Source organism: Eschrichtius robustus, chromosome 21 (genome assembly GCF_028021215.1).
Source record: "Eschrichtius robustus isolate mEscRob2 chromosome 21, mEscRob2.pri, whole genome shotgun sequence".
Classification (NCBI taxonomy): Eukaryota; Metazoa; Chordata; class Mammalia; order Artiodactyla; family Eschrichtiidae; genus Eschrichtius; species Eschrichtius robustus.
This window is the reverse complement of record NC_090844.1, coordinates 10,973,290-11,117,468: the sequence shown is the minus strand read 5'-3', so window position 1 is coordinate 11,117,468 and position 144,179 is coordinate 10,973,290. Positions and strand designations below refer to the sequence as shown.

Below are 144,179 nucleotides of genomic sequence, written 5' to 3'. Positions count from 1 at the left end.
CATTCCTCCTGAAATGACTCTTCTGCTGCAGTAGCACCTCAAGCCGTCAGCTTCTACGACAAGTAAGCGATGGCCTTTGCGCTGGGTGACATGGTCTTGGGTGAAGGCAGATCCCGTCAGGAAGGGAGGAGGGTGACGGATGAGCAGTCTAATCAGAGAAGAGACTGTCTGCTGAATGGGCCGTTTGCTGAGTCAGCATGTAATTTTCATTTCGTTTCCTATCTCTCATGTTTATATTTACATGACACTGATTGTAAAACCGTGGGCTGCAACCCATTCAGTGGGTCATGAATTCAAGTTACTGGGTCGCTACCAGCAATTTTTTAAATAAAAAAAGAACAGGAAAGTATGGAAGGTATAGAGTAGAAAATATCAAAGCACATCACACATAGTAGGGGAAGTATCGCTGAAGGAAACATCAGGGGTGTGGGTGTGTGTGTGTGTGGACTAGGTACCAATGTACAAGGCATCTCGTGTGGGGCACGATGGACGTGGGCGGGAAGCTGCTGGCAGAGTTGCGCCCCGTAGAACCGGGCGGGAGATGAGAGGGATCCCGCCGTGTGGCTTGGACAGAAGCACCGAGGCAGCCCCGAAGCCCTCGCATCCACCTAATCCTGCACCTGGGAACCTCGCATCCACCTAATTTCACTGCGCCTTTGATTCCTTGTTTATTACAAATAAAGGGGAAGCCATAAGGGGACTTCCTACCTCCTGGGATTATTAGGATGATTAAACCCAAAAGTATAAGACCTTAGCAAGCTTCATTAGCATTTGATGCATGTTAGCTTTCATCATCTTTACTGTCACCCTTGTGATCGTCATGACCACTCTGCTGTCACCCGCCCGCCTTCACTAATCCAAGCGTGAAAGAGTGAGGGATGCGTAGGCAGAGATCGTATACGGGAAGATGGGCGCCAGCTCCCGGACGGACGTCTGGTTTCCTCAGTGTTAGTCTAGAACACGATGTCCGTGGCTACTAAATTTGTATGCAGATCGCAAAAGCTGAAAACACGGATTCCAAGACTGCTCTTTGATTCTGAAGATTTGTGTGCGTGTAAGCGTTTGCCGCTTCAACTGCAGGAGACTCACGAGCACACGTGCGTTCAAACGTGAGTCAGAAGCCATCCGGAGATGTGCTTGTCTTGTCGAGTGGATGCAGAATTAGGTAGAAACGGGGCGGCGTGCTGATCTTTTTGGGCGTTAGTGCCTGTGAAGTCTGGCATCCAGGATATAGGAAATGAACGGTCAGCTGGCAGGGAAGAGAGCAGAATTATCTGACCCAGTGTTGGGCTTCTAGAGGAACTCTGTAGTTTGTGGAAAATGAAAGGTAGCAGATGCCCTGGGCTTTTGAGAAATGTTTCCAATATTCCATTCTTATGGTTGGCATCGAGAATGAGATGGCAATGCAAGGGACCAAATGGGAGAGGAGCGGGAAGGGGACTTGGGTGTCTCCGAGGACCCCTGCGGTGCTCCCTGCTCCTGCTGGGCACCTAGCCCAGTGAGTTGAACCCTACAGCATCCTCAGTGCACTTGTGCGGGGCCTGAAGCCACATGGCCCCAGGCCCCAGCCTGTGCAGAGTTTATTACAAAGATGCAATCCCTGTATCCTCCAGCCCAACAGCAATAGGAGGAGGGAGGGAGGAAGAAAGGCATTGTATTGTCACAGGGACATTAGCTGTCACCAACACCAGCTATCTGTGTACGCACCAGCCTCTCATAACCCAGTGTACACCCACCTCCAAGAGACAGATACAGGCTGGAGACAGACGAGACAGAGTTCCTGAACCCAAAAATGGTGGCAAGACTTCCCAACCTCATCTGCAGCAAGACCTGGGAGCTACCGCCTTCCTCAGCAAAATCTCCTAGCTACACTCCAGTCCTCAAAACTAGAAGGCACACTCTTTAGTAAATAATTATAGAACCAGGGGAAGTTACAGAACCCATGCCGAGAGGTCAGGGCCCCCGTCTCCCAGTACCCTCCCATGCTCGCATCGTGATAAACAGCACAGCATCTAACTCTGCAGAGCTCAGAGGTCCAGCCAGCCAGCACCCCAGTCAAGTGTTTATTGAAACCCCGCTGCGTACAAAATGCTGTTTAGATGTTGAACCAAAAGATGCAAATAACTCTACATATTCTTTCAAATTCTTTGGTTCTTTTAGGCTGTGCAAGGGTGTTAGATTTGCTTTAACCAAGCACGTTTGGGTATCTCCCTGCAGAGAAGGGCTACGCAGGCATCCTGTGGGCATTGCTGAGCGGGCAGCGGGAGACGTGGGGCTGGTGCCGAATTAGACAGTGAGCGGGGAGGAAGTGGAATCAGAGGGGACGAAAGTGTCCGTAATTAGTCAGAAATAAGATTCCCTGTCCACTACAAGATGTCCTCTCCCTGCCCGATTTTAAATTCAACCCTCATTTTTTTGCTTACACCAATCGTCCCAGAAGGTCACGTACACCCTACAAAGTGAGGTTAATTCCGAGCAGCCCAGGGATTTTTAAATTTCATGTACATGTTTTCTGCTTTTTATATATATATGAATTTACTTATTTATATTTGGCTGCATTGGGTCTTCGTTGCTGCACGTGGGCTTTCCCTAGTTGCGGCGAGTGGGGGCTACTCCTCGTTGCCGTGCGCAGGCTTCTCATTGCGGTGGCTTCTCTTGTTGCGGAGCACGGGCTCTAGGTTCACGGGCTTCAGTAGTTGTGGCATGCGGGCTCAGTAGTTGTGGCTCACGGGCTCTAGAGCGCAGGCTCAGTAGTTCTGGCGCACGGGCTTAGTTGCTCCGTGGCATGTGGGATCTTCCCGGACCAGGGCTCGAACCCGTGTCCCTTGCATTGGCAGGCGGATTCTTAACCACGGTGCCACCAGGGAAGCCCTGTTTTCTGCTTTCTATTACTCATCGCACAGAATCTGCAAGTGCATTTGAAACTCCATTTTTAAAACTCAATGAAATGAAATGTTATAAAATTTAGTGTGGTTGCAACTGTATCAGAGAAGAGTGAAAACAATTTATGCTGGGTAGGAGGATGCAACAGGGATTCACGACAAGAGCACTCATGTCTGAGTAAACGGTAGACGTGTGGGTCTGGGGAACCTGGGTGGCACCTGGGTCTACACTGAACGGGCCGGTCTGGAGTTCCAGGCTCTGCTTAAAGCACTTCACTTGTAGGACTGGTTTATTTGTCCTTCCCCCCATCCCCGCTGCCACCCCGTGGCTGGTGTGGCTCCCGTCGCATGATACGGGGGTGGGAGAAGGTGCAGCACCCCGGATGTGGGCACTGGCGCTGCAGCCTGGCAATCAGGTGATGGAGAAGAGCTGGGTGAGGGCCCAAGAGGGACAGGGGTGAGGACCACGCATGGATGACACAGAGTCTGGATCATGTGGGGACGGTGACACGTCGGGGTGGGATGAGGGGATCCAGCTGGACACCTAGGGCAGAAGCCGTAGAGGATTATCGTGTGTGTGGATGGTGGCTGAACCCACGTTGGGCGTGAAAGTCTGCCCGGCTCAGGTGTCGTCCTTCCATTTCATACGCAGAAGGTCCCAGCATGAGAGACTTGCACGGGTGGCCACCAGGGAGGAGAAGGGAGAGACCAGGTCTCTGTCCCTTCCCCAGAGAGAGACACAGCATGGCAGGCAGTGCATGCACACACACTCATGTGCGCACACACGTGCACACACATACACATGTACATGCACATGTGCGCGCACATATACACATGCACACACATGTGCACACACATACACATACATGCATGCATCCATACACGTGTGTATGCACACACATATACATGCACACGCGACCACATGCACATACATGCACACATATGCATTACATGCAGACTGCGCACACATGCACACAGGTGCAGGATCACGTTCGCGCACACGCACGTGCCAGGGCCAGGGGAAGCGGCTGCAGGTGTGGGGAAGCCGCCGTGCCCGGCGTGAGGAGCAGCCGCGATTGCGGGGGGCGCTGTGAAGGAAGCCCCAGGGCCCCGGAGGGGGGTGCACGTTATGTGGGCGCTGAAGGGCACGTGCTGGAGGGGTCAGTGGCGTGTGTTTCACCCTGAGCACAGGGAAGACGCGTGTCTGGAAGTGACAGCGGCCCCTGTGAGCCCCCGGAGGGCCCCTTGCACGTATTTTGTGTGGCCCACGTGCTGTTCTTTAAACCAAGTGCGCAAACAAACAGCAAACGGAAGGGGAGCTTTTCCTTCATCGTCCAGATTTCTGGCTTCATTAGGGGGAGGGTAAGGGCCGGCACCACCAGAAAGCGTTTCCACGGGCCAGCACGCCCACGCCACCCGCGGGGCCCGAGCACCAGCCCTCTGCACTCACCCCATCCCAGTGCCACGCGGGTGAGGCCGGGCTGAGCGGGTGGCGGCCAAGGCGGCCACTTGAGGTTGGACCAACCAGCAGCTTGGATAGGCTTCCTGTGCACGGAAGGTGCCGGAGCCATGAAAGTTGCGTCTGGTTTTGTCTCTGGAAGAACCGTGCTTGGGGCCTGGGGCTGGATTCTGGCAGCCACGTGGAGGAAGTGGGGCGGCAGTCTCGGTGCTCTGGGCTTCCACAGCAGGACACCGTCGGCCGGGCCCCTTAGACGACTGACATTCGCTTCTCCCAGTTCTGGGGGCTGGACGTCCAAGGTCAAGGTCCTCGCAGATTTGGTGTCTGCTGAGGCCTCCCCTGGTTCACAGACGGCATCTTCGTGCTGTGTCCTCACATGGGGGAAGGGCTGGGGGCTCTCGGGGGTCCCTTTTATCAGGGCTCTGATCCCATTTGTGAGGCCTCCACCCTCAGGAGCATATCAGCCCCCAAAGCCCCCGCCTCCTGACCAGGGAGAAGCCGGACAGCTGGGGGTCCGGGGCCTATTTGGAGCAGTCAGACCTGAAGCGATGGGAGAAAGACAGGACCCGCAGGGTGAGCGCTGAGGCCACAGCAGAGGGGGCCACAGCAGAGGGGCCCACACCCCATCCCCTACCCCCGGTGCACATGGCCCCTTAACCCCCACTTCCACACCCGTCCCCACTGCGTTTCTCCCCACCGTGTACATGACTGACAGCACTGCCTGGGCCACCTCCAGGAAAGGGGAAGAGTCGCTCCTCTTAGCAAAGTACCAAGGAGCGCTTCTCTGCGTAAACGTCCTGGTGGGGGACCCTCCATCCCGAGGCAGCCGCACCTGCTAGAAGAAAGGATGCACCGTCTCTGGACATGACTGTCCTCGTCGGGACGGGAGGTGGCCTTTGCAAGCCTCTCTTTGCTGTCACGCTTGGATTGCTGGTTCCATGAAAACCCGAGAAGTCGGTACCCACGTACTCATTGCATCAGGAGCCACAAATCCGTGTTTCTTTTTCAAAAACGAGGCCTGACGTTGTAATACGGCCCCGGGGAATTAATGGAATGTGGGTGGGGAATTAGGGGGCTTTGCACAAAGTAAGCGTCCGGGGGCGTGGGCCTCGCAACTGGGAAATTGCCAGAAGGCACGCCTGGTTCACAGCGGCTCCCTAACTGAATTCCACTCAACGCAGATCTGCAGACTGTTTTGTTGAAATGACATCGGTAGAAACATTTGGGAGTGACTACAACTGATGGCCCTGCTCCGTTGGAGTCTGGTGTGTGTCAGACGGGGCTGATTTGGAGCCGCCCACAGATCCGTCCAGAATACTGAGCGTTCCCTTCCCGGGTTGGGTGACGTGTCCACGGGACTCAGGCGCAAAATCGAGTTTGTTGCTGCCCTGCCCCAGCTGGATTGGCTGCTGCTTCCAAACTGCATTCCGGTCGTGATGAGATCTGTCTGCTCCACCCGCGTTCCCCGGGACAGAGCCTATTAGCTCTTGTGGGGTTTTGTTTGCTTTGTCTTCAAACTGTCTGATCTCTGGCTGTGGCAGACCAAGTCGAAGTTAAAAATGGACTTTTAAATGCACATCATGAAGGGAAAAAGCAAATACATACTACATGTCTGGGTGGTGTGGAAGTAAGGTATGTGGGATAGAGCTAGCTGACAATTACATAACATTGGCGCTCACGGCAAAGCTATTGTGAGGATCCAGTTTTCCAGTAAAGAGACTGAGTCTCAGAATCAAGTTACTTGTCAAACCACTGATCAGCTAGGAAATGACCTCAAGATGGTTTGGGCCCAGGTCTCCTGGCAGCTTTAGTGTTTCTGGAGGGTGTGGAGTCAGATAAAAATCTTTATTTCTCCTTTTGCTATTTACTGTGGATCTAAGTAAGTTATTGAATCTTTGAGCTTTACCTTTCTTAGTTTCCAAACACTGTGATAGTAATATATAAATTCTATAGGGTTCTGAGAATCAAGCTAGGCCAGTGTGAGATATTTCTATTCTAGTCACCTTCTTCGGCCACTGAAAAAATCAACGGTATTAATTATCTGTTTTAATCGTATGTACATACACACACACACACACACACACACACACACGCGCGTAAGTGTATGTCTGTGCATATAGGCTTCACAGTGCTGGCTGATCCCTAAATACTTCGTAAAATGAATTCTTGCACCAGGGCCCGTGGTCTTCCCGCTGCTTTCCTGGCCAGGCATGGCGGAGCTCACTCAGGCAGAGCTGGGGAGGGGCTGAGCTGGACTTGAGATCCAGACCCCAGGGTTCTGACCCATCCCCACCTCGCCCTGCCTGTGACATGCGTGTTCTAAGTCGTGGTTTCGTTCTGCGGAGGGGCGATGAGTCACCCTGGGGCGTCTCCACCTGCTCAGGCTGGGTCTGATGGAAGGAAGGGGGCTTCTGCATGGCCAGCGCCATCCTGGGCCCCAGGCCACGCACGGTGCAGGACCCGCTGTACCCAGTGCAGCCGCCGGCGTCCTCAGGGGACAGGAGAAGAGAGCCGAGTGAGAAGGACTTACCGCGGTTGTGAAGACGGAGGAGGCCCAGCCCACGCGGTGGGGGCGGGGGGGGGGGGCCTTAGAGCTGGAGAAGGCGAGAAGCCGGTTCCCCGAGGAGCCCCCTGCCCCCCGCCCCTGCCCCGGGAGGACCCAGCCCTGCTGTTGTCTGGACTTTCGCCCACTGGAATCTAGTTCAGATTTCTGAGCCCCGCAATCTAAGATAAACATGTGTTGTCGTTTGGGAGGTTCTGTTTTGTTCGTTTTCAATTAATAGACTTTATTATTTTGAGCAGTTCTAGGTGTACAGAAGAGTTGAGCAGAAAATACAGAGTTCCCATATATCAACCCCCCCAGGTTCCCCTCTTATCAAATCTTGCATTAATGTGGTACATTTGTTATAGTTGATGAGCCAATATGGTTCCATTATTATTATTACAGATTATTAACTATAATTATTAACTACAGTCCATGGTTTACATTAGGGCTCACCCTTGGTGTTGTACATTTTGTAGGTTTGTGAAATGTACGATGTCATGTATCCACAATTACAGTGTCATACAGAGTAGTTTCACTGCCCTGAAAACCCTCTGTGCTCCACCCGGTCGTCCCTCCTCCCAACCCTAAAACCCTAACAACCCCTGATCTTGATACTGTCTCCGTAGTTTTGCCTTTTCCAAAATGTCATATAATAGTAATCATACAGGGTGTATCTTTTTCCTACTGACTTCTTTCACTTAAGAATATGCATTTAAGTTTCCTGCATGTCTTTTCATGGCTTGATAGCTCATTTCTTTTTATCACTGAGTAATATTCCATTGTCTGGATGGCCCGTGGTTTGTTTATCCATCAACCTACTGAAGGACATCTTGGATACTTCCACGTTTGGGGAATTATGAATAAGTCTCTAACTGTACGTAAGTCTACCCTATCAGCTGTTTCGTTCATGGATCATGTTTCTGGTAAAAACTCATTGTCTAACCCAAGGTCGCCTAGATTATCTCCTATGTTCTCTTACCTTCTAGGAGTTTTATAGTTTTGCACTGAACATTTAGGTCTACAATCTATTTTGAGTTAATGTTTGTGAAAGGTGTAAGGTCTGTATCCAGATTCTTTTTTTCTTTTTGCATGTGAATATCTAGTTATTCCAGCACCATTTGTTTTCTTGTTTTGGGGGGGTTTTTTGGCCACGCCATGTGGCATGCAGGATCTTGGTTCCCTGACCAGGGATCGAACCCGCACCCCCTGCATTGGAAGCATGGAGTCTTAACCACTGGACCGCCAGGGAAGTCCCCCAGCACCATTTGTTTAAAAAAAAAAAACCCTATTCTTTCTCCATTGAATTTCCTGTTCTCCTTTGTCAGAGATCAATGACTATATTGTGTGGGTCTATTTCTGGGCTCTCTGTTCTGTTCCATTGATCTATTTGTCTGTTCTTTCACCAACACTACGCCATCTTGATAACTGTAGCTTGGTAGTGAGTCTTGAAGTCAGGCAGCCAGTCCTCTGACTTTTCTGCCTCTCCTTATAAACTTTATAATTGGTGGTGTGTCATTATCCACAAAATAACCTGATGGGATTTTGATTGGGATTGCACTGAGTCTATAGACCAAGTAGTGAAGAATTGATATCATGGCAATTTTGAGTCTTTCAATATACATGGAATATCTCTTCATTTATTTAGATCTTGTTTGATTTCTTTCATCAGCATTTTGTAGTTTTCCTCATATAGATCTTGTATATATTTTATTAGATTTATGCTGCATTATTTCATTTTTTGTTGCCAATATAAATGGTTTTGTGTTTTTAATTTCAAAATCCTATTGTTCATTGCTGGTATATAAGAAAGCAGTTAACGTATGAATATTAATCTTGTATCCTGCAACCTTGCTATAGTCACTTATTATTTCTAGGAATTTTTTAATTGATTCTTTGGGATTTTCTACATGGAAAATCATGTCATTTGCAAACAACAATGGTTTTATTTCTTCCTTCCCAATCTGTATACTTCTTATTTCCTTTTTCTGTCTCGTTACATTAGCTGGGACTTCCAGTGTAATGTTGAGTAGGTGGTGAGAGGGGCCATCCTTACCTTGTTCCTGATCTTAGCTGGAAAATGTCTAGTTCCTCACCATCAAGTATGGTATTAACTGTAGGTTTTTGGTCAATGTTCTTTATCAGGTTGAAAAAGTTCCCTTCTATTCCTAGTTCACTGAGAGTTTTTATCGTAAATGGGTGTTGGATTTTGTCAAATGTTTGTTTCCATCTATCGATATGATCACGTGATTTTTTTTCTTCTTTAGCCTGTTGATGTGTGGGTTATATAATTGATTTGTTATTGAAGTATAGTTGATTTACAATATTGTGTTAGTTTCGAGTATACAGCGAAGTGATTCAGATAGATAGGTAGATAGATAGATCGATAGACAGATAGACAGGTAGATAATGTATTATTTTTCAGATTCTTTTCCATTATAGGTTATTAAAAGATATTGAATATAGTCCCCTGTGCTATACAGTAAATCCTTGTTGCTTATTTATTTTATATATAGTAGTGTGTATCTGTTAATCCCATACTCCTAATTTATCCCTCCCCGACCCCTTTCCCCTTTGGTAACCATAAACTTTTTTCTATGTCTGTGGTCTGTTTCTGTTTTGTAAATTAGTTCATTTGTGTCACTTTTTTTTAGATTCCATATATAAGTAATATCATATGATATTTGTCTTTCTCTGTCTGGCTTACTTCACTTAGTGTGATAATCTCCAAGTTCATCCATGTTGCTATAAATGGCATTATTTCATTCTTTTTATGGCTGAGTAGTATTCCATTGTACATATGTGCCACAACTTCTTTATCCATTTATCTGTCGGTGGACATCTAGGTTGATCCATGTCTTGGCTATTGTAAATAATGCTGCTATGAACACTGGGGTGCATGTATATTTTTGAATTATAGTTTTGTCTGGACATATGCCCTGGAGTGGGATTGCCGGATCATGTGGTAACTCTATTTTTAGTTTTTTAAGGAACCTCCATACTGTTCTCCATAGTGGCTGCACTAACTTACATTCCCACCAACAGTGCAGGAAGGTTTCTTTTTCTCCACACCCTCTCCAGCAACTATTATTTGCAGACTTCTTAATGATGGCCATTCTGACTGGTGTGAGGTGATACTTCATTGTAGGTTTGATTTGCATTTCTCTAATACTTTGCAACGTTGAGCATCTTTTCATGTGCCTGTTGGCCATCTGTATATCTTCTTTGAAGAAATACCTATTTAGGTCTTCTGCCCATTTTTTGATTGGGTTATTTGGTTTTTGATATTGAGTTGTATGAGCTGTTTGTATATTTTGGAGATTAATCCCTTGTCAGTCGCATCATTTGCAAATGTTTTCTCCCACTGTGTAGGTTGTCTTTTCATTTTGTTTATGGTTTCCTTTGCTGTGCAAAAGCTATAAATTGATTAGGTCCCATTTGTTTATTTTTTGCTTTTATTTCTTTTGCCTTGGGAGACTGATCTAAGAAAATATTGGTACGATTTATGTCACAGAATGTTTTACCTATGTTCTCTTCTAGGAGTTTTTTGGTATCGTGTCTTATACTTAATTCTTTAAGCCACTTTTTTATCTTCGTATATGGTATGAGGGTGTGTCCTAACGGCATTGATTTACATGTGGCTGTCCAGCTTTCCCAACACCCCTTACTGAAGAGACTGTCTTTTCTCCATTGTACATTCTTGCTTCCTTTGTTGAAGATTAATTGACTGTAGGTGTGTGGCTTTATTTCTGGGCTCTCTATTCTGTTCCGTTGATCTATTTGTCTGTTCTCGTGCCAATATCACACTGTTTGGATTGCTCTAGTTTTGTAGTATTGTCTGAAGTCTGGGAGGGTTATGCCTCCTGCTTTGTTCTTTTTTCCTCAGGATTGCTTTGGCAATTCTGGGTCTTCTGTGATTCCATGTAAAATTTAGGATTATTTGTTCTAGTTCCGTGAAAAATGTCATGGGTAATTTGATAGAGATCTCATTAAATCTGTAGAGTGCTTTGGGTAATATGGCCATTTTAACAATATTAATTCTTCCAATCCAACAGCATGGGCTATCTTTCCATTTCTTTGAATCATCCTCAATTTCCTTTATCAATGTTTTATTGTTCTCAGCATATAGATGTTTCACCTCCTTGGTTAGGTTTATTCCTAGGTATTTTTTAATGGGATTTTTTTTTTCACTTTCTCTTTCTGATTATTTCATTGTTAGTGTAAAGAAATGCAACAGATTTCTGTATGTGAATCTTGTATGCTGCTACCTTGCTGAATTCATTTATTAGTTCTAATAGTTTGGGTTTTTTTTAACTTTTATTTTTTTATTTATTTGGCTGTGTTGGGTGTTCGTTGCTGCACGCGGGTTTTCTCTAGTTGTGGCGAGCAGGGGCTACTCTTCGTTGCAGTGCATGGGCTCCTCATGGCGGTGGCTTCTCTTGTTGCAGAGCACAAGCTCTAGGCATGCGGGCTTCCATAGTTGTGGCTCACAGGCTCTAGAGCGCAGGCTCAGTAGTTGTGGCACATGGGCTTAGTTGCTCCACGGCACTTGGGATCTTCCCGGACCAGGGCTCAACCCCGTGTGTCCTGCATTGGCAGGCGGATTCTTAACCACTGTGCCACCAGGGAAGTCCCAGTTCTAGTAGTTTTTGTGTGGAGTCTTTAGGGTTTTCTATATAGAGTATCAAGTCATCTGCATATAATGACAATTTTACCTCTTCCCTTCTGATTTGGATACCTTTTATTTCTTTTTCTTGTCTGATTGTTGGGCTAGGGCTTCCATTACTATGTTGAATAGATTTTTCTTCTTTAGCCTGTTGATGTGTGGATTACATAATTGATCTTAAAATTTTGAATCAACTTTGCATTCCAAGAGGGAATCAATCCCGCTTGGTCATGATGTATATAAATCTTTTTACACACTGTTGGATTTGATTTGCTAATAGTCTGTTGATCTGTGTTCATGAGAGATATTGGTCTATAGGTTCCCTTTACTGTCATATCTTTGTCTGATTTTGGTATTAAGATGATGCTGGCCTAATAGAATGAGTAAGGAAATATACCATCTGATTCTATTTTTTTGGATGAGACTGTAGAGAATTGATATATTGATAATTTCTCCCTTAAATATTTAGTAGAATTTACCAGTCAACCCATCTGAGGTTGGTGCTTTCTGTTATTAATTATCGATTCAATTTCCTATAACATGTATAGGTCTATTCAGATTATCTGTTTCTCTTTGTGTGAATTTTGGGAGGTATATCTTTCAAAGAATTGGTCCATTTTATCTAGGTTATCAAAATCGTGGGCTTAGAGTTGTTCATAATGTTCCTTTTCTGTCCTTTTAATGTCTGTGGGATCATTAGTGATGGCCCCACTTTCATTTCTGATGTTAGCAATTTGTGTATTCCCTTTCTTTTTCTTGAATAGGCTAGAAGCTAATCAATTTTATTCATCTTTCAAAGAATCAGCTTTTGGTTTCATCGATTTTCTTTTCCGATGTCCTGTTTTCATTTTAATTTATTCTTATTACTCTAATTTTTATTATTTCTAATTTTTATTATTTTCTTCAGCCTTTGTTAGATTTAATTTGCTCTTTCTTTTCTAGTTTCCTAAGGTGGAAGCTTAGATTATTGATTTCAGGTCTTACATCTTTTCTAATATATCGCTTCAGTATCATAAATTTTCCTCTGAGCATTGCTTTTGCTGCATCCCACAAGTTTTGATAAGTTGTATTTTCATTTAGTTTGAAATATTTTTAAATGTCTTTTGAGACTTATTTTTTGACCTATGTGGGGTTTAATGTGTTGTTCTCCAAATCTGGGGAGTTTCCAGGTAACTTTCTCTTATTGATCTCCAGTTTAATTCCATTGTTGTCTGAGATTATGTTTTGTATAATTTCTATTTTTAAAAAATCTTTAAGGTGAGTTTTATGGCTCAGTGGTCTGTCTTGGTGAATATTCTGTGTGACCTTGAGAAGAAGGTGTGTCTGCTGTTGCTGAACAAAGTCATCTACAGATGTCAGATCCCCTTGACGGATGGTGCTGCTCAGTTCAGCTACATCCTGACTCATTTTCTCCTGCTGGGTCTGCCCATTCTGATAGAGGGGTATTGAAATCAGCTATAATTGTGGATTTATCTATTTCTTCTTGCAGTTCCATCAGTTTTTGCCTCGTGTCTTTGGAAAGCTCTGTTCTTAGACACTCATACACTAAGGACTGTAATGTCTTTTTGGAGAATTGACCACTTTATCATTATGTCAAGCCCCTCATTACACCTGACAGTTTTCCTTGCTCTGAAGTCTCCCTTGTCTGACATTAATATGGCCATCCCGGCTTTGTTTTGATGAGTGTGAGCATGGCATAGCTTTCTCCATCCCTTTACTTTTCATCTTTCATCTGTGTCATTATATTTAAAGTGATTTTCTTGTAGACAGTGTACACTTGGGTTTCAGTTTTATCCACTCTGACAGTCTCTATCTTTCTTAGAAGGGTGTATTTAGACCATTGATTTTTTTATATATAAATTTATTTATTTTAAAAAAATGGTTCTGACAAACCTAGGGGCAAGACAGGAATAAAGACGCAGAAGTAGAGAATGGACTTGAGGACACGGGGAGGGGGAAGGGTAAGCTGGGATGAAGTGAGAGAGTGGCATGGACATATATACACTACCAAATGTAAAATAGATAGCTAGTGGGAAGCAGCCGCACAGCACAGGGAGATCAGCTCAGTGCTTTGTGACCACCTAGAGGGGTGGGATAGGGAGGGTGAGAGGGAGATGCAAGAGGGAGGAGATATGGGGATATATGTATGTGTATAGCTGATTCACTTTGTTATACAGCAGAAACTAACACACCATTGTAAAGCAATTATACTCCAATAAAGATGTTTTTAAAATAAATAAATAAATGAATAAAGGTGATACGAAGTTCAAAAAATTATTTTATTTTATTTATTTTTGGCTGCGTTGGGTCTTCATTGCTGTGCACAGGCTTTCTCTAGTTGCGGCGAGTGGGGCTACTCCTCATTGTGGTGTACGGGCTTCTCATTGCGGTGGCTTCTCTTGTTGCAGAGCACGGGCTCTAGGTGCACAGGCTTCAGTAGTTGTGGCATGTGGGCTGAGTAGTTGTGGCTCACGGGCTCTAGAGCGCAGGCTCAGTAGCTGTGGTGCATGGGCTTAGTTGCTCCATGGCATGTGGGATCTTCCCGGACCAAGGCTCGAACCTGTGTCCCCTGCATTGGCAGGAGGATTCTTCACCACTGCATCACCAGGGAAGTTCCTAGACCATTGATTTTTAACATGATTATTGATATAGTTGGATTAATATCTACTATATTTGTTACTGGTTTTGCCCTTATCCTTGTTTTTTGTTTTTTTGTTTTGTTCTGTTTTGTTTTTTGTCTTCTACTCTTTTTCTGTCTTGTCTGGTTTTAATTGAACATTTTATAGGGTTATGTTTTCTCTCCTTCCTTAGCACATGAACTATACTTCTTTTCCTGCTTTTTTAAGGGTTTGCAACATACATTTACAGCTAATGCAAGTTCTCTTTCAGATAACACTATACTGCTTCATAGGTAGTGAAAATACCTTATAACAGAGCATCTGAATCCTTCTGTCTTATCTCTTATAACATTACTGTCTTTTCTTTTACTTGTCCATGAGCTGTAATCACTGGTCACTGTTATTATTTTGAACAAAGTGTTGCCTGTTAGATAAGTTAAGAAAAAAAGGAGAATTTACTTTACCTTCATTTATGCCTTCTCTCATGGATTTCCCTTGTTGTATAGACTGAGTTTCTCACCTATATAACTTTTCTTCTTCCTAAAGGATTTCTTTTAACATTTCCTTTAAGACAGATCTACTGGCAACAGATTCCCTCAATTTTTGTTTGTCTGAGAACGTCTTTATTTCTCCTTTACTTTTGCAGGATATTTTGCTGAATATAGAACTACAAATTAGTGAGGTTCTTTTTTCTTTTTTCAACATTTTAAATATCTCATCCACTCTCTTCAGGCTTGCATGGTTTCTGAAGAAAAGTCCAGTAATTCTTACCCTAGCTTCTCTGCAGGGAAGCTGTTTTTTCCTGTGGCTTCTCTCAAATATTCTCTTTGTCTCTGATTTTGGATATGTGCATATGATGTGCCTACATGTATATTCTTGGTATTGATCCTGCTTGGTGTTCCCTCAGCTTCCTGGATCTGTGGTTTGGTGTCTGTCATTAATTTGGGGAAATTCTCAGTCAATGTTGCTTCAAATATTCTTCTGTTCCTTTTTCTCTCTCTCCTTCTGGTATTCCCACTATGAATGTGTTACACCTTTTTAATTGTCCCACAGTTCTTGGATATTCTGTCCTGCCTCTTAATTAAATCATTTTGTCTTACCATTTCAGTATTGGAAGTTTCTATTGACATTTCTTCAAGCTCACTGATTCTTCCTTTTGCATCAGTGTTCAGTCTGTTGCATCAGTGTTCAGTCTGAAGTCTTTCTTCATTTCTGTCAAAGTGTTTTCGATTTCTAGCATTTCCTTTGATTCTTTCTTAGAGTTTCCATCTCTCTGCTTCCATTACTCATTTGTTTTTGCATTACATCCACTTTTGCCATGGGAAACCTTAGTGTATTAATCATAAATGTTTTAAACCCTGGTGTGATAATTCCAACATTCTGGCCATATCTGTCTCTGGTTCTAGTGCTCTGCACCTCTTCAAACCATGTTGTCTTTAGTTTGCCTTATAACCTTTGGTTAAAAGCTGCAGGTGATGTACTTGGTGAAAGGTCTTTGGTGTGAGGCGCCATGTTTTTCTCTCTAGTAGTTGGGCTGTGCTCACTGACACTGTAGCTGTAGGTGTCAGAGGCTAAAGCTTCGTGTTTTGTTGTTTTGGATTTTTTCTCCACTTAGGTGAGACAGGAAGGCTAGGGAGGCTTCTGCCAGCTCAGCTGGGCTCTAACCAACCCCAGTAAGTTAGCTCTGGTAGAAGAGTTTCTGCAGAAGGAAGAACTTGTTAAGGAGAACAGCGTGCTCTGGCATATTTCAGTGTGGCTCCTTTCCCTCCCTCTGTTGGAAGTGAGGGGATTTTTCTCAGATCTTCACTGGGAGAACCAGGCAGGCCCATGGAGGTAAATCTCACAAAGCGTGGGTCCCCCAAGACTGGGTCCCCTAGAATTTTCCCCTTGCAGACTTGTCCCCACAGAGATTCCAGCAAGTCCTCAATTACAGCTCAGTTTCCTCTGCCCCAGCCCTGGATTCTGCTCCGGTAAGTTGTGATTCTTTGTATCCACCTGTCTGCATCTTCAACTTTTGCATCAGTGACCTTGGTTCTCTGCTGTGTCTAAGAAGAGTCACTGACTTTCAGTTTGTTCAGTTTGTTACTCGTTGTGAGGATGGGGGTGGCGACTTCAAGCTCCGTACCTGCCAGACCAGAGACCAAAAGCCTAACGAGTGCTGTTTAAGCTCCTGACCGTGGTCACTTGTCCCAGCATCCAGAGGAAACTAACACAGGGGAAGGGCTCAGCCGTACAAAAGTGGTGGTGGTGAGGCTGGGGGACAAGCAAGGAAGGACACTGCACGCAGAAGGAGGGGTGCGAGCCCCGCCAGCAACTTCAGCCGCCAGTGGCCCTGCCCACAGAAGAGCTGATGTTAGGCTGAACTGAAGGAGGTCGTGGGCAACCAGCATGTGAAGGAGAAACTGAGAAATAAAGTGGAGGGTCCTTTTGAGGACAGACTACAAAGGACCTTGCCTGTCTGGAGAGTTTGGATTTTATACTGAGCAATTCAGAGGTCTTGGGGTTGTTTGTTTGTTTAACGAGGAGGGGCAGTGTCGGGGCTGTGCTTTTGGAAGAGAAAGCTGTAGGGATGCAGTATGGATGGGGTAGGCAGTGGGGCCCCTTGGGGGGCAGAGGAGTGCCGTGAGGGAGGGTCCCCGCGCAGGTGGGCAGAGGCAGGGGTGGGAAAGCAGGCTGGCTGCAGAGGGAGTCACAGGACGGCTGGAGCCATCAGTGTGCTCTAGATTTCACAGCGATGGCTCGGGTGGAAGCTGCCAAATGCGGTGAATGTAGAGCACGTTTTAATGGAGCCGATGGTCATGGGACAAGGCAGATCCCAAACTTTGCTCACCATGTCCCTTCTCAACTCCTCCTATTGTAAAGAATTTTGCTAGCGCGGTGTCTCCGGTAACACAGAGGTTTCTCTTCCCCACCAAACTGTGTTCCCTCGGCAGCTCCAGGTCTGCCCAGAGTGACTTGGGTCGGGTGGACACAGAGAAGGCCGGCCGCAGATTCCATCAGTGGGCCTGGGGGCGGGTCAGGAGAGGTCAGACATCAGGGCAGTTGTCTTGGGGACCTTCCTTTGGTTCAGCCAGTAAACACGTACGCAGCTCACGCCAGGTGCCATGAACACGCGGCAACGCCCCGCCCCAGATCTTGGGCTCAGGTTTGGTGCCTGTGATGCCTTGGTTTCCTCATCAGTACAGGGGGTACGGATGCCTTCCGAGCATGGCTGTCGGAAGGACTAAGGTAACCCATGTGAGGCAGCCGGCCAGACGTGGGAGCTCAATGCAGAAGCTCCTATTTTGTAAGAGAGAAGAAAAATGAGCAAGCAGAATGAGGAAATGGAAATTACCTATTTTGGATAGTAATTCAAAAGCTTTCAAGTTATATGACATTAAATGTTTCCCGAACAAATACATCACGTTAACTAGCAAACAACAGCCACTTATCCTTTCTGTAGTCTTGTGTGAATTTTGGAATAAAAACCAAGGAATAGCTCTGCAGACTGAGAAGGATACAGCTTTACATTTTCTCATCTGTCTTTCACAATAACTGTGGAGAATAAAGATGGGCAGGGGTGCTGGAAAGACCGTTGTCCAAGGAACGATCATCACTGGTGTCCAGGCTCTCCCAGACACCAGCAGGACGACTTTGAAGGGCAACCTCGTCGTCCGCCCCGAGAATTTCCTCAAGTAAAATAAGTTGTGGGAGGGACCCCAGTCCCCCCACTCTGGGCTCTCAGGGGACACCATGACATTAATACATGACCCTTCAGTGAAACGTTCAGAGGAGAATCCACTGCTCCCGTGGAGCCTCCAGGGGGAGAGCCGTACATTGGGCCAGTGGCCGTGGCCCAGTTGAAAACAACATCACTGGCCTGCAGTTTAAGACTCCACGCAGATGTGGGGACTTGCTGCCCTACCCCACACGGGTGGCCCTGGGGTCTCTGGGCTGTCCTGGGAATCCCACTACAGATCTGCGATGGGGCTGTGGAGCCATCCTTCAGAAACTGGGAAGGACGTCTGGGTACGAGCCCAGCTCTCCCCAGTCCCAAGGCAGATCCCAAACTTTGCTCAGACCACGGCTGAGGCATCCAGATCCTAAAGGGCAGGACTCCACAGTCCCTGAATACTCTGGGGCCTCTGTGCTTTATTTTTGTCGGTTTCAGCAGGAGTGACACCTGGCATCCAAGAGCTCGAGTGCACCTGCTCTCACTGATGTGAGACAAGCCCCCGAGGGCGCGCCCATCCCGGCCTCTCTCAGCACTTTGTGAACTTAATAGGGATTCAGAAGAAATGTATGGAATGAATCGACTGAATAAAACAACTCAGTTTAACAAATTCAGTCAGTGAGCTGAACTTCTCTCGTGGCTCAGGAGGAATCGTGTCGTAGATCAGGGCCCACGGAAGTCGCTGCGTCGTTGGAAAAACCAACGGGCGCGTGAGCAGAGGCGCTGGCCTCCCAAGGACCCGGCGGTTTCAGCGGTTTCTTCGTGTTCAGGGTTTGGAAGAAAGGAGGTCGGGCTCTGGGGCTCCAGTAAACTACCTGTCGTCTTTGGAAAGGTTCACTGGTGCAGCAGGTGCTGTCTGTGCTCTGAGGAGCGGGGGTCCTCCCCGCGGAGGGCCGAGTCGGCTGTCCCGGGGAGCCCCTGAGGGACGGGACTGCGTCCGGAGCCCGGCCTCTGCCAGCGACCCGTGGTGGTCTTGTTGGCGGCCTCTTTACAGGGCCCTGGGGGCAAGCAGGAGCGCGTCACTCCACGCTGCCGCGGCCCAGGGGAAATGGAACTGGCCGCTCCAACTGTGCTTCTGAGCGTAAGGCGCCGCATCTGGTGGCTAACCGCTCCACCGTAGCTCAGCACCGCGGACGGGGGGCTTGCGTTTACTCCCCGCAGCCCTGCAGGCTGGAATCCGAGAGGGAGGCATTGCAGGGCTCGTCCCCGAGGCCTCCGTCCTGGGTGTGGACCGCCGCCCCCCTCCTCTCGTCCCCACGTGGTCACCCCTCTGTGCGTGCCTGGGTCCTCGTCTCTTCTTGTAAGGACACCCGTCACACTGGATCAGGGCCCATCCTAGTGGCCTCACTGAAGTGCTTCTCTAGTGTCCCCCCCCCCCAAATACAGCCACATCAGGAGGCACGGGGGTGGGACTCCTACATATGAACTGGGGGGACCCAGGAGTTAGAAAGGGGGAATGGTCATTCCTTCCTGTGTTTCCCCCACGAGGCGGTTTTCTTCCTCACACATCGTAGTAGCCAGACCACCGTCCATCGGTCCTGTTCACAGCTGTAGCCTCGGAGCGTCCCCCGCAGTCCGCCACCATCCTTCTCCGTCTCCCAGCCCCTCCGCAAGGGAAGAGAGTCAGGCCGCGACTGAGCCACGGTCCGGACCCCAGCGCCACCTCCATCAGCCCGTCCCGACGGCGTCCCTCCCGCCTCTGGGGGCCGTGTCTGACTGGCCCTCAGTCCCTCTCTCTCCATCCTCATCCATCCAAAGAGGGCCTGAGGGAGCATCACATAAGCACATGTCAGGAAACGGCAGAACCCACGTGGCACGGGAATCCCACAGCCTACGCCAAGTGCCAGGTGCTGTCTGCCCAGCATCAGAGGTGAACGCGGCTGACACCCGGCAGGTGTAAGGACGGATTTCAGTCAGTGTAACTGCGGCCAAAGGGGACAGGCCAGCGTGATCTGGACTCGACTCTGGTTTGTGCAGAGGTGACGGAGGGGGTAGGGGTTAAAGGATGCGTGACGGATCTGGGGGCTGGGGGTTACTCAGTAGAGTCAGGGAGCGAACGTCACGAAGCCAGGAGGGGGCTGGTCGGGGGGGACCCCGTCTGCTTTGCTGCCTGGGGCTCAGGGAAGTTGGGCTCCCCCCCAGAGGCTGGGACACGGGACCCGTCTTCAGGTGTGGCTGCAGCACCTTGTTTTCTCGGGCTGGGGTCTCCCAGGGATGCGGCCTTGAGCTGAGAGAAACTTTGTTAGTGTTTGTCCGAGTCTTTACAGGCCGGGCGAGGCCTCGGGGAGAAGAGGCCGGGTCTGGGCAGGGGAGGGGCCGTGTCACCTGGCCCTCCCATTCTGATGAAGCTTATCGTCCAGCAGGGGCGACGGGCATTCGCCATAGAACCACCTAAATCCACGTGACAGTGCGGTGACCGGTGGTCCTGGTCATAGGCGGGGTACCGGCATTCTTAACGTTCTGTTTTTTTCAAAAACTCTGCACTGAAACATACAGAAAACTGCCCTGAGGCGTCAGGACGCCTACTGGGAAGCAAGGCTGGGTCTGCGGGCTTCCTCACGGGCAGGGGGGGGTCACAGGGGCTGCCCCACCCTCGAGGCGGGAGGTGGAGAGAACTGACCATGGGGGCGTGCGGGGGCAGGGAGGGGCACGTGCGGCGTCCCCTGCAGAGGCAGGAGGCCTACGGGGGGCCAGATGGGGGACGGGGTGTGTGCAGGGGCTGGGAGCAAGGGGACGGGGCGCGGGGTGCCGAGGCCTCCGCCAGCTTCCCCCATCCTGCGGGCGGCCGGGGCCCCCAGGGTCTCGGCAGGTGCAGCCACAAGGAAGCCACGAGCGTCTCTGGTTTCCCGTTTAGAAATCAGAGAAGGAGCCAAGAAAGGTGACAGAAACAGGACAGTGTCACCGAGGAGAGGGCACGACTAGGAAGAACGCAGACAAAAGCCCCAATTTCCTGAGTGACTTCCCCACAAGTAAATATTGATGCTAAGGAAAAGTAAGAACCTTTTCTCATTAAAAAATTAATTTAATTTTACTGAAGAAGAGTTGATTTACAATGTTGTGTTAATTTCTGTTGTACAGCGAAGTGATTCAGTTATACATGTATATACATTCTTTTTCATATTCTTTTCCAGTATGGTTATCACAGGGTGGTGACTATAGTCCCCTGTGCTCTACAGTAGGACCTTGTTGTTTATCCTCCCTGTATGTACTAGTTTGCCTCTGCTAATCCCAAACTCTCATTCCTTCCGTCCCCCCACCCTTGGCAGCGACAAGTCTGTTCTCTATGCCTGTGAGTCTGTTTCTCTTTGGAGATAAGTTCATTTGTGTCATATTTTAGATTCCACATTTGTGATATCATATAATTTTGTCTTTCTCTGCCTGACTTACTTCGCTTAGTATGATCATCTCTAGGTCCATCCATGTATTTAATCCCACTTTCTTCCTTACTGTTTCGCAGTATTTCTTCAAGTGTTCATGTGATTTAACTTGTCTGATTTTGGTCAAATTGTGATGTCAGGAAATGTTTATCATTTCCTTCATTTGTTGCCTCAGCGGTGGTCAGTGAGACGGACCACGGGTTTTGGAAGGAAGGTGACAATTTAGAGAACGGAGTGTTCATCTAATGCTGAGATAAATTACCATTTATAAAAAGTATCAATTCCGAAAATATTCACTACCCAAAGAGCACTCGTCACCAAGAACTGGGGCTGCTACAAACTCCAGACCAGTGCCGGTACGGTGAGTGGTTAAAAGTAACAGAAGTTGATGTTGTACAACGTGAAAAAATTGGCAAATAATTGCACCTTGAACAGGCAGTAAACGTGTCCGATATTGGCCCATCCCGCGTAAAAGTTGTTGTGACCGTGGTTTCAATGATCTCAGTGGACACAACGTTCCCTCTGGGAAGGGGCACATGAGGGCTCGGGGCAGGGGTCCACGGGGAACTCAGCGGAAATGTCCCACTTGGAAGAGCATCTTTGGACTCCAAATGTAAATGGACAATGGAACAAATGGAACAATTCCATTTGTTCTCCAACACTCTTTAACTTGAAATTTCTTTCCAACTTTTTGTGTTTAACAAACGTTGAAAAACCCCAAATCTCCCAAAAGTATATTCTGTAACTTCACTTTGCCCCCAGTATGCTGAAAGTTTATTTTTTTTAACTTTCTTAAAGTCCATTTTTGGAAGTAACTTAAATTCCCTCCCCCCGCAGAAAAAGTGGGGCAGTTGATTAAAATTAAGTATGGTGACCCGTTCAATACTGAGATTATTAGAGAGCCCTGTGTGTGTATGCAAGTGTGTGTGTGTGTTCTTGACTTAGAACCAATTTCACAAAAGGTGATTGTGAAATGAGACCATCCTTCTCTCTTTGTTCTATTATTTTTATAGGACAAAGCTCCAGGTGCAACAGTTTGGTAAATGGATCTATGCTTCTGAAAGATATTTTATTCGTGTGGTTTGGTGGTCTTTGATTGTTAGTGAGGTTAAAATATTTTGCTAATAATTTGTATTTTGTGTCTATGAAATTATTTTCATTTTACCTGCTAATTTTTTCAGGGAATTATTTTTCTTACCTTCATGATTTCTTTAAACATTGAGGATGTTAGTATTTGGGATATTTCTTTCCTTTTTAATAGTTTAATATTCTCTAAGAAGTTTTATATTTTAATATTCCCTAAGAAGTGGGGAGATGGGGAGATGTTTGTCAGTTATAAACTCTCAGTTTTAAGGTGACCGAGTTCAGGGACATAACGCACTGCATGGCGACTATAGTCAGCAACACTTAGATTGTATACTTGGAGTTGCTAAGACGGGAGAGTTTTACTGTTTTCACCGTAACGACAGCAACAACAAATGGTGATTATAGACGTCAGGGGAAGGACGTGTTAACTACCCTTCTTGTGGTAAACATTTCCCGATACGTACGTGTATCAAGTCATCACACTGTATACCTTAGACTTAACGCGATAGGTCAATTATGTCCCAACAAAGCTGGGAAAATATATTCTGCAAGGGGACACAGAGGAGGAAATTCTCCTGTGATTTTTAAATTGCATTTTTCTGACTGACTCTTGTGTCTCTAGCGTGCAGGTAACCGAATCTGGTGTTTCTCTCCTCGAATGGGTGTCAGAATCAAGTCGTAGCTAAGACAGGAGGTCCTGGCCCCATCACCGTTCCTACTCTCCTTTCTCTTGCTTCATAGTTAAAGTTTTTCAATTTAGTTCACTTTCTCATTTGTATTTGTAAAAACAAACTAAATCCTCACTGGAACGTGTCAGCATATAAACCAACAAACAAATAGGAGGTCGGTTTTCTAAGATCACCAGAAACATCCTTGTGCAGAGGTGACTGCCTCATCTGAGATTGCTCCTTCTGTAGAATACTGTACGTATGCTTCCCTGGCTGTGAGGTATAAAGATTCTCATGGCTTCTAAGATTTTGCCTCATTTATTTCCCAGAAGGTCATACTAATTTATAAACACCCTCCCGTAGTGAAGGAGTCATGCTTTGCCACTTTCTGGCCACAACAGCTTGTTTTAATTATTAATATACCTATTTGATTCATAGAAATGTGCAGATATATTTTGACTTCAATTTTATTTTTTACATGAGTAGAAAGAAGGGGCTGGTTTGTAGACACACCTCTCTCTCTGACCTGTAACGCAGTAAAAGAAGGTTCAGTTCTATTCAAAGGTTTTGAAAACGGATCTTTGTAGGAGGGAGAAGTATGGTCAAACAGAGAACAGGAAACGGCGCGCCACACCTGCTGCAGGTGGGCCCCGCGCACCTGCCCCTGTACTTCTTCCTCCTCTTCCCACATGTAAACTATTTCCAGATGCGTCATTCACATGCATAGGGCTGATCTAAATGTTCTCCAGGGAGACATTCTCCCCGAAGAAATGTTCCCTATTAATGAATCTTCAGTCGCAGTCATTGATACTGGGGAGAAATGAGCTAATGGCGTAAATCCATATTGGTGTTGCTTCCTTTATCATTTGATTTAGCAAAAGAACACTCTGCTTCTGGAAATTGCCGGGCACGCTGGCGATAAATGAATCCTGTCTTGACTACTTTCCGGTGGAGAGCGTGGATTTTAAATTAAAATGTTTACACCAGGGATTGTATTATGAGTTTCCATCATCTAAAATCTTAAAATGAATTTAATTTTCATAAAACTTCAAGTTTATAAAATGAGACATTTAAGGTAATCATCAACACTACCTTAAAATTTGCTATGAACTCCTATTTCAAAATTGCTTATGAAATAATTGTCAAAAATCAAATATTTTAAAACAAGCATTCTTTTACTGGATATATACATTGGGAATTGGCAACAGACATTTCTGACAGCTTATAAATTTTTGTCAAGGCAGAAATATAAGATAATCATCAAAAACTATGTAAAAGGAGAGAGAGAGATTGATTTAAATTAAGGAGACTGATTTGTATCAAAGGAACTCAGGGAGAAAGAGACTTGTGATTTAAATTAAGGAGACTGATTTGTATCAAAGGAACTCAGGGAGAAAGAGACTTGGAAAACAGTTATAATTTTGTGAAGCTACACGCATATTTCACAAGGCATATTTCCTAATAAAGAGTCAGAAATGACTTTGGGTCTCATGAGTAATGGTTTGGGTTTACAACTGATAGCAATTTTCTTTTGTGCTTTGGAAGCCGTTGTTTTTGAGTGCAGAATAAAGATCTGTTTAAAAGCTATTTATTTAGCCCATAAATAAGAAGTCACTTGGTAATTAAGTATAATTAAGTTGCCAACGTGCTCACCATAAAAGCTTAATCAAAAATATAAGGAAATTCTGAAAAGTAGCTGAAGAGTTCGGCACCTGAGTTTAGAATCACAAAACTCTGCGTGTTGACATCGTCCGTTCAAAAGACATCTAGGTGCAACTTTTCTTTTAAAGTAGAACTTTGATCTGTGTGGAGTTAACGGGGGTAAAAAAGAAAGCTACTTGCATATCTTACAAATTATTGATGGAAACTACCGATCTAAGAGCCAAGTTAAATCACTAGGGTGTGTGTGTGTGCGAAATCAACACTGCAGGATACACTATGGAACAAGTTACAGGAGTTAATAAAATCCTAAATATTAGCTGAGACTGTGGTTTGAATGGGTGAAATCCCCCTTTGGTCAGTTAGGTTTGCAAGTTGGCCGTTTGCTTCCATTTGCCTGAGGTGCGGTTTTCGTCCCCCAAGTGTCCCCTTATGAAGCTCTTTCTGGCTGCCGGGGACAGATGCCTCAGGTCACCTTCGGGAAGGCAGTTTGCTGCAGAGGTCACGAGGGTTCAAGGGGACAGGACCCTGTCAGCATGTGCCCAGCTGCTGCTTGCAGGGGACCAGAGCATCCTTCCAGATGGAGTGGCCGTGCAGGTGGGGTCACTGCTGCTCTGGGCATCGTGCCCTCGGACCTGGGCATCCCACACAGCCTCTGAGACGTCCCCCCGCTCTGCTGCTACGGCACTGACAAACTCTCTCTCCAAATGTCTGGATTTCAAATCCCTGAGAAAGAAGGTGTGATTTATTCTCTCCGTCATCAACGCACCCACAGTGTGCTGGCTTGGCCTCTCGCCACGGTGGAAAAGGAACCTCCCTCAATCCCTCATCCCCTGAAGGATGGCCGGGAAGCAGGGTTTATGGAAGGTCGTGTGACATGTGGGCAGGTCATGAGCGGTCAGGCAGCTGTGCCTTGGGGCAGCACACTGACCTCTTGTCCAAATGTGCATAGTTGGAAGACTAGGCGATGGATTTGGTTTTACTAAAAATAGTGAATTGGGGTTGCACTGTTCCTTGACGTGCTTGTACAGACGGCCGTTTTTATCCACCTGAACAAGGCGGCCGCAGGGCTGCAGGAAGAGGTGTTTCTGAGAATCTCTCGCAGCCCCCCTGGGTGCACCGTGCTTGAGCACCCACAGTCCAGACGCCTGCAAAGTGTGGGCGGCAGCGCACGCCAGCTCTGTCCCCGTCCCCAGGGCCCCGAGCTTAGACTGTGAGTGGACGGGGCTTGGCTGGGAGGTGAGCCATTTCTCCAGGAGGTGGAGAAGCCAGAAGAGAAGCAGGCTGTAGACAACACACGTGCCGTCCTGCACGGCTAGACCTGAGAAGGCTGGTGTCCCTGCCGGGATGCAACAGGGGTGACAGGGGGCAGCTTCGACCCCCGTTCAGTTCATCCATCTACGAGATTAAACCTTTTGCGAGCGTCGGCTCAGGGGAGCAGGAAAAAGCAGCGTGGGGTCCCCAGCACCTGGAGCAGGCGAGGGACCAGTGAGCGCTGTCCTGGATAAAGCTGCGGGCGGGCCGAAGGAGGACAGCTGAAGTCAGGGCAGTGGGGGGTCTAGCCGGAACTTGGACCCCTGAGCTGTTTGACCCTGGGAAATCGCGTTCTTAGAGCAGTGGTTTTGTCACGTGTCAGCTGTGGATGATGACTCAAGCCCCTGACCCTTCTTCGCCAGCCCGGGTCCCCCTCACCCAACTCTCCCCTGTCTGCACGTGCCTCTCTCTGTCACAGAGGTTTCTGTTTGCTCACATGCTCGTTCCTCCAGTGGAATGAGCGTCTCAGGCATTGCTGCCTCAGAACAGGGACGGTCCCAGCACCTGACCGTGAGCTGGTGCCCTGTGGATGCTGGGTGGCTGAGGGTGAGGATGGGTAGATGGGAGAATGTGTGAATGAATGTGTAACTGTCATAGCGGAGACACTCTGTTTACGCTCAGAGGGGGGATGAGTGGGTTTAGGTGGAGAGTCTGGGGAAACACCCACGGGAGGAGAAAGCCCATGCAGTGGGTCTTCAAGGCTGGGTGGGGTCCAGTAAAGTGCAGAGGGTCCCTCAGAGAGAAGCACCGCCGTGGGAATAGGGACCTTGGAGGGAAGAGAGCTGTTCGCCTGGCGGAAAATCATGGATTCAGGCTGATGCGGGTCCCTGCGGGAGGGCGTGGCCTTGCGTGGAGCGGGCAGGGCAGCCCCGCAGGCTCCTGGCAGAGGGAAAGCATCCCCTCGGACAGGAAGCTCTTTGCAGCCTTCAGGCTGCCCCCTCCTCTCTCCTCCCTTCTTCCTTTCCTTCCTGGTTACCCTGCCGTCCATGCTGAATTCTGTCTTCTTTTTATCTCCACCTAAATCCACCCAAAATACACTTCTACACTCACGCAAAGCTCTACAGTGCGTTCAAAAACTACTTTATGTGTGCAGTACTCTTCTTCCTCCCCAGGCTGTGTTGTGCCTCAGAAAGGCTGTGCCTTCATCTCACCGCCAAACGCGCTCTCTCCACCATCCGAAATTCCCTGGAAACCAGACCAGAATTGAATGGAGAGAAAATGGAAAGCATGTTAAGTTTGTTTCCATCCCTGTGTTGCTCTCTGTTTAAGGCTCAGCGTACGATACGGCAGAGCGCTTTGTAAGGAGAGGAAAGTTCTTCCCGGGTGGTGCTTGCCGGGCAGGGGCCGCGGGGGATGGAGATGCTGTGACCCCCTCCTCCTCCTGAGGGTGAGGGCGGCTCGCGCTGCCTTGTCTACTGAGATTCTGCCAGGTGCTGTGACCCCTCCTCTAGGAATTCGATTTTACCCTCATGATTCAAACCCTGTCGTCCGAGACGGAGGCCCACGCTGTTCCCCCGGAGCTCCTGAAAGGACCGAGCTGCCCGACTGGGGAGGCCGTGTCTGCGGGGTCGGAGGACGGAGCCTAGATTTCCTGGCTCCGGCACACGCCCTCCTGTCACGGAAGGGGTTCCTCATCTTGTCTTTCAGCCTCCCCAGGATGGGATCCGACGCTCGTGGGTTTTGTTTGTTTTCGTAACAAACAGCGTTCGTGTCCAAAGGGACCCGAAGAAGCTGAAACAACGTGTGTTCGCGGGGCCCCAGCTCGGGGGTCAGAGGTGGACTTGTGGACGTGTCGGTGTTGGTTTTCACACCCCCATGAGGCTCCTGAGAGGAGGACACCTTTGTATATGGGGACAGGCGTGACCAGGGGTTACAACACGCTTGTGACTCGGTATTACGGACCCCTCTTTGGATGGGCCTGGAGGTAGCGGGCAGCAGTCGCGTCCACAGGAGCGGAGCCTGGAGCCCGCGTCACAGGTGGGCAGGGAGGAGGCCTCCGGACCATGCTGGGCCCGGGCTCAGGGCTGCCACTCCCCCCTCTGAACCCCGTTTCCTCACAGGGACACGCTGGCAGTGAGCTTCCGGGGAGGACCGCGTTGGGGGTCACACTGCCCACGTGTCGGCATTTCCACCCACACCCCCGCTGCTCCCTCCACAGCCAACGCCACTAGCTGGCGGCGTAAACCACAGACGTCTGTTTCTCACGCTCTGGAGGCTGGGAGTCCAAGGTCAGGGTGGCCGGGGGCAGAGGGCCCTCCTCGCTGTGTCCCCCCCTCTTCCCCTGGGGACACCAGTGCTGCAGGTCAGGGCCCTGCAGGGACCTCATTTAACCTTTAGCCCTCTCCTCACGGGCGCCGTCTCCAGACTCTCTGGGGGTCAGAGCTGCGACCTGTGAACGGGGCACGTGGGTGCAGGGCACTACCTGCCGCCCTGCCGCCGTCCCCTGGGTTGGGGCGTGGAGGAGGCCTGAGCGCGTCGCCTCACCTGCTCCGGTGCTCACAGCCCCGGGGCGCATCAGACAGGCCCCTCTGCCGCTTCTCTGCTCCAGGGAGTAGACCAAGTCCTGCAGCCTCCAAGCTGCTCTGCCCGCAGATTCCACCGCATTCCTGCCAGGCCCGACCCGCCCCAGACCCCGAGGCCCACGAGAGGGGAGAGGCCCACACACACACTGTCACCCCTCCCGGGTTGGCTGTCCACGCTTCCCTCCGTCCCTGGCCTGCGGCCTGCCCCTGGTTTCTGTCACCTGTCACCGCCTGCATCTGGGCAGGTTCTGGGACATGCAGGGTGGGCAGGTGGCTGAACCATGAGGCCAGGTCAGCGCGAGAGGAGGGGGACGACAGAGGCTCTCACCGCGGACGCCCTGCCTCGGCCTCTCCCCCGGGCCGCTCCGTCCGGGCATCTGTGATCCCACGAGAAAAAGAAAAACACCTGGATCACGGCCCAGATGCGCCTCCCCCCGGCCGGTCCCGTCCGAGGTCAGGGAGCAGCTGTGGACTTTGCTTCCACGGACGGTACCGGGGCCCAGCGAGCTGACCTGCATCTGTAACACAGGGGAGGGTCTTGAGCCCCGCAGGCCCGAAGGCCCTCAGCTTAAGAACCGTGGCAGCGTTAGCGCCCGGGGGTACACGGCTGTGCCTCTGAAAACGGGTTGAAAGCGCACAAGCTCTGAGCGTTTTTGCCCGTGGGACCCGTGATTTTACAAAAGCAGAATTTAAAAAAAAGAATTAAAGAACAAGCAGAGAGAAGGGCCAGAAAAGCTCGGCAGCAGAACCGTTTCAACAGCACTGCAGCCAGTGCTTCACAGCTTGGAAGCGGAGAGCGTTCCACACAGAACCTTCCCTTCAAAAGGGCTCCAGCTGCTGGAAAGTAGTTCTGTGATTCCAGCAACTCCGGCCTAGAAGCTGGTAGAGGATCTAAATTGTGCCTAAGAACCTTGGAGACCTCCCTGCGAGTCCTGCCCCTGGCAAAGCCCAGGGCGCAAATCCTCTTTATTAGCTTCGCTTGTTTACATATTCATTCAGTTACCAGCCATGATGGAGACGTGACAGTCGTTCAAGGGACCCCCCCCCGCCCAGGTACACGGTGACTCAGAGGTGAAAGGCGCTAGTTGGGGACACAAAGCCACAGGGGAAGACTCGACAAGTGACAGCAGTGCCCCGCGTGAAGCCGAGAGCAGCATCTGACGTTTACAGATTGGGGAGCTGCCACGGCTCCAGAGACAGAGTCCCACCATGTCCGGGGTAATGCCTGGGGACCGCCCTTTGAAATGCTTCCCGGGTGATCCTGGTGCATAGCCCAGGTTTGAAGGGCTTTGAACTGTTTGGCAAATAAAGGCAAAACCACAGATGGGTAAGGAAATTCAAATGTGCATGAGCTATCAGACCTTGGATAGCAGGAGTGAGGAAAGCTCTGGCCCCCAGCTCGCTGGATTCCTGACCCTGCTGCCCCCAGCGCAGCCGGAGTGCGTTCACGCTTCCCCAGCCGTTATCTGGCAGGTGATTCAACAGCTCTCAACCGTTTACTGTATAACTTGAACTAATAATATCGAACCACTTAAAGTTAATTTATTCACTAATTTATTCCTCATCTCATTTTATAAGAATGTGACGCATGAATAACAAAAACATGTAAAATATACTGATGAAATATAAATGCAAATTTGAAATCATGATCTGAGAACTTTCAGTAGGAATGAAGGAACAAAGGGAAACAAGTGACTGTCCGTGGACCCCAAATTGGCCCTGAGCTGCCTAGCAGTCAAATTAATGGGACTCAGCTCAATCACATCCGTCCTACCATGGAGAGAGAGGACATTTAAAAGCAAACCAACAAGCATACTGCTTTCCTAAATTTTACTAAAAAGGTCTTTTACTGAGTTCTAAACACATGAGGAAAATTTTTTAAAGTGAACTTTGTATATATTCAATTTTGTGTTTTTATGTCTTCTTCGTATATAGTTATTCATTTATAAGAGGTTTATGGGGATATAGTTCACCTACCATACAGTTCACCATTAAAATGTACAATTCAGTGTTTTTTATAGTCACAGATATGTGCGACCACCACTGCAGTCACTTTTAGAACATTTTCATCACCCCACACCCTGACAGTCACCCCCTATCCTCCTGCCCCAGCCCCTGACATTCAACAATCGATTTCCGGTCTCTAAGGATTTACCTCTTCTGCAAACTTCATACGAGTGGAATCATGTAATATGTGGTCCTTTATGACTACCTCCTCTCACTAGCATAATGTTTTGAAGGTCCATCCATGCTGTACGGTGTTCCCATACTTAATTGGTTGTTATTGGAGAATAATATTCCATTTGGATGGACATAACCACTTTTGTACATCCATTGATGGGCATTTGGGTTGTTTTCTTTTTTTACTATTACGAATAACGCTGCTATGAACATCCACATACAAGTTTCTGTGGGGACATCTGCTTTCATTTCTCTGGGGCATGTACCTCACATTTGAATTCCTGGGTCACATGGTTACTCTGTGTTTACCCTTCTGAAGAACTTTGCAAAATGACTGCATCATTTGACACCCCACCCCCCCCCCCCGAGCAGGGAATGAGGTTCCATTTCTTCTGTATCCTCATCAGCACTTGTTACTTTGTCTCTTACTTAGACATCCTAGTGATGTGAAATGGTATCTCATTGTGGTTTCAATTGCATTTCCCTGATGGCCGGTGATGGTTGAGCATCTCTTCATGTACTTATTGGCCCTTTGTATATCTTCTTTGGAGAAATGTCTGTTTAGATTTTTCGCCCATTTTTATTTGAACTATTTGTCTTTTATAATTAAGTTGTAAGAGATCTTTATATACTCTAGATACAATTTCCTTATCAGATACTTGATTTGCAAAATATTTTTCCCATTCTCTGGGTTGTCTTTTCACTTTCTTGGGGGTGTCTTTTAAATCTCAAAAGTTTTCAATTTTAGGGCATCCATTTTATCTATTTTTTCTTCTTTTCCTGTGCTTTTGATGACATATCTAAGAAAGCATTGCCTAATCCACATTCACAAAGAAGTACGTGTGTGTTTTCTTCTAAGAATTTTATACTTTTATGCCTTTCTTTGGGTCTTTGATCCATTCTGTGTTCATTTTTGCATACAGTGTGAGATAGGGGTACGACTTCATTCTTTTGCAGATAGAAATCTTGTTGTCCCAGCACTTTTTATAGAAAAGACTATTCTTTCCCTAAACACTCTTGGCACCTGTACCAGAAATGAATTGGCCATAGATGTATAGGTTTATTTCTGGGCTACCAATTCTATTCCATTAGTCTATATGTCTATCCTTATACCAGAATCACACTGTTTTGATTACTGTAGCTTTTTAGCAAGTTTTGGAATTGGGAAGTGTGAGTCCCCCAACTTTGTTCTTCTTTTGCAAGATGGTTTTAGCTATTTGGGGCCCATTGAATTTCCACTGAATTTAAGGATTGGTTCTTCCACTTCTGCAAAATTGCCAGTGGGAATTTCCATAGAGATTGCGTTGAATCTGTAGGTCACTTTTGATAGTATTGAATTCTTAAAAATATTAAGTCTTCCAATCCATGAATATAGGATGTCTTTCCATTTCTTTAGGTCTTTTTTAATTTCTTTCGGCACTGCTTTCTCATGCTCAGTGTACAAACCTTTCACCTCCTTGGTTAAATGTAGACACAGGTATTTTATTCTTTTAGATGTTATTGTAAGTGGAATAGCTTTCCTAATTTCCTTTTTGGAAATTGTTCACTGCTCATATGTAGAAACACAACTGATTTTTGTGTTTTGATCTTGTATCCTGCAAATTTGGGGTTGTACGAAAAACCCAAACAAGCTTTTAGGCCAACCCAGTAGTTCTGTCTTATAGTTCTGCCAAGATTTTCTGTTTCTTCTCAAAGTAATTTGTGTGTTTCTATGAGTTTGTCCATTTCATCTAGGTTATCTAATTTGCTGGCATACAATTGTTCATAGTATTCCCTTATAATCCTTCTTATTTATATAAGGTTAGTAGTAATCCGCCACTTTGGTTTCTGATTTTAGAAATTTGAGTTTTTTTTTTCTTTGCGGTCTAGCTAAAGGTTTGTCAATTTTATTGATCTTTTTGAAGAACCAACTTTGATTTCATTGATTCTCTGTATTATTTCTTATTTCATTTATCCCCACTCTGAGCTTTATTATTTCCTTCCTCCTGCTAGCTTTAGATTTAGTTTTCATTTTCTATCCATATGAATTTGAAGATCAGGTTTTGAATTTTGACAGAGAAGCCAGTTGGGGGTTTGATGGGGATTCTGTTGAATCTGTAGGTCATTTGGGGGAATATTCCCATGTTAACCATTTTAATTCTTCCAATTTATGAATATAGGATATCTTTATTTTTTATTGAAGTATAGTTGATTTATAATGTTGTGTTAATTTCTGCTGTACAGCAAAGTGATTCAGTTATGCATTCTTTTTTGGGTATATCTTTCCATTTACTTAGAGCATCATTAATTTCTTTCAGCAATATTTTGTAGCTGTCAGGATACAAATCTTGAACTTTGCTGTTTAATTTTTGAGGAAACTGTTTTAAAGGAGCTTCAGATAGGCTCCTTTTGACATGGTGGGCCCCATCTTTCATACCTTCACACGTTACGTACGGGAACAGGTCCACTCGGCTCTTTCTTTCTGGGTTCCCTGACCTGCACTTGTGTCGCAAGGTCCTGGCGAGATGGCCAGGTGGCCTGCGGCTCCTGAGGAGTCGTTAAGGGAAGTGGGCTGAGCCAGTGCTGCCGGGGCCAGCGGGGAGGACACAGGAGTGGGGAGGAGGACAAGTCAGCACGCAAAGGGAGCGGCGGTTCCAGGGTCCACTAGGGAGGCCTCACGGCTTTGCACAAGACCCAGCTGAAATTTCTGAGGAAATGTTGATAAGTTCCACTAGTTTGGGGGAAATATATCCTTCTTTATTTAGCAAGCAACACCGTGGTCCACTGGATAAAGTTTTTGCCCCTTCGTTTTGTCTTCCTTGGGTTGTTCTTTCCATTTAGTTCAGCGGCCCTCTCCCTCCTACAGGATTTTCCTTCCCAAGTGAGGGCAGGGGCAAGTGACACAGTGGAAGGTCTGTCCCTCCCCCTGATGGGGGATAAAATCAGAGGCAGATGCAGGCAGGCTGGCAGCTTGGGTGTAAGTGAGCTTCTGGCAGAGGGAGACAAAAGCTGGTTCCCTCGGGGGAAGGACCTCCCAAACACCCACAGTGGGGTTGGGGAGGGCCCGGCCATGCCTGTCTGCACCTGGAGGCAGGGGCCTCCACGCTTTCCCCCGAACACCTGGGCCTGGGCCCCTCGCCGCAGTGTGTGTCCAGCCTGGGTGGCTCAGGCCGGGCTTGGTGTTGGAACCACGAGCCTGGTTTAACCAGAAAAGGCACTGGGGCCCCCTCCATCCTCCCCATCCATCAGCAGCCCAGAGCTGGATGCTGGGGTTCCGATGCAGCTCTGATATGAGAGTGTGCATGTGCATGTGTGTGTCTGCGTGTGGTGCCACCTGGGGAACCTTGCCCAACTGCCCTGCTAGCCTTGGCCCCCTCAGCCTGCGGTGGGGACGGGCCCTGCTCCCGGGGGGCTGCCAGGAGGGTAAAGCCTGTGACACGACCCCACGCGCAGTGAGCACTCCATCACATTAGCTGTATTTTAAAAGGTTTCATTCCACCACTCAAAATATATTTTTTAGACTGGGTATGCCAACAGTCTCATGAAATCCAGCAGTAAAATGTGCATTTCCATTCTAGTTTGAATATGGGGAGACAGTTAATGACTAATGATGATAATTGCTGTTTTCTTTTGCTTAATAACAAAAAAGGGTTCAGTGAATAGCTGTAAATTAGGAAGCTAAGATGCCTTCCGCATTTTGTGTTTGTGACCTCACTTTCACAAAGAGAAATTACCAGCCCCTAAGGTATTTGTTATATGTTATGTAGACTTATTAAAAAACCTATAGAGTACAAGCCCTCATTATATGTTTTGATATCAGCAGTATTTACGGTGGACTATTATCCTGTGTGTTGTCATTGTTTTATTTTTGACAGGTAATGTGTAAGCTTCCACACATATGTCAGGGAATTCAAGGAAAATGAGAATATTATCAATATGTGGCATAATCAAATTTAATTCATTTCAGTTAAACTTTTCTCTTTTGTGCTGTTCTTTTATGGAGCCACATTCATAGTGTAGATTGCAGGCTAAACATGAGGTAGAAATGGGATGCGTGAGTGGAGCAATAACGGGCTGGCTTTTTAATATGGAGGAAGGTTAGAATTGTGTTAAATTACATGTTAATGGAAAAATGAAGCAAAAGATAATAGGATGACAACTTTATGCTGCTGTAAAGTCTAGATTACAGAACACAGTTTTTGCTGTTTATCAATTGAATACTGAATTTCCTTTGAAAACTTGCTTTTAATTATATTAAAATATAATCTAAAATATCCTTGCCTGATATATTGAAGTGCTCTAGTTATAATTTGGCTGTTGAGAAGGACAGGCACTGCGTAGCTATTATGGGATGGCCACTCCCATGAGACAGCGAAGCACCTCACACTGGGATGAAGCGAAGCTCTGTTTGGAGATAAAGGGCCCACGGACCCTGGAATTGGGGACCGTTTGCTGCGAACGTGCAGGAGAGAGTGAGAGCCCCTTGGCATCCTCAGAAAAGGTCTACTTTCTCTCCTGCTGTCAGTTGCTCCCAGGTAGAAGTCTTGCCCCTAACTTCTCAGGGATCCGTGAAACCGGGTCCCTTTCTTATAATACATTCCCACATCGGAGCTGGCCTGACAAGCGGCAGTTCTGGAGTCTGAAAAGGGGACCTTTTGAACCCACACTGGTGTCGAACCCAAGTCCGTGTGTCAGATGCACAGTGAGGCCAAACAAATCGAAAGGTCAGAGTTTGGAGCAGAGGAAGGTTCATTGCTCCAGAGGCAACAACCAAGAAGATGGGAGACGTAGGTTTGTCTCTGATCCGTGTTACTGGCTGGCCTGAGCATAAGGGTTTTAAAGGCAACCTTTGGGGTGAGGGCTGCAGGGACCGTGACTTTCTTCTGCTTGGTCGGTGGTGCGGCAACGGGGTGATGCTCCGAGAATCTCAATCCTCAGCCTCCTGGTCCCGAGCCGTCTGGGGTCTCAGCCTGTAGTCACCGGCCTCCCCCGGGGCAGGGGTCTTAGCTTCTGCACAACAGCCCCAAGATATGTGTCAGGTGGTAGGTACATCCCTTGAGGAGGAACTAGGACTCTGGTTTATCCCTGAACTATTGTCTAATCTCTCATTACGTTTCTTGCTTGACTGCTTTTCCTTTATTTCTGCAATTCCCTCACTTCCCTAACTAGTAACTGCTTGAGTCTGCTCTTTGGGACTCGGGGAAGGCCTAGGAAACGAAAGCCTTTTTCTACCAGCAAGAAACGGGGGACACGGCGGGGCCTGTGTACCTGAGGGGCCCCATGGGGTCCTGCTGCATTTCCACACCTTGCACCAGTCGTTGGGCCAGTGTCCTTGGCAGGTGGTGACGTTTCCATTGCGTGGATCACCGGGAGAGCTGGGTTGGCGGTCATCAGGGAGAAGCCTCATGTCTCTCAGCTTTCTTCCCTGTTTCCCACAGTGGCCCTTGGAGCCCACTTTGGGGGTCAGGGTGGGTGGCTCTGTGCGTGCTGGTGTGTGTCTCAGGAGAGGCTTTGTGAGTAGAGGGTGAGTGGGGGACACTCTTGGTGGAGGAGGACAGGCGGGTGGGGCCGAGGTGGGCACTGGCCCTGGGGAGAGGGTGTTGGACACCGAGGTGGGTCGGGGCTCAGACAGCTTCCTTCCTGAGGAGACGAGGCTCTCACGCGTTGAGAACGTCCCCTTATCGTCCCTTTCTGGACCCTCAGCCTGAGGACAGCGCACAGGGGGCCCAGGCATTGTCTGAGTTGCAGTGGGTGGTGCTGGAGCCGAGTCTCAGAGAGCAAATCCTGGAGAAAGCACCCCAGCCTGGGGAGCAGAGCGTGGAGAGGACCTGCGGAGGAGTTTTTAGAAGGAGCAGCAGTTTGATGTGACAAAGCACAGGATACTTCCCAGGAGAGCTGAGAGATGAACCTAGAGTGAGGGGCTCTGCCGGCTTATCTGGTCACCACGCAGATCGGAGCATCCGCTCTGGGCCTGGCACGGGGCTGGGGCCAGCCGGTAGCCTCAGGGAGCCTGCCATCCTGAGTCCGTGTTTCCTGCACATGCTATAGTATATGCATATTATATACAAATATATGCATTACGTATACATGTTATGTGTGCCTATTATACACTATAATATAGAATCTATTTCCTGTGTATATTATATGCATGCTGTATACTATATATTATATATATTATATATATACTATATATTATATATATATTATATATATTATATATGAGTATATGCACTACATATACATGTTATATGTGCATCTTATACACTCTAATAGGATCTATTTCCTCTATATATTACATGCATACTATATACTATACATACATGTTATATACAAATATATGCATTATACATACATGCTATATGTGCATATTTATACACTCTAATAGGATCTATTTCCTCTATATATTATATGCATAATATATATGCATTTTATATATGGATATATGCATTATATATACATGCTATAAGTGCATATTATATACTATAATAGTCTATATTTCCGGTATACATTACATTACATATGTGCATATTATGTACTATATATGTATACTATATACCAGTGGTCCCCAACCTTTTTGGCACCAGGGACCAGTTTTGTAGAAGACAATTTTTCCACGGACGGGGGAGGAGTGGGGGTGGGGATAGTTTCAGGATGATTCAAGTGCATTACATTTATTGTGCACTTTATTTCTATTATTATTACATTGTCATATATAATGAAATAATTATACAACTCACCATAATGCAGAATCAGTGAGAGCCCTGAGCTTGTTTTCACTTGCTACTCACTGATAGGGTTTTGATATGAGTCTGCAAGCACTTGGTTTATTATGGTCTCTGTGCAGTCAAACCTCTCTGCTGATGATAATCTGTATTTGCAGCCACTCCCCAGCGCTAGCATCACCGCCTCAGCTCCACCTCAGATCATCAGGCATTAGATTCTCATAGAGTGTGCCTCCTAGATCCCTCGCATGCGCAGTTCACGGTAGGGTTCGCGCTCCTATGAGAATCTAATGCCGCCGCTGATCTGACAGTAGGAGGGGCTCAGGCGGTAATGCGAGCGATGGGGAGCGGCTGTAAATACAGATGAAGCTTCGCTGGCTCACCTGCCTCTCACCTCCCGCTATGCCACGCAGTTCCTAACAGGCCATGGACCGGTAGCTGTGGCCCAGGGGCTGGGGACCCCTGCTATATACTATCATAGTCTGTATTTCCTGTATATATTATATGCATACTGTGTACAATGTATGCATATTATATACAGTGTATGCATATTATATATGATATATGCATTATGTGTACATACTATATATGCATATCATATGCTATAATAGAGTCTATTTCCTTTATATATTATATTATATGCAAATTACATACTATGTATACATATCCTATATGGATATATGCATTATGCATACATAGTATATAGGCATATCATATGCTATAATAGAGTCTGTATTTCCTGTATAGATTATATTATATGCATATTATATACTAGGTATGCATATTCTATATGGATACGTGCATTATGCATACATAGTATATAGGCATATCATATACTATAATAGAGTCTGTATTTCCTGTATAGATTATATTATATGCATATTATATACTAGGTATGCATATTCTATATGGATATGTGCATTATGCATACATAGTATATAGGCATATCATATACTATAATAGAGTCTGTGTCTCCTGCATCTGTTTGGTGACCAGATGGAAGCAACAGAAGCAGAGACGCTGGGACAGCGGGAAGCAGAGGTGGAGCAAAGGGCTTCTCTAGCAAAGCCTGGAATCCAGTAAACCCTGGACTTTATACATGCTGACCCAAGAGAACTGAAAATGGTAACAATTACAATCATAATAATGTAGCTAAAAATAATCATTGAGCGTGTCCTCCTCCTGGACCTCTGCTTGTTGCCAGCGCACAGTTGAGGCGACAGAAGCCTGCCGAGAGTCCCACACTAGTGCTGGCAGAACTGGGACCCTAAGCCTAACTAGTCCGTGCCCAGAGGCCCCCGTTTCGACCACTGAGCTCAGCTGCCTTCCTACCGGGGCACCCAGCAGCAGCAAACCCAGCGTCCAGCAGAGGTCAGCTCTGGTGGTTTGAGGGTCTGTGTTTAATAGTGCAGCTCACAAAATCAGACCTTTTTTTCCTGGTTTTTCTAAGTAGAATCATACAGCTCAAAATCAACAATCTGAAATAGGAAGTCAGGACATCCTGGTTCCATCCTCGTGCTGACGCGGATGGTGGCCTTGAGAAAGTCACCTCCACTGCTCGCCTGCATAGTGAGGATTTAAATGATTCATGACCGACACCCTAGCGTGTGGTGCATCAGCCCACCCGGCAGTGTCACTGATGAAATAGCAGGTGTGATTTCTCAGACTTCTTAAACTGAACCACAACACGCAAGTCTAGTTGAAACGTAACTTGTTTTTCTCCCCCCAAATTGTTCATTTGTTTAACACCACAAAATCTTGCTGTCAAGAGACCTGATGAACATATCAGGCATTAAGTATTCGTAGTTGTCGAACCACACTGGGGAATATCGAAGTTACTTTTAATGCTCTTATACTTTGGAGCAGGCGATGTGGTATAAAGCAATGATCGTTCACTTGAGCGTCCAGACCAGGAGCGGCCACGGGATACAAATAGTCCACGTGTAGAGGGATGGGTGTCAAGCGAGGGCTTCCGTCCGTGTTCCCACCGAGTCTGACGCGGTGCTTCTGTGTTCTCTCGACAGACCAGCAGCACTCATGGTCCCCGACCCAGCACTTCAATGAAGACAGGTACTCCCCTGCGCTGAGGACTATGAAAGGCTTGTCCGGGAGTCGGAACCAGCCCCCGCTGTGCTCCGGCCACACCTGTGGCTTGACGCCCCCCGAGGACTGCGAGCACAGCCACGGCCGCCTGCACCGCGGCCCGGAGGCGCGGCAGCCCTACCTGCTCAGCCCGGCCGAGAGCTGCCCGATGGACCATCACCGCTGCTCGCCGCGGACCTCCGTCCACTCCGACTGCGTGATGCTGCCGGTGGCGCTGGGAGACCACGTGTCCAGCAGCACCTTTCCCCGGATGCACTACAGCTCCCACTACGACACCAGGGACGACTGCGCCGTGGCCCACGCTGGCGCCAAGGCCAACCGGATCCCGGCCAACCTGCTGGACCAGTTCGAGAAGCAGCTGCCCCTGCACAGGGACGGCTTCCACACGCTGCAGTACCAGCGCGCGTCCGCGGCTGCCGAGCAGCGCAGCGAGAGCCCCGGCCGCATCCGGCACCTGGTCCACTCCGTGCAGAAGCTCTTCACCAAGTCCCACTCCCTGGAGGGCTCGTCCAAGGGCCACTTCAACGGCACCAAGGGGGACGGCCGGGCGGACGAGCACGCCCACGGCCACCACTCCAAGCACGGCAAGCGGAGTAAGAGCCGGGAGCGCAAGGCCGAGGGCCGGCACCGCTCGGGGCTGAGCAGCTGGTGGAGCTCGGACGACAACCTGGACAGCGACAGCACCTACCGAGCCCCCAGCGCGCTCAGCCGCCACCACGCCGACCCCGCGGCCCACTGCTACCCCGACGCGCTGCCCGGCCCCTTCGCGGACCTCTCGCTGCGCATTTCCAAGAGCAACAGTGACGTCAAGTGCTCAGCCTGTGAGGGCCTGGCCCTGGCGCCGGACGCCAAGCACATGAAGCGCAGCTCCTGGTCCACGCTCACGGTGAGCCAGGCCAAGGAGGCCTACCGCAAGAGCTCCCTGCACCTGGACAAGCCGCTGGGGCCCCCGGAGCCGAAGCCGCCCCTGCGGCCCTGCCACTACCTGCAGGTAAGGGAGCGCACCGCGTGCCGTCTCGGCAGGCCGAGTGGGGTGGGCCCAGGGGGACCCCCCGTCCTTCCTCCAGACCGTAGCCCTGGGTACGAAGGGCCGGTCCTTGGGTGCCTCCAAGGCTGCAGGATGTTGTGGCACCGGCCACAAACGTGTGCCAGCCCATGGGAGTGCTTTCCCATTTGAACGTGGCTGGTTTGGTCCAGGAGTGAGCTTGAGTGAGTTCACGGGCCTTACCCGACAGTAGCGTCTTTAAGCCGAGGAGCATGATTATGGAAACCACATGCATCCCCCTGGGGTGTGGATGAAACACATTCACCAAAGGCAAAAACAGATTAAAGGCAGTGGCTGGCTGGAGGTGGCGTATTGTGGAATTCTCTGTTTTTGATCAGTCCCTTCTCCTCCCGGCCTCCTAACCATGCCACCCCCGAGGGAGCTGGGGGAGCGCCAACCACTGAGAGGCACCCAGCCCTTTTAAGAGGCCTCTGCAATCGCTTCTGTTAGCTAACAGTGCTGTTAGCAAAGCTGGAAAGTCTGAAGTTTTCCTTCAGCGTATGTATAATTTGTATTCCAATTCACAGTCCCTTCGACGTGCCCGACAGCAGTTGCTGTAGGCTGTGCTCTGGGTTAGGGAGATCCTCACGGAATAATGAATAATAGCGCTAAACGCTGGCTGAGTCATCAGACGGTCAGCTAATGGAACAGATAAACAACTGTGAATCTTTTCGGGCGTCAGGTGGCTGCAAATCATTTTAGCAATTCCAATTGCCATCCTGGAACATGGTCCAAAACCCAGTGGTTCTGTTTTAAAAGGAAATGCTAACCGAATTGCTTTTATAGGAAGATTTATTCAAGGAGGCAGATTGGTAGATGGATAAAATATTATTTTTGTAGCCATGGGAGAGACTTAAATTTTGCTTGTAGTTAGCAAACGCCAGTGATATATAAATATGAAATTTTTACCGGTACATCTCTAAAGAAATATGACAGATCCATCCAGGGCCCAGTCTAGTCATTGTGAGAGAAGCAAAACTCTCCTGTTTGTGTCCATGTTTGGACCTGGGAAATCTCCAGTGCAGTGTCCCCTGAGCACGTCAGGCTGGACCTACAGCTGGGGTATGGGGCCCCTGGGTGCCTGACTCAATGACCTGACTTTTCCACGACACTTCTTGGGGCACCTCGTACCCCTCAGGGCCTCCCTCTCAAACGTTTTCTGTCCCCTCTCCACTTACCGAACATCTGCTAATCATGGAAACTAGTAATCCGATACAAAGGCAAGAGTGCAACATAATGAACCCCAAACACTCGTCACCCAGCCTCGGGAACGATCGATTCAGGGCCAGTCTTGCCCCATCAGTACCTCACCTGCCTTCCGGTCCAGGTTATGTTGAAACAAAGCCCACACGGCCTAGGTGGGTGTTTCTGTATTTATCTCTAAAAGACCCACACTGGAAGGTAAGGGCTCTTCCTTTTGAAACACAACTGCGATGCCATTAAGACGTTAAGGAATCACAGTTCTTTAGCGTTTCAATATCTGGTCACTGTGCAGGGTTCCCCGTCAGCCCACATTTCTCTCTCACGGTTTGTTGGTGTCGGCATCCAGATCAGGGGCCTGCGCGGGGTGGGGTGCCCTGTCCATGAAAAATCTGTTGGTTTCTCCGCTGTCTCTTTCTCTTTGCTCTCTCTTGCCTCCACTGTCCTCCCCAGGGATTTTATTTTGGGCAGTGGTTAGGAACCCATTTGTCTGACGTTCCCCGCAGTCTGGGCTCCAACTGTGGGGTCTCAAGGGGTCACGCAGCCGCCTCTCGGGCCCTCGTGTTTGTCAGGCGGTGGTCGGGCCTCCACCATCAGCCCCCCCCCCCGCCCGTGGTCCCTCACTGCTCGCGTGAGGGTCACTAAGGACCTCGCCCGGTGGAGCGAGAGGGTCGTCCCTCCAGCCGTGGCTCCAGCAAAACCCGGTTTCCAGACTTCGGAACATTCGTCCTTAAATGATAATGTGTGAGAAATGACAAGTGACTGGATCCCGGTGAAAAGTTGTGATTCGGTGAAACAACCCCTGGTGTTAAATAACATCGTGCAGGCCCGCAAACCCCCCAGGGCCTCACGCGGAGTGAGCAGTCGTAGAGCCAGCCACGTGGTCCTCGTGAAGGGATACTGTCTGGAGTCCACTCACGATGCAGCCTCAGAACAGTCTGGACCACAGTCTCCCGCGGTGAGGGCCACATCGCAGGCAGGGCGGCGCCACGGGGCCCCAGAGGGACGCGGGTGAGGCGCTCACTCAGGAGACGGGTTCCCACCAAGCCCCCCTCCCTCCCGCTCCTTCCCGGAAGGGAGCCAGCCGCGTCCTCCCCGGGGGCCCCCGCTGGATCACGGGGGAGAGATTTGAGACCAGGAGCATCGCGATCTCCGCTTCCTTCCCAGGCTCCTTTGTCCTGTTGGGCCCGGACTTCCAGGACCTTCTGCTACAGGGCTTCACCACGCTGATTGCATTACGCTTTCTGGGGAAGGATACAGATCTCTGGATGCTCACCAGCGCAGATCTTATTTCACAGCCAGAAGGTAGGGGCACTGGAAGAATTTGTCTGCAGGTGCTACCGCAGGAATACGATTTAGAAGAACAGAAGGAGAAATAAATGCTCATACGCTTTTCTTTTTCCACCAAAAGCTGAGACATTTGGAGCTGAACAAAAGGATTGCTTTTCACTTTCACCTTTGGTTTGTACAGAATACATAGTTAACATTAGAGCAAGAGTTTTTATGTTTTTAAGTAGGTCAAAGCAGACAATAGGCAGAATTGAAAGAAAATTATGGTCCTCTTTATTCTTTGAAAGAGCTTGTTTGGGTAGTTTCTCCATCAGCAGACAAAGCGTCTAAGGTCAGAGTGTTAATGAATGTCACGTGAGTTGGGCGGGTGACCTGTGGGGGCTTAGCTCAGGGAACAGGTGGCCCCCTTGTCATGTGCTGCCCTGGGTTCTAGGGACACGAAGGTAGGAGGTGCCCGCCCGGCCCTAATGGGAGGACGGGTGAGGGCAACTGCGTCGTCTAGAGAACCCAGCGGGGACACGTGAGAACGTGCCAGGAACACAGGCCTTGGCCCCCATCACATCGCAGTCCAGCGGCACGTAGCCCGGGGCCAGCACCAGCTCGGTACCCCCTTCTCCCGTCCTGGCCTCCTGGCCTCTCCGCAGGCCTCCTTCGCTCTCCCTCCCTCCTTCCTCTCTTGATTGTCTCTGCCCGACTGGTGGTCCAGACTCGCAGGGTCTCTCCTGGCGACTGGGGGTCTTACCCCAGTGTCTGTGCTAATAATGCTGCCGTTCCAAAGGCAGCATCTTGTTTGGTGTTTAACGCAGGAAGAATTCCCGCCCCAACATGACACGACTCCAGGGAGCTGCCAGAGGGGAGGAGCGGAAGGACCGTGGAGCAGGGAGAGCCACTGTGAAGCGTGAAAATCTCCCCACACTTGCCAAGTATTTCAGCCCCACTCCCAAGCTCCATCCCGCTGAGGTCCGCATGCCCCCAGACCCGGGCACCAAGCCTGCCCCATCGTCCTTCGCGGGAAAGGGCTCCAAACGCTCCGTACGTCATGAGCATCCTGCATCCCAGAGCGGAAGCCGGGTCATAAAGTTGATGAAGTACCCGGTGTGCGCACAGAAGTACGTCCTACAAACACTGCATTTCCCAATGACATTCGTTCAGTGGGTTCTGTTTGTGCTTTAGAGAAACCATCCACCTCTACCAAAGGGGGCCTCTTCTGGCTTCTGCAGTAAGCACTTCAAGGGCCCTCAGGCTTCCAGAGCCCTGGACGTGTGCTTCCACGCGATCAGAAGTGAAAGCTGACTTCTGACTAAGAGCTGAGCTCTGAGGCTGACCACCTCCCACACCCTGGCTGAAGCGGCCGCCCCATCTGTCCAGAGTGTGTCTCGCGCCCCCGTCCCTCCCTCCGCCTGCATTGCTCTGCTCGCTGGTCTACGATCTGTCTCCCCAACAGGACTCCGCACCCCCATCACCGCATTATTCCGGCGTCTGGTGGGGTCGCGCTCGTAATAAAGCCCCAAATGAAGGAACGAGGAGGCTCGTTTGTCCTGTGATGCCGCAGGACACCTGGAAGCAGTGAAAAGATACTCAGATGTCGGTTCAACAAAACAAGCGTCTTTCCAGGCACTGGAGGCGTCTGGGTGGTTCTGGAATCGGGGTGATCAGGAGGATGGATGAGCCCCCAGCCCCTTCTGCTCTCACAGGATTCATGACTCTTCAGGATGGTTGGAATTAGGGCTCATGAAGACCATCCAACTCCAGAAAACCAGTAATTCTGACAAGCTTCTCAGAAGCTTAATTGTTTCACCCGGTTCCCAGCCCCCCGGAGCCCCGGGGCCGTCCCCGCCGGGAATGGCTGGCATCGTGGCCACTAGGAGATTTCTCTGGCCCCTCTGTGGGTTGGGTTACTCCCCAAACCTGCTGAGGTGGCGGGTCCCTTCCCCCGGAGTCCCCATGGAAACCCTCGTCCCGCTTCCGGGCGCTTCTCACAATCGGTCTCTCGTGTTTCCACGTGCACGTCTTGGCCGACTTCCTCAGCACCTAAGACACGCTCACATCGTGGGGCATTTTGCCGTCTCTGTTCTTTCGTGACAGTGGACGGGTGGGTCCTGGAGAGCAGTGGCAATCCCTGGGAAGGGTTTGAAAGGAGCCGTTCCCAGAGCACAGGGGAAACCATTACCGTCCTAGGCCTGTGGGCAGGGTCCGGAGAGAGGGGGCCCGTGGAGGCAGGACCCCCAGCATTCGGAGGCCTGGTTGAGGCAGCTCCTGCCAGACTGTGGGCCCGAAGCTGGAGAGAGCTCTGGAAGGCGCTCTGCACCCTCCCCACTCCCCGCGCAGTGCAGCCCTCGGCAGAGCCAACCAGAACTGGAGGCTAAGGAATCCGGGCTGGCGAGAGGCTCCCTCAGTGTCAGGGCACAGAGCAGGGGGTGGGGGGAGGAGACCGGGGACCAGAGGGGACAGGAGAGGGCATGGGGGGGCATGACCAGCACGTGTGGACGGTGCCCAGCACGTATGGACGGTGCCCAGCACACGGGGACAGGGACCAGCACATATGGACAGTGCCTGGCACACAGGAGGGTGACCAGCCCATAGGGACGGTGCCCAGCACATGGGGACAGTGCCCAGCACATATGGACAGTGCCCGGCACGCGTGGACGGTGCCGACAGGGGACTAATGGGTGACCAGCACACAGGATCACCTCCAGGAGGCCGCGCCCCGTTCAGTGCATCATGTTTAGTCCCTCGTATGGTCTCAGGCCTGTGACAGGCATTTGGGAAATGTTGTTGAGATAAATTCTTCACTGAAGGATGCTGGGGTTCGAGTATTTGCCAGCCATGAGCCCGGTCAACCTTTCTGCCTCATTGATCTCATACATATCAGCCTTTGTGGTGAGACTCAACACAGTGTAAGAAAGGCGCTTGGAAAATCATCAGTCATTATATAAACCTATAATATTGTGTGGGTGAATATTCTGCTCTATCCACGTTTACCAGTTAAGGACGAGGTCTGTGTGTGACTGTGAATGTGCACGGTAGATATCAAAGGAGAGCTGACACTCGGGCTGGCGGTTCTCTCTTGTGCACGGGGGTCGGGGCAAGATGGTGAGCGGCATCCCTGGCCTCAAGCCTCCAGCGGCCAGGAGGCAGTCCCCCCACCTTGAAGATGACCAGACTTGTCTCCGGACGTCACCAAGTGTCCCCGGAGACAGAATTACCGCCAGCTGAGAACCACTGGGGTCGTCCCAAGAGCATGAGGGTTAGAACTAGGTGGACTTGGGCTCATCAGAAGCCGACTCCCCTGGGCTGGGGGCAGGGCCCCCCTCCACCTGCACCTCCTCCCGGGCCCTGACTCCCCGCCCTCAGCACCACCCACCTCCCAAGTGTCCGAGCTCAGCTGGGAAGCCTTCTTATGAGACGCCTTCTTTTTTTTTTTTTTTTAATTTTTTTCTTTTTATTTTGATATAATTTTAGATTTACATAAAAGTTGCAATAATAGAAAAGAAAACTGAGGTGTACCCTTCACCCCATTTCTCCTGTGTTAACAACTTAAATCACCATAGCACAGTTGTCAAAATCAGGAAATTAACAACGTTATTATATTAGTAACTTAAAAACAGATCTCATTTGAATTGCACCAGTTTTCCCCGATGTCCTCTTTCTGTTCCCACAGTCTTTTAGTTATTGTGTCTCCTTAATCTCCTCGAATACATGGTGGGTCCCCAATCTTTCCTTGCCTCTATGACCTTGACACTGTTGAAGAATAATAGTTATTCTGTAGGATGTCTCTCAGTTTGGGTTTCTCAGATGTTTTCATGATTAGAGTTATGCATTTTTGGCAAGAATACCCAGAAGTGATATTGTGTCCTATTCAGTACATCATGTCAAGGGGTACATGATGTTTATATGTCATATCAGGGGTAACGCTAACCTTGATCCCTTGTTTAAGTTGGTAACCTCAGAAAGTTGTTTTTGTACGGGGTGGTTCTGGAACATGTGAGACGCCTTCTTATGAGACGCCTTCTCAGGTCCTGTGAAGCTTGTTGATAGCTAAACCACGCCCTCTCCAAAGTCCATGCATTTATACCCATTGTGCAGTTGTTTAATCAACTTTCCTGCCCGTAACCATGGCTCCTAAACATGTCAAACCAAGTATCCTGTTTATAGCAAATATTTCATGGTGTCTCCTGGACTACTCTAAAATGAAATTCAGGCTTCCCTGGTGGCGCAGTGGTTGAGAATCTGCCTGCCAATGCAGGGGACACGGGTTCGAGCCCTGGTCTGGGAAGATCCCACAGGCCGCGGAGCAACTAGGCCCGTGAGCCACAACTGCTGAGCCTGCGCATCTGGAGCCTGTGCTCCACAACAAGAGAGGCTGCGATAGTGAGAGGCCCGCGCACCGCGATGAAGAGTGGCCCCCGCTCGCCACAACTAGAGAAAGCCCTCGCGCAGAAACGAAGACCCAACACAGCCAAAAATAAATTAATTAATTAATTAAAATTAAAATGAAATTCATGTGTAAGCGACCTACACACGCTATTCTGAGTATAGATTTGACCCTTGAACAACACAGGTTGGAGCTGCGTGGGTCCACTTGTAGGTGGAATTTTTCAGTAGTAAATACTCAGCGCTACATGATCCACGGCTGGTTGACTGCTCAGATGCTGAGCCGAGCATGTGGAGGACTGACTACAAGTGATACTCGGATTTTTGGCTGCATGGCGGGTCAGCACCCCAACACCTGCATTGTTCACGGGTCAACTGTATAGGTTTGTTTACATGTATAATGTGCCCAAACGCTAATAAAACAGAGAAATAAAAGGAGGGTCACTTTTAACTAAGAACATGAATTTTAATATAAGAATGTCTGGGCACATGGCAAACATGTACAGAAGGAAGTATTCGGAAGCTTGTTTCTGGATGAAGACACAATAATTTAGACCCGTGGAGGGAATAGTAATGATTCACGCACCACCAGCAGATTCACCCACCAGATGGGATTTTCGGCAACGGTAAACAGTTCTTGGTGAAGTATCACACCAAACAAAGTTCTCTCTTGCCCTGATTTACATGGTTAGCTGCATTCCTGAAAAATCCACTGTTCGTTAAAACCATGCAAACGAAAAATGAAAAAAGCAAAAAAACTTTAGTTTACATACAAAGAAGAGTTAGATTCAAGGCTCAGGTCATTATAGACAGAAAAGCGTACACCACACAAACCAGTTCTTCATGGGGTGGGATTGTGTTGTGCTTTCCTGAGAACGAGCATCTCTGGCCCCCAGGATGCTGGTCGTGCCCCTCAAGTATGTGGCAGTCACGGCTGCCCCTGATGGATGTCTTGGGTGGCCCTAGAGGGTGTCCCCACTTGGAACCGCTGTTGTTTACTGTAACAACCTGGAACTGAGAAGCCCAGCTGTCTTGCTCTCAATTATATTCCCAGTGGCGAGCGTGCCTGGCATGCATTTAAAACAAAACAAAACAATTTTTTGGAATGAATGGAAAAGACATTTCCCTACAGGGACACACAGTGTTTGATGGCATTTTCTTCCTTGGTTTCAACACCTGAAAGAGAATATTATTACAAAACCCTGGCCCTTGTCACCTGTGCCTTGCTGCTTGAAAGGAAGAAAGGACATTTTAATCTGCCGCGTTGAAGTTTCCTTCAAGCAAGAAGCAGGAGACACTGAACTGTACACTCAACTCAACCTTAGGAAAATGCCTGTTTAGACATCATAAATATCACTCTATGCAAGTAGGAACTAAATTAATAATTATCGCTAAATGCAGCAAAGATCACGCATGGATTTGCAGAGGTCAGTGGCCACTGTGAAAGGAAATTCATTTGTTCGTTCATTAAAGCACTTGTTGTTTTGGGGCCAACCCTGGCCACCCTTACCTGCCATTGCAGGTTTTTGACACTGTAATATACCCAAGAAAGAGTTATTGACTCAGGCATGGTGGCATTTTCGTGTCACCCCCTTGTTCTTTTGATAGTCTGGAGACATGTGCTTTGGAAGCAGTATTCAGAGCCCACGCTTGACTCTGGTTTACACTCCTTCTGTATTGAAATCTCTCCTGTCAGAGACTGCGAAATTGGCGGCTTACATCAGAAACAAAAAAATACAAGCTGCTCTCATTTGTTAGTTAATTCACAAGCTGCTGGGGAAAAAAATCTTTGTTTTTTTTACGGAAACATGTTTTTAATTCACAAAAACTCCATAAAGCTGCCAGTGGGGACGCATCTTTCCCAGCTCCTCTCCATCTGTCTCCTGCCGTCTCCAGCCTCCCTCCCTGGAACACCCGGCCCATAGAGGAACCCCCCGGCCTCCTCCTTCCTGGGCCTTTGTGTGCCTCTCTCTTCTGCCTGCTGCTCAAATCCCAGGAAGTTAGAGCCCAGACCCCTCCTCCAGGAAGCCTTCCCAGATCATTTCCTCTCTGTCCACAGCTTCCACTGGCTGCTTCCCTGTTTTCCCTCCACACCTGCTTCTGTAGCCCTAATTAAACCATAATTCACTTTCTTTTATGCCTTCCTCCCTACTGAAATGTACTGTCATTCGGGACTAAATTTTCTAAAGTTTACTTTTTATTACACTAGCAAGATATATGGTCCATGTAGAAAATTTAGAAGACATAAGTGTAAAGAAAAATCATTGAGAAACCCGCAGTCACTATCTCCCAGGGATGATTCCACATCCTTCTGGCTACGTGTCTATGCATGTTGCAGGCATATCTGTCTTTAAAGTATAAGAACATGGAGTGCATACTCTAAAAATGCTCCCGCCCCTGAACACCCTTCCTCGACTAAATATCAGTTCTTCTTCACAGTATCCATGGCATGCTTGTAGTAAGTATTTCCCACCACCCCATCAGATATTATCAGTTTTCCTCCTTTGACCCTAATGAATGGTTCACACTCCCTGGCGTGAACCCTGTTGCCTGGGGACATTGCTGGGTCAGAGGCGCCCACAGTCTGAAGTCTTCTGATATGTGGCCGTAAAGGTTGGACCCACATTACCACCTGGCGTGAAATGGCGTGGAAATGTCTGTGCCCACATCTGTCTCCATCCTGGCAATTTGTTCTGATGGTGGAAAACTGACTTTTGGTAAGAAAACCCACGGATGAGGATCTAAATGCCCAGAGAAGCTCAGTCTTCCTTCTTCCTTAGTCATTTCTTCCTCGTGCCCCACATCCTGAGCGTCAGGAGATACCTTCTATGTGCGTAAATCTACGCCTATTTCCCTGGGGGCTGATTTCTTGCTCTGTCACCAGGCCTTTCTCTCCTCCCACCGTGTCTCTGGCGGTTCTGCGCTGCCGTCTGTGGCCTCGTGCCCGCCCGCCCACTCTGGACCACTCCCCAGGGTCACTGTCCTCTGAAACCCCCTGGAGACAGGCACTCAGCACCCGGCGACAAGGAGCTTGGAAACGCCACCCACACGGCCCCTGCTCTGCAGCTGCAGGGACTCAGCTGCGGATCCCCTGGGGCCACGCAGCCCTGGGGGGTCAGGGTCCACTGAGGACCTGGAATCTCCACCCCGCCAAGCCCCCTCCTCTTGCTGTGTGTGGCTGCGAAGTCTCCACGCGCTTCCCGTGGACCTAAGCCAGCTCGGGGTGGGCGGAGGGGGAGCTGTTTTAAAACACAAACTGCAGGCAGGACCCACGACGTGTCACCACGGGGCCTGGAGGGGCTTGATGCCCACCCGCTCGCCTCTCAGCGAGGGGCCGCCCCGTCCCTGCTTGTCTTGGCCGGAACCGCAGAAGGTACATGCTGTCCCATCCCCGGTTTCCCCTCCTGGGCTGTAACGTGCGAGATGTCTGAAGATGTGTTTTAAGAAAATGGAGAGAAGGTGCCTTCAGCTGAAAACTCTGCCTTTCCAGCCAGGCATGCGCGTCCCTGGCGGGGATGGTGACAAATGGGCCCACTGGCGCCATCAAAACTGGAAAGATGACAAAGGGACATATCTATGAAACAGAAACAGACTCACAGACACAGAGAACAGACTGTGGTTGCGAAGGGGGGCTGGGGGAGGGGTGGATTGGGATCTTGGGGTTAGCAGGTGCAAACTATTATATACAGGATGGATACACAACAAGGTCCTACTGTATAGCACAGGGAACCTATATTCAATCTCCTGTGATAGACCATAAGGGAGAAGAATATGAAAAAAATATATACGTATGTAACTGAGTCACTTTGCTGTACAGCAGAAATTAACACAGCATTGTAAATCAACTAGACTTAAATAAAATTTTTTTTAAACCCTGGAAAAATGGCAGGACTCCTCTTAGGATGATCTAAGGAGTGTCCTTGAGTCTCTGAATAGTCACCATAGGAAGAACCCTGCCTCTGAAGACTGTCAGGACAGACTGGCAACGTCCTCTGTCTCGGTGAAGAGCGCTCTGGGGGATCCCGTCCTGCAGCACGGAGAGCACGTGTGTTAGGTCCTTGGACTGTGGAACTCCGCGTGACAGTGCGGGCATGTGTGGAATCGTGCACCCTCTACCCTCGGCCGCTGCTGGGCGTGGTTTGGGTCTTTGTAAGGGTCACGGCCGGTGGAGCGTGAGCTGCACGGGGCAGGCGCGTGCGGTGTAGACACCCTGTGACTTGTGTGTGCTGTGTGAGGACTCCGGCTTTCCTAGATGGGGGGTGGACACGGAGTGCAGGCCTGCTTCATCCTCTTTGCGGCGTAGCCCATGCACCCCGGGAGTGACACAGAAGTGCTGAGGGGGCGTCGCTCTGCTGGGACCCAGGCCGTGGACAGCGTTCGGGGTCCGAGTCCCAACCCAGCGCAGTGTGCTTCCCGGGCGTGCAGGGCCCTGGCGTGTGGGCCACGACCCGACTGTGGGGCGCACCCCTGTCAGCTCTCACCACGCAGCAGGGCCTCCTCCTCCTGGTTTCCTTCTTCCTCTCTTTCTTCTCCACACTGGAGACCTCTTTTTCCAGTTTTCTCAAGTTTCGACTGCTTTCCTACCAGAAGGAAATAAATTGAAATGTTAGTGGTGCTGTTTTCCAGGTGCTGAGACTACAAATGGGTTTTTCTTTTTACGTTTCTAACATTGTCTCACTTTTCCCATAACGTTTATTACTTTTATTACAGGGGAGAAAACAATAATTGTATATTAATGTCCTTTTGGGATTTGAATGACAGACCCCTAAGAAGCGTCTGACTTTCAATGCTAAGTGACCGTAACGAGCTGTGTCTTCACGAGCTCAGAGGATTTGTCCCCAAAGAGGCAGTAACGGAATTCTCACGCCAAGGCTGACGCACGCCCTGTCTGTTCTCTCCTAGGTGCCCCAGGACGAGTGGGGAGGGTACCCCACTGGGGGCAAAGACGAGGAGATTCCCTGCAGGAGGATGAGGAGCGGGAGTTACATCAAAGCCATGGGTGACGAGGAAAGCGGGGAGTCGGACTCCAGCCCCAAAATGTCCCCCAAGTTGGCCCTCCGGCCGGAGCCCCTGCTCAAGTCCATCGGACAGAGGCCGCTGGGAGACCTCCAAACGTAAGCCCCCCGTGCGCCTCCCTCACCCCAGCCCAGGGCTCTTCTCACACTAACCGTGGCCACTTGTCAAAAAACCCTAGAAAAAGTCCTGGGTTGAAAATATTAGACTCAGTGGCCATCAATTTTCAAGTCCTTAAAAAAAACACAATCAGACCTTCGGTTATTTACTCATTGCATAGTAATTAAGGGAATACACTTGGGCAGTTTCTATGTCAAATATTAATTTTCAAGCACCTATCATAGCCGATGACCCATCCGTGTCTTCTCAGATCATTCCAGCTATTTATCAGGAGCACATTTGTGTGAGTGTGTGTGTGTGTGTGTGTGTGTGTGTGAAAATCACAACGGGGAATTTTTTGTTTACTATAACTTTACAAGTGCACATGTAGGCAACAAAGGTTTTGCAGGGTAGGGGCAGGAACTGGATTAATTTTACAAATATCATAGCATATGCTTTATATATTTGTCCAAAAATACATCGGGGTTTTTTTTTGTTTTTTCTCTAATTGAAGTAGAGTTGACTTACAATGTGGTGCCAGTCTCTGCTGTACAGCAAAGTGACTCAGTTATACACATATAGACATTCTTTATTGATATTCTTTTCCATTATGTTTTATCCCAGGAGACTGGATATAGTTCCCTGTGCTCTACAGTAGGACCTTGTTGTTTATCCAGTTTATATATACTAGTTGTATCTGCTAATCCCAAACTCCCACTCCATCCCTCTCCCTCCCCCTTGGCAACCACAAGTCTGATCTCTATATCTGTTAGTCTGTTTCTGTTTCACAGATAGGTTCATTTGTGCCATATTTTAGATTCCACATGTAAGTGATATCATATGGTATTTGTCTTTCTCTGACTTACTTCACGTAGTACGATAGTCTCTAGGTCCATCCATGTTGCTGTAAATGGCATTATTTCATTCTTTTTTATGGCTCAGTAGTATTCCATTGTATATATGCACCACATCTTCTTTATCCACTCATCTGTCAATGGACATTTAGGTTGTTTCCGTGTTTTGACTATTGTGAATAGTGCTGCAATGAACATAGGGGTGCATGCAAAGACACATTGTTGATAAATTTAACTAATTTCCAAAATATAAACAGAGGAAACTAGGAACTCGGCTATTCATTTGAACTATGAAAATATGACTGTAATTCTTAGCAGTCACCTTGTGTGTTTTTGGTCCTTCCAGCTAAGTCTGGATGTTAAGTGCAAAGAACTGTCTGCTTTTCCCACCACGAGCTGTGGCTTCTCTGGTGTGAAGTTTCAACAAGAGGGTGAAACAGCAGCTCAGTGCTTTGCCAGTGTTGCATCCAGAGTTGTTCTTGTAACGTAGTGAGAGGATGGGGCTGTGACCAGGGTGTCACCTTTGTGTCATCCCCCACCTGTGCCCCGTGCACATGGCGACATGTGAAACAATGGTGTGATTTCTCCTGATAAATCCAGTCATCCGTTAAATGTTACCTCACAGGATGAAAAATTAAAATTTTGAATTGAACCGTATCCTACATTTGACAAACGTGAACGGTACCTTGATGACCTCGTTCACTTAAATCCCTCAGCAATTGTGTTGGGGCTGCCAGGCAGGAACGGGTGAGGCAGGCGGCGACGTCTGTCTCCTTCCTTACGGGTCCCCTAAGGTAAGGCGCTGTCTTACACAGAGAAGGTGGTCAGGGGAGGTTTGTGAATCAGTGCCCGGGAGCCAAGCCAGAGGCTCGCCCTGTGGAGCTCACAGAGGGAAAACCGGGAGGGGGGCGTGTAAGCAAAGAAAGCAAACCGTTGGAAGAGGTTGTCAGTGGAAGATTGTGCTGGGAACTTAAGAAGTGAGGGGTTAGGGGTGGGGAGCCAAAGGCATCACCTGACCCAGGCACCCAGCCGTCGAGGGCTGGACCAGGCATCAGTCTCCCCAGCTTGATTTGGGGGTGCCTGACAACACATCTGAGAACTCTGGGGTATCTGAAAACCCCATGTGCCTGGGCAGCAGCTGTGCTTAGCAGGTCTTGGGGTTCTGATCCGCTGGGTAGGGCCACCGACTTAACTCCTCATTTTAAAAGTTCGTGATTCATTTCATGATTGTGCACATTGAAAGCAAACCATGAAAAAGAAATAAAAGCAAGCAGTGTTTGAACTGCGAGCAGGGATCAGGCCATTTAAGACTTATGCACTTCGTTTTCCTATTGACAAGGTCCCTCCTCCCTGCCTGCTGACCCCAGACTGGTCGTGCTCCCTGGACCCCTGTCCCCAGCCCTTGACCTCTCCCCGCGGGACCACGATTCCCTTCTTCTTCAGCGGTCAGCGCCTGCCTCTCATCCCTCCCCTCCTCTGTACCAGGCGCCAATGCTGACGATGTTCAGAAGATATTGTTAAGAGTTTACATTTGTAAAACCCACATCATTACCCAGCATCGTAAAAATTCCCTCAGAAACCCAAGAGAGTGATGGAGAGGCAAGACCACCGGACAGCGTAACCGTTCACCATCCGCGTGTGGAAATGGAGCTGGGGGTTCATCCACAGAGGCTTCTAACCCCAGCACACCCACTGCACTTCATAGCTCGGGAAGCTTGGGGGGAAATGAATAGAATATGCTGCCTAACACCTGCTGCTGTTCTCAGCTCACTTACGTCTACGTTGGCCTTGCAAACACTGCCCACTCTGTCTGCAGAGAGAAGCCCTTGGTTGGACCCTTCTTCCCGTTATTCTGTATTTATCACTCCATTCATCCCTCCGACACGTGCCAGGCACTGTGCTAAATTCTCCCTACACATGTGTGAATTATTCTTTTCCCCCAAATCTGACACTGCAGTGGAGATGTGAAGGGGAGGGGGCAGCTCTCTGTGACATGTCCAGACGACACCATGCCCTGCAGGACTCCTCTGCTAATTTGCAAAGTCCGTGAAACTCCCATAACAAGTTGCTCTTTGTGTTAACATATGAAATTTCTCTTTAAAATATGTTACTGGGAGGTATATCAAGTAAGTTGTTATTATTGCCTGTTAGGATCTTAGCACATCTTAGAATTTTATAGGTTTCTATATAATTTCACTTATTTCCGTCCTAAATGGCATCATGAAAACTCAACTCTTTACCCAGGGAAATAAAAACTGTGCCCATTTTATGGAACAGAACCCTGAGTCAGAGGAACAAGGTACTGAAGGCCACGTAAGGGACCAGGGGTTTGAAATGAAAAGTTCTTTTAATCCCACGTCCAAGGAAAGTATTTCACCCAAATAGCAGGATCGTGTGCCTGGGGACCAGCATGATCTCTGAGGGAAAGGAAGTGGTAGTTTTAAAGCTGTGTTTAAAATATGACTGAAAGCCATCAGATTTAACAGTGCACTGAATGTTTTCCCTCTGACACCACAGAACTTCACCAGCAGGAGCTGACTGACAGAACGGTTTAAGAGTCAAGTGATAAACATAAGAATTAGTGTCTGCCAACCTCCTTTAGGTTTTATTCTCAGTATGCACAATTAATTCTATTCACATTCATAATGGTATTTAAGAATTCAGATAAAATAGCCAGATGAACCTAGTAATTATACTTTAGTTTTAATTTGTTGGATTGATGGATTTATGTTCTTATCGTTGAATTATCATATGGGCACACTGAAACCTTAGGAATTTTACGAGCCTCCCAAGTCACAGTAAACACCGGTATAAAATGGACTTTCCCAGCAGCCCTTCTTCAATCTGCCCGGCTAAGACCTGAAAGGAGATTGGGTGTTTAGTTGCCTGTTACCAGCCCTTTTGAGCCATATAATATAAAACCCCTTCTGTGAAGGCCGCACGTACTCGAAATGCTTGACCTCTGGGAACAGTGATTCTGTTGAACACTGTCTTGTCTTCCTGCTGTTAAACCGAGAAAAAAGTCAGTCTTCTCATTAATAATTGAGTGCATGTCCTTATTACACATATAAGGATTTTCGCTTTCACCTTGCTGTGTTATCTATAGAGTGCGAGGAGACAGAAAGTTTTTTCACTCTCGAAAGAAAAATGAAACAAAAACAGACATGCAAAGACCTGTCACAGCTGTCTTACTGCTCAGAATTCTCAACAGTTGTGTTGACTGATCAGGAAAATCAGACCCCCAGGCCGGGGACAGCCCCTGTCTCTCTGTGGGTCAGACCCTGCCCATAGGCAGACACCATTCAGAATTATTTTAAATGAAGTGCAAATTTCAAGATGCTACTGAATCTAATTTACTGGATTTTTAAATTAACTTATGTATTAGTATCTGGAGAATTCACTTTTTATAATTATGAAAGGTAGACCAACTAACTTAATTTGGGGGCTTTGGGGTATATTTTTCTGTTTAGTTGAATTGAGAAGTCAAAGCTCTAATAATTGTGAACATCTCTGAGTCATTCTCTCAAGAAGGTAGCATTTTAAATTTATAGAGAAAGGAGAGCTTATTTTAAGAACTACTTCATATGTAAAGATAAACGCAGGTGGGTTACAGATGTAAGCATAAGAATCATATTTGTATGTGTGAGTATATACAGGTGTGTGTGTGTGTATATATATATACATGTGTGTATACATGTATCTGTATATACATGTGTATGTATATGTATATGTGTATATATATATACATGAATGTGTGTATATGAATATTTTACAATCTTGGGTGAGAGAAGGCATATCCAAACCTTATTCCACAGTGAGAAACTACAAGACATTGACAGATTTTAATTCATAAAACTAAAAACGTATTCATGGTAAAAGCCAACAAACAAATCAACAAGCTAAAAGTACTGTCACCAAAGTAAAACAGTCATAAAAACCTGGGAAAACGTTCCATAATACAGGTGACACATTTTCATACTCTTAATACAAAGAGATGCATTACAAATCAGTAAGGAAAAAGTGGGCACTGTAGCTATAAAAATGGACAAAGGCCAGAAAAGACTGTTTACGGCACTTCCCTGGTGGCGCAGTAGTTAAGAATCCGCCTGCCGATGCAGGGGACACGGGTTCGAGCCCTGGTCTGGGAAGATCCCACATGCTGCGGAGCAACTAAGCCCGTGTGCCACAACTACTGAGCCTGCGCTCTAGAGCCTGCGAGCCACAACTACTGAGCCCAGGTGCCACAACTACTAAAGCCCACGCACCTGGAGCCCATGCTCCTCAACAAGAGAAGCCACCGCGATGAGAAACCCGCATACTGCAACTAGAGAAAGCCCGCACACAGCAACGAAGAACCAATGCAGCCAAAAATAAATTTAATTTAATTTAATTTTTTAAAAAGACTGTTTACATAACTTACCAATAATTGAAACTTGTAGAGAGTGTTTTAGCATTCCACTTGAAACTAAAAATCTAAAATCTTATTCTAAAGAAATTGCTGTAAAGCATGCAAATATGTGCAAAAATGTAGTGATGTGCACAGTTTCATTGTATATCACTGTAAGAAATTGTAAATTGCCTACATGCCCATCAGTAGGCCTTGGGTCCCACTTGGGACAATCTAGCCTCTGGATACACCTGTAAGCAGTGACACAAGTAAAATGTTGTTCATTGCAACATCATCTGTAATAGCAAAAGTTTAAAACAATCCAAAGTTCACCACTATAGTGCTGATTGAATAATAGATATACAAGTATTAAAATAGTAGAATATTATTAATAGAATATACTAGAAGATTAGGCAGCTATAAAAAATGAGGAAGATTTCTATGTACCGATTTGGAGCGATGCAGTTTATATCACCTTTAAAAGGCAAAGCATAAGACATTATTATATAGCTGCCACTTTTCTATAATAAAATGGGAAGATAAGATTAAAACTCATATCAGTTTATATTACATAAAGAAACAATAGAAGAATAAATAGAAACTAATAAAAGTGTTTACCTCTAAGGAGTGAAGAGGAAGTAGGTGCAATAGGGCTGGGACCAGGACATCTCAATATGTCCCTTTTCTGTATATAGTGTTAACCTTCATTTATGCAAATGTGCCATCTATTCAGAAATATCAGAACTTAGAAGACACAATAAAGGAAAATAAAACCCACTCTCAAAAAACAGAGCAGCCAAGAGGAGATTTAGAGATAACCGATGATAGAACTATCAGAGAGAACCTAAAAATAACGAATTAATGCCAAAGGATCTAAGGGAAAACGTGGACTACTCACATACACAGAAGAGAAGTTGGCAGAGAGAGAAAAATTAGAAGAGGCGGCTAGAAATACTACAGATGAAAATCATGGTGTTAGAAGTAAGGAATTTTGCTGCTGGGCACCTCAGCAGACTCAGCATAACTGAGTGATAATCAGTGAGCTTGAAGATAGGTCCACAGAAATCACCAAACTGAAATGCAAAGAAAAAAATGTAAGAAATAAAAAGTGGAAACGAGCATTCAAGAACTGTGGGAAAATATCAAACTGTCCAACACACCGGAATCCTGGGAGGAAAAGAGAAGGGGAAGCAGTCAATAGAAGAAACATTTGAAGACATAACGCCCAAGAATTCGTAAAAATAACAAAAGACATTAAATCCCAGATTGAAGAATCTCAGAAAATCTCAAGAAAGATAAGTACCGGAAACAAAACAAAAGCCACACGTATACACACATCATTTTCAAACTACCGGAAACCAAGGATAAAGAGACAATCTTAAAGAAAGCTGGAGAAAAATTAAAGACACATTACATACAGAGGAACAAAAAATTTTCACAGACTTTTTGTCATAAAGTATTCAAGCCAGAAAATAATGAAGTAACATCTTTAAAGTATTAAAAGAGAAACCTATTAACCCAGAATTCTAGACTTAGAGAAAGTATCTTTCAAAAATGAAAGTGAAATAAAGACTTTTTCACAAAAACAAAAGCAGAGAAAAACATTGCCAACAGACCGGTAGGTACTAGGAGAAATATTAAAGGAAGTTCTTCAGGCATGAATATGGGATAATACAAGGACAGACAGACATCTGGGGCTGTGCAAAAAAAGGACAGTTCCGTATCTGCGTTGTGATGATAGCTACAGGACCATGCGCCTGCCACCATGCCCAGAGCTGTGCGGAAAGGGAGGGATGCTGACAGTGGGCAACTGAACCAAAACTGGAAAACCCAATCCTGCAAAATCAAAAACAGAGGGCGGTAAAATGGGGTGTGTGCAAGCAGCTCCTCTGTGGCGAGGCATAAACATTAATCCGGGACAGGAGGAGGGGAGAGCACTGCAGCCTCACCCCCTTTTTGCTGGTTCACATCAGGCAACATAAGACATGCCCCTTGGCCGCTGGTTGGAGAAGAGATCGAACGAGTCACAGGAGAGAACCCTGGCTCGGAGGTGAGCGCCGGAGAAGAGGTGGGAAGATGGGCTCAGATGGTCCCTCTGAGACTGAACAGGAGGTAGGGACCAAGGGACAGGGATGGCACCTGGCGCCGTGCCCCTCAGGTCTCCACACACTGGGGAAGCAATCCCACTGCAGGCTTTGCAGACTCGGCAGGCATCTGTCTGTGAAGGAGGGTGGACCCGCTCAGCACTGTGGCCTTTTTCTATCACTATTCATGGATGTCACCAGGATCTCACCCTCACACCTCTTCATTTATTTTGATTGTTTCTCTAGTAAATCCTCAGCTTTTGATTCTCAGACTGTGGAATCAGCTCTGTGTTGAGTTATTATTCTCTACTGTTTTCTTGTTTTCTAATTCAGTAATTATGCTCTTATTGTTAATTTTTTCTTTGTATTTCCTTAGATCTAATTTGTTATTTCTCTCATTCTTCAGCTGAATGCTTATTTAGTAGTGAAAGTGTTTAAGACTATGAATATTCCTGAGAGTGTACCTATACCTGCCTCACACATACCCTGATAGGTGATGCTTTTGTTGTCACTACTTTCTGGATAATCTGCAATTTTGTTTTGCTTTTCACCTTGATCAAGGGTTTGAATGAATTAAATGAAGGAAAGATCAACTTACTAGGATAAATGTAGCCACTAGTAACTGTTTTTCTTCCTTTTAATTACTTTTTGAAACTTAAGTATTGTGTAGAGTTTTTAATACTGACCACCTTTCCTTTCCAGCCCTTTGGGCAGGGAACTTGATTTTAGAGAAACAGATAAAATATTGTTCTTTTTTCCAATGTTTTCCCATTTCTCATTGTATGAGCTCTCAATTCCCCCAAAAGTCATCATTCCTGATCACTCTCACAGCTGCATACTCATTTACTCACTCTTCAGTCTACCACAGAGCTGCTTTTGGCCTTTTTGCTCCCATTCATCTAAGTGTGACATGTGCTTTCCTGCACAGAGCTGAGGACGTTTCCTCAGTTCACCTCATGCTGAACTGCCAGAGTTCAGATAGCATAATGGACAAAGAATTTGTCACACTTGAACAGTGAAGAGTGTTGAAAGCAATCACTCTTTAAACACAAGTCACTGTCTTTACCTCTGTGGACTTCAAACATCTAACAGTGACACACAGATGGATCAGCTGAGCACTTGTGAGAGGTCAGACAGGGCTTTCTGTTAATAAACCAGAAGCCAGTGGCTGTCAAAGCACTGACTGTTTCCAGAGAATGCACTGAATAAAGAGATTAGAGCAAAGAGAGGCAAATCTGTAAGATTTGGGTGCAAAATTAAATAAAATTAAGCCGAATAGTAAACCTGAAGCAGCAGTGACTTTTAATAAGTCACATTATATGCAATTCTCCCAAATGTAGTAAAGATGATTTATTCTATGGAAATCATTGTCTCCCTTGGTGTATGATACTTAATATATGCATTCCCCATTTATTTGTTCATCCAGTAAGTAAGTGTATGTTAAGGGCTGGGTGTGTAAATAAGATATCAAGTAAATAAATGAATAAATGTACAGATTGCCAGGATATTAACTAGGCACCTAAAACTAAACAGTTAATTTTAAATGACAGAAATCATTTTCACAGAGTTTTAAAAAGTGAGGTTTTGATGAACTAAACTGTTTTTGAAATAATCATTTTATCATGGTTAAAAGTGTTTTTAAAATCTCTTTTATTGCGAAATTTGGCAATATATATCCAAAAAAACACTTATGTTAATTCTTCCCAGAGCCTCCAGTGAGAACTCAGTCTGGCTGGAGCCTTGGTGTCCGTCTGTGATACCGTGAGCAGAGAACCTGGTCATGCTGGGCCAGACTGTGACCTACAGTTATGATGTGAGCTAACCCTTGAGTGTTGCCTTAAGCCAGTGAATTTATGGTAATGTGTTATGCAGTGTATTAATCAGGGTTCTCCAGAAACATAGGGTGTGTGTGTGTGTGTGTGTGTGTGTGTGTGTGTAGAGAGACTGAGACAGAGAGATTAACTGTAAGGAACTGGCTCCTGTGATTTTGCAGGCTGGCAAGTCCAAATTCTGCAGGGCAACCTGGCAGGCTAGAGGCCCAAGGAAGAATTTAGGCTGTAGCTCGAGTCTGAAGACAGTCTGGAGGCACAATTTCTCTTCCCAAGGAGGTCAGTCTTTCCTCTTAAGACTTTCAACTGATTAGACGAGGCCCACCCATATAATGGAGGGCAATCGGCTTACTCAAAGTCCACCAATTTAAATATTAATGGCAGCTAAAAATATATATATATACCATCACAGCACTATCTAGAATACAGTTTGACCAAATATCTGGGTCCCACAGTGTAGCCAAGTTGATACATAAAATGAACCATCAGACACAACAGTGGAAAACTAATACAGGAAGTCACTAGGGAATTCCCTGGCACTCCAGTGGTTAGGACTTAATGATTTCACTGCCATTGGACCAGGTTCAATCCCTGGTAAGGGAACTAAGATCCTGAAAAACAGTGGCACAGCCAAAAAAATAAAATAGGAAGGCACTAAAATATTAGTAATGGTTATCTTTGGGTGGTGGATTCATAGCTGAATTTTATTTTTTTTAATATTTTAAAACTTTTTCCAAAAGCATATATTAATGTTAAAATAAGAAAAGATATTGAAAATCAGTTGTATTGTCTTCTAAGTGCCCTCGTAACCTGTAATTACTGTCTCTCCAATAATAACACTGCATTTAAAATGAATTTTCCTTGTGTTGTAAAGTTACAATAGTAATAAATTTATGCTCAGTGACTTTATTAGACTTTTCAGCTGCAAGTGGAATTATAATTTTATGTGGATTTTAAAGCCATAAAATGAAATTTATTCCCAGTAGTATTCCCACATTTTGTGTCTCCAAGGCTCATGTTACATGAGACTTACAATAAGAGATGCTGGTGGAGAGATGTGTGTCATTGGGAGTAGTTGCAGCTTGGTGTTGTCACCAGGGAACCTCTTCCTTGATGGAGTGAAAGGGATGAGCATTTGAGGGTTACTTACCTGGAGTCTCCCTAAAATCACTTCTAAGTCCAACACCACAAGGAGTACTTGGAAAAGGAGCCTCCAACATCCCCCTGGTCCAGACAGTCAAGGGCTTTCCCGGGACAGATGCCCCTCCCAGCATCGGGACCCCTCCCAATATCGGGTGACTTTCAACTATTGCAGAGTTCCCATACTGAGAGTTTTCCATCTGTCATTTTCCTGCACATTTGATGTCATAGTTCTTCTTTTTTATCTTCTGTGTTTTTCTCTACTTCTTGATTAAATTATGACCTCTTTGAATGACAGTATACGCTCATTTCTTTTTATTATCCCTGTAATTGTCATCCAGTGAATGTTCAACAAACATTGCTAGCTGACTGGGACCCCATTTATGATCTCTTTGTGGTACAGTTACACTCTTATTTTTATTTCAAATGGAGGTACATTTAGTGATTATCTCCTATCACAACAGGATAGTAGATTCTACTATTGATTCTTACGTTTGTACAGTGAGTATCAAATAGTTATTAAATTCAGCATTTGTCATTAAACATTGCAATAGTAAAAGGACTCTTTCTTCTTAAGTAGCATGTACCTCTTATTTTATACAGTGGTAGGTAATCAAATATTTAACCTATAAAATCAAGAGTCAGAAAATATAATGCAGTGAGAAAAATGGAAATACATATTTAACTGCCGCAGTGGTATTTAATCTCAGGTGCTAATAGGGAAAATACTGGAACAAAGGCAGCTGTTGCAGGGTAGAACAGAATGTGTTCTCCCTACATGCCCTGTCCTCTGCACACACCAGCTGACGTAGAATTTATTTATTTGATGTGGTCTCCGTTACCAGACTTCCCTCTAAGTCTCCTGAGAGCACAGAACACGTCTTCGTTATCCTGACACAGAGTAGGTGCTTAATAATATTTGATGGATGGAATTGCTTATAAGGAAGTTTTAGCTGGGGCCAATTATGTGTGGTTATTAGAGGTAATTTCTACTGTAACTTGGTGTCCCACTCATCTCCTTTGTGAGGCTAATAATTCTCTTAAAAAATTGTTCCTGAAGGTCATACAGAGCCACTGAAGATTTCAAGGAGGCTAGCAGATTTCTATTCTAGAGAGATCGGTCTGTCTGGGTGGACACAATTAGGTGTCTATCAGGAAATCCATATGACTTGTCAGGGGCTGCCTTAGTGATGGCAGTGGGGGTGGAGAAAATGTGTGGGGAGGTACGCATGTTAGGGACAGAGCCGGACACAGGAGCAGGCACAGGCGAACCCCCAAGGCTGCGACTTGGGCGGGGCTGGGGGTGTGATTCAGTGAGAGGGGGAGACCGGCAGGAGGAGCAGACATCGGGAAGGTGCTGAGTCCAGCCTGGACACATTGAGTCTACAATGGCGGAGAGGAGTGGCCCCCGCAGTCCTGGTGACCAGGTGAGAGACCCGACCTCCCAGACCCGGTGCTGCCTACCTGCCGACTGCCCACTCTCTCTGCCTTCTGGGCCTGGTGGAGGGGTGGGCACGGTGTGGACATGTCAGAAAGACACAGACTAACCTGAAGGAGCCCCAGTGGCCAAAACTAGGACAGTTTGAGCCACAGAAGAAATAATAAAAGTATTGGATTGTCATCCACAAAAGAAGCGCCCGTGAGTCCATACTGATATTTGCAAAGCACTGAATAAATAAATGATGGGGAAGCAGGATAGTGCTTTCTTGCAGTAGAATTTTTAACATAGGACGATTGGGGGAAAGAAAATCACACCTGGGCCAGTGCCGCCATGCTAAATGATGCAGCAAGAGTGACCGATGGGTGAGCGAAGAAGGCTCATGTCTGCTTGGCCTCAAAATATCTGCCTACAAGACGTGTATTAGTTATCAAGGGAACAATAGAAATGTCACAGTGGAGAACCAGAAGGACCCTGCCCCACCTAACCAGGTAATTAGGGTTGACATCGACCCTCTGAGATGCAAAGACATCATACACCCTGGATATGGTGCACAGAGAAGCACATCACTTCTGTGGGGTTCTCACCAGAGATGCATCACCTCCACCTGATGATGGGAAAAGTCCACAACCCAAGTGAGGGGATAGTTACGTAATAAGTGATGAACACTCTTCCAAAGCATCCGTCATGACAGACAAGGGCGGACGGGGGAATCGTCACAGGTTGGAGGAGATTCAGGAGCCAGGACGACCAAACGCAGCCTGGATTCCTGGGATGGATCCTGGACCATGAAAAGATCACTCGTGAGAAAACTGGTCAAATTCTAATAAGTTACAATTTCCTGGTGTTTCTAATTATACTACAATTATGTAAGATGTGAACATTAAGGAGAGGTGGGGGAAGGGTGTATGGAAACATTCTGCAATATTCTTGGAACTTCTTGTGGGTTCAAAATTATTGCAAAACGTTGTTTGTAGTTAATGATATGCTGTGGCTGGTAAATGTCACTGAAATCGGGTCTTTCTTTAGCAATTCAGCCATCTGTTTACACGTCACTGCTTGGAGGTCATGTCTGCTCCAGGATCTTTAGCTCTGAAGGTGAAAGGCTCAAGCAAACTCGAGAATGTGCTGACTGATAAAACCAGTGTCCAGGGCTGGAGACACCCTGAGGCCTGCATCCGCAGAGGTCCAGGCAGCAACCCTGCAGACTCACTCCTGCTTTGCTGTGTGTTTGCTGCATCCAGACTCTCCCAGGCCAGGGAGGGATGGCCATGGCCCATCCAGGCTGGCACTGCCCAGTCCAGTTCAGGGCGTTTGTTCATTTCCCATCAAGCAGATACTGACCGAGCTCCTGTGAGGTGTCAGGCACCGCTTAGGTGCTTTAGAAACATAATGAACAAAACAGACAGAAATCCCAGGCCTCGTGGTTCTTAGTCTCCAACAGAGGAAGACACACCATTCACGTGATAACTAATCAGTAATAAATGAGTGAAGGGCATCACATGTTAGAGGCGGGAAGTGCCACGGGGAAAAATGATCCGAGTCTGGGGGTCTGGTAGGCCTGCGAGTGTGGGTATGTGGGTGGCTTGGGGAGGGGGTTGCAGATGAAGTGGCCTGGTCAGGGTGGGCTTCCCGGGAAGGTGACAGCCAGGCACAGGTGTTGGCGAGAGGATGTCTGAGTTCCTGGCGGGGAGCAGGGCGTGCTGCAGAGTCATGGGAGAAGCAGGGTCCGGTGAGGCTGGAATAAGTCGCCAGGAGGGGAAAGGTCATCAGAGAGGTGAGAGGCGATGGGTTGGGTGGGAGGGCAGGTTAGCGGGGCCCCGCCGTCCACATGATCATAAATCCATTGCCACGTTACTTTGGGGGACAGAGGGAGCCAGTGGTTTGAGCAGACAGGTGAAGTCATCTAATTCATGTCTTAACAGCCTTAAGGAGAAAAGTCACCCATGACCCTGATTACAAGGGTGAGGCCGACTTTGTCCAGAGCCATCACGGTGGGTGTGGCCACCACTGCGATGGGTGTTACAGGGGGAGAGGGACCAGGCTCAACTGTGAACACACAAGGACAAGCAGGGGTTCCAGCCCGGGAGCAGGGTGGGGTCGCGGATGGAAAATCTCCAAGAGGAAACATCAGGGCTCAGGGATTCTGGCCAAACCCACCTTACAGGATTCTTGCTGCAGGTGAGCGGGTGATCAGACCTCACCTGGAGGAGAGTGGGGCACAGGGAACCCCATCGGAACCGGGGGTGAGCAGATATCAGGTGAGGAATTCTGGCTACTCCGACTTGGCAGGATTCTCCCTAAAATTGGGCTCTTTGGGGACAGAGTCAGGAGGCCGGGGCTCGGAGGGGCCCGACTGAAGCCTGTCAAGGAGAAGTTCTTTGTCAGCGGGAATGCTGGCTCCAGGGTGGAAGTCGGCCTGGAGAAGCTGCAAGGGCAGAGGCAGGGAGACCAGTGATGCTGCAGTAACCAGCCTTCCTGATTCAGGTGATGGAGGCCACAGCAGGGCAGAAAAAGCCAGAGCAAGAAGCAGTCAGATTCTGGGTGTGAGACAGCAGAACTTCTGAGAAAGTCACCGTCCTCGCGGTAACTGCGCTGGATAATCCAGAGACGACAGGGCTGCTGGACCCGTAGCAGTGCTTCCCAGGGCGGCCAGCTGTTTCCACGGCTGGCCGATTTCACCCATCACTCACAAATTCTCTGGGTTTTCCATTTTCTTCAAAATTGCCATTATCTTGCTTCCTTTTGCCAACTGTATGATGGAGTCATTGAATGTGCACTCTTAACTTTTCTTTCATCACCACGATCCACAAGTATTTAGTTAATGTTGATTATCATCGTTTGTGTGCAGTCTCTTCCGCCTGAGAGCGTGAGCTCCATGCACATTCAGGCGAGTTCTGTGTTTCACATCTGTGCCCAGCGTGGTGGCACCCAAGAGGTATAGTAGTTAAATACGTAGGTAACAAGTTAATCAATGGTAAGGTATTCATCAAGTGTACCAGTTAGCGTGTTAATGGAATTAACTCCTTACTGGACCGCCATTACCTATAAGCCATACAGGTTGGTTAGCCCGACCAGCAGTGCTCATTTTGTCCCGTTTGGTAGGCTTCTTCTGAATGTTTACGTAGCAGGGACTCGGAAAGCTGGTCACTGGACCGCACAGCACCTCAGACGGGCCCCGAGAGCGCCTTCCCTGAAGGCGCAGGTCTGTCTGACCCACACCCCCGATGTCCTGGCCGTTGGTAAAACCGTTGGGCCGGGCAATGACATCAGTAAAAGCTTCACGTCACTGATCTGGTGTCCTGTTTCCCCGCCCTCGGATGGGGCACCGAGCCCAGCTCAGGGCTGAACAGTCAATACGTCCTGTCGTGGTGGTTATTTGTCTAAGGGACCAGGCCTGGGAAAGGGTTAGGATTCTTCTAAGCCAGGCTGCACGTTCCCTCATTGTTCTCCGGACAGGAAACTCCGGTCAATACGTGACCGTTTAATATTTGATGAGCTCCAGGGCAATGATTACACTCAAGTCTCCTCCATGAGAAGAGTTCCCGACCCTGCCTCCCCGCCCTACAAGGACCTCAGGGCCCCATTTCTGCATCCCCACCTGCCCTGTGTCAGGGGTTCCACAGTCACACGTCACCATCCTCAGTGCTCAGAGCAAAGTTGGCACAGGGGTGCCCGAGATGTTTAAACAACGACCACACCGGTGACCAGACGCTCCGGACTCTGACCGGAGGTGGTCAGCATCTGCGTGGATTCAGGCTTTCTCTCCAGGAAGCAGGGCTGAGTGAGCTGTGCCCTGGGGGCCCTGCTCTCAGTGCACAGCGCTTGCCTGTCACGCAGATACAAACCTTGTCTCCCAGCACCGGCGGAGAGACTTTTCAAGAGTGTGTTTATTATTGTTTGTGGATGAAATGGATAAACATCCAGATTCTCTACAAGGTCCCTCAGTGGGGTCCCCTCTTCTTCTATCCAAGTAGACCTGCGTTTCTCAAACTGTGGGCTGGTCCATAGACCACCTGACATAGACTCACCTAGAATGTTTATTAAAATTCTGATTTGGGGCTGACCCCACCCTCTAAGTCCATCTAGGGAATGTGATCTAGGAATCTACATTATTGGCAATCCCCCAGGGAATTGTGATACAGGTTAGCACTTGTGAAACCATTAAATGGATGTTTTCCTGCTGCCCCAACACTAGCCTTTAGTATAAACCGGCAACTGTCAGAAATTTTAATAAAGAAAAAAGCTCTGCACTTGCTTAAAAAACGATCTCAAACATAGAAGGTGTGGATGTAAATAGCCATGAAAGGATCTCAGGCCAGAGGAAAGTTCCCCTGCGATGGTCTCGAGAATAGTCGCCGAGTGGAGCCCTTGCCCAGCACCACCGGAGGGAGGTCTGACACTCTGTACGGGGCTCGTGGTGTGACGAGATACATGCTGCGGTCGCCTCTGTCTTTGAAGCCCTAGTGAGAGAAGTGGGATGGAGGTCATGGCTTGGCAGCCAGCTTCTCTGAATCTTTGCCGCGGCCTGAGTCACTGAACTGTCTGCACGACCCTGAAGTGCGTGGGGCTGGGCTGGTCATTGTCAAAGGGAGAAAGTCTGGGTCAAGCACGTTAGCGATGCACTCAGCCTCACACTGCGAGGGTGGACAGAGGGAAATTCAGACCCCGGACCCAGGTCCCCTGGCTGCAGACCTCTGCTCTTCTCGGCCCGCAGCCCCTCCCTCTTTGCAGGGGTTGGTTGGGGGGCGCATGTTAAGGTGAAGCTGAAAGCCCTCCTTTTGCGTTTGTCTCCGTTCACGTGGATGGTGACGTGCAGGTCCTTTCAGAGGAGAAGGTTTATCACAACCTGGAGAAGGAAGGCCATTTCCATATTCCCCTGAGGTCTTTTTGTTCACAGCTCAGAAGACGGATGGTGGCAAGAATTTCTCCTGATTGCACCAATCGGACCGTCTAGTGAGACCAGCCTGTACTTTTTCCATTAGCTTTACAAACTTTCCCCATCCTTGTTTGCCTAAGATGCCGCTTCAGGGTAGGATTTTTCCATTTAGCAATCTGAGACCTTGCAACTCTGCTCATTTCAGCGACCACCCCCAGCCCCGTGACTTTAAAGTTCTCTCATCTGAGGGAGGAAACAAAGCATGAGGCCCTGTGCTGGCTCTGAGGCCCTGGGTCAGCGATGGCGCCAGAACCAAAGCCGGCAGCTCTCTGCTCTGGAGAGAAACCGTTGCACGGTTTTGTATTCTTCTGAACTATTATTTTATCACAGAGCTGTAATAATGCATTGCAAATGTTTCAAAATATATGTATAATACTAAAGTAACACGTGGAGGCTTCGGAGGTAGCGATCTCTGTGCAGAATGTGTAGCGCCTGCTCTGGGACCTTTGGGCCCTGGGTCCCCTCTCAGGAAGGGTCCCCTTGCCTTCATGAAGCAAGTGGCTTGGCATCCCTTCCCCAGAGAATCATAGACAGCCTCAAAGGAGATGAGGACAATGAAAGCGCTTTGTGGTCACCTGTGCGGCCTTGGGGCCTCCTCTCCCCTCCCGGTGACGCCCAGGGCCTGTGAACACACCGTGAACTGGCGAGTGGGGCCTCAGCTTCCTTTGGAAAATTCCTCCCAAACCATCATTGTGAACATACATTTCACTTCAATTGACAAGTGACAGAAAACTAAATATTGTCCTTTTCTTATCTGATTCCTAACAGCTTTACTAAGATATAGTTTATAGATCATGCAATTCATCCACCTGGCGTATACAATTCAGTGGCTTGTAGTATATTCACAGAGGTCCTTGTGATCAATGTCAGGACATGTCTTCACACTGAAGGAGCCCCGCACCCACCGGCAGTCACTCCCCAAATCCCTCCCCAACCACAGCCACCAGTGTGCTTTCTGTCTCCACGGGTTTGCCAGTTGTGGATGTTTCATGGACGTGGAATCCTACAATACGTGCCCTATGTGTCCAGCTTCTTTCACTCAGCATGTTGTTAAGGTTCCTCCGCTTTGTGGTGAGTGTCAGTTCTTCCTCTCTTTTTCTGGCTGAATGATATTCCATCATGTGGCTACATCACCGTTTGTTTATCCGTCCATCACTTGATGAACATTTAAGTTGTTTCCACTTTGGGGCTCTCATGAATAGTTCTGCAGTTCATGAACATTCATGCACAAGTTTTTATGTGGATGCTTATCTTCATTCTCTAATACCTGGGGGTGGAGCTGCAGGGTCATTTGGGAACATGAGATGTATCCTTTTGAGGAGCTTCCAGACTGTTTTTTTTTGTCTGTTTGCTTGTTTTTGGTTTTTTAACATCTTTATTGGAGTATAATTCCTTTACAGTGGCGTGTTAGTTCCGCTTTATAACAAAGTGAATCAGCTATATGTATACATTTACCCCCATATCCCCTCCCTCTTGCGTCTCCCTCCCACCCTCCAAATCCCACCCCTCTAGGTGGTCACAAAGCACTGAGCTGATCTCCCTGTGCTATGCGGCTGCTTCCCACTAGCTATCTATTTTACATTTGGTAGTGTATATATGTCCATGCCACTCTCTCACTTCGTCCCAGCTTACCCTTCCCCCTCCCCATGTCCTCAAGTCCATTCTATACATCTGCATCTTTATTCCTGTCCTGCCCCTAGGTTCTTCAGAACCATTTTTTTTTTTTGTAGATTCCATATGTATGTGTTAGCATACGGTATTTGTTTTTCTCTTTCTGACTTACTTCACTCTGTATGACAGTCTCTAGGTCCATCCACCTCACTACACATAACTCAATTTCGTTTCTTTTTATGGCTGAGTAATATTCCATTGTATATATGTGCCACATCTTCTTTATCCATTCATCTGTTGATGGACACTTAGGTTGCTTCCATGTCCTGGCTATTGTAAATAGTGCTCCCAGACTGTTTTTAAACTGGCTGAACCTCATCTACTTAATAATGTAAATTTTCAATGTATTCTATACTATGTTGTGCTGTATGTATAAATATATTTCTATAAACTGTATCCCTCATTTTAACTTTTTAATTTTCTTATTTATATCCATTTATGCTTTCATCTCTGAAGGCTTACAGGCACATCATTTTGTAACAAGAGCAGATTTTTTCATGAACCTTGATACATTTACATCCATTGGTGCTGATAGAGTGTCATAACATGGAAGATAAGTAATTGGAGCTTTTTCTTAATACTCATCGTTCTTTCTGATTTTTTAATCTCTCTGCTTTCCTTACCGTGGACTCTAGTTCATAATCCTTTGAGCAATAGTGCCACCTTTTCCTTAAAATACATTTCATAAGTTGAACTATAAGGCAATTTGAATGGAGAAGAAGAGGATTTTTCGAAAGACATTGGGTCTCTTTAAATATATCCTTCGGAAAATCGAATTCTATTAAAATTTATGTGCCGCCCAGCAAGCTCCTTGAGAACAAGGGCGAGTATTCAATCATCTTGTTTCTGTCCTTGGTGCCCAGTAAATGTGTGTTAGATAAATGACTCATTTTGCTGGGTAAACGTATTTGGGGAGAGCGTTTTAATACCAAAAAACATCTCCTAAGAGGGGTTGTTCTGCTGTGGTCCTTACTGATGATGTTGGTCTGCAGGCCTCTGGGTTCCTCTCTGTTTATACGGACTCTGCGTACACAGTTCACTAATATTGACCTCTATTTTGTGTCTCTTTGGAAAAATAAATTATAGTGAAAGATGCTAGCAAATTGAATTTCAAAGAATAAACCTCAGAAATGCTGAATGTCAGAGGTTTAAATGGATACCCTCTATTCTGGTTACACTCAGCAATTTCTAATACAAATATGGGTAGTAAGGCAAGTTTTGTGATATGTGACTTAGAGGGTCTTGGGATCAACAGTGTTTTCAGTAAAATGGACCCGAAGAGCCTTTCGGTGGAGCCAGAGGGACCCTGGGGGACGCTGTTCTCTGTAAAAATCCAGGTGTGGCTTCAGCTGCCACTTGGAATACTCGGCATCCAGGAAACACAGTTTCATCATCACACAGAGGGCTTAGAGGGTCATAAACTCAACAGCGGGCTCTTTAAATAAGCAGAAAGGACATGTACGAGAAAATAAGGGAGGATCTCCAGCAGGGAAAGAGCCTCGCTCGGAACTGCCATAGTGAAGCCAGTGCCTGCCAGCCCCATCGTGCAAACACCTCTCGGTTTGACACCCCTGGGCCGAACCCCGGCCACATGACCTTGTAAACGCGATCCCGCCGTTAGCGTGGACTCTGCTTTGTGATCCTGGCTTTCACCCAGGTCTGGGGGAATGCATCTCATCAGAGGAGCGCAGGTCATGTGCCCTTCCCCCGGCTCCAGGGGAGTCTGAGAAAGGAACTAGTTAACGTGTGTAGTCCTGCAGGAGGAGCCCACCTCTGCCCGTCGCAGTGGCGTATTCTCTGAACAAACAACAACAAAAGGACTGAGACGTCTGTGAGCCAAACAGATGACAGAGACCATCACCACATAATGTAAAACTAAAACGCCCCAGGTAGGAGCTCCAGAGAACTAACTCTGCTACAGAAAGCAGCCATACACTCTGGAGTGTGTTAAGTATGTGCTAGATATCTGTCTGAGACATTTATCTGTGAATTCACTGTGTATGTATGAGATGTGCATGTATACATGTAGCATGTACATATGTAATTAGACCAACACAAATGGAGAGAGAAATTGTGATGGAAACTGCAATGTTGCTAAGATGTTAATTCTCCGCAGACTGAGGTATCATTTCAATGCAACCTCAGTCAAAGCTGATGCAATTCAAAGCAGCCTCACTTTTTAGAGAAACGGACAGGAAGATTCTAAAATGTGTGTGAAAATGCAAAGGACCTTAGGAGAGCCAAAACAATCTTGACAAAGTTGGACAACTCACACTATCTGATTTTTTCCAGCCCTAAACCAGCTGTCTCTTCAAGGATCCCTGTTGCCTTTCAGGAGAATGGTGTTTAGAAACCAAGATCTGGGCACTGGATGTGCTCACTGCTAGTTTCCTTAGCAGGCAGAGCTAAGTATACACGCTTATATCTATAATTATTTACTTTGTCTACCCATCTGCATCTGTATCAAGCTGAACATGAATTCATACCGATGTCTCTGACTATAATCTAATGCAACATGGTTCATTCTAGCTTTTCTCCCTCCCCTTGCTTATCTGTACAAGATAGGTTTAAATTTCCATTGAGACTTCCTCTTTGAACCAATTTAGAAGACTGGTGTTGTTTTGTTTTGTCTTTGTTTTTGTTTTTTCTAGTTGAAACACTCGCTTTATTGTCGACTGATTGAAATTTATTGTACTAAGGTGCTGAAATACTGAGGTGCTAGTCAACAGCATTGTTAGCATGTGTCAGACCCTACTGACTAATTCACACAAAGATTTTATTTTATCTTTTGCCACTTTGTCCAAGACAGTAGTGATAGCTTTAGTTGATAGATAGCAGGCATGTGAGTATAGCAGGAGATCCAGCTCCTTGGTCTGTTTTATTCATATATTAAAAAAAAGTTTGGGGCTTCCCTGGTGGCACAGTGGTTGAGAATCTGCCTGCCAATGCAGGGCACACGGGTTCGAGCCCTGGTCTGGGAAGATCCCACATGCCGCGGAGCAACTAGGCCCGTGAGCCACAATTACTGAGCCTGCGCGTCTGGAGCCTGTGCTCCGCAACAAGAGAGGCCGCGATAGTGAAAGGCCCGCGCACGGCGATAAAGAGTGGCCCCCGCTCGCCGCAACTAGAGAAAGCCCTCGCACAGAAACGAAGACCCAACACAGCCATAAATAAATTAATTACTTAATTAAAAAAAAAAAAAAAAGAAGTTTGGAAAGTTGATAAAGGCATTTCATTAATTAATCCTTAAAACAACTGAAACCAAATTCATGCCAAAGTTCCTGCTTGACACGTGTTCCTCAAAAGATATTACCTCTTTCAACATATACAAAGCCAAGAAAGGCATAGTTAAGGGAAGGAATATTACCTACATAGTATTATATATCAGCTTTTCAGCATGACAGAGAAAAGGCAGAGCTCCTTCATTTAGAAACTGGGTCTCTTCTTCACATACTCTGCCAAAATACATAGTCTGACCAAAAGATGTAGGAGTCTTGATAATCTGCTCGTCTTTTAATCCTCGCTAATAAAGATGAACAAATACTCATCACATGGACGTCAACTAGTCTAAGCAGATGGACCACACATGTCACTTTTCAGAACCTGTTTTCATATCTGAATTGAGTCACTGCAGACCTAACTTTCAAATATTTGGGGATTTTCCAGAAATCTTTCTGTTATTGATTTCTAGTTTAATTTATTTTGGTCCAAGAACATATTTTGTATGATTTCTATTCTTTCAAAGTTGCTAAGGTTTGTTTTATAATATAGTCTATTGTGCTGAATGCCCAATGGGCACTCACTTGAGGAGAATATGGATGGTGCTGTTGTGGGTTGGAGACCATCTGCCCTTAAGACAGAGAGCTATTGGTGTCAGAATAGACCAGGATTTCTCACCCTCAGCACTAGTGATATCTGGGGCCAGACGACTCTTTTCAGTTGACGACTATCTGTGCACGATAGAGTTTTGGTAGCATCTCTGCCTCTGCCCAGCACCCACCCCCAAGTTGTGACGACAGAATATCTCCAGGCATTTCCAACTGTCCCGCGGGAGGTGAAATCTCTCAGGATAAGGAAAACTCAAAAGGACAGAATATATCAATGTGACACAAGAGTGAATCTAACCATCACAATTTAAAACTTCCGCTCACCAAGAGACTCCAATAAGAAGGGGACAAGGCAAGCCACAAAGTGAAGGGAAATATTTGAAATGCCTATCTGACAAAGGATTTGAATACAGAATACATAAAGAACTCCCACAAAACAAAACTATGAAGACAAATAACCCGATTAAAAATGGGGGGAAAAAGTTGAAAAGTCACTTCACAAAAGAAGATGTACAAATAACCAATCATCACATCATTAGTCATCCAGGAAATGAGGAGTAAACGTTAACGAGACACCACTTCACTTTCAGTACAATGGCTCAGCTTGAGAAGAATGACAACCGAGAATGCTGATGAGAGTGTGGGTGAGGGTTACAGAAAAGAAACTGTCAGAATTCATTGAGTCCTGAATGTGGGCTCTGCACATTTCACGTGTATCAACTTGTCTCAGTTTATAACAATGTAGTGGTGTTTATTTTTCTGTTCCTTGATTTCTATTTTAGAAAAAATTATGTTCTTTTGATGACTTCACCTAGGTTTGTTCTTTTCAAAAAAAATCAAACAGTTGAAATGTTTTGTTCGGACAAAATCTGACCCGGAAAAATGGGGGCCCCATCTGAGCAGCCCCTCTGTCAGCTCCCCCAGGTGTGTCCTAAGACATTTCTACCAAACTCCCAGACATTGTGCATTAGGAACACCTGCGCTCCCGTCTGCGTCCCCGACACCGTAACCCTGAACATACCGCCATTGTGGCACCGCCAGATGTAAGAAAGACAAACAGTGAAATTTGAGTTTCAGGTAAACAGTGCATTTTTTTAGTATAAGGATGTCCCATTTGGGACACGTTTGGAACATACTGATATTAAGAGTTACTTGCTGTTCCTCTGAACTTCAAACTCAACCGGGTGCCCTACGTTTTGATCTGGCAGTTATTCCTCCATCTTTGCTGTCTTCCGTGCCTGACGCTCTTCCTGGCACCCGCTCGAGGAAATCCGCAGAATTTACTGGAAAGGTACAAAGGCTTTTCCCCGCAGGGGGTGCTGGCCAGTAAAATAATACACGTGAGGAGCAGAGGAGCAGAATCGGAGTAGCAGGTCCAGACAGTCGAGCGAGGCACGAGGGGAAAGTGCAGGACGCAAGGGCAGCCTCGGCAGAGTGTAGAAAGTTCACGGACTCCGGGCTGCAGGCAGCTCCTCCCTAACGAGCCCCGGGCGCCGGCCACCTCCTCTCCGGATGCGTTTCCAGCCACGTGACGTGAGCCATTCCTCCGTGAGACACCCCCCCCCCCCCCGCCAGCCTTCAAGTCAGATGCAGGTACCTGATTCTGAGCCTGTTTCCTGCCCCATTTCAGAAGCCTCCATAGAGGCGGGAAGGTCTCAGCTGTCCCCAGGCCCCGAGTGCCAGGTCCTCCAGTGTCACTTTTAGGGTCTGAGCGCTTGCGTTGTCACCAACAGACACCCCGGCCCAGCATGGTGTGATTAGGGCACAAGCACACCTTCATCTCCTGCGACTGCAATTAAAGCTTAAAGGACCCTTTTAGTCTAAATACGGAAATAATCTGGAAAAAAACATTTTCTGAAATCACTTAATTGCAAGTTTATGTGACATGTGTGCTGAAAGACATTAGAATGATTTCCATTTTGTAGGAGGAATAGCACACACACACCTATATCTCACACACACACACACACACTTTCTCACACCCCTATCTGTAATGATGTTTAGAATGTTCCATTCTCCACGTAATGCAGTGAAGACAGTGGTCATATATGCACGCCATTCCGGTCAGATTCCATTTATAAAAATGTGAAGTTGCCCTCTGTATCTAGAATAAACACATTTAGTTTGAAAAAGATGTTTTCTTATATTTCTCCTTCATACAACCTACTTAGAGTCTTGACTGTTTTTCTAAGGTGACAAAAATAAAGAGAATTGTTTATTTTGTCTAAATATTCAAGCATATCCACGTGGATCTGAATAGCTGAATCCAGAGGCCTGGCATGTATTTTGTTACGTGAATTTGTTTTTACAATGATCCGAAGCCACAGAAGAGGTTTGTGAGCCTGTGGTCCAGCAAACAACTCTGACAGTTTGCAGAGGGAAAGGAAGAAGTAGAAAACTAGGAAACCTCTTTTATACGACTCCTTTTCACTCTTACAGCTTTCCAAAATAGGTTTCCAATCTCATTTATGCATATATGACTGTCTAACGTGGGCATCATTTGAAAGGGAAAAAAACTGGAAAAAAAAAATGTTTCATGTTATTTTAGAAAACGTTCTATGGTTTCCTCTTAAGAATTTCTGAGCCACCAGAAAGTCTATACATGAAGATGTATTTCCATGCCTGACAACTGTGATGTCGAAGTAGGAGTTATTCTTATGAGGGAATAACTGAGGGGCTTAAAGGGAACTTCAAAGTGGTATCAACTCCCGAAGACGGATTTCTGAGGAAGAGCAGAACTCCATCGTCAGGAATTGAGGGAGAGGGACAGGCCCTGGGGTCCCGGCCCCGGTTCCAGTGGGTCACGGCAGCCCTGCCCCTCCACCGTCGACTCACCTCCCCGTCTCAGCTCCTGATCCGTCTCCGGGTCTGTGATTCGTGAGGATCGCTGGCCTTCCTGGGCAGTATTAGAAGATGCCAAGCTACTAAAATGTTTAAAGTTCTGTTAACCCTAATGTGGCACAGTTGGGTTTTTTTTTTTTAATTTATCTTTGGCTGTGTTGGGTCTTCGTTTCTGTGCGAGGGCTTTCTCTAGTTGCGGCGAGCAGGGGCCACTCTTCATCGCGGTGCGCGGGCCCCTCACCATCGCGGCCTCTCTTGTTGCGGAGCACAGGCTCCAGACGCGCAGGCTCAGTAGTTGTGGCTCACGGGCCTAGTTGCTCCGCGGCATGTGGGATCTTCCAGTTGGGTTTTTTTAACTGTTTAAAACATTTGGTGATAGAGGACCAGACCTTTCGGGCCTTCTTCTCCTGTGACTCAGCAGCTGCAATCTTGGGGCTAAAAGCATGAGTTTCAGAGCCAGGCTGCCTGGCCCCGGAGTCTAGCTCTGCGTTCGCCCCGGGGGCACCTGGGCAAGGTGCGCCTCGATCTGCCTGTTTGCACAATGAGGCCATACCGTGTGGGGTTCCCGCAAGTGCTGAATGGGTTGGTACCGGGTCAGAAGCTTACAGGAATCCAGCATAACAGTGTATAGTAAACGTTAACTGTTGTGAGTCTGTAAAAGAAAACAACCTGATTAACTTTCTATAGTGGAAGCCCTTCTTTAAGAGGCTACCCTGTGTTGGAATAAGGAGATGGTTGGGAGTTTTTTAAAATGTATTTGAAACGTAGAGTCACAAATACACGGAATTGTGTGTGGGTACCACCCAGCCACGACCAAAGGGGCATTTGCTGTAGTTCTGAGTCACCCCCCCAGCTCACGGCGCCAGGCTCTGGGCTGGAAATCTGGATACAGAGATCAAGAAGACACAGCCCTTCTCTTAAAGATTCTCAGAACTTTAATTTGAGAATGTTGAAACGGTGAAGAGAGGTGTTAATCAGCAGGGAAATGTCTTCTGTCGGAAGGAAATAAGATAAAAGTGCTAACAGGTAGAAATCGTAGTGTGAAGTCAGTGATTCAAGGAAACACAGAAGGAGAGGGGAACCCAGAAAGGTTTCATTTTTGCAAAAACAAACATGAGGCCGAGAGCCTGAGGGTCCGGGCAGCACACCTCCACACACACCACCGAGGCCGCGATGCTCAGGCCCCTGCAGGTGACCTTGGACTAAACACGGTGCAGGTGAGGCTGGCGAGGTCACATCCAAGCTAGCCTGGGCCCCACGTGGTGGCCATGGGCGCTGTGGGTGGTCGCACACCTGCCTGCTTCCAGCTGTGGGCCCACGGAGGCACCAAGGGACCCGTGGCCGTGCTGGTGCAGACCCCGGCCGGGAGCAGCGGGGGTGACGACGAGTTGGGCAGGGGCTTGCACCCTTTACGAGCCAAGGTCAGAGCTGGCTCCAAGCTCACTTCTCTGCCATTCCTTTTCCTTTCTTTTCTTTGTTTTTTTGTTTTGAGTAGAGAGGAGGAAGGTAGGAGCTGGAATATGTTATACGTCTGGTTTTAAAACAAAAATTATTTTTATAATAATTTATAATATAAATTGTATTCTATTAATATCTAAAAATGCATATTACTAATTTTACCCAAAATAATGACTTTATAAGAAATGGGCTTTGCTTAATCAGAACTTTTCATTGAGCCCATTTTTTTCTCTTCTGCCCCATTTCTAAAGAAGTAAGGCACAGAGAAAGCAATTTACATCAAGAGTTTACTTTGAAAAACAAGGGAACATTCTTCGGCCATATATGGAGTCAGAATTAGCAACCTCATATTTAGACACACTTTTATACACAGGCCTGTGCGGTGATCCTATTTAATGTTCCCATTGTGATCTGCAATACGAAAGATGAATAAACTCATTATTTGTGTCCACATTATTCCAGTTTGGGGTCAAATAAGAGGAATTCTTACTATATTGTGGAAAGTCTGTCACCAAAAGCTGAAAGGAGTTCAGTTAGTCAGAAACGTAAGCTAAGCCGAACCTTCTACATGCCAGACGCCCTCAAGGTTTTCCCATACTTTTAACATTTTGCAGAATAACAAGAAGGGATACCAGAGGAAATAGATTTTTAAAGCTGTTTGAGAGAAAATGATCCTTACGATAACAATATGGATTTGATTTTTCAGTCTGCTCTCTGCCTGTATTGTGTAATCTGCACAACTTCCCGTAAGTTAAAACTGAAGGCGAGCCTTTGATTTTTTTCTTTTATTTTTCTGAGTGTGTAAAGTTGCTAAAAGCTACCCTGATTTTTATGAGACTCTCATGGTTTTTTGACCCCAATTCGCTCTGATGGTGTGTGAGTTACCTGTGCTTTCAGCACTTTTTTATTCTATATGGAGTGATCCTAATGTCACTCCCTGATCATAAAAAGTCAGGTTTCAAAGCAAGTTTGTAAATAGGCTCCCCTGTTGCTTTTGAGGAAATCGCATCTGTGCCGAGTGTCTGTCAGGAATGTTTACATGAGGCAAAGGTGTCCACCGCAGGACGAAGTTTGGTAACAGCCTCTGGGCGATGCTCACGGAAGCCTCTTCTCTTCTCTCCGTGTCTTTCCTGTAGCCAGAGCTACCTGCAAGCTGCCAGCGACGGGCCTGCCGGCCACAGCCTGGACCCCTCTGCCAACTACAGCTCCCCGAAATTCCGCTCCCGGAACCAGAGCTACATGCGGGCCGTCAGCACCCTCAGCCAGGCCAGCTGCGTCAGCCAGGTGGGGTCCCTCCTCCCTCCCACCCCGCCCCGAGTCAGCCCCAGCCAGGGCCGCAGGCCAGGCCGTGAGCAGACGCGCATTCCGGCCTGGAGTCATCCTGGCCTGATTGCGCCCCCGGGACTTTATAAGATTAATTGCGGGGGCAGGGGCTGCGTTTATGGCTCTGTCATTCTTTCTCCCGCCTGCTCTGAGCCGGGATGGCTGACTAGCTGGCCGTCTTGGCCTCCGTCCCCTCCGTCCCCTCCACGCTGATCAGCCTCCTTCCCTGTGTCACGCCCCCCATGTGGAGGGTCTGGGTCCCACCACCCTGAGGGGACACACAGGGTCTCCCAGCACCAGCTGCCCAAGTTTGCTGGTGTTTCTGGGGACAGACACCCTCTCAGCTCCAGGAAAGCCTTTGAAGATGCCAGGTGGCAGGTGTGTCCCAACCTTCCCCTCGGCTTCTTACTGCTTGAGCGAGACGGAGGCCCCAGATGGAAGAGGGGGACCTGCCGGGGGGCCCCGCCGCGTCCCTACAGACCTCCTGCCTCTTCCCCACCGGACCCGGCCCTCCTCACCCCTCACATCCTAGTCGCCACTCCGTACACGCCGGCGCCTGGTCCTCAGTGTCCCTGTGACCCAATGTACGGCTAGTGCGATGGAATATTTTCAGTCTCGCCCTGGGATCCACAATGTGGCCGTTGTCGTGGGAGCGGGGCAGCTCTGGGGACGGGGCAGCTACGCCCGCTCCCTGGGCGGGAAGACAAACCGGTCCCGAGGCCGAGGGCGCGAGTGAGGCTCTGAGCTGGTCCTCGCCGTGTTGTCCCCGGGGCGGCATCTTTGCTGAGGCTCCGCCCGGCCGAATCTCCTGAGGTCACCGTCCCTAGACAGTCTCTGCGTTTACTTTGTTTCTGCTCATCCACCGTTCGGATAATTCTGACAATGCTCCCTTTCCCCAGGAGCCCGGGGAGCTCAGGGCTGCGGCGGACGCTTTGTTGCGCATCAGGACGGGTGCCGGGGCGGGGGGATGTCAGGAGACCCGCAGGGGCGGGGGGATGTCAGGAGACCCGCACGGGGGCGGGGGGGGGGGCGCCCTGCATCCTCACTCACTGAAGGAAGGACGTTTGCCTTCCTCCGTGTCAGGTCCTGCCACCGTCTCTTCTCTCTCGTCTTTGAAAAGCTGTTTCAGTGTGATCGTAGCTTCTTTCTGTCATGCATCCTTTTCTTTTTAAATTTTGGTAAAATATACATAGCATAAAATGTACCATCTTAACCACTTCTCAGTGTCCAGTTCAGTGGCATTAAGTACATTCACATTGTTGGGCAAACACCACCATCATGCAGAACTTTCTCGTCTTCCCAAACTGACACTGTCCCCACTAAACACTGACTCCCCTTTCCCCTTCCCCAGCCCCTGCCCCACCGTCTACGTTCTGTCTCTGTGGATCTGAGTCCTCCAGAGACCTCACATGAGTGACTCATACGGTATGTGTCCTTCTGTGTCTAGTTTATTTCACTTTCCCCCAGGTCCATCCATATGGTAGCCTGTGTCAGAATTTGCTTCCTTTTTAAGGTTAAATTATATTCCATTGTGTGAATGGAACGCATTGTGTTTGTCCATCAACAGACACTTGGGTTGCTTCCCCCTCTTGGCTACTGTGAGTAACACGGCTGTGAACACGGGTGTACAAGTGTCTGTTCACGTCCCTGCTTTCAGTTCTTGTGCACGTATACCCAGAAGTGGCATTGCTGCATCAGACAGGAGTTCTAGTTTTAACCTTCTCAGGAAACTCTATATGGTTTGTCACAGCGCCTGCCCCATTTTTCACCCCTGGCAGCTGTGCGCACGGTCCCAGGGCCCCCACACCCTCACTGTCATGCTTGCTCTGGAATTGTCATCCATCCTGACGCCCGAGGAGCCCGCCCCCAGCTGTATGTCGACCTCTCTGCTACCAACGGGACAGTCACCTTTCTCACCGTCTTCCCAAGTTTCTCTTCTTTGCTTTCTCGGTGCCCACATTCTCCAGAAGCACTTTAAGTGCTTTTCTGCGTTTATAGTTCACAAAAGAAATCGGTTGCTTCAGCCCACACTGGTTATTTACCGCACTGGCTTAACGTCCTCCTGGGACATCTCCAGTGGACCTGAGCCTGTGGTTTGAGTTGCCAAGCAAAACACCCACTTTTCCAAATCTCCCTCAAGCTAGTGAACAAATCAGCTCTCAGAGAACAGGTCATTTCAGTTCCTGTCTAGACCAGTTTGAGATCCTTCTCAACTACTTGTTTGGGTGAAAAAAAAGTCCCCTTCATTTCTAGAACCTCACTGATCAGTTTTGTAGCTGGAAGCACTGTCCGAATGGTCCTCACGGAAACGTCCATCACTCGTTTGTGAAGTGCACGTGCAAGCTCGATAGTGTCTCTTCCCGATGGAGAAGCTCCTGGGCGCAGGCGGGTTTGCAGAAAGGGAGAGATCCACCGAAATCCTGCGTCCTGGAGCTGGTGGACGCCGGCACCATCACTCAGTTTCTGGCTTTTTCAGGTTGTCTAACGTGGATCTTTGACATAAATGACATAAAACAATCTGAGACTTTTTGATATAATTCCACATAAGGGAAAACTTGGATTGAAAGGAATTTGTACTCCAGAAAATGTCATATTTCAAACCAGTGCGAGTGTTTCAGATGCGTTTCCCTCACTAGGCACCCAAGGCGATCATGGTGGGGTGTCGTCATCTGTCTTTGCCCTGAATTTGTGTGTCTCTTTCCAACGTCAGACACCCTCAAACTATTCGGATGATGCAGTCGCCCAGTAATTTTTCTCTGGTCTTTTCTGACTGAACAACCTGAAGATTCTCTTTCTTACCCTGGGCTTCGGGCCAGCAGTCCCGCCTTTAAATCCCCCTCAGCACCTTCCTGCATGGGCTGTTCTCGCTGGGATTTGTCCCGTGAAAGGAAAGGAGCCATTATTCTAGCTCCTGAACAATCTCAGGTAGAAGCAGGGGAGTCAGGTAAAGCATCTCAGGTAGAAGCAGGGGATTCAGGTAAAGCATCTCAGGTAGAAGCCAGGACCCATACCCAAGTCTGCAATTAGAGGTGGGCAGAAGGTGTCTTCCCTATTGAAGGGGAAATCTGATTCTTTTACCTGCTTTTACTCTGTGAACAATTAGAGGAAAAGGATTAATTTGGTGTTTAAAACAATACTTTTTTATTTACCTGTCAACATAACCGGGGGTGTTCAGGAAGTTGTGGGTGACATTTCAAGCAGTGGAATGAATGACTATTGGACGTGCTGGGCTGAGACAGTGACCAGGTCGTGGCAGCTGTAAGGACGCGGCTGGGAGGAGTGAGTGGGTGCCGGGGAGCAGAGGGGGTCGGAGGGCAGAGTCTCCTGCGCAGGGAGACCAGCCCAGGTTCCCGGGCCCCTCCGTGAGCCCTGTCTGTGGCCTCTGCCTGAGCCCTGATTCCACTCCCACCTTCCCATGCCCCCCAGAGCCTCAGCCCTCCCGTGTCAGGGTCACCGCAGGCATCCCCACACACGCTTCCATGTTAACATGTATGGTGCCCCCCGGGGGGTGGGCCCTAAATACAGGAGCAGTGAGGGCGGGGCCATTCATCCAAGTCCCCTCCAAGCACGGGGCAAATGCCAGCCCCCCCGGCCCACCCCCGCCTCTGCCCACGAGCCCTGGGCCTGGGAGCAGCTGCACGTCACCTGCCCAACTGGGGATTTTCGTTCTTGAAATTCCCATCGCTCCCCCACCCCGTGCTCTTTAACCTTGCCTTAGTGCTCTATGTCACTTTATTGGGCTTCCATTTAAAACCTCTAGACTTGGCTCCCGGGAAACACACGAGCGTTACCACCTAGAAACCTCAGAAGGCATGTCCCGCCATCAACTGCACACACGGAGGCCCTCAGCTCACCCGACGGTCAGGCCCCTGTGTGCACATCTCCTACGACCCCTGCACTAGCCAAAGCCTGATCATTTCTTTTTTAAATACAGTTGGAACGTTTAGGTTCCCAGGGTGACTCTCTACCTGGAAATTAAATCTCAGGCTTGAAAATAATGACTTTACCTGCGGAACCATCGAACAAAGCGCAGGCACTACCATCCCAGACTGAAGGAGGGAAACAGCGTCGCCGGAGTTTAGGTGATACCCATGCTGTGTGTACACGGCAGCACCGTCCCGGACACGGGCCTGTGCTGCTCTCCTGGGACAAGGATGTGAGCGCGTTGCCGAGCTGGGCGCTAGTTTCCAGGACGCTGAGCGGACGCAGAGTGAGATCAGCTTGAGCCGTTTCCATGAGTCTCGTGGGTACAGCCTCCACGCCTGGGGTTGTCTGAGCTGTAAACAGTCCAGGACGCGAAGGCATCACCTGGAAACGGAGAAAGAGGGAAGACTAATATTCTGAACAGTGTGAGAAACTCTTAAGCTCCCCGTCTCTCTTGCACTGGTAATAACTGCCAGCCATCCTTTAAAGTTCTGCCTCGGGGTCCACGGGCTTTCAAGGACATCTTGGGAGTGGGCGGTTTTCCTTAGTGTTTTGTAAGAAATAACACAATAAGCTGTTTCCCAAGCGTAACGATTCCCAATGCTGATTTCAAATTAATTATGCTGAAAATGGAAGACGGTAAGTGAAGGTGGGGGTGACCTGTGCTCTCTTTTCTTTTGCGACGTGGCCGTGATGACCTTGGCTGGGTCTCGCCATCACCCGGCTGTCGGTCGTTCCAGATGAGCGAGGCGGACATCAATGGGCAGCTCGAGTCGGTGTGCGAATCCGTCTTCAGTGAAGTGGAATCTCAGGCCATGGACGCCCTGGACCTCCCGGGAGGCTTCCGCACACGGAGTCACAGTTACCTCCGAGCCATTCAAGCTGGTTACTCCCAAGACGATGAACGTATCCCCATGGTGATTCCCTCTGATGTCAGCTCAACCACCAGACCCACGGCAGGTAAGGGACGCCCTCTGACCTTCCGGGGGCACGTACAGGCGTGCGCCACCTCTGTCCTGCAAGGAGTGGGTGTAAGTTACCCTCCAAACGTTTGGACACTTCCCAGTTAACGCTTGTGACATGGTCCTGTTTGCAATGGTGTTTTGAAACATTTCTTTCATAGGTAACCTTTCTTCTTCTTAGGATGAAATCTGTTGGTTGTCAAGGTACTTTACAATACTCGTGTAGAGTCTTCGTAAAGTTTTATATAGGAAAATTTGGAAGGTGATTGTGTTTCAAATACCAAAGTTTAACAGATTGCAGAAAAGCCTCAGCTGACGTGCGATGACTCCTAGGGTCCTTCAGCGCGGGTCCAGCCTGAGTCTCTGTGGCCTGGTGAGCAGATCCATAACCACGATTCAGTGCCGCAGAGCAAATCGATTGTTAATGTAAATTCACTCATCTTCTCGGGGCTGTGCGGTTCAAGGTCACAGTTTCCTTCAGTTCTTAGGGAAAACCACATCCACCCCTTTGAAAATTTACCACCTAAACTAAGAATCACTGCACTATGGTTATTTATACAACACAGTGAATAAGCATGGCCTGGGGACACCCCTAAGACAGCCAGCATCGAAGTCGCCGAGCCACATAGAAAGGCCAAGCCGAGCAGCCCAGGCACAAGCAGCGATGCGAAGAGTGTGAGATCTGGACCTGCGGTCGTGTGGGGTAGCGGGGAACAGGGACAGTTCTGGGAAGGACTGGAGAGAAGCTGGCTCATGGGACAGCACTGGGGACCAGAGTGGGGGAGGGCCCGTGTCACCACGCCATGGGCGGAGCTGGGTGTGTCTGAAGCCAAGACAACGAGCGCGACTTTGGGGCGACTGCATGTAAGTACGAGTTGCAGGCCTCAGGCCGCTGCCGTAAACCTCTGCTGTCCCACACAGCACCTGTAGGTGGGACACAAGGCGAACCAGATTCAAACCCACTCCGTCATCCCTCTAAGGCCTTGGGCAGGTTAGCTTTTCAGATTCTCGGTTCTCCGTGGTGTCCAAGAGAAGGGGTAGCTCTGAGTAACTGCTTAGGTCAGCCTGAGGATTAGTGCGCAGAGCGCTGTGGGCCTCGGTGATCTTTTTATGTTGTCCTGTGGCCCAGGGTGGAGGTGGTGATGCCCTCCGACAGCTGAGCCCGGGGCCTTCTGAAGAAACGCCAGGGGTCACCGTGGGCGCTGTTCTGGAAGCCCGGCCCTGCGGGAGCCACGCGGGACTGCAGGGGTGGCCGTCGGGGGCTTGTGGGCGGCGGGACTGCACCCCTTGGGGACCCTGTTGTCCGTGAAGTTGGGGACTGCCCCTCGTAGGGGTGGAAAAAAAATGTGGAAAATGAGCAAACTTAGGGAAGTAACGAGCCTTACCGTCCTCGCAGTTTATAAAAACATAATTAAGAAAAAAAAAAAAACACAATTAAGGGGTAATTACTGATATAGTCACCAATATTCGCTGAGTGTCTCCTACGAGCAAGTGACAATTAAGCGCTCTCCTGGTCTTCAGAAATGCTTTGAAACAATAATTACCTAGTGGGAAATGACTTTATTGTTTATAGAGCTGTCATTCCAGGGAGACTAAAAGTAAAACAGGTTTCATAGAGATAATACAAGAACCAGTGCAGAACTCAGACTAAAATTCTAATTTATGTACATATCATTTTACCAAGTACATTTTTGTATTCCCAACATGTATGCACCCAAAAAAACCCCAAAATGCTTCTCTTCAAAGTTTCTCCTGGATCTTGGCCTAGCTATGGAGTCACAGTTTCCTCCAGACTGTGGTAGAGCCAGAGAGCAGGCGTGCCTTCCAGAGTTAGGGAATGGTCTGGGAAATAAGAGGAGACATGGAAAACCTTAGGAGAAATATCGAGTTGCCTTGAAATAACTGAAATATCGAATTACAAGTTGCCTTTTTGAAGAAATGTAGGTGCAGATGAATCCTGAATTCCTCCCTTCCCCTGTTTTACTCTAAGCATTGTAAACTGAATATTTATATTTCGTTCCTAAATAGAATTGAGATGGCATGCAACAGTAGTCTACTTAATAAGACTGTGAAAAATACCAAAGAAATGAGAAACCTCTGTCTGGAAAAACGTAGAAAAACAAAAGCATCCAACTGAGGAGGATGTAAATGCCCACTTTCTATTAAAACTGAACCTCCAGTTAGATTCAGAGTCTCCTGTCAGAGAGGCAAAAACAGGGTTTCAATGATTTTGTGTTAAAATACTGCTTGGAAGATCATATAACATTTAATAGCTATCCTTGGTTGACGTGTGCGTATGTGTGGAGAGAGAGAGAGAGATTATTTTGACACATTGATTTTCTTTTATACTTCTAAAATTAGCTTTTGAAAATAATTCCCAAAAAAAGTTATTTTCAAAGACATTCCCGGTGATTATTTTGAAGAATAAGATTTATTTAAATGTTTCTTTTTGAGCTTGAAACATGAAAGTTGGTGTTCTCTTGTTGTCTCACCTATATGAATGCAAATATGTTATATTAATATTCTTCTAATAATAATTAAATATCAACCATATGCATGAAAGGCTTTAGAATATGTATTAGGCATTCTATTTTCTTTTTTCATTTTTTTATACAGCAGGTTCTTATTAGTTATCTATTTTATACATATTAGTGTATACATGTCAATCCCAATCTCCCAATTCATCCCACCACCACCATCCCCCTGCCACTTTCCCCCCTTGGTGTCCATGCATTTGTTCTCTACATCTGTGTCTCTATTTCTGCCTTGCAAACCAGTTCATCTGTACCATCTTTCTAGATTCCACATATATGCGTTAATATATGATATTTATTTTTCTGTTTCTGACTTAGTTCACTCTGTATGACAGACTCTAGGTCCATCCACGTCCCTACAAATGACCCAATTTCGTTCCTTTTTATGGCTGAGTAATATTCCATTGTATATATGTACCACATCTTCTTTATCCATTCGTCTGTCGATGGACATTTAGGTTGCTTCCATGACCTGGCTATTGCAAATCATGCTGCAATGAACACTGGGGGCTCGTGTGTCTTTTTGAATTATGGTTTTCTCAGGGTATATACCCCATAGTGGGATTGCTGGGTCATATGGTTGCTCTATTTTTAGTTTTTTAAGGAACCTCCATACTGTTCCCCATAGTGGCTGTATCAATTTACATTCCCACCAACAGTGAAAGAGGGTTCCCTTTTCTCCACACCCTCTCCAGCATTTGTTGTTTGTAGATTTTCTGATGCTAGGCATTCTATTTTCAACATTGCCAGGTTCATGCTGCTAGTAAATGTTTTGCTTGTTTGGGGGGCTTGAGTTCACCTGTTTTTCCCTCAACCCTTCAAGGCCGTGGTGATTCAGCTGAAACAGACGCTTGCAATCTAATCTCCAGGGAGCTGAAATAGGACCAGAATCCACCGCTCAGCCCTGGGACCTGCAACCGTGGGCGTATCTCCATCCCACTCTTTCTCTTGTTACGAAAAAACCCGCTTGCTGATTAGGGTCCTCTCGCTAAATGAAGTGGCTTTGAAAATATCTACTTTCATTTCACACATGGTTTCTTTCTCATCTGTCAAATGATTTATCAGATAGATTTACTTGTCTAAATATGCATTTCACCCGACTTTCCTAGGGAGAGAAGGTTATTGATATCATGGAGGAAAACTCTATAAAATTAGATTATACTGATTTTTCTCTGGGTCAAAAATTGTCTCAACATATGTCAGAACTGATTCCAGAAGTCATTACAAGGAAGGGAAAATCCATACAAAGCACGACAGAGGAAACAGCCATAAACCTTGTTTTATTTGGTTGTTTATGTTTCTATAGTACCTTGTCCCTGAAGCATACATCATGATTTCCAGTTCCCAGGACAGCCTCCATCGTGTGCAGTCTGGCACCTTCCTAAGCTCTGGCCACGTGACTCCAGCCTGTTCCCCCATGACGTCCCCTCCAACTCCCACCCTCCTTCCTTCCTCGAGCCAGGACCCTTGGGGATTCCGTGGGGCCATCACGATAGCAGGAGTGATCAGTCACTATAAGAAATGACTGTTTAACTTGTGGAGAAGTGAACCAGTCAGATTTAACATTTAACATCCTACGCCCTGAATAATCAGTGATTCAATGAATGAATTCATGCTTGCATAAAGAAACGGATGGATGGATGAATCATTCAGCTAGATTTTAGGATCCTGCAGAGATCCAAGCGCTGTGGGGCCAACCCCTCAGGCCTCCCAGGCAGCCCGCCCTATGCACCTGCGTCACCCTCTTTGCTGCGCACCCGGCCGTGCTCACCTGGAGCTCTGTTTAGCCCTCCAGCTGGTCCCCTAAGTGCCTTCTCACCCACCCTCCACCCAACTTTCTGAAAATTCAGCCTGGTCCAGCACTGCCCACCTGGTACCCCCATGGTTTCGTGGTTTCCATGAGCCGAGGCGACAGTGTCTGCAGCCAGTGTGTGACCTGAATGACCCGGCCCGGCCCCCAGCTGCCCTCTCACCCCCTCCCCTGGCACTCACCCCTCCTGACGGTCTCTCACTTCTGGGCTTTGGCATATCCTATTTGCTGAGACCAGAATTTGCTTTTTCAGATTTTTTTTTTTTTTTTTTTTGCCTAATTCTTAGCTATGCTTTCAGAGTCAACCCAGGAATCATTTCTTCCAGGAAGCCTTCACTGATTTGCTCTTCATCTAATTCCTTCCCTCCTACCCCCCTATCAGATGCATTTCAACAAAAGTACATATTTATTAAAACAAAAAAAATCCTAATTTTCATTTATGTTTAAAATGTACTGGGAATTCCCTGGCAGTCCAGGGGTTAGGACTCCACGCTTTCACTGCCGAGGGCCCGGGTTCAATCCCTGGTCGGGGAACTAAGATCCCACAAGCCGTGAGCGTGGCCACAAAAAAATAAAAAATTAAAAAAATGTACTTCCCTTTTAAAGATATAGAGATATGAGATGGCAAAACATTTAGGCTACGGTAGCAAATTATATTTACTATTTGTGTATGCTTACATCCTCTCATAAATATGTTTAGAAAGCGTCGATATATGGCTTTTATTTCTTACAATATGTGAGTTAAAAAAATTAAATTAAAACAAGTTATTTAAATTCACAAAATTATAAAATTTCCTAAGAACTTTGAAAAGAAAATAATTTTGCTCTCAGGAAGAAAGAAATAGTGCAGCAATGCTTTTCAATCAAATCACTCACCGACAGGATTTAGTTTTCTTTCCTTGCGATGAGGTAGAAAAGAATTAACATTGGAAATCAGAGGAATGTGTCCATAAAGTCCTGTATGTACACAGAGTTTATTGATTATCTGGACTTAATAATTTTCCATACATTATCTTTAAAATGCACTAAAAAGTATAATGCACTTGTTACTTTTGCAACTTCAGATTTTTCTTCTTTGCTTATAGTTTCCAAGAAACACTTTGACAGTTTAATGTGGTGTATTTGGACTTATACAAAATGGTTTCCTGTTAGGTATTTCTATTTTCTGGAAAATTCGCCTTTAAGAAAAATTAACCTTTGAAGCATTGTTCAGAAAGGGAAGAGAAGGAGACCTGAAACCTGAAACCTGAAACCTGAAACCTGTTTGTCTTATGCTATCACTGTCTTTCCCATTCTGTTTGCTAGTGGTTGGTTGATTTTTGCTTTGGACTAGTGGTTGAGGACTAAGGCATTTCCAGCTGAGGAACACTGGAAAATTCTATATGTGACACCGGTGATGGTTAAGTTTATGTGTCAACTTGCCAGGCTTGGATGTTTAGTCAAACGTTATTCCGGGTGTTTCTGTGAGGGTGTTTCTTTGACAAGTTAACTTTGGAGTAAACAGACTGAGTGAAGCAGATTGCTCTCCCTAATGTGGGTGGGCCATGCCCAATCAGTTGAAGGCCTGAACAGAGCAAAAAGCTGACCTTCCCCTGAGGAGGAGAGGATTCCCCCTGCCCGACTGTAGGAAATCTGCTTTTTCCTACCTTAGAACTTGAACTGAAACATCAGCTTTTCCTGGGTCTTGGGCCTGCCGGCCTTCGGACTGGAACTTACCCATCAGCTGTCTCTCCCAGCTGGCTGACTGGCCCCCCAGACCTCCAGTCCTGACAGCCCCCATAGTCACATGAGCCAATTCCTCACAATAAACCTCTTTATGTATGGATACATTCTCTTGGTCTGTTTCTCTGGACAGACGTGACTAATACAGTATCTCCAAAGAATATTTCTTCAGGTTCTATGTTTTAAATGGTCAGAGTATTTACACAGAGAATTTTCACCAGCAGGCCTTCTCTCTCTCTGACAAAAACCCAGACTTTAACGAGATGGATCAGAATCTTCTGTCCTTGTGGCTGGGCGGCCAGTGAGGGGGAGGGTTCATTAAGATGGAAGGTGTTTTCACAGATGTCGATAAGCTACATTTGAAAATGATCAATCAGGCAGATCTAAAAGTATGAAAACACCATTCGTTTCAGAATGCCGGCGGTTCCCAACAGTCACATGACAGGTTTTAGGCGCGTCCAGGGAGCTGGCCTGCAGGACACCGTGCTCCCTGGGGACATGCGTGGCCCAGGCTCGGACCCAAGGCAGCAAGTGCTACCTTCTGGGGGCCACACCCTCCCCTGGGGCCCAGGGACATCAGAGAAAAGAAGTCCCACTTGGCGGTTCAGGTGAGTCCCTGAGAGTGTCCTCACTGCCAGGACTGGGTTGGCACTGGATGGGTGACTCGTTAACCAGGGCTGTCAGCGTGCATGAGCCGGAGGGCAGGTGAAGTTCTGGTCTAGGAAGAGAACCGAGGGTGGCAGCCAGAGAAGCCAGTGTCCATCACCATAAAGGAGGGAGTGAGAGGCCCAGCATCGGAAGCAACCAAGAGGCAGTCAGCTGGCGGCTGAGGGAGGGCCCAGGACTCAGCAGAAACAGAGCTGCAGGGCCCGGAGCTCATCCTGACTGCTGGGTTAAGGGCATGTAGTTCCAGGGAGACGGTTCCCATCCTCACCTGGCGGGTCTGCAGCTGACGCCCTGCAGGAAACTGTAACGAGGAAGCTGGCAACAGTCTCCCCACAGAGGCCGCGGGCTCCAGAATTGAGGTCCCCAACCTGGAATCCATGGGCCCCTGGGGGTCCCTAATATATCCAGGAATTTGGGGCCACATGAACTGAGCTGGGATAAAAAGTGGATCTTTATTTTTTCTGACGTCTGACTGTAACTCACAGCGCCCTGGGTTAGGAATGCTACGGAACACGCTCCCGTTAGCAGTGCGTCTGACTCTGAGTGCTGGAGTGTCAGTTCAGAGTCGCCCCACGATTCCTGCAGGGATCTCGAGACACTGTTTATGCTCATCAGGCTTTGAAATTACAGTAGTTATTAGTCCCATTGCCCGATCTCATTATGTACTGCATTAACAGACACGAACATATCACAAACATTTTTAACATTTTGATGATTATATTTTGGTGTAATTTTTTAATCCTCTGCATTTTAGTTTTTGAATTTAAAACGTTATCTTGAGAAGGAGGGTGTCGGCTTGACCGATTTGCTGACGGGTCACAGCCCAGCGGCAGGTATCACAGTAGGATTTCTCTGCTCTGACCAACAAGGCATCCTGCAGCCACAGGGTAAGATATGTGCAGTTTTCAGTATTTGCAGTATTAGGTTTTCTTTTAGATAATCGATATCAGAAATTATTTTAACTTTTACTGTTGACTGTCTTTCCTCCACTGCCATGAGAGCAAGCACCTTTAGGAGCTGTTAAACACTGTATCAGAAACTTCTAGAGCAGGGGCTGGAGTTTACCACCCACGAGTGTTCAATTTGCATCAAAAGACACAGTACACAACAGGGGGACAGGATGCATCCAAAGGGGCCCAGGGTTTCTCTGTCCTCTCACTGCTAGTCACACAGAACATGCCTTCCGATTTCAGCAGCAGCATGTGTGCAAACACCGCGGGGCGAGGAGGCCCGAGGTCTGCTCGGGGTGGGGTCTTTCATGGCGCACTGGCCACACGGGCACCTGCAGCTACGTGACCAGTCTTACCCCACCAGGCTCTGGTGAAACCAGCTGGAAATCACAAATGCCACTGTCACTACTAAGCAAGGCTGCTACTCACGGGCTGGCACATCCTGCCCAAGACAGTGCACAAACCCATGGTTCTGGGCGTCGTTGATCTTTAGTTACTATATTTCCTAGTATCAGCCAAGGTCAGGACCACACTTGGGCACTTTGGGATTTGCTGCAGCTGAGTTTAGATTTGCCCAATCTCCTGATCTGTACGCCTGGGCTGTACAGGACTCAGTAAATATTTGTTGAATGTAAGAACGGTTGACTTTAGAATTTACAGCGTATAAAATATTTAAATCTATTTACACTAACAGTTTGCGCTCACTTAGTATTTAAAATTCAGTATTTAAACTCCCCCTCTGCTAAGCCCTTCCCTCAGACCTCTCGTTCAGCTTTTTCTCTCGGATGTTTTTCTTTGGATGGCACCAACTCATGGTACCCACCGACTTCTTTATCAGATATTCAGTGTGACATGTGAGTGGATCACCTACAACTTAGCTGTGCAAGAAATAACACAGTAGTTTATTTTCTTTAAATCAGTTTAATACCAATTCTGAGTGTCCCACCCCTCCTGCCTGATACTCAGCCTTGGTCGTTTTGGGGTGAACCCAGGGCATTACAAGGCCAGGACTCCCATGTGGCATCAAGGCATCTGGAGGCCCCCGTTCGCGGACACCCGCTGCCCTAAGGTCTCCGTGTCCCTTTCCGCATGGCCTCAGGGTTCTTGGGCCTCCGCTGCATGGTCAGGACTCGGCTGCTCAGAGACCCACAGGTTCTCCTCCTGCCGCCATTCTCTGCAGACCTCTGTTCTCTGGCCTCTCCCCGCTGACCCCTGGGCAACCTCTATTGAGTCTAGGTTTTTACCAAAGTCAAGGCGAGGTTAACCTGGAGTTACCTTCCCCCAACGAAATCTTTGCAGAGAGGAACCCCAGAGCTGCTTGCAATGGGAAGGATTGTGGGAAAAAACATACAAATAATATCCTGAAGTTTTATCCTGCAATGTAGGTCAAGTGCGGAGGTTTTCCCAGAATGGCAGCAACACATGCCTGTTAATTACTCCTCAGATGATATCTGAGCACTTCTGAAAAGAGGTCCTTAGCGGCCCACTAATTGCAAAATCATTTCAGGTGATCCTTCCAATTTTGATTTTGATTCCCTGAAAAGGTAAGAGTTATTCAGGCATATAAACTGAATTCGAGGGAACTGCCTTTCTCTAACGTTGAGGACATCCAAAAGCCAAATACACATAGCTCAAAATATTTTTTAAGTGAGGAAAAAATTCCATCACTAACTTCCTTTTGCCTTTACAAAGATACTGGAGCTATTCAAAACTCAACGTTTTAGTTAGTGCTGGCTGGTTATCATTCATTTTCAGTAGAGGCATTAGGCCAAAACAGAATTTGTTTAGGCCATTTTAACATTCCCAAGTTTGGAGGGAGAGATTGAATGAGGTTGAGATGAATCTTTCAACCCCTTTTCAGAAGCCAAAAAAAGTAGAGTGCTACACACATATACCTAGTGGGCTTGGTTTATGGTTTTAGGGATTTGGGTTATATCTGCCTGGATCCTTTCAAATGACAGATAGGTGGCAGTGCAACATAGTAAGGAAATAGTTCTATAGACCATAGGAAACACATATTCATGTGCGTAAAGCATTCCTTTATGAAATAATTAATTACATCGGATTTATTTCATCCTAACATAGCCACTAAGAGGCAGAGCCATGCTGCGCTTTTTAAACACAAATAATGGGAGAGCTTTGAAACTCCCAGTGGATTTCTCATAAAGAACATTTATACTTCTGTTTATCCATTTATTACTTTTTGGAAGCCAAGAAGGAGAGGGATAAGGAAGAATGAACTGATTGATCGTATCCAGTGTTACCATGAGTGTAAGAAATAAGAAGGAAAAGGTTCGCCAGCTAAGGAACAGTGCTCGTTTCTGGCATGGACAGGTGTAGGTCCGCTGAATTCCTGGAGAAAAACCCATACGGCAAATATGGGGCAAGGCCACCTTTCCAGTTCTTTAAATTGTCTGTGTGTGCTGTGATCGCTTTCTCTAACGGACAGTTGGTGTTTTCTTTATCGGTTTATGGGTTTATAGCAGGTCTTTCCTGCACTGCCATTTTGATCAGTCACACAATCAACGGAATCAAATCCACAGATTTTTATTTTGTGTCTGATGTCTCTAAAATACTAAAGAGATGCTTCATGAAATGAAGGGAAACAGAATTTGAAATAGATTTAGAAGCTCTGGACACATCTGCAAATAGATAATCACCATGCTCAAATTTTCTCTGCTAATACTTGGTAGTTAACATTTGATCCCTTCTACTTATTAACGGTGAGTTATTACAAAGTGGTCTATGATTCATGAAATGCTCAAAGTTCTCTTCTCTTCCTAATATTTACGGCATGAACTTAGATCTTAACTGTGGGACAGAGAAGTCTCCTCCCACACACTCTTTCCTGAAGACTGAGGCTTAGTTGTCACTGTGAGGGAATTTTCTAAAAGGTTTGTACTAGGTGGCAGACGGTGCCAAAAGGAAATGAGTTACTTTGGCACTTGGGGTTATTGAAGAGGCAGGTGCTGTGTGCTTCTCAAAGGATGCTCAGAGTCTACATCTGCATCCCTTGTATGTAGATGACAGGAGCGTGGGGACAGAGTCTTTGAAGCAGAGATAACTGGGGAAAGGACAGATACAGGCTCCATTACTATTGCTCCAAATCTAGGTCTCCATACCCATTTCCACCAAGAAAATCCCCACTCAGCATAATTCTGGCATCACACGGGAAGTATCTGGGGAGTAGCGCTAACAAAGAAACCCATTCACTCTCTCAAACCTACAACCCAAGGTCCAAGTGCTGAAGCTAATAGGATTGACAGGTGTCCTGCGTGGCTGAAACGGGGAACCCGCTAGGTTCCATGTGCTGTGTGTTCAGTGGGCAGCCCTGAGGCTGGCAGAAATGAGCGAGACCTGTCACAGCAGCGGGAAAGTCCCCTGGGAGTCCAGGATCCTCAGCGTCAGGCCGAGAGCGGCTTCCAGCTCAGCTCAGCTCGGCTCTTGATCAGCGACCCCAGCTGCACTGGTCCTCAGTCAGGCGTCAGCTCCATCGTCAGGGAGACCCAAAGCCCCAGGGTGCCCAGAGGGTGGAGGCCACAGAGGCAGCTGTGGGTCACTGGCCCTCCATCCCTCCCGAGGATGGTCTGCGTGGCCCTTCGGCTCCTGCCTGCGGTGCTCGACCACCAGCCACCTCACACACAGGCCTGATGTCTTTGTTCACTGCGCGAATCCGCAGAACCACCCAGGGCAGGTGGAGCCTTCTCCCCACTGAGAGTCAAGTAACGCGGGAAAATGCCTGATTGACTGGGCACCTGCCAGGCTGCAGGAAAGCTTCTGTTTCTAGTCTCAGTCTGGATCTGTGCTCATCAGAACCAAATATGAAAGGTTAGGGAGAAGAAAGATGGATACTGTCCTGCAGGTGTGGATGCCCATGGCAAGCCCCGCCCACCGTCCTGCAGGTGTGGACGCCCACAGCAAGCCCCGCCCACACTCCAGGCACTTAGAGGCCCTGCCTGTGGCTGGAGATCAGGGAGTTCCTTTTCTGAAGCCCCATTTGAATGATTCCTCTTTTCCCTTCAGTTAAGTTGGCTTTTTTTCTAGTCATACACTCATTAACATGCAGGTGTGGAATTTAGAGATGCTTGTGTTTCTCTCTCTCTCTCCTTTAAGAAAATAATTCCATGAACCTGGTGCTAACTGAATATTAAACTAGACCCCAGGTTTAGGCAGAAAAGTCAATTGGGTTTTATACACATCGTGGTACTTTTCACAAACACGTCATGAAGTTGCACTTGGAGTCTGTCAGCTAGAGCATCCTTTGTGTTTTAATGAAGCGTCTGGCTCAGCGGCTCCTCTCCCGGGCGGGACAAGAGAACAGGAAAGCCGGGATTTCCTCACCGTTGGGTCCCCAGGGCCTGGAATGTGCTAAACATTGAAGAAATACTTGCTGAGTTTTTAATGAAAACAATGAACAAACGGGTTAATTAGTAAAGGATGTTTTTCTCTCTGAGCCGCCCTCAGGTGGTAGCACTGTTCCCAGTGCAGGTGGTTTTCACTCTGTGATTGACGTTATGAGTTTAGAGCTGAGAGTAAAACTTTTTATGTGACGTTGACAACACACTGCAGTCACCAGCAGACATCCAGGGGACGCATGGATCAGCAAACCAGTCCTTTGTGGGGACTCATTTAGGGCCTCTTTGTGCTTCATTACAGACTCTGCGTCATCTGTTTTCTAGCTCCAGGTGTCAGGGTCAGGTTTTCTTTTTAATAAAGAATATCGTGGGAGGTGGAGCCCAGGAATGGCAGGCAGCTGGCAGCCCGACACGTTGCCAGCAGTTTCTGAAAAGCAGAGTAAATGGCCACTTTGGTCCATGTCTCATCTCCTCCCTGTTTTATCTCAAGGCCGGGCTCGGGGATGACTCACTATTCAGTCTCCGTGCCAACCTCTTCTCTCAATGCACCCTCTCCTGCAGGCCAGGGAGGGACATGATTTCCTGGAGATTGGAGGCTGCAGTGAGCCCTTCACGCTGTTAGAGGCCCCTGGTTTTCAGGGTCCCATTATTAATGGGGGAATTCAGAGCAGATACAGTTCCATGGCCAGGGCAAAGCAGGAGTTTACAGACACGTTGTGTTTGCACCATATTTGTCCTTGTGCTGGGTCGGCGAGCTTTGTTAGGGAGTAGGGATCCATCCCTTTGCAGAAGGTGGAGCGGGGCCTGGAGCCCCATGGCCGCTGACGGCGGTGCCAGAATAGGGCCAGGGTCTCACTGCGTCCAGGCAGAGCCACTACACCCCATCCCACGCCCCTAGTGGCCACCAGCATCCTGGCCACACGACCTGTTCGTGCTCAGACTGTTAATAGTTACTGATTCAAGCAGGCTCAGAAAGGTCACCGGGAAGCCCCCGGCCGGGAGCTCTGATTTATTGGCACAGTTGACTGCTTGATCTCAACACGGCACACACAGAAGATGCCTCTGACGCTTGTCCTGTGTGTCAGGATCCATGACTGTGTATCTGTTTCTACTACAGTCACCTTGAGATTGTGACTATGTTGTCCGTATTAGAGGTCTGGGGGTCTTCCAACCTTCTTATGGAACTTTCCGGGAGAAGTAGACAATATTTAGGATGTATTCATTAGACGCTGAGCATCAATAGGTGTAAATAGCTCAGAAGTTATGGGTTGGGCTTCCCTGGTGGCGCAGTGGTTGAGAATCTGCCTGCCAATGCAGGGCACACGGGTTCGAGCCCTGGTCTGGGAAGATCCCACATGCCGCGGAGCGACTGGACCCGTGAGCCACAACTACTGAGCCTGCGCGTCTGGAGCCTGTGCTCCGCAACAAGAGAGGCCACGATAGTGAGAGGCCCGCGCACCGCGATGAAGAGTGGCCCCCGCTTGCCGCAACTAGAGAAAGCCCTCGCACAGAAACGAAGACCCAACACAGCCATAAATAAATAAACAAATAAATAAATTAAATTAAAAGCAGAAATAATAACATATTAAAAAAAAAAAAAAAAGAAGTTATGGGTTGATTTTACCCTTGCAAATAGCATCAGCTTTATCATTTTATTTATTTTTTCATTGGAAGGTCATTTTCTTTCCCTTGAGACAAGAGACAGTAGTGTAGTAACTCTGGATACTTTAATTCCAGTGGGTCACAGCTACATACTCCTTATTTGCCATGAGCAGACATGAAAATCGGTGACTTCGCCATTAAACAAAACCCCACCCAAGAATTACCCCCTCCCACATCCTGATGGTAAAAATACAATTCTGGCACAACTTTAATGTAGACTTTATTCACGATTAAACATCCCAAGTGAAACAAAGAGCAGCCCACATATTGCTTGTGAGGACAGGACAGTGCCATCCACTACTCGATCTGCAAATTCTCCACGAACAGATTGACCCAAGTCACTCAGTTGTGTCCCTGTGATTGGTCTGTCAGCTTTTCCACTGAAACAAATCATTCTTTTCAAAAATGTTTTTCATCTAAGTTTAAAGCCTCCCATTCTCAAAAGACGCGGGACACAGTTGTGTCACACTGGACACTTGATTTGGGCGGGGGGTGGGGAGAGACACCCTCTGCTGCCCGTACGTTTTCATCATTTTGTCTTGTTATCTGATCTCTATAAGCTCAGCACTTGCCGTCGTTATAACCAATTCCCTGTTGTGTTATCATTTTGTTTACTGCCTGGGCCCTTGAACACTCAGAATTCTGTACTTAGAAACTTATCTGATTCTTCACATCCTTAAAAGTTGGCTCATTCTCAGTTTTTCTTCAGAAAATCCAAGTTCTTCTTGTGCAAAGTGAGTTTTAAATATTTAAAATGAAAACAGGAAGTGTCTCAAACCATGAAACAGCTGTCATCACTTCATTTTACAGTCTGCAAGATGTTAGATGCTGGTTAGACTATAATTTCTTGCTAATTAACACATCCGAGGTAGATGTCTGTGCCACCAGCCCATCAATGTTGCCCCAGAACTTGGGGGACCCACGCAAGTTTTTGTAACTTTAGGGAAACCACTGTGTGCACGCCAGTGGGATAAGACTTCTGTGTCCTGTTTGATTTACACTTATGTTTTGAGACTAACATTAATTAAAGTGTCAAAATAGCTTTTAATCTTTTATGTCGAACCTTTGCCTTTGGTTTGGTTTCTCCAATATCCAGACTCTCATTAGACATTCATGGGCTTGATGACTGTAATTCCTTTTATGCTGTTACCTTTGAAGTTCTAATTAAGAGTGCAGTGTATTTAAGTGTCGCTGTTACATTCAAATAGAACGGCGATGCCTGACTTTCGAAAAATATTTTATCTTGATTACGTATTTATATGACAGAATGCTAATTTTTAAATTTCCTTTTTGGCTTGCAAATGACTTGTAAGGGCTGAATTCAGAAATGGTGTCCAGAATTCCAGGTGTGGAGGGATACTAGGCATGCATTTAAAGTAATGATGTATTCACATTTGAGATTACGCAGAGCCGTGTGGAAGTATAAACTGAGCAGCAGTGTATTTCATCCCATTCAAGTTACTTTACCTCCAATAAAATGTGTTTCTCCAAATTCTCCTTCAGTAGATTTGCTAACCCAACACTTTGAAGACCTAAAGGGAAGTCCTTATGATCGATGTCCTCTGCTTTATGTCATCTGTTGAACAGATGGGGGGGTGCTCATACTGATTCGACTTTGCCTGGAGAAAACCTCTAGACCAGCACCGTCCAGCAATGAGAATGTTCTCTGGCCTCTGTCCAGTACTGTCCCCATTGGCTGTTCGTGACTATTGAGCAGTTGAAATGCAGCTCAAATGCAGAGGAGCTGATGTTCAAGTGTAGTTGAGGTGTTTAGATATTTTGGAAGTTTAGGTCATTTAAATTTGGCTCCGGGCTATGCTGTTGGACAAAGCCGTCTGGAATGCGACCCTTCTCACACAATCAGGATAAATCTACGAGGTTTGGGGCACAGTTCGCTTGGCCAGCAGGGTCAGCAGCTGCAGCCTCTCCCCATCTGCCCAGCTCACACCCTTCTGACCAGGGCTTTGAGCCCTTTCTTCAGAAAGGGTCCCAATGAGATTAACTCAATCCCGCGTGTATGTACCGCGTATACCTGGGAAAGTACGGTTTTCACATGCCTCTGCCATGGTTCTCATTCAGCTCTAACAGGGAAGAGTAACATGTCCTTTAAGTATCACTACTATTAGTTTAGTACAATTTTCATAGAAATCTCCCTAAAATGTATTATATGCATGGCTCCTTCCATCTTAAATAGTGTAATTAACCTTTTCTTGGAGGCACAAAGTCTCATATTGGTATCAATAGACTCAGGAGAGAAGGCACGTCACAGAGCCGCTGCTTTCTGTCACCCCCATTATTTTCAGGGTGAGTCTCACCAACTCATCTGATCCCCAAGACATAAGCAGAATCCAGACTAACTCAGGAAATGGATTAAAACACAAGTGCATTTTAATCTCTCTCCCTAGAATCAGGAAGCCACTTGAAAATCTCCAGGGATTTTCACAGTATTAGACACATGGTGAAAGAAATCGATGACAGCCTTTTAAAACCAAAAGAATGTTCCTGCCTGGACTCAATTAAAAAATAAAAATAGAGTAGTCAGGCCTTCAGATACCTAAAGATGTTAAGTAATCATTTCATTTTTTACTTTAAAATTTTTATTTGATCCCTTTTATTGAAACAAATCTTGGGATGTTTAGAAATCTCTCTGTTGATTCATCTGCTTTTTGAAGCTGTATACACTTTGACAGAATTACATTGCTAAGTTAAAATTAAAATTTTCATTCATATGTAATGTTTCTGTGACCTACATGTAGAAAATGATAGATAATACAGCCTGTAACTAACAATTAGCTCAATCATTATTACCTAAACTGTTCAACTGAATAATCGAATATTTTTCTTGAATGTGTAAAATGTTACCTATAATGGTTTATTTTAATCCATGGCAGCAAATTAACATGCTCAAATGAGCATTTTTAATTCTTTCTTTACTATATTTCCCAGCTTCTAATTCTAATTCTAAGGAGGCGTTTAAGAATATACAATTCTACCCCATGAGATTGTAAGTACCAACATGCATTTGTCAGAAGAATGGACTTATGAATGAATACATTGATATACTTTATTTTTCAAAAATTCTGTCTCAGTGTTATTTTACTTATCTAAAGTAGTCTGTATACATTAATTTTTATTTACCCAAGACTGACAACTGACACTTAATTTTTTTTTTGACACTTAATTTTTAAATTATCAAATTCAAAAGCATCCAGTTGACCAAGAATATAAAAGTGTTGCATTGTCAGCAGTAAACAGCCTCATTCAAAGTCACACGAGGAATCACATCGTGTGCATATAGGGCCTGAGAGGGTGGCAAAAGGGACATTCAAAACGTGTGTTAAACGCCTGTCTTACGTCTGAAACTACAAATCCCATTTTGACTTCTGTACTAATGTGTACTAATGGATCTGATATCTGGGTGCCTGGAAGCTTTTATGTGTGTTTTCTGAATGTGTTTCTTTAACTTGTGTAAATTTACTCTCAAAACATTAGGTAGCGTCTATTTATTTCATTATAAATGTATGTGTTGGATTTTCACTGGAGCCGTTTCAAGGGGAATCAAGTGACAAGTGATAAATACATTCAGGGGCTTAAAACTGTCCCACCCTTGCACATACTTCCCCCATTGAGAAGATGGTGATTGGATCCCAGGGGGTGGGAAATCCTCACGTGTTCAGCCAGAACGTTCCCTGGGCCACTTAGCTAAACGTCGGCCCACACGTCTTCAGGGGAGCCCCATGTTCTGGGGGGACGTCACGTGGTCGTCCCCTGGAACAGCTCGTGGAAGCGTGGCAGCCCTGGAACTCCACAGCCAGTGGTGCAAACCAGCCGTCAAGGCTGCCGGGACCCGAGTCTACACTGCCTACCTGAGGACAGCTGCCTCAGAGGATGGCGGGGGATTAGATGCAGGGGTCCCGTCCAAAATACTCCAGGAATTAAAGCAGGCTGAGCCGGGTCAAGGTCAGGAAAAGGAGGAAGGAGTCTCTCTAGTCGGCAGCTGGGGTGGCGCTGGGTCCCGTCCTGCCGCTGACTCGCCGGCTGCCCTCAGGAAAATGTTTAAAGCCACTGGAACCTCCGTTTTCTCATCTGGGAAATGGAAGAACAAGTGCCATCAACCGGCAAGGTTGTTCTGCAGCTTCCGTGAGGCTAAAGGATGGAGAGCTCAGATGGCCACAGAGACGCTCTCCCAGGCGTAGCCGTGCCCCTGGGTGTGCTCCTGGCGGGGTGCACAGAGATTGTTCTTCCCCGGGACTGTGTCTCATAAACACCCCTGCGGTGACCTGGTAACAGCCTCCAAAGAAAGGAGGTGGTGCCGAGTGCTGTTTGCTGTTGGTGTTTGTCTTTCTGTCCACTGGGGGAGGAGCCATGAGCAGCTCTAAGTGACCACCGCTGTAAGGGCCGCCCTTCCCGAGGCCGCGCTCCGCCCGCCCCTGCGTGAGCTTTGTTCCCCATCATCCTCGAGACAGCAGATAAGTGGCTTTGTGGCTGCTTCCCTTTTACAGATGAGCAAACTAAGGCTGAGAGAAGGCAGCTTCTCCCAGATCACACGCACGCTTACATCACTGTATGCCTGAAGCAAGGAAGATTTACTGTAGCTCTAAAAGAACCAGAATGGAAATATGGGAGATTTCCCTTTCTTTTTTAAAAATTTATTTATTTTTTATGGAAGTATAGTTAATTTACAATGTTGTGTTAGTTTCATGTGTACAGCAAAGTGATTCAGATATATATATATATTCGTTTTCATATTCTTTTCCATAATAGTTTATTACAAGATATTGAATATAGTTCCCTGTGCTATACAGTAGGACCTTGTTGTTTATCTATTTTATATAGAGTAGTGTGTATCTGCTAATCCCAAACTCCTAATTTATCCCTTCCCCTTTGTTAACCATGAGTTTGTTTTCTATGTCTGACTCTGTTTTTGTTTTCTAAGTAAGTTCATTGTATCATATTTTAGATTCCATGTATAAGTGATATCATATGATATTTGTCTTTGTCTGGCTTACTTCATTTAGTATGATAATCTCTAGGTGACAAAATTTCATTGTTTTTTATGGCTGAGTAATATTCCATTGTATATATGTACCACATCTTCTTTATCCATTCATCTGTCGACGGACATTTAGGTTGTTTCCATGTCCTGGCTATTGTAAATAATGCTGCTATGAACATAAGAATGCATGTATCTTTTCAAATTAGAGCTTTTGTCCTTTCTGGATATATGTCCAGCAGTGGGATTGCAAGATCATATAGTAGCTCTATTTTTAGTTTTTAAGGAACCTCCACACTGTTCTCCATAGTGGCTGCACCAATTTACATTCCCACCAACAGTGTAGGAGGGTTCCCTTTCCTCCACACCCTCTACATCCGGTGACTTTGGTGCCCACGGGGAAGAAGCTGCAAATTCCAAGCATCCAGAGTCACAGCGTCCACAGCAAGACTTCAGGTTGACGCAGTGTTTTTTTTTTTAACATCTTTATTGGAGTATAATTGCTTTACAATGGTGTGTTAGTTTCTGCTGTATAACAAAGTGAGTCAGCTATACATATACATATATCTCCATATCTCCTCCCTCTTGCGTCTCCCTCCCACCCTCCCTTATCCCACCCCTCTAGGTGGTCACAAAGCACCGAGCTGATCTCCCTGTGCGAGGCAGCTGCTTCCCACTAGCTATCTGTTTTACATTTGGTAGTGTATATATGTCCATGCCACTCTCTCACTTCGTCCCTGCTTACCCTTCCCCCTCCCCGTGTCTCAAGTCCATTTTCTATGTCTGTGACAGCATGTTTTTATAAAACATTCACCAGTTAACGTTCTTGAAGAGGCAGGTTTTCTTTGCTTTGCAGTTTTCTTCTCTTGGAGCAGTTCCCTAGCCTGGTGATGGGGCCGGGCTCCCTGACTCCTAGGACCTTGTGTCCTAGTGACCTGGGCCCCATGGGAACGATGCTGGGCTTTCAGCAAGCTGGTTCAGTCCTGGGTGTGCTCTGAGGGGGCCTGGCAGGGCCGCGCCGGTAGGTGTGTGAGGGAGGTTAAAAGGCTGCGTTGAGCAGGTCTGGCGGTCCCGAGGCTTTGCAGGCTTTAGAGGACAGGACAGAGGGCGGGACCAGGGCAGGAGGGACCGCAGGGTCGGTGGTGGATGCCTTGTGATTGACTGAAACCGGATGGACAGAGGTCTCCTTAAACCAAAGTGTTTTAGCCGCTAGGACAGCACAGGGGAAAGGTCTGCTGAGGATGTTGAAGGTGCCCTTAAGAAGCGGACTTGAGGCACAAGGGCCCTGGGGTGTGGATGACGGTCCGGGGGAAGCAGGAGGAGCCACTCGCAGCCCCACGTCAGGGAGGGCCACTTCCTTCGGCTGGCGACACAGCCTCCGGGCTCAGGCTTATCTAGAACAGCAACTAGTGGTGAGTGCTGGAGGTTGGGAGCCTTTTCTTAAACACCAGAATCTCCCACAATAAAGCCCTGAATAAAGTCAGCTTTCCACAGCTTTCCTCTAGAGCTTGATGGGCGTCTTTAAAGAGAATGCTTTTAGAGGTTTCTCGGGTGTAAACATATTCGAAGCCCATTTTTCTGATGACTGTGTGCCTCACTGTGTTTCCCGCCCTTCAGCGCCTCTTTCCCATTCATCCTTTCGAAAATGTGTGCATTTCATAAATTTTCATGCGAAGTTGTTATGCCTTAAAACTCAGATCATCCTGACATGACAAACTCATTTTGTTTTATTTGCCTGTGTTCATCTGGGATGACATTTGAGGCTTTATTTCTTGGGGAAATCCATTCACGCAGATTTAAAAATCACTGGCGCAGAGGGTAAGGGTTAGGAATGTTGGTTGAAGTCCCCACAAACAGGAGAGGAAATGGTGCATTTCCACACCGCAGCGGGATGGTGATCCCCGGGCACAGTGTCTGGAGGCCTTAAAGGAAACAGCTGCTCCGTCTGTCCTCACGGACGAGGCTCGGCCCTCCCAGGCCGCCCTCCTGGGCACGTCTGGTCCCCAAGCCAACAGCCCCCGACGCCTGCACCCTGCGTGGGCGCGCGTGCTTTGCGTGGTGATGAGGGTGCCCGGGTCCCTCTCGGAAACACTTCTGCCAGTTCTTCCTTCCAGGTAACGAAACACGACCAACACCTGTGGAAAACCCATTCCTTCAGAGCGGATGTGATATATTCCTGCTGTGAACATTGGTAACACCCAGAGCCCAGCAAATACATCTGATGAATTTTGGGTGCCTTCTAAGAGGCATTTAATATCATTTCATGTCGAATTGCACTTATTTTCTTTGGGGGGTTTACTGTCAGCGGCGTGTGTAGAACTCCAGTGTGTGCAGGGCTCAGAGGAGGCGAAGTGGCTGGTTATGAACCCGGTAGACGTGGAGACCCGGGTCCCTTCTCAGTCGGCTCCAACGGTTTACACCCAGGGAGTGTGTACTTATGGGGAGCAAAGAGCTTTCTGATACTGTGTGTTTTTCTCCATGATTAAAAGAATACCTGTTCATTAGAAGCGCTGGTAGGATATACAGAGAACTGTCCGCCGCACCGTCACTGAATGATGACCGTGGTTAGAATGTACTTCTCATCTTTCTTCATTCACAGGTTTTCTTTACAATATATTCCATCTTAGACTGGATAGAATTGAGTAAGGCCCCGCTTTTTTAACTTAGAGTTATACAGTGAGCGTTTCGCCTGCTACCGTGACCCGCGTGAAGACGATGGTGTAGCTGCCTTCCGTCCTGCTGAGTCAGACGTTACTTATTCTGCTGGATGTGGGGGTGTTTTTATAGTTTTTCGCTGTTATACACACATCCCTGTCGACTCTCTCTGAGCATGAAGCGTTTTCCCCACACTCTGCCTCATTTTCCTAGGCTAGACGTCGGGGAGAGACCTGCCCAGTGGCCACGGGAGGGCTCGGGTCGTGGACCAGATTCCCTGCGGGCGGCGGGGACCCGGCCCCGCTGACGGGCCTCTGTCTCTCTTCCAGCCGCGTCCTACACCAACTACAAAAAGACGCCGCCGCCCGTACCCCCCCGCGCCACCTCCAAGCCTCTGATCTCGGTGGCAGCGCAGAGCAGCACCGAGTCCACGCAGGACGCCTACCAGGACAGCCGCGCCCCGAGGATGGCGCCCTGGCCCCAGGACGGCCGCGGCCTCTACACCTCCACGGACAGTCTGGACAGCAACAAGGCCATGAGCCTGGCCCTGGAGACGGCCGCGGCCCAGCGCCATGCCGCCGAGGGCCAGGGCGGCTCGGCACGGACCAGTGACAAGGCCACCGTCGTGTCCAAGGCCGAGGGCTTCCTCCAGAGGCGGCGCTCCTCCGTCGGGGTCCAGGTACCTCCCGCGTGCCCCCCACGGTGACACAGACCGAGCACTGCCGGCCACGGCCCGGGCCCTCGCAGGGACCCCGCGGGGGCCGGAGGCTCCAGATCCCGGGCCCGGCCTTCAGGGGAGGCCGGCCTATGGGTGCAGTGGGCAGGACGCCCCGGCCAGGCCCACCCGCCACCCAGAGGGCCCCCCCCCAGGCATTTCCAGGGGCTGCCAGCTGCTTGGAGAGTATGGAAATAGGTTATTCTGACGCTTAAGAAGGAGGTTTTGTGGTTGAAACCTGATTTTTAGTCTTGTGGCCGAACAGTAGAGTGGGGAGGAAGGGCACTGGGACCAAAGGTGAAGGACAGGGAAGGGCTGCTTGTACGAAAAAGGGGCTCACGGCCACTCGAGGTGGCCCCGAAAGTCCCCGCGCCGACCCCAGGACGCTGGTGGGTTACCTCTGGTCACTGTGTTCTGAGCACCGAGGGCCGAGCCACCTCCGCTCAGGCCGTAGAGGCTGCCCCTGCGCCAGCTCCCACCACCGCATCCACTCAAGTGCAGGGGCGGGGAAGGTGCCCGGCTAGGAACAGCACCATCCAGCTCCTGCCCCAACCCGGGGACGGCCCAGGACAGGCCTTGCGCGGGCCGCGTTTCCCAAGATTTCTGCCGTGACTCCCTGCAAGAGGTGGCGTCAGCCAGCTAGGCAGGTTCCCCGTGGCATCCTCGGCGAGCACGGGCGCCTCCACCAGCCCAAGTCCAGCCGAGGGCTTCCCTGGTGCCAGGGAGGAGGGCCTGCGAGCTCAGCAGGTGTGAGAGGGGAGCCGTGTCCTGGGTGTCGGGGGCCGGGGGACGCAGGCTGGGGAGACTGCCCGCTGGTCTGGGTCCTCTGAACCCGGTCTCCACACTGTGGCTTCGTTGTTTTGTTTAGGATTCTGAATTCCCAGAGCATCAGCCATACCCAAGGTCAGATGTAAGTACCAAAATATACTCCAAAGCCAAGTACGCATGAATTTTATTTTTTCTCCCTTTTTGGATTATTCATACAACTGCTCATGTCACCTCTCTCTGTCCTGATTCTATATGCCAGGCTCTATGCTAGGTGCTCCCATATTACTGCAGGGAACCCTTGCATCCCCTGAAGACACAGAATCAGCCCCACTCTGATGAGGACGAAACTGGGGCTCAAACGGGCAGGCGACTCGCTGCAGCCGAGGCCTGGCCGGGCGGGGGGTGCTGGTACGGGGGCAGCCGGCGTTCACTCGGGGGTCGCTCTGCCATTAGACGCACGTCTCCAGACGAGACTTGTGAGGCCACCAAGCTCAGGAGGCCAAGGTCACCTTCCTGGGCGCGTGTGCCCCCCGGTCTGCCCACCCACCACCTCCCACAGGTGCACTGCCCATCCAGCCACAAACAAGGCTGGGAGGGTCGACTTCCAAACACGAGGAGTTGCCAACTTACCTGAAAATAGCGGGAACTTTCCAGATAATTCAGATAATTTCAGGTAATTCCAGAAGCCCATAAAGCGAGTTTATCCAGCCACCACTTCCTGCCTGCAGGTCACCCCAGGAGCCCCCCCCCCATGCCCCATTCTGCTTCCGGCCGCCGTGCCTCTCCCCAGAAGGTCCCCCGCTCTGCCGAGGCCACCCTCCCTACCAGCCTCTCCAGACCCGCCCCCAGCTGTGCATCGCGTGCCGGCCGGGCGCACCTGCCGCCTCTTGGTACCCAGCGCCTAGCACAGCGCCTGGCACATAGTGAGCTCTCGGTCAGTGTCGGTGGACGAGTGTGGGTGAGCGTGCGAATGCAGGGGTTCCGCTTTCCTCCTGGCGGCATGTCACAGCACGAAGCAAGCTTGTCACCTCGCGGTGGCCAAGGGAAGTGAGCTGGAAGCCAAAGAAGATGTCGTCCAAGAAACTCGAGTGTCAGGTTAAACGGGAGACAGATGGGTGTGGGGCGCCAGCTCGGGAGTACAGGGGAGAAGAGGGATGAAGTGAAGACCGAGCCGCTGGAAGGACCACGCCTAGATGCCTAGAAAGCTCTAGAAGAATGCTCGAGGGCGTCAGGGTGGTCAGGGCACAAAGTAGAGGTGACGCTAAGGGCGAAGAAGGGGGCTGGCTTGGGGCCACGCGTGGATCTGCTGAGTCTGCGTCCCAGCCCCGCCCCGAGCTGCCCTCATCCTCAGTAACCCCACGGGCCAGCTGGAGCCACGTCCCCGTCAGGGACGGGGAACCCGAGGCTGGGGGTGAGTGACTTGCCTACAGGTTCACAGCCACAGGGGGAGAGTGGGACCCCAGCCTGCAGTGTCCTGCCGCACACGGAAGGGGAAGAAAGGAGGGTCCTGCGGTGACCCCCCCGGGAGCCTGCTGTGGGTCTCACCCCATGACCCTGCGTGGAGGACGGCAACGCCCCCGGCCCATCACGCTGTCCTCAGCTTGCAGGGCAGGGGGGCTGTTGTTCTGCGTGCCCATCCAGCACTGGGGGGACGGGTTCCCGCCTGGCCTCCCAGAACCAGGACCTGACGGGTTCCCAGAAGCACAGCTGTCGGGGAAACTTAGACAGTGCAGAGTCTTTTCATTTTACACGCACTGTCCTTCCCACCGAGCGGAGTGCGCCCTCCTGCCTGCACCTGCCCTGGAGCCCGGGCCCAGGAGGAGCGCCGATGTGGAGGGTCCCCAGGGGCTCAGCTCACGGCTCCTCCGGGACATCCTGCCCCAGGCCCTGCAGGTGTGCGCGACACCTGGGTCCCTCCTGGTGACATATCCCAGCCAGCACACCTGTCTTCTCACCTGCAGCCCACACCTGGCCCTACCCCACTTTTCCTCACGATGGTGGTGACATTTAGCTATTTTCTTTGTGCTCATTTTTGTTTTTACCTGTGATTTGTCTGTTATTGCAGTTTCTACTTGTGTGTGTGTGTGTGCGTGTGAAACTCTGTAGAACACGTTTACCGTTCCCAGACCCTGTGATGTGGTTTAACGTCAGGGACCCTTCAATCCCGTCTGCCTCAGTCACCCCATCTCTAAAATGGGAGCGATTCCCACTCTGCGGCGTCACCAGCTGGTTACTGGGTTTAAACGTCCTCTCTGAGGTGATGCTGATTTACCCGGACCCAGGACGCCCTCGGAGTCCCAGCCGTTTCACGTTTCCAGCAAGCCTTCCCTCCCCACCCCACCTTCCTAACTGCTTCTGCTGAGCTGCAAGCATCTCACAGAGCAAGGTTGGCAAATCATATTTAACTGTTGGACTTGTACTAGGTCCCTGAGGGAACTGCGGGGGCTTTGTAGGGGAAGCAACGTACCCGCTTTGCTATGTGTGAAGTTTTGACGGCAGAGCCTAAAATGAGCTCAGTTTAGAGCAAAAACTTGAGATTGGAGCTCCAGCAAATATCCTCGTAACAGCTTGCTTCTCTCTGGTGCCTCCAACTATGGGCGATCAGCCTTCACCTCCCGAAAACGCGGGCCATGCACACACATGCACAGTCACACATGTGCGCTCACGTGTACACGCATGCGCTGCACACATGCACGTGCACACGCATACAGGCATGTACACGCACACACGTGTGCACTCACACACACGCCGGCCACACCAAACTCCTTGTTCCCTAACTGGCCTGTGCGGGACCGTCCTCCTTCCCACTGCTCCTCCTGGTCCTCCTGGCCCGAGGCTCAGCAGCCGTCCCTCCACTGAGGCCCGGGGAGAGTGAGGCGGGGGCTTCCGGATCCCGGCGCCCACCACTCACTGCAGCGATGGGGTGGTCCTCTCCCCTTTCATCAGCGAGCACCTCCAGTACAGCGTTCGCTTCACAGAGAGTTCCCTTAAAATACAGGGATTTTGCTGATTTCGTCTTTCTTCTCAATGCCTGGAACACCATGGATCTTGTAAAAAAATGAATGTACGCATATATTTCTCAAAACCTTTACAATCCTTTTACCCTCCTAGGCAGAAATTTCTCTCGGGAAATGATTCCTTTGATTTCCTTTCCACTGTGCAAAACAGTAATTCCTTTTCTCTGTCCCAGATTTACTTTTTTTCCCCATCTACGTAAAGCTGTCCCAGGGTTTCTGAAATGATAAATATTTAGCTCATCCTGGCCTTGTACCACTAGATCATATGCCCCTTCACCTTTACCTTCTGAAAAGTAGAGCTATCTTCATGTTTTTCTTACAAAGGTTTCATATGACAAACACTGTAAAATCTAAAAAAGTCGTTAAATATAAACTCCTTGAATTTAATACCTTATTGTTAATATAGCTGATGATCTTAAAAGCGGGGGTGAGAGGGCAGAGCATTAGATGTGCTGTGGAGAAGCTGACCTGAATCTGGCTCCACCCAAAGAGTCTTACGTCAATCAGACCAGGTGCCCAGCGCTTCCCTCGCTTTTGAGAGTAGGAAGAAAAGACTCCACTGAATTTAAGAGATTTACCCAAGTACCGCACGGCCAGCAAGTGGCAGGATTTGACTGCCTCCAAAGCTGCTTTTCCTCATTCACTGTAAAAATAAGAGAATTATAAGAGAAAACGTACGCACTAGAGAAAGGAAGAAAAAAGCATTTTGTGATATCTTGGTCGTACTTTTTAGTCACTTTATGGCATGTGTATGTGTCTGTGAAGATGTGTAGTTGTATGTGTGCACACACGTCTTGTGATCTGACCGCTCACGCCACCTGCCTGTCTACCTTCCTTAGTGGACATTGTATCGTAAGCGTCTTTCGTGGTGTCATCCTTAAACCGTCATTTTCATAGCTGCACAGCTCTTCTGTGTCATGAGAAATGAAAACTTACCATATGTTACTATTATCCTACTTTCCTAGCCTCCTATTGTCCCCACGTGTCACCTTATAATTTGTTAGAATTCGAGGTAACTTCTTTAGACCAGAATCCTAAGACTGGAAAAAGTAAGGCAAATACTTGGAACATTTTTATGATTAAAAGCTAATGCTCTTTCCATTACAAATACCTCTCTAAAACTATACGAATGAAGCAATTTCACCCGTATTATGTATCTATCAGATTCGACAATACCGACCAAAATTGTAAAATGGGATACCTTTGCCTCAGCCGCCAAATGGGCTGTGAGTATAGTCACCAAAGTACATGCACGTGCAGACGTGTATTTATACCGGTGTCATTGACCATGTCAGAAAACTAGTAATAACCACATTATCCCTCCACTGAAGACTGATTAAATAAATCAGGTTATAGCCATAGAATGGAAGAGCAGTTAAAGCACAGGCAGCTCCTTTTGCACTGACGAGGGGTAACGTTTTTAATATATTAACTTTTATTGCAATCTTTTTGTGTAAAACAATAACAACAGTTTCCCCACCCAGCAAGGTAACATTTTTGTGAGCCGTGACCCACTTGAAACTCAAAAGACATGGTGATTAACAGCAAGGTTAGGAATTTCATTCGAGCACGTTTCCCCCTGCAGTCAACCTATTTCCTCTTCCAGCCGCCAAAATACGCAACACAAATGAGAGGCGACTTCTGTGCATGTTTTCAGAATTACACCAATAAACAGTGGGGAGCCCCCGACTGCTGCCCCCAGCTCCGCAGCCCACCGGGAGCTGCAGGGTCTCCATGGGGCCGTGTTGATTCTGGCCACAGCGGATCAGTGCAGAGCATGGCTCTGCCCCCGACAAGCTGTGCACCCCTGGGCAAGTTACTCACCTTCTCTGATTCTTCAGTGTTCGATGTGGCTGGAAACGACACAGGGTATCATGTGCACCAGGTGTAGTAACACTTGTCTGCTCTTAGCATGGTAGCTGGTACGGGGTCAGCGGAAAACAAATGCCAGCTCGCTCTTAGTACCACGACTTCTACTCACCACAAAATGAGTCAGCCCCCAGTGACAAAGGCTTAGCCGAGGGGCATCCCGAGTTACAGGCATGATTAAGTACACCTTTTCTTTCATAACTCACAGGAGAGCGTCCTGATTATTCATCTAATGGTTTGTATCTTACCCTTGCAGCAATCGTTAATATTTTTAAGAAAAGATGTGTTTGACAGTTTAGTTATGACATTTGTGGACTGGGGTCAAAAGTCCTTTTGAGACAGTAGGCAATATTCTTTGTGAAAAGGAAAAGGGACAGTATAGTAGCTGGGATAATATTTGACTAAAGCTTTGGTTTTGCAGACTTTTCATACTGAGAGTTTGCGGGGCGGGGGAGAGTTGCTTGTTTATTTGTTTGTTTTTTTAGAAAACCTGCGCTATAAGAATTCTCTCATGAGTTAACTTTACACCAGTGATGATCATAAATGGTTCTTTGGGTTCAGGGAGACTTTTTGGCAAACGCAGCCGCCATAAGGATTGTGTGTAGAATGCACGATTTCTGTTCTGTTCTGACATCGCCCTGCTCTGGGCACAGTCGTTAGCAAAAGAGAGACAGTTCTGTGTAGGCGCAGATGGAGAGGTTGCCTCGGTGTTCCTGGTAAAGGCTTAAATTCCTTCCGTGTGTTCTTGTGTGTGGATGCAGCCATCAGCACAGTCCTATTAAATCGCTTGTGTGTTTTGTTAGCTCTGTCTGGTTCATGCTGTACCTGTAGGGTGTGATAAGAGCTTTTAAGTCCTCTCATAATGCAATCTAACAAAGCCTATTTTTTGCCCGAGCTAAACAAAGCAATTTTATTTGCATACATTTAAAAGACTGAGGTGCCGTGTTGAGTTCAAGTGGTGATGCAGAATTTGACGAAACAAGTAGCAACTTACTTATACCAATATGAGTGCATTTCCCTCTCTCTGTCATTTTCCTGGGTCAAGTGCATCTCTGCATTAATTAAACAAATACACAATTAATTACCACAAATGAATACACACACACAAAGAGTCCCTGGCCCAGGTCCCATGTCTCGGTTCTAAAATAAGGTGTTCTGTGTTGAATTAGGTGGAAACAGCTACCGACTCTGACACGGAGAGCCGTGGCCTGCGGGAGTACCAATCTGTTGGCGTGCAGGTGGAGGACGAGAAACGGTAAGCAGCCCCCCAAATACCCCAGTACCCGCCATCTCCCAAGCGGGGCTCTTGGTTTGTAACCTGACTGCAAGTGTCTAGACCACACTGACCATCAATGATTCAGGCCATTTGACCATCAATAATTCAGGCCAGGAAACAGGGTCATATCTTTATACTTTTCAATGTATATCATTCAAGTGTGAATTAACTTCCTCCTATGCCTTGTTTCTGCAAGCGGCAGGGGACTCGCTTTTTCTAAAGTAATTTACCACCTACGAAAGCAGAGGGGCTGGCAGCTCTGAATGTTAGAGTCCTTTATCCAAAGGGAAAAAACAGGCTGAGGGTGAAACAAACACAGGTTTTCTCACCTTACAATGTTAAAAGTAAAAGGAAAGACAGAGAGAGAGGGAGGGAGATTAAAAGAAGTTTAAGACCTTAGCTGTGCTGGGATTGTGACACTTCAAAGGAACCCCTCAAACTGTCAAACACAGAGAAGTCCATTACAGAAGTGTTGTTTTTGTAACGAAAACAGGGTGACTATTTTATTTTATATTTAAAATAGCATATCTTGTAAATTTCATAAGAACAAATTTTGATGAGCGCATTACATCGTGAAGCCCCGGTGATTCGCTCACGGTGGAGGGCTTTAGGACCAGCCTGCAAAGATTTTGATTGCCAAGGAATTCAGGACACAAACTGATGGCTTCCCCAGGACGCGAGCTCTCAGAACCCGCACGTCGTCTGTACCTGGGGACCTGGGCTGGCTGTCTCCGTCCCCCGCGGTGGCTTGTTCTCAGCTCCTTTGCCTCCAGGGCAGGAGATGGTGGCAGGTCCATTAACCAGCTGTACTCACAGCTGTGTGCCATCTGGGGGGCCAGTTGTTGAGGAGCCAAAACATGTAGCATGGGCAAAGTTTGGATATGCAGACACACATGCACACGTGCACACACACACACACACACACACACACACACACACAGAGTTCTCACCAGCAAAATCTGCACTCCTGTTATAAGCTCACTTCTGCCAGTCATTTCAGTAACTGGCTGTGTGGAATGACTGACATTTAAATACATACGATGAAAATGTTTTTTAAACACCTGCTGAGGTCAGAGTTTGGATTCATTATTTTGCATAAAAGACAAAATCGGGATGATATTACAATATTCAGATAGGAGAAGAAACTCATGTCCTGAGCTGTGATAGGAACAGCCACCAAAACTCAGTAGGACACAGATGTTATTACTTAAAAGAATTGTAGACATAAAAGAAGCAGCAGGGCTTCGTTTTACGTGTATGCCACAAACAGAAGAGAGTAAACTTGTAGCGTCTTTCTGAAAGGCAAGTGACCACTCCAAGATAGTGGTTTCACGGGATACATCAAGCCTCCTTGTGTCGTGCAATAAACTTAAGTCTTAAGTGGGCATTATTTAGACATTGAAACTTAGGTAGAAGGTAGAGGTTCATTGTTTGCAAAGCCAAATGGTGTTCTGCCATAGATGAAGCACCAAAGTGCTTGTAATAGAGGTGAAAACGCTCGTCTTCTCCGCGAGGTGCTGGCTTGTGGCCCAGGCGCACTCCTGATGGGTGCACCTAGGTTTTGCTGCACGAGGTCACCTCGCAAAGGCCCCACTTGTCCCCCTTGCCTCCCTTGCAGATGCGGACGCTTTAAGCGTTCCAACAGCGTGACGGCCGCGGTGCAGGCGGACCTGGAGCTGGAGGGCTTCCCGGGACATGTCGCCACGGAGGACAAGGGCCTGCAGTTCGGGTCCTCCTTCCAGAGGCACTCGGAGCCCAGCACCCCAACCCAGTACGGGGCGGTGCGGACCGTCCGGACCCAGGGGCTCTTCAGCTACCGAGAGGACTATCGGACCCCCGTGGACACTGCCGACCTGCCCCCTCCCGACCCCTGGCTGGACCCGTCCATGGACACGGTGGATGGCGGCCACATGTCTCCGTGCCACAGGGACGGCGCGTGGTTTCTGAAGCTGCTGCACAGCGAGACGAAGAGGATGGAAGGCTGGTGCAAGGAGATGGAGAGGGAAGCGGAGGAGAACGACCTCGCGGAGGAAAGTAAGGGCCCAGGTCTCCTCTGAGGCTTGTAGACACTCGTGATGTTGCCGTAACACAAACGGCAGAATCCCCGGGGAAAGTCCCTGGGTCCCTGAGTAAATTTAAATGAGTGGGCTTCCTACTGCCTCCCACCAATTCTAAGACACAAGTAAATGAGCAGAAAAGCAATCGCTAAAATATTAAAGGGCATCCTTTTGTTTTGTTTTGTTTGTCGGATAACAGGATGGCTTGTGCTCACAGGGATGTAGTTTATCTCCTGTTCCACGTGCCGCTTCTCTTGAATTCTGGCAATGACTTGATATGGAGCAGTTCAGACGTTTTCTAGAATCATGACTGTCCCGTGTTTATAAGAAATTGCTTTGGCTTTATGCCAAAGAAACGTTGGACGTGGTAGACGGCTAACCAGCCAGCTGGTGATGGCGGCTCCCGGTTCCCCATCCCCGGGCGGGTGGGGATCTAAGTTCCCTGACCTCACGTGGGCAGCGCAGATCTGCTCCCAACCCTTTACGCCAGGTGGGTCTCCAGCTCTTGCGCAGAAAGGCACCAGCCTCCCCTTTCCCTGAAGAAACTTATCGTCAGGATTGTCCAGAAGCAGCATTTGTTTATAGACCAAGAATACCGCAAGAATGATTGCAGTGTACGTACAACTAACACTTGTCTTCACCAAATACAGTTTCACAGAGGCGTTTCTGAATGTCTTAACTCGACAAAGCATGCTCTTTTTAATTTTTTCTTTTTCCATGAAGTCCTTTGTACAATTGCTAGATCACTATAAATCCTGAAGTTCAAAAGGACACCTGATGTCCTTGGGAATGTCACCCTGACATTGCATGTCCAGAAATCTGCTGTAGGAGAAAATGTCAGTAATCCTGGCAGTGGAGGCACAAGGATGAAAGTGTCAGGACGGTAACTTATAGACGCAGTGGCCCTGGCCACTGAGGAGTCCAAGAAAATGGTTGGTGTTTTGATCCTGAGTTGTTACAATGTACATTGTTAACTTAGGAAGAAAGGGGGAGAGTGCCTTCAAATCCCCAGCTCTCTTCTCCCACCTTCCTCTCTCAGTAATCACACCCCACACCTCCTTCACCGGAGTGGGTACTAGACGCTGAGGGTTTTGGAGGAAGTGTAGCCGGTGCCCCGGCCGTGCGGCGTCACTGCACGTAGCTGCCAAAGTCACACCGCCCCCATGCGTTTGTCCACCCGTGTCACCTGTCGAGGGCACAGCCGACGGTGACTGCGCTCAATCCGATGTTTAAAAATCCCTCGTTTCCCGCGGCTTTTCTTCACTTGTCAGTATGTGCTTCAGCGGGACGAAGCCGTTTGAATTGTATCAGGGATTTATCCTCTTTATCCCAAGTTGACCCGGGATTTGAAGGAGACTTTCAGCTCCCGCTCTGTACACACCCCCGCGTTCAGCCCGGGCTTGGTGAGCGGTCCTCGGGGCTTGTAAGACGTGAGCCTGAGGTTGATGAGTCTGGATGTGTTTCCTACGCCCTGTGGCTCCTCCGTGAAATGCCTTTGAAGGGGAGGAGATGGGGGGACGGTTCAGCAAGAGGTAACCCTTGTCAGGGCTTACCCCACAGTATGTCTGTAGCATTTTATTCTAGAATCATGTGCATTTACACCGTTTAGGACACATCCACGAGGTTCTGGTCTCCCTCTGTGCGTGGAAGAGATGGAGGCCTTAGTCCTTGCTGTGTTTGTAAGACAACCCAGAGCAAAACCTGCCATGTCATGATTTTCCATATTTAGTGTGTACCTTTAATTCAGTTATTATTTTATCAAGGATTATCATTTTTTTTAAAGATATGTTTTTTAAAAGAAATCTCTAAGCCATCATGTACTGAACACAGTGCCAAGGGCTCCGCTAAGTGCATCACTTACATCTTCAAGGGCTCAGCATAGCATGATACCTGGAAAATACTGTCACCTTTATGGAAGTAAAGAAACTGAGGTTCAGAGAGGTTAAAATCTTGCCCCACATTCCACAGAGTAGAGCAATGGAATCCAGGCTCGAAGTCAGAGCTGTGTTGTGTCAAAAGCTGTGCTTTCCCACCACGCTGCCCGACGTTTTTCAATCCAGTTGTTCCATTCCTGGGAACTTCTCCTTCTCTGTATTCTAACACTGTCTTCTTCTGCTCTTTTAGAAAATGTTGAGCCCCTATCCCTGGCCGTTTACTTCATTCTGATTCTCTGAATCTGTGACACCCATTTGTGGTCCAGAGAGAATCCCTGAGCCTTAAAATACATACTTGGGTTGTGCCTCAGCCCTTGGAAATTGAGAGGTGAAATTAAAAGGCTTCAGCACTGAAGCATTGTCATAAGTTATGATTTTCTTGTCACTGGGGCGTTCAAGAAAATTCTGGGAGTAATGCCATAAGTGCACTGTGTCTGAAATCCGATTTGATGATCTACAGTGACCCACATCAACAATAAGAGTCCATCACTTAGGATGTTCAGTTGTCTTATTACTGGACAACTGGAGAACACATTTTTCCTTCAGCAAGGCAGAGCGGGAAGGGAGTTTCTGCCGTCCCTCAATTGTATTTCCATACACAAGTTTTTTTTTAATCTTTTTGGCACCTTTGGGACCTTCTTCTGGACTCCCTCCGTCTTGTAAACACCCAGCAGATATTTGCTGAACCCATACTCTGAGTCGTTCGATAGACTGCAGGTGGATACGAAGAGGAGTGTGTAGCACAGAAGCTGCGGTGACCTAAGAAGGGGTGAAGTAAGACCAGGGCAGAGCTGCTCATGGCGAGTGAGAAATATGAAGTGTAGCAAGAGCAGTGCAGATCCAGTGCTTTTAAAAGACTCTCTCAGGAGCCTGAGAGATGCTGCCAGCAGGGAAAGTCTGAGAAGGCTTCCTGGTGACAGTGGCATCTGGGCTGGACCTTGAGGGGAGGTGGGTTTGGTCAAGCAGGTGGGGGGGGGGGGCGGATGGTGATGAGAGAGCAGGGTCAAGGGCACAAGCAGAGGCAGAGAACTGGCTGGGAGACCCTCCAGGAAGACCCTCCCTTAGACGTGGACTCTGCACCTGCCCGCGGGGGAGGCTGAGCCACGACCTCTCGAGTCCCTGGGCTCTGTCGTCCTCTACTGCCTTGGGGACATGCTGCTCAAAGGCGGGGACGGCTCTGCGTTTTCCCAGAGCTCTTACCACCCGGCCCCCCGCTGTCATTTGACATCTTAGGCTCCTGGAAGGCTCACACTTGGTACATCGATTATCCGCCAGCAGTGCCTGGCAGAAGCCCTGTGCAACTGAGAGTCAGAGAGAGGAAGAAGGCGGGAAGAGGTGCAGACTTCACACCCGGGGGGATGGTCACAGCCCTGCTCACGCCTTCTTAAAGCGTAGCATCTAAACCCCACGCATCCTGCAGTCGCCCTCGGCCAGGCTGGGGAAGAGCCCGTTCCACAGGCACCAGCTCAGTAATCGTGACTCTGCGTGGGTTTTTCTACCACCGTTTAATAACTACGTGCAACTGCATTTCTATGAGGCTCAGAGGCAAAGAACAGGGAATAGATCTGCTTGATCCTTTTTATGATTTTCTTAATTTCTTCTCTTATTTGCCTGGCTTTATTTTTTTGTGGACCAAGATGACAAAACAGTTGTTTTGAACCTCAACTGTATGCTTCGCCCGTTAAACTAGCACCATATTAACCACATTTAGCTGTTTCCCTAGTAATGTCTAAAGGTCAGGTAACCTTCAAGTCTAGTCCTCGTTTTAAGAACAGATAACAGAGTTATTGGTTATGGCCCTTTCAAAAAGCGAAGCTTAAATTAAATGGCTGTTGAACCAAAACCCTGAGCTTGGAATATTGAAATTTCCATTACGTGAGATAACTTTTCTCCCAAGCTGTAATTTTATAATCACGGCTCACTGAATTGACTGAACGAATTTAGATTCATTCAGCCCTCTGTGGTTAATAAAAACATCGTGAGCCCAGTTAAATACTGGTTTCAGTTAAGTCATGTTAAAGCAGGCTTCCTATTGTTAATACATAAATAGATATATTCTGGAAGGATTGTAAACCATCACTAAACTAGTGTTTTGGGATTTTTGTGTTAATTATGTTAAACCAAAAGGGGAGGTGGCATAAAGTAAAACCAAAAAAATTGTATGTTTTCTGAAATAAAAGAAATGGTTCCAGAACCACAAAGATCTTACTCAGCAGGTCTGTAGAAATATGAATGGTATAAGGAACTCAACAATGGGGTCTCTTGAGAGGTGTTGGGACGTTCTCTTGCCCGCAAAACAGCTCTGCCCAAAAGCGAATAATCTGAACATCGCCAAGTCCGATGCAGGGACCTGCAGACTCACGGAGCTGGGGGCTTCGGTGATTTCCTTCCTCATCTAAGGGACCCCGGCTTCACGAGTCACGTTAACGCCGGCATCGGGGTTCGGTGTCCGGCATGGGTCCCCCAGTCCTTCCGTGCGGAGGGGCAATGCTCCCTGGATGGTGGCGGTGGCAGGGGGCATGGCTCGGTCCCTGTGCGGTCGGCACAGGGAAGAGCAGACAACAGGTAGAGTGACCCTGAGGATTCGTGGGCCACGTGGCAATGCAGGAGACGAGGAGGCCACGGGCCACAGAGAAAGTGCCCCTGGGTCTGCAGTTTGCCCAGGAGTCCCCATCAGCAAAGACAGCACACTGAGGACCAGAGCCAATGATGATGCTTCTGAACACCGCAGCCGCTACAGCCTCTGGGGTCTGACCAGTCGTCCAGGGAACGAAGAGCCACTGCTTCCAGACCCCTGCCAGGACACACAAGCCTGGTTGGGATCCTGGAATCCTGCTAAGGATGTGGTCAGTGCACGACGGAGATGTCCCCACACAGCCCAGCCACCCAGTGGCCGCAGGCAAACTGGAGCGTAAAAAGAAACGTGTGCTCAAGAAACACGAAACGAAACGAAAATGATAAAGCCAGAGATCCGGAAGCGAGGAGGGCTGTGGAAGCAGCCGTGTCCCCCCAGGCTGCTCTACAAAATGAGTCAGGAAGGAATCCCAAGAGATCCCGGAGTAATACATCTTCAAATGATCATTTCAAACTGTCTGCAAATTTTAGAAAAACCCACCTCAAATTTTGAAAGAAAAGAATAGTGTAAATGTTGTCCTGGCACTTCATAGCAAATTTAGATAGAATTGACAATTGTAGAACACGCATGAAAAATAAATTAAAGGGGCAAGTCAGTTAATCAAATTTCTTTGTACATCAAAGGCCAGGGTTGTCTCAGGTTCTTTGTACGTTTGCATTCTGATGAGCATACGTCCTAATCTGTAGCTCTTGAAAGAAAGTGTCTAAACTATGACAAAATTGGGGAAGGATAGTGGAAAAGAATAAGCTGAATTTTCACTTCAAATTCTTTGCAATTATAGGAAGCTATGTACATTATAGGTATCAGATAGAATCATCCCCATTCACTGAGCGGCAAATTCTCCTGCCATTCGCAATCAGGTCATTAGCTACACTCTGACAGTCATTATCTCTCTCTAGCAATAATCAATTTATACCCTTTATAATAAGTCTCCACTGCATTAAATCAACACCGAGATATCACCCACCTATCCATGTTGTGCTAAAGATGATAAACTGAAGTACTTTTTTTTTTAAAAAAAAAAAAAAACAATGATCAGACATTGAGGATTCTTTTTTTTTTTTAATTTATTTATTTATTTTGGCTGTGTTGGGTCTTCGTTTCTGTGCGAGGGCTTTCTCTAGTTGCGGCAAGCGGGGGCCGCTCTTCATCGCGGTGCGCGGGCCTCTCACTATCGCGGCCTCTCTTGCTGCGGAGCACAGGCTCCAGACGCGCAGGCTCAGTAATTGTGGCTCACGGGCCTAGTTGCTCCGCGGCATGTGAGATCTTCCCAGACCAGGGCTCGAACCCATGTCCCCTGCATTGGCAGGCAGATTCTCAACCACTGCACCACCAGGGAAGCCCCTGAAGTACTTTATATTAACACTTCCGTTGAAGTACGTTTTAAGAAGAATATGAAAATTAGGGATTAAAACCTCAAAATGGGTAAAACTGATTGACTTTTTAAATTGGGATTGACATATATACACTAATATGTATAAAATGGATAGCTAATAAGAACCTGCTGTATAAAAAAATAAATTTAATCTAAAAAAAACCTGAGGCTTAGAGAAATTAACAATAAATAAATAAATACCATTTCAGGAAGCATAGAGTCAGTGAAAAGAAGTGCACTTATACATGAGTCACTTCTATATATTCCTGCAGTGACAGCTTGGTTAAAACAAGTCTCTTGAAAGGTTTTCATCAGTCATGCAAGTTATAGGGGTTTACAAGTGAAAATTCAACTTTTCAAAAACAAAACTAACTCTTCCACTCAGCAACAGTGAGACCAGAGCTGCAGAAACATATTCAGTTTGGGGAATCAAACTGGGAACAAAGTAGGAAGTATTTTTGGCCCTTCCAGGAGGTGCTCCAACCCCACTGCCCTCCTGCCAGGCTGCAGGCAAAGCAGACAGAGGAGGTGGGCGGGATCAAGGGTCTGGGGGAGTAAGCCCCTCTCGCAGTGGATTGGTAGGAGACACGAGGGCCCAAGTGTCAAGATGCTGACAAGACAACATTTTTTTTTTTAAGTCTGAAAGGATGCCAGAGTGTTATCCAGCTAACTCACTTGTATTAAAAGTTACATTTTTAACTCTTCTTCATATTTTAGGAGCAAGCTAGAATTGGATGATATTAGGGAACTCTTCATTTCTTAGGAGCGGTCATGGCGCTATGGTCGTACAGGATGATGACGGATGGGGCTCTGGCCACAGCTTATCCAAGTGGGTCAGGAAAATAAACGCGCGCCGAGATTGGTGATTCTAAGGGATGGGGTGGAGGTGCTTGTGATACTTTCTTTCAAGTTTTCTGCGTGTGAAATTTGCCATAATAAGACTTTGGGGAACAACAATCTGGACAAGTAAGAAAACACAGGCAAACTAAGAAGTGTTTCAGGCCATTAACTTACCCAGGAGAGCATCATGTTCCGAACACGTTGTCTGTAGGGCCAGAGCCTCACCCTGTAAAAATGAAGGCTGTGCTATCCTTTCTGTCGTGTGGCTGATTTCTGTTGCATTAGGATGTGTCCTCAGCACCCCTCACAGCAATGGGTTTATTTCTGGGACATCAGTTCCAACATGTGACACTTGGTTACGTGGTATCGAGGCCCTTCCCAACGGTGTCTGTGACTCCGTTCCCTTCGAGGCAGGCCAAGGAACAGGGTCTCAGCAGCTGTGTGGCCAGGCTCAGGGATCAGTCTTTGATGCCAGTTTCTAACGCACGTTAAATGTCTCAAGTCATTTTATTGAAGGCTGCCTGTCAAAATTACTGATGTTTGGGAAATTGGGGAGAAAGGTAACAAAATTGAGTTTACTTCTCTGGACTCAGGCTACACCTCTGTGGAAATGCCAGGTCTCAGGCACCACCCCAGACCCCCTGAGTCAGAATCTGCCTGTAACCAGACCCCCAGGTGACTCACGTGCTAATGGGGCTGGCCTTTGTGGGCTCTTCTCCAGATAAAACCTCAAGGACGTAAGCATTCTGTCCAGAGTAAGTACTTAAATAGCCTGTTAGTGGTGATGGCTGTGTCTCTGCTTCATGACGGACGAACCTCCAGGCTAAAACCCCCCTTTTCCTGAAGGCTTGCCCGCAGGGCACTGGAGAGAAGCTTGCCCTGCTCTCTTGAAAGCCTGAGGGAATGGCCAGACTAGCAAACTGGCCCGACTTTGAGTTTCAGGGGGTCCGTGTGGCTGGTTGTTATCTGTGTTCTGCACAGAGTCTCGCGGGGGACCCAGAAGAGAAGATGCTTCTGGCCATCAGAGGAAGATGCCGTGTAAGCTCAGTGAAATAGCTGGGAGTTGTTGCTTTTAGACAAAACGTCAGAGATAAGTGGGCCTGGGTGTAGTCGCCAGAAATGTTTTCCTACAGATTCCTACATGCTTTTGAGAACCATGGGAGCTGGGATCCACCAAAGCTATTATTTCCAAAATAATGACGACGTTTACACAGACTAAGGAAGGATTGGGGCAGAAAGATGGGCAGTATGGAGGCCCCTGGAGGCAGCAGGTGTGGGTTTTTCCCAGAAATTTCATGCCCAAAGTCTTTTATCTGCCCAGTGCAAATCCCAAAGTTGTCACAGCTATCGGGTAATTGGTTAAACCCTTTCCACTGACAAAACTATATTATTTACATTTTTTAAGTGCTATTTGATTAAAGTCTTACAACTTACAAATCGTTTCTGTATTAAACTGACACTTCCTACGCCCTGAAAGCGCTGGTGAGCTAGCCCACTGGGTACCCCAAAGCGGGATGTTCTCACTACCACCGAATGTGACGCTTCCACGGGTCAGCGGATGGTGATGTGAGCAGGTCGGGGGAACTGGTCACCCTGCTGACCCCCGAAGGGCTTGGGGGTGTTAGCAGTAGCTTTCCAAGCTAAATTTCCCCCAACACTGAAGTATCCTAGTAGCTGGCATTTGGTCGTCTTTGAATTTCCTTCATGCTCAGGAATGTAGCAGACGGAAAGACAGTTCAGCCCGTGGCCATAATAAACTCAGCGGTTTCACCTCCAGTAACAGAGATGATAGAATAATAGCTTTTGCTCTTTGGGTCATATCCCCTTTGTGTGATGCTTTTGCTTTTGTTTTTTAATGGACCCAGTTTTAAACCTGTTTTGTTTTTTTTTTAACAGTTCTCGGGAAAATCAGGAGTGCTGTTGGGAGCGCCCAGCTTCTGATGTCGCAGAAATTCCAGCAGTTTTACTGGCTTTGCCAACAGAACATGGTAAGTGGATCCTCAGGTAACCTCGGCCCCTTGTAACCAAGCTGAACATCCGTTCTTTCTGTGCTCACTGCCTTCCTGCCTGTTAAAAGACCCCTGCACATGTGCAGCCTGGTGAATGAGTGGGGGGACACTCCCAGCTTTGGGGGGGGGTGATTTAAAAGTGCAGCCAAAGCAGAGAGGCCGCAGGGGTATGGGCAGGGGAGGGGCAGGGGTGGGAAGGAGACAGGTGTTTCCCCAGCCATGAGGGGTGTCCTCTGCCACCCGGCTGTCCCCCGGGGGACCTCAGGAAGGAGGGGAAGCGTAAATCACTGTCACAGCGGATGTCACAGTGAGGACGGTGCTAGGAGGTGGCTTGAATAGAAACATGTAAACAACCACAGTGCAAGAGATTAGGAAGAGATTTTAGAGATAATTTGCGCTTTATATGTTACAGTCAGGAGTGAACAGAAATACCATGGACTAAATTAGGTAATACGGTTGGCATTAAACTTGGTTCTGATCTTCCTGAAAATCAAGGGGACACTCTTACCTATATGTATACTTATATGTATACTATACTATGTATAAATAAATATAAATATATATTGTTACACACACACTTTTCCTTATCTGACTAAAGAAAATATTCACTTGATATTATTTGGAGAAATAACCAAACAGTAATCACATTACTTTACAGATTCTTTTATTTATAATCCATACACTGACTTCTTTCAGACCAAACATTTTCATTAAAACACAAGTAGGTCTCTGCAAGGTCTCCCATAGCAATGGTTCAAGGTGATTTGATTTTGTTTTGTTCTGTTTTTAAATTTACAAGGAGGCGTGTGGATTTACAGAATGTTCTTCCACATCAAAGGCAGCATAGCACGTCAGAGTTGCCAATTTATCCCTTTTAATCAGGATCATTAAAAAGTATGTTTTCTCTAATATTTTCCAATTAACCCCATTCAAGTTCATCATGAAATTTAAAGAGTTACCGCCTGGTTGCCTATGACGTGAAGTTATAATCAACATTTAAAAGAGGAAACAAGCAGGTTTAGAGTCCCTGAAAGAAACATACAGCTGTGGAAACATTTCAGTTATCATGTTTACTGGGCATGTTCTAGCGTCCTCCGTCGTGTGTATTTAATGATTATCTTTAAGGAATTGATTTAGGCCATTGGAGAGAATGGTCCGTATTCCACCGAGTCTGGTGGGGAGGGTCCCCATCTACAGGACCCTACACTCAGCAGAGGCACATTATTCAAGCTTATAAAATCTGCATGTCTTCTCTGCCAGAAGCAGCTGATATTACACTTAAAAATTATCCACCCTAATAGTTTTGATCCGTCTTATACATGTCAGATTGCGTTTTGTGTTAACCTTAAAAAGTCTGGCGTGACGGCTTCCTTTTCTTTTGACCTCCGTCTGGATTAGACCAAAAAAGTCTGGAGCATTTGTTGGAGGAGGTCAGGTTGGGGCCCTAAGCAGGCCTGTCAGCAGAAATGCTGAAATGCTGACAGTGCGAGCAGGGGCCTTGCTCAGCAAAGCCACACTGCCCACACTCTGCAGCTTTAGGCCGGTGACTAGTTTTCAGTCAAAGAGTGGCCCCAGGAGATACGTCAAGAGCCCACCAGCTGTTTAGGATGGACGACACCGGGCAGGACCCGCCCTTGAAGCTGGTGGGTCGATACCGGTACCTCTCGGGCCAGCGGCTCAGCACCCCAGAGCAGGGAGAAATGGAGTCACGCTCAGACCGGCCGGTCTAACAGTGCACTTGAACACGACCCACGGTCTCTTCTCAGCCCTTCTCAGGACACACAGCTCCCAGAGAATGTTCCGGAACATGGAGCCTCAGAGCCCACGTCCCACCTGGATCCCACGGCCTGCGGTTAGCAAGGACGGATGGCTCTGTACACGTTGCTGGGGGAGGGGTCCGGCCTGGCTCACCACTGACATGAAAAAATGAGATTTACAAGCAGATCGGGCGTCTGAATGTCCAGTGGACACAGATGCAGCCATCTCCTGCACAAAGCCAGACCCTGGCCGTGCCCAGTTCCACCGACTCCACGGCCTCTGCTCCCTGGGGGCCCAGAGGACAAAGGTTTCGCCGGCCCAGCGGGGAGGGCAGGTGACCACAGAGTCCACTCTCGGGCGACATGAGCCTCAGCACAGCCGTGGGGCAGGACCAGGGCCCGAAGTCCCAGCTGGGGACCCGTTCCATCCCTCGGACACGTTCAGGCCCCGTCACGCCTGCACCTGCGGGAGAGGACGTTGTACTTGTGTCATCTTCCAGAAGAGCAGCTGAGGACCCGCCTTTGGGGGGAGGAGTCCCCCCCCCCAGCCCTGACTGTCCAGGGAGCCCCCGTGCGTCCCCGTCACCTGCAGAACACGTCCCCGGAGGCAAGACCTTTGCTCTGCTTTTCTTCACAAGCAGTGGCTGAGCTCAGACAGGCAAGTACATGACAACCCAGGCGACTGGATGAACCCTCCTGCCCCTGCCCCTGAGCCTGCACCTGACCTTGCACCTGAACCTGCACCTGCCCCTGACCCTGCACCTGAAACGTCCCCTGACCCTGACCCTGCACCTGACCTTGCCCCTGCCCGTGAACCCGCCCCTGACCCTGACCCTGACCCTGACCCTGCACCTGACCCTGCCCCTGAACCTGAACCTGTCCCTGACCCTGCCCCTGACCCTGCACCTGCCCCTGACACTGCACCTGACCCTGCATCTGACCCTGCATCTGCCCACTGCGCTCCTCGATCCACATGCCCAGGTCGCCTCCTCGTGGCTCAATGGAGAACGGGCTTCAAACCGCAGACAGTGGCCCCGGGTTGCAACTTTCACTCCAGTCGGAGGAGGAGAAAATGAGGGAATTTTGTGCAAGTCGTTTGGACAGTGGTTCTTACCTTCTGCCCTCAGGTCAGCACAGCTGCCATCTGGCTGCGTTGGCAGAATGGATGGGGCTCAAAGAGTGACCTTGTGGATGTGGATGTGGAACCAGGACTGAATGTCTGTGTCCCCCAACATTCACATGACGAGGTCATGACGGTGGGGCCACCATGCTGGGATCAGTGCCTTCATAACAGAGACCCCAGAGAGCCCCCAGCCCTTCCTCCACGTGAGGACACAAGAGAGAAGACGCCGTCTGTGAACCAGGAAGGGGGTCCTCACCCGACACAGGATCTGCCAGCACCTTGACCTTGGACGTCCAGCCTCCAGCACTGGGAGAAGTAGACTGTGCTGTTCATAAGCCCCCAGTCTGTGGTTTTCTTGTTCTCTCAGCCCAGATGGACTAACACAAAGGTTAAAGGAAGTTTAAACCCAACCAAATAGAAGTTCCTGATGTGCTTCATGGAACGGACTTATGAACAAGCCGGAAATGGCACATTTTAAGCAAATTCAGATAAATGTTTACCTATCAGAAATTTCTCTGTCTGTTTAACCTGAGATAGCCCCACACTGAATCAAGGGAACCACACCCAGAAAAATCCACACTCTTAACCTGAGGGTGGCAAACTCAGGTGCCTGCAGGCAGGTCACGCAGCCCGGGGAACTCGGGGCTGCGGTCACCAGCCAGCGCTGGGCGCCGGGGGCGTGGCCAGGCCGCTGGCCCTCTGCTCTTGTGGAGTCACCAGCTTTAAGTAGAGAAAACTCATTGAAACTACACATATATCAGGCGCCGTGTGCAGAAGCAAACCCACACATGCGCCCTTGGCTGCCCGTGTGCCGCTCCGTGGTATCACCTGCACCCTCCAAGGGCGGGGACCTGCCCCCGAGACAGTTCTGTCCCTTCAGGAGATCGACGTGCCTGCCCTCCCTCTGCGTGGGAGCGACGAAATATACATGGTACATTTGTAGGGCGTCCCTGACCTTCAGAAGCAGGGCTGAGACCGCTCAGAGAACAAACAAACGGCCGTGGCTCCAGGCCCATCTCCCCAGCGCCCAGGACCACCAGCACCACTGCAGACCCTTCCCGGGCACCAGCTTCCCAGGAACCCCACAGGCGACCAGAACCATGGGGCCTGCTGCTGCACCAGCTGTCAAGCGGCTGGAGCCTTAACACGTGCCGCCATCCCCAGGTTCCAAGAAAGCGTTTTCAAAATGAAACAGCGAAGGAATGTAACTACACGTGTATTCTTCAGTAGACTTTATTTTTCTTCTTCTCATTTCCTCCAGTTGTGTTGTGATATAATTAACATACAGCACTGAGTAAATGTAAGGGGTACCACATAATGATGTGACTTACATACATCATGAAATAATTATCACTATAAGCTTAGTGAACATCCATCATCTCCTATGGGTACAAAGGTAAAGAAATAGAAAAAATATATTTTTCCTTGCGATGAGAACTTCTAGGATTTACTGTCTTAACAGCTTACCTGTATAACACACACCAGTGTTGGTGGTATTTATCATGTTGGGTACCGCATCCCTAACACCTGTTTATCCTGTAACTGGAAGTTTGTACCTTTTGACCCCCTTCCGCCACTCCCCACCCCATCTCCAGTAACCACAAGTCTCATCTCTTTTTCTAAGAGTTTGTTTCTTTGTTTGTTTGTTTTTGAAATACAACTGACCTACAACACTGTTAGTTCCTGTTACACAGCATAGTGATTTGATGTTTCAAGCTGATCACCACAGTAAGTCTAGTTACGATATGTCACCACACAAAGGTATTACATAATTATTGACTATATTCCCCACACTGTATACTTCATTTATTTTGCAACTGGAAGCCTGTAGCCCTTAATCTCCCTCACCTATTTCCCTCTCCCCCCCCCACCCCCTTCCCTCTGCAACCAGCCATTTCTTCTCTGTATCTGTGACTCTATTTCACTCATTTTGATTTTTGTTCACTCGTTTTGATTTTTAGATTCCACATATCAGTTAAATCATACAGTATCTTTCTTTTTCTGTCTGACTTACATGTTGTTTCAAATGGCAAGATTTCATTCTTTTTTATAGCTGAGTAGTATTCCATTGTATATATATATCTTCTTTATCCATTCATCTGTTGATGGACATTTAGGTTGTTTCCACGTCTTAGCTATCGTATTGATAAATAATGCTGCTATGAACGTTGGGGTGCATATATCTTTTTGAATTAGTGTTCTTGTTTTCTTCATGTAATACCCAGACGTGGAACTGCTGGATTGTGTGCTAGTTCTATTTTTGATTTTTTGAGGAAACTCCATACTATTTTCCATCACGGCTGCACAAATTTACATTTCCACCAGCGGTGCACGAGGGTTTCCTTTTCTCCACGTCCTCACTAACCTTGTTATCTCTTGTCTTTTCGTTGGTAGCCATTCTGACAGGTGTGAGGTGACATCTCATTACGGTTTCAGTTTGCATTTCCCTGATGATTAGTGATGTTGGGCATCTTTTCATGCACCTGTTGGCCATCTGTATGTCTTCCTTGGAAGACAGATCCTCTGTCCATTTTCTTAATCAGGTTAATAGACTTTATTTTTTAGAGCAGTTTTAGGTTCACAACAGAATTGAGTGAAAATACAGAAAAATACAGAGAAAAATCCCATACACCCCCCTGCCCGCACACACCGCAGCTTCCCCACCATCAGCACCCCCACCAGGTGGTACTTTATTACAACTGATGGACCTCCAGTGACACGTCACCACCCAGAGTCCGTGGTTCCCATCAGGGCTCACTCTCGGTGTTGGACATTCTACGGGTTTGGACGAAGTGATCATGACACCTATCCACCATTACAGCACCCCACAGAGTAGGTTCACTGCCCTAAAAATCCGCGGTGCTCCGCCTGTTCTCCCCTCCTCCCCTCAACCCCCATGGCCACTGGTCTTGTACTATCTCCATAGTTTTGCCTTTTCCAGCAGGTCCTAGAGTTGGAATCATACAGAATGTAGCCTTTTCAGACGTTTTAACTGTCAGCAAATACTTAAGGGAACTGTTCCTGAATCCTCGCGGGCCCTCGGGAATATCCGCACCCGATTCTGAACTCGTGGGGCTTCTTCCTAACCCGCTTCCTTGGGAAGAGCAGCCCCGGCCCCGCCCCCCGAGGCCTCAGCAGCTCTAACTGCGCGTGTGTGTCAGCAGGACCCCAGCGCCATGCCCCGGCCCACCTCGCAGGACCTGGCCGGGTACTGGGACATGCTGCAGCTGTCCGTCCAGGACGTCAGCATGAAGTTCGACGAGCTGCACCAGCTGAAGCTCAGCGACTGGAAGGAGGTGGCGTCCCCGGAGAGGAAGGTAACCCCCCACCTGCCGCTGCCACCTCCCGGCGTCCAGGCCACCTCCTCCAAATGCCACGTTATTATGTGTGTCTCGGTCTTTGATTAACAGTACGGGATCCGATTTTCAGGGATAAACCCGTATGTGCGTGATCGGGGTGGAGCTAAAGTCGTCAGCATGCGTAGTGAGTCCCTTTCTTGCTGACAATTCCCGGAAGACACCAACAAAAATCACGTTGTCTGCCGCAGTCTGGTTTCCGGTAGGGTCTGTCCTCTGCGTTATCGCCATCAAACCTCTGTTTGTACTGTACTGAGATGGTTTCCCACCGGGGAAGTTTCAGTTCAGTTACAATGCCTCCTGTGGAGATAAACTTTCCAGTTGCGCATCTGCAGTTGAAGACAAGGAACACTTTAAACTTTCCTGAACAATTTGAGGATGTAAACTTCATGGCCCTGAAATAGGCTGAAAATGTCCATTAAGTTTGAACCTATGGTTTCACCTCTTCCCTTTAGAGATCATCTTTACTGGGGCTAATAGATAAGTGTGAATTAGCTATAAAGATATTGACTTCCTAACACATTTTGGAGAAGTTCTACGTAATCATAATCTGATTTTTCTGGACAGACATTATCAATTAAAATGACAAAGAAAATTAATCCAACGTACTTTGGGACAGTGGTGTTTAATATGTAGTTCAGGGTGTATATCTAGATAGTTAGAATGAAAGAATCATCATCACCATCCATTTTCCCAGAAACGTGCTGCCCACCATCGTTGTGGGGCTCCAGGCTGGAGGCCATCGCTCCATTGCGGGCGGCTGACAAAGTCCTCACCGCGGATAACGGGGCCGAGGGTCCCGCAAACCACCAGGTTGTACATAAGCAAGTCCAGGAAATCTATGGTTTCGTTTTGAAGTGAAGGAAATCATAAGTAATGATTCCAAATGAAAAAGTTCTTCGAAGAAATCACTAAAAATACAACTTATTAAACTAGTCTGATGATATGCAAAAATCCTCCCTATTTTTCATTCTTCGGTAATTGACAGCTAATATAATCCCTTCCACCTCAACTGTACACAGAGAGTAGTCCTCAAAATGAACACGGTTCCTGCTGAGGGTACAGCACCCCGTCCAGAAGGCGAGCAGCCCTTGAACGCGGCCGAGGCTCCATGTCCTGCACTCGGGACACAAGTCCTGACCCTCTGCCTCATAGATCTGCTCGGCCACCTGCCCCCACCCCGTTCCACTGCAGGACGCCTGTAAGCCTCTTGAAAACGGAGACTCACAAGAATGGTTGATTTCTTACAGTCCCATATTTCAGAGGCTGCGAAAGGAGAGGAGAGAGATAGATAATCACAGTCAAGCACTTAAGGCAGGAGTTAAATTTTGAAATAGCTGGAAGTTTTCACAAATTAATTACCCCTGATTGTACCCCTGCCAAAAAGCCAGGAGGGACGTTGCTTCTGGTCCAAGTCATTTTAAAATAAGTCATGGGAACAAAGTTTCAGACACCAAAACGATCTTCCTGCCAAAACCAGCAGCACACAACATCAGGATTCTGCCATGTGTTCACCTGAACCTGCGCTAGTGTCCAAGCCCGGGCCCATCTGGTGCCCTTTGGATTCTTTTGGAGGCTGGAGGGAAAGAGACAGAGGAGTGGGTGCCCCCCGCAACAACTATCTTCTCAGAAAAGGCAGCATCCGGGCCCCGTATGTAACATCCCCTTTCCTGACAAGGATACTGGTTGCTGAGTTCCCGCCCTCCATCCACTGGGAAGGTCCAGCCTTGTTAGCAAGGAGCCACAGCAAATAGAGAACACAGTGTGGGACACAGACCTTCCACCAGGACCCTTGCAAGCACTGTGTGTTGCTTTGCTGCAGAATTGTGCCATTTCTCTTTCTGGAAGAGGCATACACGTATCTTGGGGTGACTTGTTTGAGAACACGAGCTAAGGGTCAGAAATAGTTAATTTGCATCCTTTTACCAAGTAAGCGGAACATCATATGTAGTTCATGTCAAAGGGCTTAAGGCCCATAGTAGAGAATTTGGGCATCGGTTCCCTGGGACACCCTGCGAGAAGGTTTCCATGTCCTTGGACCTTGGAGTCTTGTTGAAAAGACTGTCGCGTAGGACAGGGCTGTCAAGCGGCATCCTCCGAGACCCCTGGGAAACTCAAGAACTGTGAGTGCTTGCCAAGTGTTCACCCAGCAACAGGGTCAAAATAACTTTAAGACTAGGGCGGCGTCCCACGCGCAAGTGCAGGATGGATGTCCTCGTGTGTAAACACTTCCCCCGGGGGATCTGGGGGCAGGCGCAGCAGGCCCACCCCGGGCAGGGTCACGCCAGCATTGGGTGGGTGCGGGGCTGTGAGCGGGGGGGTACGGCCGGGCTCCTCTGACTCCCCCAATTTTGACTTGTGATGCTTTTCAGGAGGAAAGAAAGGTCCCCCCTCCAATACCAAAGAAGCCCCCCAAAGGGAAACTTACCATCACCAGAGAGAAGTCTCTGGACCTGCCGGACAGACAGCGCCAGGAGGCCCGGAGGCGTCTGGCGGCAGCCAAGAGGGCAGCGTCCTTCCGCCAGAGCTCGGCCAGCGAGCGGGCCGACAGCATTGAGATCTACATCCCCGAGGCCCAGACCCGGCTCTAGGGCTGCGGGCCCGCCCCTCCCGCCCCTTCTCCCCATCACCCGTGCCATGCATCACATCCCTGGTCACTCCTGTGTCACTCCTCCAGCGAGCTCGCCCCAGCTGTTGTGTTTGTGCCATAAACACCCTGGAACACCCTGACGTCCACGGTTTGCGAGCTCACGGCCACGACGACTTCTCCCCGGATGGCCTGGCTTCCCGTCAGCAGGGACGGAGAGGCATGGGGACACCTGACCTACCCACTCTGTTCTCAGAGGGGGACGAGGAACACCTCTCGAGATGGAACCCAGTTCACACTTTGTTATTTATATTTTTATAAATTGTGTGATATTAGAGGCAAGAATAACAAAAAAACTATGAATGGGTGCATCTCACCACTCACTCGAGGCATTAGACACCCAAGAGGAAGGTGCTACAGCTTGAGTGCAGGAAAGAAAGACCCCTCCCGTGGCCTGGGGTCACCGTGCCCTGAACCCAGCTGACCCCTCACGTGGTTCTCTGTGCCAAGTCTATGGTGATGAGAAGTCATCTCTCCAGCCACCAAGCTCCCCGCCATGTGCTTCTCCAGAAACCTGGGGGGTGAGAAGTCTGCCCCCCGCCACAGATATTCAGCACAGCATCTACACAATCAGAAAGTCAGCTGAATGTTCATTCACACAGGGAGAGACAGATGGAAACAGAGCAGAGTCTTAAGAAAGGCTGGCACTTCTGTAGCAGGAGTAGAAAGGGCAAAGAGTTGTCCTCACTCAGATAAAAGAGTCATTTATTTTTTATTCCTTTGTAACTTAAAATGTCACACATGGTTCTGTCTTTAAGTTTCACCCTTTATGCACCATGTGATTTTTTTTTATAGATGTATATATATTCTCAAATGCTCTGTCAGTTGACTTTCCAGGGTATCCTTAAAAAACAAAACAAAACAAAAAAAAGTTTGCTTGTTTAAAATGACAGTTGTGATGTTGTAAAAAGTTTAAGAAACATGAATGTGAGTGGTAAGTATCTCTCAGTTTACATGGTAAAGAAGAAACGTAGTTTACATTTGTATTTTTCCAGAATTCTCTTGTCCTATGCAGTATGGCTAAAGTCAAGAATATATTTCTTGCCTGTTTCAGACAAAAAGAAAAAGGGCACATTGTGATTTCCAGCTGTGGACTTCAGCAAAAGTCCTTCGTTTTCGTGGTTCTGATTGGCACCAGGGAAAAATAGGAAGGTCTCTAACGGAAGGTTTCCCATTCGTCTCATGAAATTTAGATGCCGTGACCGTTGTTCCAAGCCGACGGTGTGTGTGTCTGTTCAGACATCACTTCAGAGGAAGCGCCTGTGGATTTATCCATTTGACCCCATACTAGAGTCCTCGCTGTGACTCCAGGTAAAAGCAGGTGACGCGGCGTTTCCGCCCGAACGCCGGGTCCCCTGCGGCCCCAGGGGTGCTGTGCCCCCAGCCCAGCAGCACAGACCCGGCCCCATAGCACTTTGTTTTCTTACCTTGACTCGCACTTTAAGACGCACCCAGCTCTCCCTGCAGCCTGATAATGTATGAGAGCCTTCGGTGAGGTCCTCGCACAGCTGGGGCGCGCCTTAACGCCTGCAGCTTTTCTTGTTTCCTCATATTCTACATTTCACGAAGCATGGGGTTCGTAGGAGCACAGATGATATTAAAGCATGTTTAGCTTCAAAGTTTTACTTTTTTAAAGCTGAGTAGTTAAGAATTCCCTGTAAGGACAAAACCCTGTAAAGGGAACCTCATATCTGGTATATATTTTACCAAACAGCCTTAAAATATATTTGGAAGCAAAAATCAGTACGAATGTATATCCTTGAAAAATGCAAAAAAAAAAAAAAAAAAAAAAATTCCCTGAAATATTCTTCTATAAATGAATCCTATTTCCCCCAGAGTATTCTAAACACTTTTTTCTACCTAAATAAATACCTAAATCCTGAGTAGTATACAATACTGATGCTTCTTCCTATATTCAGTATACTATGTTAAAGACAAATGTATTTGCAAGCATTGGCATTTTAGACTTTAAACATGATGTATTATTAAGACAAACAGTTCTTTAGGAATAACCACAGAAAACTCGGTGTGTACTCCTTCACATGGGGAAATGTAAACTGCATACGTGCTTGCCAACCTACTCACGTGTGCCTCACCTGGAAGCTGATGGGTTTTATCTCATTTCCTTGAACTTGTACAAAATATATACCAACAAATTATAAAATTAGACAATAATGATTTTAGATCCCAGATTCCCTGATCCTGACTTAAACCAAAGTACTCACTGGATTTGGATTAATTTTCTTTATGTTTTGTAGACTCATTTGTATCTTAAAATCCCCCAAAGTCTTGGCCTAAACCATCCCTTGGTGAGCAAATTCACCTACAACTAAATTTGACATCAGTTGTTGATGCGAAGTGGGGAACGTGTACGAACCCCTGTTTGGTCCACGTTGTTCCAAAGAAGGTCGTGTGACGGGGGGCAGGGGGGATGCTTGCAGCTGGGTCTGATGGAATGGTACCCGTTTGTGTGACATGACCAAGTGCAATATATCCGTTCTCATGGTGACATCCCGTCATGAAATGCAGACGATAAGCCATGTTTACACATTGTACATGTAAAGAAAAATAAAACTGTTTATAATACTTGTGTTAGTCCATCACACTAACTTATTGCAGTCACTTCTACAGACACAGAACTATCCTGTGATCGTTTCACCACGTCGTGGATATAATTTTACTAAAAGATTATACGTCAATTTGAGAATATGGTTGAAAATGATAATGCACGATGTTCTAGGAACATTATGATGGAAAGTGCCGTGTTCTCTGTGATCACAGACTTGTATTCCCTGAAGATACAGCCCATAACCGTTATAACCCAGGTACCCCTTTAGAAATCATTTTCCTCACAGCCAACAAGTTGGTGTTGCCATGCTGAAGGCCCTACTTAACTTTCCAAATCAGAACACAAGTATGATAAACAGGGTCCTAAAGTTTAACAAAACCCAAACAAGGCAAATATCACTTGTTCACAAGTGCGCTTTCGATGTAATTCATCTCATACATCTTCATTTGTTATTGTTGTCTTTAACTTAAAAGTAGTTGTTCTCAGTGACCATCATTGCCATTTTTTTCTCAGCAAATTTATAGAACCATTCTAGAATGGGGTATGAAGAATCGAACTGTTGTATGATACCAAAAAATTACATTTTTGTTTAAAAGGAAATGTTGTTGATGTTTGCACCTCAAGATCGATACTAAAGACTTCCAGCAGTAAATAGAAAAGTGTATTAGGAAAAATAACAGATTACATTTAAGATACCCTCTTTAAAAAAAAATAACCAGCAAGTCAGTGACCCTAAAAGTAGAGGGACTCTCCCTGCTAGATCCTGTAGAAGTGGCCAAATTTATGACCAGAAGACAACACGATTCCAGAGCCCACAGATGCATGGGGTTTGAACATTTCTTTTGGGGTCTGTGCTCCCGTTTGCCTTTCCCAATACCATGTGGAGCAGCCACTGTATCCATCACTTTAGTTCAAAGATCCCGCGTTGCATATTCACTCAAATCCACGGCCCGATCCAGGATGGACTCTGGAAAGAAAAGTCATGTTGCAGACATTTGGTCCAAGTGCCTGGAGTGACTCTGAATGTGGGCTCTTCAAAGCAGCTGCCTGCTTTGGGCCAAAGCTTTCAGTGGCGAGTAGGGAGCGGAAGAAAGGAGGAACGGTCCTCATCAGAAAGCCTTTTCCCATCGGCAGTAACTGGGTCAAATCGGACAGACCTCGAGTGCCCTGAGGATCTGGAGGCCACTGGGGCATCTCAAGGGAGACGTGGCCAAGGCTTGAGCTGCTTTTTGCTGGCAGAGCCATCAGCCTCGTTCAGGGTTCTGTCGGGTTCCCAGAAGGTCCCACGTGCCTCATCTGGAATCAGCTTGGGAACGTGTGGGCCCCTGGGCTGGCCAGAGTCACCAACACCTGGTCCAGGGGAGTGGAGGCCTCCAAGAACTTCGGCCAGTGAGGCAGGGACGTGCCCACCTCGGGTGGAGAAGGGCAGCCCCAACGGTTCAGCCTGGGGAGGGCACCTGGATGCCGCGCCTCCCCGCCTTTCTGAAAAGTGGGACATTCCTGTCACGTCTCCCAGCAATGAGCCAAATGGCTCCATCCCACGTCTTTGACCTGTGCACGTTTCCCAGGCACCTCCTTTCTTCTCAAAGCCTGAACCGCCGATTTTTTTTTTCTTTTTATTGCAAATTTAACATACTAATCAGGTAGTTGAAGACAGTGGTTTTCAAACACTAGCCCCTGAGGTTCTCCTTTGTTTTTATCTGCATACTTGTTTACACTTGTTTGAAAGTTTTGGTTGAATACAGGGTTCCAAAATTTGAAAATAAAATAGAAAACCTCAAGCGTAAGCAACCAAGACTGTAGCAACTGCTGGTTAGTAGGTACGTTTCACCACCAGGCTGGAGCCATGGAAATGGTTTCATCAGCACCCCCTGCACCATTCGTCGTAAAGCTCACGGCATCAGGTCACATCAGAGCCCTGTGCCTTCACAGCAAGAGCTCCACCTGGTCCCTTGACTAAGTTGATAGTTGTAGTAAGTGTGGGCAGTGGACACGATGCTGGGAAAGGTGCCCTTTTACAGTTTAAGGAAACGCCCTTTAGCACAGAGTGGCTGCAGAGGGTTCTGGAGTCGAATGAGCCGCCACTTCTCTTGACCCCGCGTCTCAGTTTTCTCCCATCCCCGTCGCCCTCACAGACATTTTGTGAAGACTGATGACATTCACGTCCTCTGAGCTCCTTGGAATCAGGCGTGAAAGTGTCCGTTCTTGATAAAGCTGATGCCCACAGCCCCCTCCTGTGTGGCAGATGCTTGCGGAGGGCAAGTCACGTCCCGAGCATCTCAGACATGATCAGGACCCCCAAACGCAGCGGGCCCCCCCTGAGAAGGCGGTCTGGGCTCGGCAGGAGGCTGCCAGGAGCTCCGTGAAGGCTTGGAAGTGGACAACTACCGGGGGCCTTTCTCCATTTCTTCTGGCTTTGATGGCAAGCGCTTCTAGATGTTTCCACGAACAAGGGTCAGGCACCACCCAGAATGAGGCGATGTTTTCACCACTGCTTAAGCACAGCTTCATCTTAGATGAAATGACGAGCTCTTAAGTGAAACGTGAACGTGAGAAAGAAAAAATAATTTGGAAGCAGAAAGCTGAGCATGTGGGACAGTGCCAAGGATGGAATCAGACATACTGACCAAAATCGCTGAAGGTTTGTGAAGCTGGCCTCTCTGGCCTGGCTTTTGATAATGACCCCGTTTCACACCTCAGAGAACGCGAAGTGCTCCGTGGGAACGCTCCGAGGAAACTCCATCTCTTCATCCTTGCAACATAGAGAAATCCACATAATTTCCTGAATTGCTGTCCTAACCCTGGCATTTTGATCCAGCATTTAAAGAAATTATTTCAAGTTTCAATCTCAACTCTTGACAGATGACTTCTTTGCAGAGGAAATGTTAGTTACCTACGACAACACTACTTTTTAAAAGATTTTGTATATACACACACACAGGTAACAGGGGTTTACCTCCCTACTTTCTTAGATTTTATGTGACTCTTCATCATGGGTGCTTATTCTGAACCTGAAAGCCTCGGGAACGCAAGCGTTCACGTCCTCAGTGGAGGAGACACGACGGTGAAATGAAAGGTCTCTGCCAGATTTGTGTACACATTTCTGGCTTTCAAGCAGACCAGGGAGAGGATGTCGGTTCGTGCTGGCGAACAGGCAAGAAGGGAGCTCCAAGGCTGTCTGTGGTACCTCACAGGTGCCATTCGCCCGCTCTTTGATTGACACCCCCTGCCCACCTCACCCCGCCACGGCCCAGCCCATCGCTTGACTATGATCACATCACTTAAAGGGCTCAGTACGTCTCTCTCCCTCCACTTTATAACCGGTTTGCCGAATTCAAACAGTTTCCCCTCGCCGGTAGTGAATCCTAGGCTACTTTTGAACTCTTATTTCCAAATGCTGTCACTTTCCTCCTGTGCGGGTCCTCCCCACCCGGAGAGCGGTCCACACACCTACCCCCCCCCCCAAGTCACATGCCAAAATACCCAGGTGTGGCCTAAGGACTAAAGGAAATGCCTCCTACAGAAATTCAAGGAATGTTAGAACCAGGAAACTAGCTGTTTAGTTAACGTTTTTAAAAAAAACAAAAAAAAGTATATAAATATATATATAAATATATATACATATGAAATCACATCAACAATGAGGATGAACAGAGAGTGCCAAAAAGTCAACATCTGTACAAAGTTACTCTTCACTGGAATTAAACTATTTTATGGAATTCTCTTTCTCATGCTTTTCTGGTTCTTTTGATAAATCCTACTTCCTAGCATGCAGGATGCCTACGCGGAATGTACAGGACGCGGTCCACACCACACTTTCTTTCTTCTTGTCAATAACTTCTTATCAGAATGTTGGTCCTTACTTTAAGGCGCTGAAGGATTGTGTCATTTGGGTTCTTCTTCCTCCTGACTTTTTTTCACTCTCCGCTGATTATAAGAAAAACGCGCTCACCTTTTCTCCTAGGATAACGCCTCTCTCATCTGATTTCTGTATTGCTGATGCTCACCTCCTGTAAATAGTTCTGCAATTAAATTTTTTGAGAAAAGTAGTGTCTGCTTGTTACTGGAGTGAATTCTCGTGTGATTTTAAACTCAGAATAATTATATAGACCAAAGAGTTTTATCCGGAGAACTGCACCCTTCCCCCAGTACATACTTCCTTGTTGAAATAGCCTCACCTCCTCTACCTGCTAAAAAGAAATGGACATTTATTAAGGCGACAGGTTTCCTACGCATGCAAAAATGGCACGGATGAAAATGAGCTTAAAACTAGTAAGTACGACGGCAGCTAGTTAATGCTTGTTGTAGATTCTCTTGCGTTGCAGGACAAGAGGCGTGTCAGGGCACGTGTGGGGTCTGCCGCTCAGGCTCAGGGGGCGGGGGATGCTGTCTCCGCGGAACCCGCAGGCCGCCGCGGGGAACAGTCCCCCGGGTGGGCGCGGCCTGGGCGCCGCTCTGCCTCGGCAGCTCTTCTCCCATCAGCGTGATCCACGGCACCTGTGCTTCCTTCTCCTGCCTGTTGCCAATTAGTCTCGCTGCCTGCTGGGAATCTCTGCTTCCCCGTGGCTTGCGCCGCCTCCCGGCCTCTGGCCCCTTGGCTTTTGCAGGAGGTCAGTGCAGGCGGCTCCCCCTTTGAGCCTCTCCCTGCAGCCCCCCCAGGAAGCATGGACAGTCTTGGGGGGGGGGCACCCAGGCTCCTCAGCACCTGCCCCATGTTCACCCCGGACTGGCTTCCCGCCTCTTTCCAAACTGCTTTCTGCCTTCCACCCGCTCCGGCCTCGCCGAGGTTTTAAGGTAAGTTGATGGCGGCGGCAAGATGGAGAAAAAAAGTCTCTAGTGACCGTCGGGACGGGTGAGACTGTGGTCTGGTTTCCCTCGGTGAGTTGTGTGCCGTCCGTTGAGAATTGCCGAGGCTCGTGAGTTCCGCGGAAGGACTGTTCGGGAAACTGAACCCGTTTACGAATCCTTTCCGTTCAACTCGCCTGAGAACAATCGTGATTTATAAGTTTTCAGTTAAGAGAAACCATTTCTGAATAACTGAGAGCACATACCTAATATTTTAGCCTTCACTCACCCTATACTTCTTTCTTTTTTTTTTTTTTCACTACTTTCTATTGCAGTATAGTTGATTTACAATGTTGTGTTAGTGTCGGGTGTACAGCAAACTGAATCAGTTATACATACACATATATCTACTCTTTTTTAGATTCTTTTCCCATATAGGCCATTACAGAGTATTGAGAAGAGTTCCCTGTGCTACACAGTAGGTCCTTATTAGTTATTTATTTTATATATCGTAGTGTGTAGATGTCAATCCCAATCTCCCAATTTATCCCTCCCCTCCCCTTACACCCTGGTAACCATAAGTTTGTTTTCTACGTCTGTGACTCTATTTCTGTTTTGTAAATAGGTTCATTTGTACCATTTTTTTGGATTCCACATATAAGCGATAACATATATTTGTCTTTCTCTGCCTGACTTAATTCACTCAGTATGACAATCTCTAGGTCCATCAATGTTACTGCAAATGGCATTATTTCATTATTTTTATGGCTGAGTAATATTCCATTGTATATATGTGGTACATCTTCTTTATCCATTCCTCTGTCGATGGACATTTAGGTTGCTTGCATGTCCTGGCTATTGTAAATAGTGCTGCGATGAACATTGGGGTACATGTATCATTTTGAATTATGGTTTTCTCTGGATATATGCCAGGAGTGGGATTGCTGGGTCATATGGTAACTCTATTTTTAGTTTTTTAAGGAACCTCCATACTGTTCTCCATAGTGGCTGTATCAATTTACATTCCCACCAACAGTGCAAGAGGGTTCCCTTTTCTCCACACCCTCTCCAGCATTTATCATTTGTAGATTTTTTGATGATGGCCATTCTGACCAGTGTGAGGTGATACCTCATTGTAGTTTTGATTTGAATTTCTCTAATAATTAGTGATGTAGAGCATCTTTTCAAGTGCTTTTTAGCCATCTGTGTGTCTTCTTTGGAGAAATGTCTATTTAGATCTTCTGCCCATTTGTTGATTGAGTTGTTTGTTTTTTTTGATATTGAGTTGCATGAGCTGCTTGTATATTTTGGAGATGAATCCTTTGTCAGTTGCTTTGTTTGCAAATATTTTCTCCCATTCTGAGGGTTGTCTTTTTGTCTTGTTTATGGTTTCCTTTGCTGTGCAAAAGCTTTTAAGTTTCATTAGGTCCCATCTGTTTATTTTTCCATTTCTCTAGGAGGTGGGTCAAAAATGATCTTGCTGTGATTGATGTCATAGAGTGTTCTGCCTATGTTTTCCTCTAAGAGTTTTATAGTGTCCGGCCTTATATTTAGGTCTTTAATCCATTCTGAGTTTATTTTTGTGTATGGTGTTAGGGAGTGTTCTAATTTCATTCTTTTACGTGTAGCTGTCCAGTTTTCCCAGCACCACTTATTGAAGAGGCTGTCTTTTCTCCACTGTATATTCTTGCCTCCTTTGTCGTAAATTAGGTGATCACCCTGCTTCTTTCTATAACATACCTGTAACTAGCAAAAAGAAAGCTTTATATGTTTTTCTTTTTTAATCCCATAATCCTTCCATGAAAGTTTTAATTTACTCGGCATTTCATTGAAAACTTTACACTTTTATCCACATACAGTTTAACGCTGTTTTCCCAGGTGTCAGTAAAAGTGCATGGAAAGTTGTATGATATTCATTTTAAATGTATTCATATTAGTTCGTCAGTTGTAACAAATGCACCACATCCATGAGGATGTTAGCAACAGGGGAACTGGGAGGAGGGGTGAAGAATTATATGGGAACTCTGTACTTTCCACTCGATTTTTCTGTAAACCAAAATGTTCCCCAAAATAGCCTATGAACTAAAACAACAACATCAAAGCAAGAAGCAATGATTGGAAAAGTCAGATGCCACAGTTTGGATGTTTTCAGCTTGTTTTCCATTATTTGAAGTTTTAAATGAGTTGCCTTCTGAAAAGTAGGATGTTGGAAAGATTTCTGCTCCTTACTTTTGTTTATTTTTGTTTTGTTAGCTCTTAACTTATCATCAGTTAATACGTTCAGAGAATTGTTACACAGATGCTGTGTCTGGAAAGAAACAAAGGTTTTGGAAGCTTCAAGCTTTGGCCTCCAGACAAATAACACCCCTTCGAATTCCTGGGAGTGCTCCCTACAACTTTTGTGGTACTTTAAAATCAACTAGATGGATTTCCCCCAAACAATTAGAGTCCAGTGCCCATGAAAATCCATTTCCAAACCATCTCATTACACCGCTATGGTCTTCTACAACTGAGAGTGTGAAAATACCCACAACAGGCTTTGCAAAGCCGAGACTCAGGGACGATGCAGACCACATTCAAAACACGGGGACCCTCGTGTGCGTCCCCGCGGCCCCCTCTGCCTCTCCCGGGGCCCAGTCTCACAACAGACACCCCGGTGCTGAGAGGCCCCGAGGGACGCCTCCTCTCTCTGAGGCCCAGGTCCTCCAGCCCCTTTCTCCAGTCTCCCCCTGCCGCCCCCTCGGTCTCTCCACACGCAGCCCCTGCTGGAAGCATCCAGCCTCTTCGGGAGCTGAGGTCCTGCCTGTGTCGGCACAACATTTATGCCCTGGGCACCGCGCTGGGGATACTGTCATTTTAAAAGAGAGAGAGAGTTATGGACCTAGCACTTATGTTCAACTACCAGACAGATT

General features: G+C 47.7%; 1 protein-coding gene across 1 annotated transcript; it reads left to right on the top strand.

Annotated features, from left to right (window-relative positions):
• Positions 1-39,464: 39,464 nt before the first annotated feature.
• On the top strand, positions 39,465-133,857 carry DLGAP2 (DLG associated protein 2). Its single transcript, XM_068531968.1, has 11 exons — positions 39,465-40,481; positions 52,302-52,513; positions 80,116-80,263; positions 84,967-85,186; positions 106,865-107,214; positions 108,119-108,160; positions 114,074-114,159; positions 115,799-116,214; positions 124,918-125,009; positions 131,075-131,227; positions 133,639-133,857. Exons 1-11 carry the CDS (start codon positions 39,480-39,482, stop codon positions 133,855-133,857), a joined length of 2,940 nt encoding a protein of 979 aa, XP_068388069.1. The 5' UTR covers positions 39,465-39,479.
• The last annotated feature ends 10,322 nt before the right edge of the window (positions 133,858-144,179 follow it).

Coding starts and splice junctions, on each gene's coding strand:
- DLGAP2 (XM_068531968.1), top strand. CDS start 39,480: ATGAAAGGCTTGTCCGGGAGTCGGAACCAGCCCCCGCTGTGCTCCGGC. Junction 85,187..106,864: donor AACCACCAGACCCACGGCAG/GTAAGGGACGCC, acceptor TCTCTCTTCCAG/CCGCGTCCTACACCAACTAC. Junction 131,228..133,638: donor TGGCGTCCCCGGAGAGGAAG/GTAACCCCCCAC, acceptor GATGCTTTTCAG/GAGGAAAGAAAGGTCCCCCC.